This window comes from Suncus etruscus, chromosome 6, assembly GCF_024139225.1.
Source record: "Suncus etruscus isolate mSunEtr1 chromosome 6, mSunEtr1.pri.cur, whole genome shotgun sequence".
NCBI classification, from domain to species: Eukaryota; Metazoa; Chordata; class Mammalia; order Eulipotyphla; family Soricidae; genus Suncus; species Suncus etruscus.
In genome coordinates, this window is record NC_064853.1 from 20,047,997 (window position 1) to 20,192,175 (window position 144,179).

The 144,179-nt window shown below is 41.2% G+C and overlaps 1 protein-coding gene and 3 non-coding genes across 4 annotated transcripts; all 4 read left to right on the forward strand.

Annotated features, from left to right (window-relative positions):
* Positions 1-474: 474 nt before the first annotated feature.
* Positions 475-607, forward strand: LOC126012534 (small nucleolar RNA SNORA51). Its single transcript, XR_007496992.1, has one exon. It is a non-coding gene; the product is annotated as a small nucleolar RNA SNORA51 (small nucleolar RNA).
* Positions 608-15,040: 14,433 nt separating this feature from the next.
* Positions 15,041-15,159, forward strand: LOC126012335 (5S ribosomal RNA). The gene has a single exon (XR_007496848.1). It is a non-coding gene; the product is annotated as a 5S ribosomal RNA (ribosomal RNA).
* A 12,829-nt stretch (positions 15,160-27,988) lies between these two features.
* Positions 27,989-85,269, forward strand: OMA1 (OMA1 zinc metallopeptidase). Its single transcript, XM_049774608.1, has 8 exons — positions 27,989-28,494; positions 32,278-32,506; positions 34,573-34,746; positions 34,854-34,961; positions 39,369-39,497; positions 42,860-42,934; positions 70,201-70,350; positions 84,819-85,269. The coding sequence occupies exons 1-8, from the start codon at positions 28,001-28,003 to the stop codon at positions 85,023-85,025; spliced, it is 1,566 nt and encodes a 521-aa protein (XP_049630565.1). The 5' UTR covers positions 27,989-28,000; the 3' UTR covers positions 85,026-85,269.
* A 31,717-nt stretch (positions 85,270-116,986) lies between these two features.
* On the forward strand, positions 116,987-117,113 carry LOC126012505 (small nucleolar RNA SNORA22). The gene has a single exon (XR_007496965.1). It is a non-coding gene; the product is annotated as a small nucleolar RNA SNORA22 (small nucleolar RNA).
* Positions 117,114-144,179: the final 27,066 nt, after the last annotated feature.

The window sequence follows — 144,179 nt, forward strand, 5'->3', positions numbered from 1 at the left end:
ACATATACAAAATGAAATATTATGCAGCCATCAGAAGAGATGGTCATGAAATTTTTCTATACATGGATATATATGAAATCTATTATGCTGAGTGAAATAAGTCAGAGGGAGAGAGATAAACACAGAATGGTCTCAACTCATCTATGGGTTTTGAGAAAAATGAAAAACATTTTTGTATAATGATTCTCAGAGATAAAATAGAGGAGGACTGGAGGGTCCAGCTCCTGACATGAAGCTCACCACAGGGATTGTTTAGTGCAGTCACAGAAATAAGAGAACTATCAAATCCTATCATTGAGAACTATCATAACAAAATGTGACTGGATGAGGGAAGTAGAAAGCCTGTCTAGAGTACAGGCTGGTGTGGGGTGGGGAGGAAGGACACTTGGGGATATTGGTCATGGGAATGTTGCACTGGTGAAGGATTTTTATATATATATACATATCAAAAAAAAAAAAGAAAAGAAAAGATAAGGCCTCCCAATTCTTATCACAGGCTGTGTTCTTTACACTGACTGTATAGAAAGAGGAGGTACAGTAAATGCACCCCATATACACCTCAACCCAGGACCTTTGCCTGGTCTGTATTGTGAATTGGGGGACAAAACAAATAGGAATTGAATTGGAAGCATATGGATAGTTGCTATTTATTGAGCATGTGGCCAAACACATTCTATAAATTTTTTCTTGATGCTCTTGTTTGTAACAAACAAAAAATGTAAGATATGTTCTTTTGTTCCTGTTTTACTGGTGAAGAAACCAAGGAAAAACAGAACTGTTTGCCAAAACAACATGACACAAAGAGTACAACAAGAATTCAAATCCAGCCCCCTCCCCTTGTCTGTGGATCTGACACTGCAGGGCAAAGACCCTAGCTCAGGCCAGATATTTTAGATGCAAGAGGGAAGGCTTGTTCTTAGGAACCCCTAGAGGAGAATGCCTCCAAGGGCTGTTTGGGAAGGGAGTGAATTTCTTTTATAATCAACAGTGAATTTTAGTGATAGTCTCCAGTTGGAATTTCCCTCCTGGGCCATTCTTTATCATTGCTAAATAGCATCAGGGAGTTCCTGATTGCTTTTAAAGAGGAGCTCTAGGAAGATAGGGGTCTGCAGGGGGGCTGGGCTCATTCTCGATTAAGATTATTCTGGGGGGGCCGGAGAGATAGCATGGAGGTAAGGCATTTTCCTTGTGTGCAGAAGGTCAGTGGTTCGAATCCTGGCATCCCATATGGTCCCCAGAGCCTGCCAGGAGCGATTTGTGAGCATGGAGCCAGGAGTGACCCCTGAGCGCTGCCAGGTGTGACCCACCCACCTCCAAATAAAAAAGATTATTCTGAACACAAGAGAGCTGTATTTCCGGACACTACAGTAAGCCACCAGTCCTCAATTTCAATGGAAACTCTTGTATGCCTACTGGACTGTAAATGGAGCTGGTGAGGTCAGATCCCGAGATGTAGAAGACATGGGTGAGGTTGGATCCCAAGCGAGTAGAGTACTCACAAAGAAACATCCAATGCTACGTCAGGAGGAATAACTCACTTTATTTTAGGTGGGAAAGGTATATTACATTAGGAGGAAGTAGGATATGAACTCTAGGTCAGCCAATCAGGTAGGATGTGAGAGGGAACTAAAATAGGGTGTGTGCTTCTGTGTTTAAAGGAAACAGGGTATATGGATTAGGGAAAGAAGGGTGTACCTCTGTGTCTTTAAACAGGGTGCATTTAATGTGATTAGCTTCACTAGACCAAATGGAGATTGATAAGGGGGGAAAGAGAAAAAAAGACAAAATAATGTATTAAACACAGAGCCACATAACATATGTATTAAACGCATAACAGCAGTCTCTGCTCAGCCTCCAGTGCAGTATGTGTCTTTAGGACTCAGGACAAGAACTCCTGCATGGCCTAGTTGGAGCCTTAGAAACCTGAGTCTTGGGCCCGGAGAGATAGCACAGCAGCATTTGCCTTGCAAGCAGCCGATTCAGGACCAAAGGTGGTTGGTTCGAATCCTGGTGTCCCATATGGTCCCCCGTGCCTGCCAGGAGCTAATTTGAGCACACAGCCAGGAGTAACCCCTGAGCACCGCCGGGTGTGGCCCCCCAAAAAAAAACCAAAAAAGAAAAACCTGAGTCTTCATGTTTCCCACATTGGATAAGGCTCATCTTTCATGTAAGGTCACTTTTCTCAATGTCCTTATCATTTGGTATGGTTGGAGAAAATATTCTGATTCCCTAGGCCCCACCACCATGATGTTTTGATTAGAAGCTTATAAGCCACTGCTACTGACATATAATGTGGAACAGAAGGTGGAAGGAACAGAGCCAGGTGAGCAGATGAAGCTGATGTCTCTTTCCAAGCAGTCTGATCTTAACTTCTCAAGTACCCTTCCTGAACCCATATTTGCATTCAAAATGGGTCTATGGGCTGGGAGTATGTCTCATTGGCAAAGCTCATGCCTTGCCTGTGTGATGGCCTGGGTTTGAGTCCCAGTCCTGCAAACAAAATGGAAGAGGTTGATCATATCCACTCATTCTACTTCACAGTGTACTCAACTTCAAATCTTGCATTGCGGATGAAGTGAATTTTACTAATGGCCAATCTAACCAGTTCTGGCTAGTTGGAGTCCAGATCCTTGAGGGACTAAAATAGTCCCTCTGAAGCAATCACTCATAGGTCAGCTGAGGGAGATCATTCATTTTGGCTCCTTTGCTTATGTTTAGTCTGATTCTATGCCAGTGAAGCATGACTTTTAAGAATATGTGTTGAATAGAACATGGTTTCTCTGGCATTTGCTTCTTTCTTTTTTTCATTGTGTGGCATAACCACACCCTTCTCAATGAGAGAAACCACACTGTTGTGTGCGTCATGGTAGGGGGCCAGATGATTTTACTCCCTGATTTATAACATTTAGACTTTCTTAAGCTAGTTGGAAGTAGTGTCATTAACCAAGAGGACTTGAAAGCACACATCGGACCACTTGACAAACTTCACAGCAGCATTGGTATTGCCACCAGCAATCTGCTTTCTGAGTGCCAAATGCTCTGTGCCAGCAGATATGAGCCTCCTAATCAGATTCCACCACAGCTGAACCCTGACCAACCAACCTCCTTTCCTGGCCATCAGCTCAATCTCATTCTTCAGCCTTCCCATGGAGGGTGAGACTTATTCTCAAATTCTCCAATTAATCCTTGTATGCATAAGTTTCAGGATGAATCCATTTCTGTTGCTTACAACTATCAGTCTAAGCAGGAGAAAACTAGTTGTGGAACTGAGAGGCCAGATGCAGGCACAGCTTTTAAGTGCATGGTCACTGAATAAAAGGTAAAAGGAACAAAGGCGATCAATGCTCCAATGGAAAGGAGTATGCAGGGGAGACCTGCTAGGCTAGAGAGGCAGTACAGGAATGAAGTAAGGCACTTGCATTGACAATCTGGTTAAATTCCCAGCACCACATATGGTCCACTGAGCTGCTTGCCTATGTGGGACCTTAGGGGAGGTGGTTTAGCTTGCCCATGCCTCAGTTTCCTCACCTGCAGAGTACTCCCTCATGAGTTTGGTGAGAGAAATAATTACCTTTCTCCACATTCAACATTTAGACTAGTGCCTGACTTCCAATGGGCTTTCATCAGTGTTTTGTTTTGTTTGTTTTGGGGCTACACCCGGTGATACACAGGGGTTACTTCTGGCTATGCACTCAGAAATCGATTCTGGCTTGGGGGACCATATGGGACACCAGGAAATCAAACCAAGGTCCGTCCTAGGTTAGCACGTGCAAGGCAGACACCCTATTGTTTGCACCACCACTCCGGCTCTTTCATTAGTGTTAATCACAGCTCTCAGGGTGTCAAGGTTATAGCTCATTGGGCCAGAGAGACATGGATTGAGATGCTAGGCCCTTGGGGCCGGGCGGTGGCGCTAGAGGTAAGGTGCCTTGCCTTGCCTGCGCTAGCCTTGGACGGACCTCGGTTCGATTCCCCGGTGTCCCATATGGTCCCCCAAGCCAGGAGCGACTTCTGAGCGCATAGCCAGGAGTAACCCCTGAGCATCACTGGGTGTGGCCCAAAAACCAAAAAAAAAAAAAAAAAGAAATGCTAGGCCCTGAATTCAAATCCTGGCCCCTTAGTACCATAAGGCCAGCTTCCAGTACTGAGCTATCAGGCTCATAGAGACAGGCTGAGTGGCTAGTAGGCCTCTAAGCACAGGGCTTAGGAAATGGTCGCTTATTCCAGAAAATATCAGTTTTCAGTTGTATTAAACTTTACTCAGAGTGTCCCATGCAAGTTCTGGGAAGAGAAGATCTCTTTCTTTCTATTCACTTCTGCATGTTTTTATTTAACACAGCACTTAAATACAGCAGGTGGTCAATAGGTAATACTGATGGAAAAGTTGACTAGATGAAGTGGATGGAGATGGGTCCTAATATCTCTCTCTATTCTGGCATATTAAACAGAACCAAGATATTCCTCTCATGGGTTAACTGGCTAAGGAGGGAGCTTTCTGATTTTTCAAAAGCAAAAGGACAGAAAAGCAAAACTACTTAGCTCTCCAGGAAAAACAGTCTGGAACACATTGAAATCATTATGAGTGGAACCAATCCCAAACAATAAGCAAGGAAAATACAGCATAAAATAATATGCAAAAAGTTAATGACTTTCTATATAGAGCACTGAGACAAATTGATTCGAGAAACAATGACCCATTCAAGGCCTCAGCTAGGTGCCTCTGTGCAAATTAGAGTGACCCCCCACTGTGGGCACAGAAATTAGAAAAGATTCCATCTCTGCAAACTTGGTCTTGGAAAGCAGACTTGGCACATGCACAGCCAGCAGGTATCTTTAAAAGGGGGGAGTGTGCCCTCCTTTCTAAGTTGAGGGTGGGTGGCATAAGTGGCAAATTTATGGAGTCATGATTTTCTTGGAATCAGTGAATAGTTTGGGTCCTATAGTTTCGGTGCAGCATATCTATAGATCACACCTCATCTTTTAGCATCCCATGTTTCTCAACATTTTTCCAACCTTGTTTTCTTCCAGTGTTCTTCCACTGTCCTACTGGATACCCCTAGTCTTGTTCTGTGGCCTCCTCTTATGGTGATTTTTATCTATTCCCTTGTAATATCCTAGGGAAATCTATATGGCACCTTGTTAAAAAAAAAACTGGTTTAGGGCATGGTCCTGACTTCCATAGTAATGTAAAATGTCTTGAATAAACAATCCCAGAGAGGAGTGAAAGTGAAAATAAAGACTTTTAAAAATGTATGGACCCCCAAGAATGGACTAAGTTCAAACCAAAGTAGAACAAACTGTTTCCCTCATGAAAGGACTATGATGTTGTTATTCCATGCCAGTGAGGGGGTATTAGTTGGTAAGTCCTTTACTGGAAAACAAGTTGGTTATATTCAACATGAATCTTAGAAGTGCTATTTTGTTTGACTTTCTAATTCCACACTGAGGAATTTATCTAAAAGAAATGAATAAGAAAACAGGTTGGAGAGATAGTACAAGAAATAAGGCACTTGACCTTTTTGGGACAATGGCTCCTGTGACCCCTGATTCAAATTTCCAGCATCACCAGGGCTCATTCTGGACCACAGAGCCAGGAATGACCCAGGAGCACTACCAATGGTGGCTCCTATCCCAAAATGGAAATGAATAGGTGGATCAGAGAGTAGTAATACATAGAGTACAGAGTAGTACAGTAGTACAGAGAGTAATACAGAGAGGGAGTACAGAGGCTGAGACACTTGCTTTTCATATTACCAATCCTTATTAGATCATAAGAACCATAAATGGTGTGTGGGCCACCACCAGGAATAATCTCTGCATGCAGAGGCAGGTGTAAGCCTTAAGCACAGGTGTGGCCCCAAACAAAACAAACTAAACCCACAAGTGAATAGAAAATTCAAACCAAGGTCCATATTAAGACATGTTCTTTGCTGCAGGAGCTATAGCACAGCAGTAGGGTGTTTGCCTTGCATGCAGCTAACCTTGGGCAGACTTCAGTTCTATCCCCAGTATTCCGTGAATGCAAAGCCAGGGATAACCCCTAAGTGCCACCAGGTTTGGCCCAAAAAACAAAAACAAAAACAAAAAAACAACAGCAAAAGACACATTTCCTGAACCTAATAAGCAATTCCAGGAACAAGACAAATAGATTCAAAAGTAGCTGTCCTGAGCCATACATTGCTGACACCCCATTGGGCCCCACATTTTGGCACATCATCGAATAAAAGATTCCTTAGATAAAACCAAAAGACATGTTCCCATGCAGCAATTTAAAACTCACAATAAACTGAAAATCATCTAAATATCCAAGGACAGAGAAAAAATTCCACAAGTCTTTGAGAATGATGGGTTTCAGAACTCATGCTCAGGTTTCAGAGCGATAATTGGGTACCTTTGTGATTCAGTCTCCTCAGCAGGGTCTGTGGAAACATCAGCAACACAGTCAAATGAAACCTCTGCCACAGAAACGTATTAATAGTCACACTAATTGGTTCAGATGGACCATAAATAGCTGGGGTCCACTTCAGGTCAGCTTTGCCTTCAAATGAGTTGGCACCAAACATGCAAAACAGCTTTCAGAGCCTTTTGCATTTGTATAGAAAAGATTGCAGATTTGTTTAAATTGGAATATAATTCTGGAAGACCTTTAATAATGGGCAATTATTCATAGTATGCTATTAAATTGGAGATGGGAAAGAATCTAGAAAAATGGAAATAAATTTTTAATAAAAAATGTGTTGTTTTTATATCCCAACTGACCATTTCCCCTCTACTCTTGGTGGACCAGCACACACAGTGTTCAGATTTGGTGCTTGGGCTCATATCTAGCAGTGATTAGAAGACCAGACAGGCCTAGGGATTCATCCTGGGCCTTGTGCAAGCAAAGCTTGTGCTTAGCCTGTTGAGCTCTCTTTAATCCAGACTTCACTATCTTAGAGCAAGACTCCACTTACCTGATCTAATCCAAGTGACCTTGTTTGTTATATTGTTGTTTTTTTTTTTTTTTGGTTTTATTTCGGTTTGTTTTTGGTCACACCTGGAGTGTTCCAGTGTTACTCCTAGTTCTGCAGTCAGGAATTACTCCTCTTGGTGATTCATTTATGGTGCTTATAGATTCAACTGGGGTTGGTAATTATAGAAGGTAAATGCCTTAACCGCTGTCTTACCTCTCAGACTCCATTACTCTCTCTTTCTTTCTTTCTTTCTTTCTTTCTTTCTTTCTTTCTTTCTTTCTTTCTTTCTTTCTTTCTTTCTTTCTTTCTTTCTTTCTTTCTTTCTTTCTTTCTTTCTTTCTTTCTTTCTTTCTTTCTTTCTTTCTTTCTTTCTTTCTTTCTTTCTTTCTTTCTTTCTTTCTTTCTTTCTTTCTTTCTCTCTTTCTTTCTTTCTCTCTTTCTTTCTTTCTCTCTTTCTTTCTTTCTCTCTTTCTCTCTTTCTCTCTCTCTCTTTCTTTCTTTCTTTCTCTCTCTTTCTTTCTTTCTTTCTTTCTTTCTTTCTTTCTTTCTTTCTTTCTTTCTTTCTTTCTTTCTTTCTTTCTTTCTTTCTTTCTTTCTTTCTTTCTTTCTTTCTTTCTTTCTTTCTTTCTTTCTTTCTTTCTTTCTTCCTTCCTTCCTTCCTTCCTTCCTTCCTTCCTTCCTTCCTTCCTTCCTTCCTTCCTCTTTTATTTTTTTTTTTGTTTTTTGGGCCACACCCAGTGGTGTTCAGGGGTTATTCCAGGCTATGCACTCAGAAATCATTCCTGGCTTGGGGGACCATATGGGATGCTGAGGGATCAAACTGCGGGTCGTCCTAGATCCGTGTGTGCAAGACAAACGCCCTACCGCTGCACCAGCACTCTGGCCCCAAATTTTTCTTTTCTTTTTTTTTTAGCTTCCAACCCATCCTTTCTATTCCTGAGTCTTCTGTTGTTATTGTCATTTTAATCACTCCTGGTCATTGTAATCATTCCTAGTTCATTTTAATTACAAGTTCTTGGACATGGGATGCTGAGAATTAAACCTGAATTGATTCCAAATGGGCAGCTTGCTAGGCAAACGCCCTACCACTGTGCTATTGCTCCAGCTCCTCAGTTCCATTTTGGGGATAGGAACCACAATTGGTAGTGCTTTTGGGTCATTCCTGGTGGTGCTCAAAAAGACAATATGAAATATTGGTTGACTGTGTGCAAGGCAAGCAGCCCCTACCTGCCTATCTCTCCAGAGATACCTGTGCTATCTCTCCAGACACCCTCCTCTTGTTTATATCAGCAAATTCTCTATCTCTAAATATAGTCACAATGACAGAGTTTGGTGGGGTTGGGGAACACTATTCAGTCCTGAAAAAAACTGAGTGTGTGAATTAAATGAGAAAGAAGATGAAACTTTCTTTTTCCATTTATTTATTTATTTATTTATTTATTTATTTATTTATTTATTTATTTATTTATTTATTTATTTTTGGTTTTTGGGTCACACCCGGCAATGCTCAGGGATTACTCCTGGCTCTATGCTCAGAAATCGCTCTTGGCAGGTTTGGGGGACCATATGGGATGCCAGGATTCAAACCACTGTCCTTTTGCATGCAAGGCAAACACTCTACCTCCATGCTATCTCTCAGGTCCTATTTATTTTATTTATTATTCCTATTATTATAGATGCCCTGACTGTTGAATGAACAAATGAATAATATATGTCTAAGGCGAATAAGGGCCAGTGTTTGAGAACAAACCCAGAAAAAGGCAGTTTGGTATATCTATAACATACAAGAAGAATCTTGTGAGAAGGAAAATTAGGACTCCTATAGGAGGGCCTGTGAGAAGGAAAGGCCTGGAAAACATAGGGGTTTCTAGGATAAGAAGCAGGATCTACATTGACATCTGATTACAGATACAGAAACAAGAGACAAAGAGGCATCTATGGGAATACTAGAGTTTCCTCTCAACTGTAGTTGTGTGTGTTGTTTTATTTTTTAAATGAATTTTACCATTTTCCCACAATGATTATTCTTGCTTTAATAATAAAAAGGTTTATAAAAGGAAAGAACAATTGAGTCAAGAACATAGCTAAAAGGGCTGGAGGGTAAGTCTTGCATTTTTGAGGTCCTAGGCTGGCTCTCTGGATCTTTTATTTATTTATTTATTTATTTATTTATTTATTTATTTATTTATTTATTTATTTATTTATTTTATGAAGACAAAGATGCAAAGAGAGAGGACAAGGCTCTCTGGATCTAAACAGCGATCCTGAACACCACTGGATATAGCTCTGGTGTTCCTGGCATGGCTGGATCTGAGTATTAATGCTTGGCTAGACCTGGCATTGAAACTTTTGCTGAGTTGGTTAAGTATTACTCAGAATGTGCTGGCTTCTTGAACACTGGAACTCTCCCCCCCCCCCCCCCCCGCAAAAAAAAAAAAACTAGGAAGGGCAGTTCAAGGTTATGCATTATTTAGATTTAAGCTTCAGGTCTTCATAGAATGCTTGGAGAACTGAAAAACTGAGCTCTCCCTTTTCTTTAGTCTAATCAGACTGCTAAATGCTATTAAGGCAATAGTCTTCACCCTCCTTGAGTATAATTATCCTCTTCAAATTATTTCCTTTGATCAGCCTGAGGAGTTAACAAAATTATTATTATAATTTCATTAAGAACTCCCTCAGTAAAAGCAATTACTAGCTTCTATGCTAAAAACTAATCAGAGCATATTAGAATTGTCTGATAGCCACAGAGAACACTTTCACTTGGCTAGACTTTATTTTATTGTACTTTTAAAAAACAGATGAATATCTGAAACTGGAATGAATGGACATTTTTCACCTATTACATTTAACCACTATGCTAGAAATGGGATTATGCAATAAAAATAATGTCCCCAACTCTAAAAGATCTTACAATTCATATCTGGATGGAATAAAGCAGGCAATTATTATAATGTGTATTAGCACTATGGTAGGTGAATACTAGTTATAAGAGTGTCCAGCAGGGAAAACTGATGTAATGTGGGGATTGGTTTAGGGAAGATATGTCTGAGAAAGTTCCATTGAACTGATACCTCAGGATAAATAAGAGTTTATTAGAAGGAAAGGAAGGGAAAAATGGAGTAGTCAGAAAGTACAAGGTACTTTGCCATGTGAATGATTTGAACTGAGGTCACCCGAAGCTCTTCAGTCTTATACAAATATTTTTACCATCCTCCCAAAAAAAAAAAAACCTAGAAGAATGAAATTCTGGAGTATTACCCAGAATTATAATTCTTTTTTTGGATTTTGGGCTACACCCGGCATTGCTCAGGGGTTACTCCTGGCTGTCTGCTCAGAAATAGCTCCTGGCAGGCACGGGGGACCATATGGGCCATCGGGATTCGAACCAACCACCTTTCGTCCTGGATCGGCTGTTTGCAAGGCAAACACCGCTGTGCTATCTCTCCGGGCCCAGAATTATAATTTTTATAAGAAAAAATCTTTTTGAAGGGTAGTGTACACTGTAAGACTGTAAATCAGGAATAAATTTGTAATTATGGTATTTAAATAAAAGGAAAACAATGAAAAAAATACCCACCTTTCTATTGGTAGAGTGAGGATCTAATTATAGAGAAAATTGTCTTTATCAGAGGAATGAATCTCCTTTCATATTTTTCTCAGCCTGTGATTATGATCACTAGGTCAGTCTGAGGAGAATCCACAGGATTCCCCTCAAGAATACCATGTCCCCTTTTCCTTACAAGTGTTAAGAATTCAATTAAAGCTAGTTTCAGCAATAGAGATTGGTTGTCCCAGTCACCTAGAAAGTGAAAGGAAGGCATTAGGTTCGAGCATGGTCAGAAAGTAAATGGGAGGTGTTAGTTGTAGGAATGACTAGACCCAAGGTTCTAACCATGGCAGGCATCTGCTTCTCTGCCATATAATTGGTTTGCTATGGCTTGGTTTCTTTTTCTAGTCCATCTTCATTATGGGAAAGATGGTAAGCAATAATTATAGTCATTTTTTCTCAATCTGAAGAATTACATGGAAGGAGGAAGAGATGAAGGAGGAAGGGAAGAGAGGAGGGAGGAAGGGAAGAAGGGAGAAAAGGAGGGAGTGTGTGTGTGTGAAAGAGAGATAAAGAGAGATTGATAGAATATAGGGCTAAAGCTCTTGTCTTGCATGTGGCAGACCCTCATTCAATCTGTGCAGTCCAATTTGGTCCCAGAGTACCACTAAAGATTATTCTTCAGCATAGAAACAGGTCTAGCTTCTGAGCATCACTGGGTAGAGTTCACCCACCCCTCACTCAAAATCCAAAAACACATTCCACAAACTAATGAAAAGAAACACAAATCATTTTTGCCTTATTTGAATTTCCAAGTATGGTATAGGCCTACAAAATGTCCCTTTCCTGTTCATTATATCTACCTGGACCTTAAAAGCTGAGCTTATATAGAAATAGAATGATGGGAAATACTAGTTAAATTAAGACTCTAGAGAAGAGATGTCCAATGACTGGTGTCTTCAAAGAAAGAGACAATGCATAGACACGCAGACAAGATGGTGGCATGGGCAGAGGCAGAGATTGGAGTATGGACATGCTGTAATGGTTCTCTCCTGGGAGTGGAGTCAGGCCCACCTGGGTTTTAGAGTCACTCATGAGGAATGGTATAAGCACAACAAACCCCAAGTACACTGCTAGAAGACAATGCAGGGAGCCTAGTGCAGATTCATGCCAGACTCGCCAGAGTGGGTGGATTGTACTCTCTTCTGAAACATGAGTCATCCAGGGAATAATAGGAAGGGCATTTGTTCCAGAGGCCTCAGGTGCTTTTTCATATCTCCACACATGTTGGGGCCTGGTCTCTGCTTCTCCACATGTTGATCCAACTTTCAAACACCCAGTATCTGAAGTCTCTCTTTTTTTTTTCTAGTTCCTAATTGGCTCATGCAGGAAACTGAAGGAGCCAGAGACTGTCACCCCCAGGAAGACAGTGACTTGCTGAAGTTGGTGGAAAGCTAAATAGCCTGACAACCTCACTTCTCAGTTGAAAAGCCTGAGGTGTGTGTGACAGCCGCCCACCAGTTAGCTGAGGAGCTCTTTCCACTGGCCGCCTCTTACAACTGCTTGTGGAGAAGTCACTCATTGCTCTCCTTCCCTATCAGGTCTTGCTTCTCTGCTCTCCAACTGGGTTCTTCCTGCAATCATTTTCCGGATAAATATTTTATAATAGAATCTTTGTCTCCTTCTGAGGTTAGGCAGCATTTCTTACAGAAAAAAACAAAAACAAAAACAAACAAACAAACAAAAAAACCCAAGATGTGTCTGGGAAGGTAAATATGGAGATCTTACATAAATTTAAGGAATTATCCAGATGATTTGAGCATCTGACGCCTTAACCATAGGTCTACTGGTAGAATACTATCGAGGGATTTGAAATAAGCAAGTATTGTGATTTAATGTCCCACGTTTTCTCTATAGAATTATTGGAGTTCAATATTGCACCAGGGGATTGTTAACTTTTTTTTTTTTCTGGTGCTTCCTATCAGACCTACACAATGTATAGTACAAAAAGTGCGGTTAATAAGTATTTTTTAAATATTTTTTTAACTTTATTTATTGATTGGTTTTTGGGCCACACCCAGCGGTGCTCAGGGGTTACTCCTGGCTCTGCACTCAGAAATCGCCCCTGGCAGGCTGGGGGCCCATATTGGGATGCCAGGAATCGAACCGGGTCCCTCCCAGGTCGGCCACATGCAAGGGCATTTGCCCTACTGCTGTGCTATCACTCCAGTTCCTATTTTTAAATGAATGAATTTGTTTATTGCATTGGAATTTGTGGTTGAAAAATGGTATGTTTGAAAAAAAATATGTATGTTTGCCCTGAAAGACGCAGAGGATATCCCATCTCTCCTTGGTGCCACCTAGTGGTGGTTTTGAGGAGGGGGCATTTGTAGGCTCTTGAGTTTTAGGGACTTTGAATCTAGTTAAGGTTCAAGGCCTTCAGCTGAGTTAATCACAATAGCAAAATAATAGAAATAGTTTAAAAAGTCCATAAATATGGGATGGAATGATAGTACAGCAGCAGGCAGAGCACTTGCTTGCATGTGACCAACCTGGGTTTAATCCCTAGTAGCAATACATGATCTTTGGCTCCTGTTGGGATTGATTCAGGAGCATAGAGTCAGGAATAAGCCTCTAGCACTGCTGGGTATGGGCCCAAACAAAAATAATAGGTCTATAAGAAAGGAATACTAAATTGAATGAGTCATTATAATTTCACAGACAACCATGTAGCAATGAAAATGGTTAAGTTGATCTGTATGCATTGATATAGAAATCTTTCCCAGACCGGTTCAAGTGATAAACTGCAATCTCAGAAAGTATATAATATATGATGTGATATCATCATATAAAATAAAACCCAAGTGCATCCTATATCTTTGATGGATTGGTTGAGAGACTCAAGTACAGATTGGAGGTATGACAAGGTGATTTTTAAGTCCCTTCTTGGTTTTAGATTCTGCAATTCTATGAAGCCATGGTTTATAGTTCTTTTAAAAATATTGCTTCAAACCATGTAAGAAAACTGCCAAACATTATGGAAAACATAAAAGAAGACCCAGATAAATGGAGACACATGGCAGGATTGACAGAGACAACATAGCAAAGACATAAATTCCCCCTCAGTTTAATTTAAGTTTAAAAAGAACAACAATAGCAGAATCAAAATGCCATTGCATTTTTAATGGAGCGGGCTTAAAAGTTATTTCCAAAGGTTATCTTGAAGATCACATGTGAAAGTAGAAACCACTTGAAAATAAAATCTATATTATAAAAATTGAGAGAATTAAAATTCCGTAGAAGAACCAGAACAGACCAAAGAATCAAGATACACATTCAGAAACAGACTTAAGTATTTGTAAGGATTTAGCATATAACAAAAATCAGTCTGAAAAGAATGGATGATTCTATAAATTGTTGGGCCAGTGGTTACTTAAAAATTTTATCATGATGGGGCCGGCGAGATGGCGCTAGAGGTAAGGTGTCTGCCTTGCAAGTGCTAGCCAAGGAAGGACTGCGGTTCGATCCCCCAGTGTCCCATATGGTCCCCTCAAGCCAGGGGCAATTTCTGAGCCCTTAGCCAGGAGTAACCCTGAGCATCAAACGGGTGTGGCCCGAAAAACCAAAATAAAAATAAATTTTATCATGGGAGGGGCTGGAGAGATAGCATGGAGATAGGGTGTTTGCCTTGCATGCAGAAGAACAGGACAGTGGTTCGAATCCCAGCATCCCATATGATCCTCCAAGCCTGCCAGGAGCGATTTCTGAGCGTAAAGCCAGGAGTGACCCCTGAGTATTGCTGGGTGTGACCAAAAAAAAATTTATCATGGGAAAGAGCACACATGTGTCTATGAGAAAAGTTTCACTAGCCTAATCATTTAGAAAATATTTTAAATTTTATCTTTTTGTCTTCCCTTAAAAATTAATTCCAGATTGATTAAAGAGTTAAGACAGAGCACAGTTATTAATTACCATAAGAAAATATTGGTAAACACAGAGAAAGACTTTGGGATTAGACAATTTAGTATGCCCGAAGCCTATAGTTGGTCTTATACCAGGATGCTTCATGTGTAATGTCTCTTTGTTTTTAGGCCAAAGGTTTTTCTTTTCTATTTTCTCCATATTTTTCTCTGCCTATGCAAAAATACTAAAAACCAAAAACCAACTAACCAACTAAACAACAACAACAACAACAAAATACCTGCTACGTACACACCTTTTTAGAATTATTTATTGCATTTTTTAATCTCTTATCTTTTATATCTGGGCTCCTGTCTTTTTGATAGAACCTTCGGACACAGATTACTTTATTTTACCATATATTCCAGTATTTTTCTATAAAACTAAGAGGAAAGAGGCCGATCATGGGTGATCTTGGGTCATAGGGAGATGGAGGTGGGAAGATATCTAACTCCACAGGGGTTTCTCAGAGAGACATAGATGATTAGCCAATATGGCTGCAGCTTGAATCTAAAACCAGAAGGCAAGGATGGAGGAAAAAGAGGCTGAAACTGGTTTCTTAAATAAAAAGTCACACTATGTCTATGGCCATACCACCCTGAACGCGCCCGATCTCATCTGATCTCGGAAGCTAAGCAGGGTCGGGCCTGGTTAGTACTTGGATGGTAGACCGCCTGGGAATGCTGGGTGCTGTATGCTTTAAAAAAAAAGAAAAAGTCACACTCTTTGTTCAGTTCCCAGGTTTGACCCAATTTTTAGACCCAGACAGTAAAAAACATAATTATTGCAGGGGTTACTCACAGCCTAGAGCCATTTTCTCCACTGATTATAACAGGGACATTTCTTTTTTTTTTTTTCTGGTTTTATTTATTTATTTATTTATTTTTTTTATTTAAACACCTTGATTACATACATGATTGTGTTTGGGTTTTAGTCATGTAAAGAACACCACCCATCACCAGTGCAACATTCCCATCACCAATGTCCCAAGTCTCCCTCCTCCCCACCTGACCCCCGCCTGTACTCTAAACAGGCTCCCCATTTCCCTCATACATTCTCATTATTAGGACAGTTCAAAACGTAGTTATTTCTCTAACTAAACTCATCACTCTTTGTGGTGAGCTTCCTGAGGTGAGCTGGAACTTCCAGCTCTTTTCTCTTTTGTGTCTGAAAATTATTATTGCAAGAATGTCTTTTATTTTTCTTAAAACCCATAGATGAGTGAGACCATTCTGCGTTTTTCTCTCTCTCTCTCTGACTTATTTCACTCAGCATAATAGATTCCGTGTACATCCATGTATAGGAACAAGATATTTCACAGGACCTGCATTTCACTGGCACTGCAGTGTTACAAAGGCATCTTGCAGGAATGGAGGCTTCTTGCAGTCAGGTAATAAGCAGAGTTCTGGAAAATCACCAGCAGACAATGAGTGGATCCATGGATGTAGGGACCATTCACTGTCACTTCTCAGTCAGTCCCTGAGTTCACTATCAGGATCATAGTTACGAAGGTTCCAGCAACTTCTATATCAGATCTGTAGCCTTGAGCTACTATAGTGGGGAAGACCAACAAGAAACTTCGGAATCAGTCCCTTCTTAGAATATAGAGATACAATCTCAAAACCATGATTTCATCAGCAGAGAATGGATGGGGAATGGTGGAGATTCATGGCACCCCTGGAATCCAACAGATGTAGGAGAGTCATTCCTGTCATCTCTATAATTTGATACTCTTTTGTCCCAGATCCTAGAGAGTGAATGGTTTACAGATCACCACAGACCCAGTTGTAATCAGTTTTCCATCACTATTCCTTTTCTAAAATCGGTCCTAACACAGATCCACAGAATCTCAACCACCAGAAACTCTTGAGAACCTTCACATATAGTTGTTGCATCTTCCATTGATGTCATGCAATTGTTGGAGCAGGAAAAGAAAAAATTAGCTGGAAATCTTGGCAAGACATGTGTTCTTCAGATGGTGGGGGAGTAACCTCTGAGCACTGGAAGCCCACCACTTAGTTCTTAGGGCACTGATGGTATAGGGTCTTCTAGCAGTCAAAGACACATTATAAAATATGGACAAGTGAGTTGAAAAAAATGTGTTGTACACCCTCTAAAAGAGACATCTAAAGCTTTTTAATTTTGTATGTTTCGCAAATATAACAAACATGTGAAATACTAACCTTTATTCCTATCTAGTATTCTTTCTTGTCTGTTTATTTCCTGTTTATTTCTTCACTTTGACATAAACCTCATGGAGTTTGGAGTCCCAGTTGCCACTTTTGTGGCTGTATCCTTAGCACGTAGAACACAGTAGGTGCTAAATAATCTTTGTTGGAATTAGTACAGTGTACAAAGACCTTATTTTGTTGCCTGCTATCATCAACCAATATATTGATGCTTTAGCTCAGGCTTCATCTTTCTGTAAAATGTCAGTTCAGGGGCCTGAATGATAGCACAGCAGGTAGGGAGGGTTTTACCTCCTAGTCGGCTGACCTGGGTTCCATTCAGGCTTTTTATGTGGTCTCCTGAACCTGCCAGGAGTGATTCTTGAATGCAGAGCCAGGAGTTACCCTTGTGCACAGCCAGGTGTGGCCCCAAAACAAAAGCAAGCAAGCAAAAAAAAAAAAAAAAAAAAAAAATCGGGGCCGGGCGGTGGCGCTAAAGGTAAGGTGCCTGCCTTACCTGCGCTACCCTAGGACGGACCACGGTTCGATCCCCCGGCGTCCCATATGGTCCCCCAAGCCAGGAGCGACTTCTGAGCACATAGCCAGGAGTAACCCCTGAGCGTCACCGGGTGTGGCCCAAAAACCAAAAAAAAAAAAAAAAAAATCATTCCAGAAGTCACAGGAAAGCAGAGCCCTTCTCATATTGACTTTCTTCCTCTAATTCCTCTCCTGAGCCCCCTTTATGCTGTTGTGATAACTGGGGTCATACTTACACACTAGGGCTACTCTTGTAGCTGGTACTACAAAGCCTGGTTGCTTTGTTCACTGGAGGAGGGGTCATTGAGGGGGGGATTACTCTCAGGTATGGGGTTATGTCACTCCATGAGGGTGGAGTATTTTGGGACACACCTGGCTTCAGTGTGCTGCTAGAGACTGCACAGTTAAGATCTGGGAATATCTGATACCAGAACTTGATAAGTGCAAGTAGACAAGCAGGCAGGCAACCCTGGATGTGGGACTCAGGCAAGACAGGGGCATCCCTGCACCTTTAGATGACAGGGATGCTGACAATAGAATTAGTGGCCTACGACCACTGGGGCTTGGGTAGCCAGCAAGAACAGGGATGGAACCCAAGTCTCCTGCCTGCCTTCCAAACAAGCATGCACCCCAGAGCATTGAGCTTAGTTAGGTAAGTGCTTTATTTATTTATTTTTTAAAATTATTTTTTAAAAGTACAGTAAGACAAAATCTGAAAAAGTATCTTGCAATGAGGTTGGTGAAACCATTGTCAGAAGGTTTGCTAAACAATTTATAAAATAAAGTTGATTTTTTATTATTTGAATATATAAATCTTTATTTAAGCACCATGCTTGCAAGCATGTTTGCAGTTGGGTTTTAGTCATAAACAGGTAAGTGCTTTAAGATTAGAAGACCCAGTCAGCTCAGCCAAGCCTGCTTCTATCCTAGTTTAAGCCTGAGAAGCCCCAGCCTGGAGTATATCCCTACTCCGGCCACACGGGGACGCTAGAGCGCCGCAGTCCTCGCAGAGCTTGCTTGGGTCGGAGGGAGGGAGACTCAGGGCGGCAAAACACACTGCCCGATGTGGGCGGAACGGAAGGCGCCCGGGCCAAGGCAGAGGGCAGGAAGTGAAGGGGCGGGGCTTCTGCGTGGGGGCGTGCTCGTGCGCGTGCGCGGCGCTCAGTTCGGAGGCTGCTGCTTTGCTGTCACCACGGCCTGGGTCTGTCCTGGTGGGGGTCGCCTAGGCCGGACCCAGGTGTGGGGGTGAACTTGGAGGAGCTGGTGGGGGGACTCAGGGGGGCCCGGGTGGTGGATGGTGAGACTTGAGGGGAGATGTCGTGCCTGGGTGGGAATTGGGGGGAATTGCTTGCAGCAGGGCAGGGGGAATTGTGTGTGCAGGCCAAACCTCACTCATTCATTCATTCACTCTTCTTCACAGTAGGCACTGCAAGATGCCCTTGGCATCTTGGAGGTGGCAATCCTGGGCCTCATGGTTGGTTTGGGGGATAAGTTACCTGACCCAGCCTTGTCTTCTGGTTAGCAGACATCACCCCCCTCCCCCCATTTTTTTTTTTTTTTTTTGCAAGGGGTGGCTAAAAAAATTACTGGGAGACCTCTGCACCAGCAAAATCTCCACCCCAGGCTTTTTGGGGGATGGAACTTAATCCATCCCTTTATGGTTTTAATCTTAGTTCCTGTTGAAAGTAGGAAAAAATGTTGACTTAGCCATGAACAATAGAACAAATTCCTGTCCCCTCACCCCTCCACTACTCTTCTTAGGAGTTTTAAATAATTTCTTTGTAAACTTGCCTGTAAAAAAAAAAAAAGTCATCACATTTGGTACTATTGAAACAATGTCACTTGTTTGCTGTAAAAGGGAGCAGTGGTTTTATTATGCCATGAGGCCCTCAATGAGAAATTTCAGCGTAGGAAGAAGAAAATAGCATCTTTTGGAATTCAGGCATTGATCAACTCCAGTGATTTTCATCAGTGCCATGTTAACCTTCACTTCAAAGGATTTAGGTTCAAACACGTCATTCCCAGCCGGGGTGAAGTGGGTGCAGGCTGACATTTGGAAGCTTCTGAACTGAATCTGTTGCCTTCCAACTTATTTATTTATTTATTTAGTTTCAGACCTTCCATCATGTGTATACTTTGCTGGAATGATTATTTTAAAGTACATGTCCTATTTTTTTTTTTTTTTGCCCATCTGACAGCTGTTTCCATAGAAACCCTGAAAAGAAATCGTCATTTTCGGCAGCTCTCTGGCTCTTAGTGCCACTGAGTAGCTGTACTTGCTCTTTCTGAGAGGGTACTTAGAGAATTAAGGCTCTGAGATGTTCTTCGAGGCTAACCGTCCAAACTGTTTAATTTTTCTCACATCATTAATTTAGTAATCCTGGGAGCCTGCCAGCTCTGTTGGTTGACCTGATCCCTTCTTTGAAGAAGGACTTGTCAGCTCTGTTTCTCCCCGACACCCCGTGTAGTCTAGTGATTGGCGCTTTGAAAATGGAAAAATTGATTTCTCCCATTCTCTAGCCTTTCTGAAGGCGAAACCAGGAATCATAAACTACCACGGACTCTTTCTGTTCTAAATGACACTTGATTGTCAGCGATATAAATGATCGTGTTTTTACCTAAGGTATATGCAGTGTTTGGGGTTTTAGCTTCTGTTTCTGTGCCGGTGACACTTAAGCCCAGGGTAGAGCACGTATGTACTTACTGCCTCGAAACAAAGCTGAGTAAATGGATGTGCAGAAGCTGTTTTTTTTTTCCTGTGGAGTATAGGGGTGCAGGTAAATCAGGGGGGGGGTGTAGAAAAATGGGTGAAGTTGGCGTAGGAGCAAAGGCGACTCTAAGAAATGGTGGGAGGTGGCACTATGGAGTCTGGCCTATCAGATGAAAGTTTATGAGAGTTTATGGAATTCATTGGAAATTAGTTGCCTTTCTTAGTTTGGGGGGCTTTTAAAAGTAAGACATCTTTTAAGACATAACCAGCACAAACATAAGAAGCTAGAAATGCTAAATCCTTTTCATTTCATCCTGCTACACAAAATAATTAATGTGAACACTTTGGGGTATGTCTTTCTGTAGATTTGTTTGTACTTGAATCTACTGGCCTGTTTGATCAGTGGCCAGAGGCTTTTGACTGCTTGATTTTTCTGCAGTATCACTAGCATCCTGTATGGTGGCTGGCATGGGGCAACTTCTCATTTAATATTGAATGCATGAGTGAATGATTAAACGGCATACGCTAGAGATAAAAACAGCAGGGGGAAATCTCTGCATCTATCCAAGTGGTTAAGAAAATGCTTGAGCTAGTCAGTTACCCACGTTTTTAAATGGATAACTTTCATATAACATCTGGACTTTGGACTTTCCTGGAAAAAATTTAAGTATTTGGTGATACTTAGCCTAGGTCTATTTTCCTTATACCTCCTATAAATGGGCATGACTCTGCCTTTGCGTCTGTATAGTTTTGCTAATATTTATGGGCCTGAAACCTCAAACCTGTACTGTATTGTAGTAACCAGCAGATATATGTGAGTATTTCATTTTAAACTGAAGAAAATTAAGTTAATCAAGAATGTTATTGCTCAGTTGCACTTTGTAGGAGCTATCTTATTGGCCAGTATTGATACAGGTCATGGGCATCATTGAAGAAAGTTCTGCTCAGTACTGTGTTATGATACATCTGGGGTCACAGTCTTCAATCTACAGAATATTTTCAAGTAGCATGTATTGTTATTTAAATTACTGCACATATCTGTCAGCTCATAAATTGCACTTTCCAGATTTCTGCATGATATTTAGTAATGTAAGATTTTCTGCGAGTTGTGGCATTTTATTTGCTGGCATTTCTGTAGCTCCAATTTGGGGAGGATGAGAAGGAGAGGTCAGAGTTAATGGTGAAAAAACACAGATTAGAAGTTGCTGAGTGATTACTGCTCTAAGGCCCCAGAGCCCAGAAATGGTTAGATTGAGAAATTCAGTCAAAAGGGGCGTGACAAATTTAATGTGGGTTGTGATTTTTGGATGCTAAAGTCACTGTAGACATAACGGTTTCAGTATTAATTGGAATTGATTCAAAATTGAAGATTAGAAATTTGAACTTGTGAAAGTGAGATGGAATTCTCAGCTAGTTCAGTAAACATGTATATTGGAAATGTTAGGAGTTAGAGAGTTAGGACAGGGATTAAGATGCTTGGCTGGCATGTAGTTGGCCTTGGTTCATTTCCTGGTACTACATATATGATCCCCCAAGCCCATCAGGAGTGATCCCAGAATACAGAGCGAAGAATAAACACTGAGCACTGCCAGGTATTGCCTAAGAAATACCTTCCCCCCATGTTAGCAACTTGTGTTCAAAACAAATGGGTAACTTATTTAACTATTTAATTTTTTTTTTTTTTGGCCACATCTGATGAAGTTCATGGGTTATTCCTGGTTCTGGGCACCATATGGGATGCTGGGTTTTGAACCCAGGTTGGACCTGTACAAGGTGAATGCCCTACTTGCTATGTTATCATTCATTCCAGTGCAACAAATGAATAACATCTACACCAAGTATGTTACTTAAGATACATATCAAGATATGTATCTTATTTACAAGATGCAAAAACTCCTTGAAGTGGAATTTATTTTAGGTATAAATGAAAAGCTAATGAAACTCCATTACCTGGAATTTGGGAGCTAGGATGGTATGCATCCTCCTAGAACTTTCTAGTATCTTTCCTTCTATGACCAATACCACTGTCCTTTCCTTAATTCCACTCCTGCAAATCCTTTAGTTTGCATTTCTCTGCATTGTGTTGCCACAGCACCAGCTATAACAGCAATTTGTATGTGCACTTCTATTCCTGTACCTGACACTGACTCACCAAGAATCTTTTCAGTATCAGGTATCCATCCACTTGTAGCTCTGTAGCTAGTGGTAGAGGTCACTAGGGACTTACATGACTGTCTAGGACTGCCGTTCATGGAGGGTGTAGAAAGCACTTTGGAAAAGAGTATGACTGAAAAGTCTGTCTACTGCAGTCAACGGAAGAAAGTGAGTTTGTGCTATTTTTCATTTTGACTTCTAGAAGACCAGGGTGAGTACACTTTTCTGTTTGAAGCAATTCTTTTTAATTAAAACAAATTTTTTTTTTTTTTTGCCACACCTGGCATCACTCAGGGGTTACTCCTGACTCTTTGCTCAAAAATTTCTCCTGGCAGACTTGAGGGACTATATGGGATGCTGGGAATTGAACCTGAGTTTGTCCTGGATTGGCCTCCTGCAAGGCAAACACCCTATCACTGTGCTATCCCTGCGGCCCCAATTCTTTTTAAATTTTTTTCGTGTCTAAATGGTATTGAAAAGTCACTTCCTTGAATTATTCTACTTTTGATATTCTTTCTTTAAAAAAAAAATTCTATACATGAGCTGGAGAGATAGTACTGTGGGTAAGACATTTGCCTTGCATAGGACTCACCTGGGCTCAATCCCCAATACTGCATCTAATTTCCCAAGCCTTGACAGGAGTAATCCCTGAACACAGAATTTGGAGTAAGCTCTGAGCCTAATGTGGTCTCAGAAATAAAAAATTAATTAATGTTGTTATTATATTTATTAATATTATTGTTGTTTTTGGGGCCACACCTGGCGGTGCTCAGGGGTTACTCCTGGCTGTCTGCTCAGAAATAGCTCCTGGCAGGCACGGGGGACCATATGGGACACCGGGATTCAAACAACCACCTTTGGTCCTGGATCGGCTGCTTGCAAGGCAAACGCTGCTGTGCTATCTCTCTGGGCCCTAATTTAGTTATTATTAACACGTAATAAGTTCTTAGCATGTCATTATTTCCCTACATATATATATATATATTTATATTTAGGTGCATTTTCTCTCCATTTCAATTGGACTCTTAACTTCCAGGACAGCAAGGGGCTATAGTTATGTCATGTCTGTAACTCAGTTGGCGAGCTTAACAAAATACTCAAACACTATTAGCACTTTTTAGCCTGATTATAAAAAATTTATAAACAAACCCTAGAGAATGAAGAGCCAGAGGGATAGTAGAACAAGAAGGAGTACTTGCCTTGCAGGAGGCTGACCTGGGTTTAGTCCCTGGCACTCCATATGGCCTTCTGTGCCATCATGAGTGATCCCTGAGTGCAGAGCTGGGAATCAGCCCTGAACACTGTGTGTCCTGGCCCCCCGCTCCCCAAAACAAACAAAATGAAAATATCCAGGAAATATCTAGTAATGCCAATCTGTTAGATGCTAGTAGTCTGGACTCTGTTGATTTGAAATTGATAGTAATTACAAAAGTATGAGTACGACTTTAAAAAAGTATTAGTTTGGCCTCTACTTAGTTTTTAAATAATGTCAGTAATGTATGAAGTTTATGCAAATCTGAATAATTTTAAGGTATTTTAGAGGGGATACCATAGTTTTTTTTGAATGCTCTGTATTGCTTTGGTATTGGGGGTAACACTGGTCTTACTGCATTTTAAAACCACTTTTTAAATTTCCTCAAAGAATTTGTGTAGAATTATTTATCCTTCTTTAAATGTTAATGGTCTTCCCTAGTGAGGTCACTAGGCCCTGGAGCTCACTTTTTGGTCAAATTCCCCAAACCTGGCAGCATTCAGGGGTTACTCCTGGCTCTGCACTCAGGGGACCTGAGCCTGGCAGGCTCAGGGGACCATATGGGATACCCAGGATAGAAGCCCGGTTGGTCGTGTGCAAGGCAAGCATGTATGTCTTAACTGCTGTGCTATTGCTCTGTTCCTGTTATTGTTAGATTTCTAATTATCAATTTGAGATGTAGATACGGGTTTTTTTTTTCTTTTGAGTGAGCTTTGGAAATTATTGCTATTCAGGCAGTTTTCCATTTTCATCTGAGATGTTATATTCAGGATTTACTCTTTTGAATTTTAAGACATTTTACAATGATATACCATGAAATAGTTTCATTTGTATTACCTACGTGAGTTTTTGGTACCATTTAGACTTGTGGATTTATATATTTCATCAAATTTGGAGAGTTTTGGTCATTATTTATTTATTTTGGGTCACACCCAGAAGTGCTCAGGGGTTTCTCTTGGCTCTACCCTCAGAAATCACTTCTGGGGGCCGGGCGGTGGCGCAAGAGGTAAGGTGCCTGCCTTGCCTGTGCTGGCCTTGGACGGACCGCGGTTCGATCCCCCGGTGTTCCATATGGTCCCCCAAGCCAGGAGCAACTTCTGAGCGCATAGCCAGGAGTAACCCCTGAGCGTTACTGGGTGTGGCCCAAAAACCCAAAAAAAAAAAAAAAAAAAAAAAAGAAATCACTTCTGGCAGGCTTGGGGAACCATATGGGATGCCGGGATTCAAAGCACCATCCTTCATGCAAGGCAAATGCCCTACCTCCATGCTATCTCTCTGGCCCCGGTCATTATTTTTTTAAGTTTATTTTTGGTCTGCTTTCTCCCCCTTATGGAGGACACCAGTTAGACTTACATTAATTTACTTGCAGTGGCCATGCACCTTACTCATGCATACTGTGTTTATTGGAGTGGCTTCACATCTCAATCATGCTCTGCATTTGTTTCCAGTCTAATTTCTTTCAACATTGCATTTTGGATGGTTTTCATTGATAAATCATGGTTATGAATTTTTTCTACAATGTCTAATCTGTTAGTTTTATTCTCTGTGCTTTTTTGTGTGTATGTAATCCTGGCAGTTTTCAGGGTGGTAGTCGATCGAACCCAGGTTGGTCTCGGTATGCCCAAGATCAAACCCAGGTTGGCCCCTTACAAAGCAAGCACTTGCCTGATGTTCTGTCTTGCTGGCCCATTTCTCTTGTGTGTTTGATCGAATCTTACTACATTGAAGTTTTCTGGTGAGAACTTTATTAATTGTGGCTCTTATTCAAAGTAAATTCTGTGTGTTTGTTTGTACAAACTGAAATTTTGTAGATTTGTTATTTTGTAAATTTGTCAATTCTACAAATACTGAAATTTTCCTCTAATTTCTTAAGTATGAGGTATATAGTCATAAAAGCTAATATTCTTTTGATTTATTAATGGATATATAATTTTTGGGGGAGAGGAGGTTCACTCCTAGCCGTGCTCATGGCTTGCTCCTAGCTCTGAACTTAGGAATCACTCCTGGTGGGTTCTTTGCAGAAGAAGGTTTACTAGAGAGAAGGTTTCTATAAGAGAAGGGGTTTATGCAAGAGAGGTGTGGTCTCTGTGATAGAGGTTCTCTGAAAGAAGGTTCTTAGGAAGAGGCCTTCTGACAGGGGGTCTCTGTGAGGGGGTCTCTATGATAGGGATCTCTGTTACCAAGGGGGTCTCTGACCTCTGGCAGTTCTTCCTCCCAATCCTGACTTGGAATTTTGGCTATTCTGGTCTTCTAGAGCCCCAGTTTCATTTTTACGATTTAGGGGATACTGTTCCCCCAAGCCCACCCAGTGACCTGGAAATACCCCCAGCAGAAAGTTGGGAAGTCTTTGGCTCAACTTTTGTTTCATACCTCTCAGGGATCCCATTTTTTATTGTATGAAGCCCATTGGTTCTTTTTTGTTTGTTTTTGTTTTTTGGAGGTCACACCCAGCAGCACTTGGCTCTACACTCAGAAATCACTCCTGGCAGGCTCAGGGGACCAAGGATTGAACCTGGTTCTGTCCCGGGTTGTTCTTGTGCAAGGCAAACTCCCTACTGCTGTGCTGTTACTCTGGCTCCTGAAGCCCACTGTTTTGAAGCCAGTTTAACTTCCTCTTCTGTTGTAGTTACTTCTGGCTGGAGGCACAGTCTGGCTCCTTGGACATCTTTTTTTTTTTTTTTTTTTTTTTGTGGTTTTTGGGTCACACCCGGCAGTGCTCAGGGGTTACTCCTGGCTCCATGCTCAGAAATTGCTCCTGGCAGGCACGGGGACCATATGGGACGCTGGGATTCGAACCGATGACTTCTTGCATGAAAGGCAAACGCCTTACCTCCATGCTATCTCTCCAGCCCCTCCTTGGACATCTTGACCTCAGAAGTGCTTAGACTGTTTCTGAGAACAACACTTAGGTATTTCAAACTCACATTTTTTTTTTAGATGTTTAAATAATATCATGGGGCCGGAGAGATAGCATGGAGGTAAAGCGTTTGCCTTGCATGCAGAAGGTCAGTGGTTCGAATCCCGGCATCCCATATTGTCCCCCAAGCCTGCCAGGAGCGATTTCTTTTTTTTTTTTTTTTTTTTTTGTGGTTTTTGGGTCACACCCGGCAGTGCTCAGGGGTTATTTCTGGCTCCAGGCTCAGAAATTGCTCCTGGCAGGCACAGGGGACCATATGGGGCGCCGGGATTCGAACCGATGACCTCCTGCATGAAAGGCAAACGCCTTACCTCCATGCTACCTCTCCGGCCCCTGCCAGGAGCGATTTCTGAGCGTAGAGCCAGGAAGAACACCTGAGTACAGCCGGGTGTGACCCAAAAACAAAAAAGAAAAAAAAAAAAAACCTTTATTTAAGCACCATAATTACAAACATGATTGTAGTTGGGTTTCATAAAAAGTCATACAAAAATACTCCCTTTCACCAGTGCAACATTTCCACCACTGATGCCCCCATCTTCTTCTTCTCTAACTCCCTGTATTTGAGACAGGTATTCTACTTCTCTCATTCATTAACATTGTCTTGATAGTTGTTAGTGTAGTTATTTCTCTAACTGTAGCCACCACTCTTCGTGGTGAGCTTTATATCATGAGCCAGTTCATCCATCCCTCATCTCTACTATCTCTGGGCATTATTACATTAATATCTTTTATTTTTCTTAAAACCTATAGTTGAGTGAGACTATTCTGTGTTTATCTCTCTCTCTCTCTGACTTATTTCACTCAGCATAATAGATTCCATGTCCATCCATGTATAAGAAAATTTCATGACTTTATCTCTCCTGATGGCTGCATAATATTCCATTTGTATATGTACCACAGTCATTCATCTGTTGAAGGGCATTTTGGTTGTTTCTAGATTCTGGCTATTGTAAATAGCGCTACAATGAATATAGGTGTGAGGAAGAAATTTTTGTATTGTATTTTTGTGTTCCTAGGGTATATCCCTCAGAGAAACTCACACTTTCTAAGTTCACTTCATTATGTTGTTACATGCTCATTTCCCCCAGTTACTAATGTTTTGCTGCATAGTCATTATAAAGCTATAGTCAGTAAAAACTCCAGTTTTTATTCCTCAGATAATTTATGTATTTATATTAAATCACCTTGATTACAAAGTTAACACTTCATTGAGTTTCAGGCATAAAGTTTTTTGACATCATTGTTTTCATCAGTGTCCTCAGATAATTTAATTGTTAAGATAAAATAGACTGGACGATAGCACAGCAGGTAGGGTGTTCACCTTGCACTTGGCTAACTCAGGACTGACCCGGGTTTGATCCCCAGCATCCCATATGGTGCCCAATTCTGCGAGGAGTGGTTTCTGAGCACAGAGCAGGAGTAAGCCCTGAGTGTTGCCAGGTGTGGCCCCCAAAACAAAATAAAGGTCAAGAAAACAAAAACAAACAAAATAAAAATAGGTTCTCTTCAACTAAAAAAAAATGTCAAAAGAAGAAAAAAAGAGAGAAAAAAAACCGCTTTAGGTTTCTAAGTACATATAGTGAAGTTAGCAAAAACTGTCTCAACATGTCTCTCGTCTGCTTAGGTGCCAGGCACTGCTGTGGGGGGTGGTGAGGTGGGTTTACAGTGAGGTGGTATCAAAGGAAGAACAGCTGACAGGCCTGCTTCCCAAAAGAAATGCTCCCATCTGGGGTAACAAGTATTTTTTTCTCAGAACTATTTTTTATTTATATTTGTGTTCCAGACAAGCCAGCAAAGGAAAAATGTACTTCATCTGCTGGTCACTGATGGCGCCTAGAAACCAGTTTTTCCAACTCGGTGCACTGACCCACTGGAGACGATGTGTCAGACGCCCAGCCACATTTCCTGCTGTCACTTCCTCTGCCTGCTACCAAGGACAGATGGGTCCTGTGATGACACAGCAGTGTCTGGGCCACGGCTGGACTTGGAGGCAGAGGTGGCTCTTCCTTCCCAGAACTGCTCACAGCTATTGGACTTTGAGTAACCAAACAACAAGCTGCTACTCTAGAACCCAAAGAAAGAGAATTGGCCCCAGGAAAAGTGCCATGTGGCACCCCTCTTTGTCAACACAGCACTGGCACCTGGAAGATGCGGGCTGCCCTGCTCCTCTGTCTACCTCGTCCTTTAGCCACATCAGGGGTTTCCATGCCTCACCACATCGCCAGGCTGGCCCAGTACCCCTTCTGTTGATCATCCTCAAACCCGTGCAGAAACTACTCGCAATCATTGTAGGCAGGTAAAATACCTCAATTTTTTCTTATAAAACTTATCGTATGAAAGGGGGTTTAGATACCTCTGCCCTTAAAGAAAGCTTGTTCGAATTTCTTTCTCTGTCTAGTTCAGACTTAATTTTCAAAATTGTTCCTTTTACTGTTTTTTTTTTTAAAACATACCCAATTCAATATAAGAAAATCATTTCCTGCATATTAACATATGCAGGAATTATTTGTGTATCTTGCCTGAACATTTCTTTAAAGGATTGCTTTTTTGTTTCTAATAAGAATCAGTCTGTCCCTATTCCATGTATGTACATATAACATACATATCTGTTTCTTTTTGGTTGATCTAATGGGAAATAATTACCGTACTAATGAAGTTGAAGAACTGTGGTCTTATTTCTTTCTTGCCTAGTCAGCTCCCAAACCATGAAAACGTCTTTATTTTAAAGTTGTGCTTTCCACAAATCTTTATTATTTGTTCTTGGTAGCCTTTATAATGATATTTTATGCAGCCAAAATGTGTTTGGTGTTTAAACACATACCCTCTTATTTTCTCTTACTTGCTCCTTGAAGGTAGATAGAAGAATGTTACATTAATAGACCAGAGCAATGGAACAGCGGACAGGGTGCTTGCCTTGCATGTAGCTGACCCAGGTTTGATCTTGGTGGTCTGTGTGATCCCCTGCCCACTGCCCCCCCAACTTGCTGGGACTGATCCCTGAGAATAGAACCAGGAGTAAGCACTAAAGCATGCCTGGTATTCCGTCTTCTCAATCCCCATCCCTGCAAAAGAAAGCTACAGACAGGTGCTCTTCTCAAAGCTTTCTCATATTTGATGACTCGGAAGCCCTTCCTTCCATCCCTTCTAGCCCAATTTTCTTTTTATCAAAAAGCAAGAACTCGTACTCTGTAATTTATTGTGCTCTGTGTGTTGGCATCGACCCCTAATGGAATGGATAAGAGAACTCCATGATTGATAGATCAGATATGAGATTGAACGGGTAAATAATAAAGAACAAAGTGGAGAGACAGTGAGTTATAAAATAAATTTAACTTCCACAGAGGCAGAGAAGGGCATGAGTGATCCTAGGAGACTCTCTGGCCCCTAGGAAAGGAAGAGATGGGTTTATATCCACAGAGAACTCTACAGATCAGCTTATACAGAATAAAGGAAAACATTACAAGTTATTATTTAAAAGAAAGTTAGTTTTTAACAAGACTTTTTTTTTCTGGTGGCTGGCAGAATTTCAGGGCCAGAATGCTACTAAGTCTGTAAACAATCATTTGGAGCTGTGAGCACTAGGGCTGAGTCATCTGGAAAGAGAGACTCACAGGACACATTGCTCCCGAATGTCTCTGTAACAGATCTTTGGGGTTCCAGTTCTTAAATCATCAGTCTTTTTTTTTTTTTTTTTTTGTTATTGGGCCACACCAGACAGTGCTTAAGGGTCACTCCTAGCTCTGTACTCCAGAATCATTCCTGGTGGGCTCAGGGGATCATATGGAATACTACTGACTGAACCTGGATCAGCCATGAGCAAAACAAATGTCTGGTCTCCCAACTTTAAACCTTATGACTTTAAACCTAGAAAGTTGCCCTTGCACCATCCAGAATATATATAACTGCATTAGCACTATCAATGCACATGACTGTCAAAGGAAAACAAAGGAAGACTTTAGTGAAGAAGTGGTAAAAGCAGATTGTATTGCATTCAGGTCTATTACAATAGTGGATTCGGCCTTAGTATAGAATGAGTCAGTTTTTAATTTATTACAGGCAAATGGGAATGTGTATCCAACAAGCAGGATGATGGGGGTAGAAAGAGGGAAATTTCTTGAGGGCCAGCATCAGGAGGAAGGAGGCATAGGACCAAAATGGATGACCAAGATGCTTGCGGATGGCAGATGAGGGTGCTAAGATAATTTCTGCAGGGTGGTATACCAGTAATAGGCTTTTTAAAAAATTCTTTTTGATTAATTTTTATTTTATTTACTTTTAATTTTTTGGGCCATACCCAGTGGCACTCGGGTTAGTCCTGGCTCTGTCTGTGCTCAGAAACTGCTCGTGGCAGATTGGAGGGACCATATGGGAATGCCAGGGATCAAACCCAGGTCTGTCTCGGGTCAGCAGCGTACAAGGCAGACACTTTACTGCTGTGCTATCACTCTGGCCCTTCTTATTAATTTGAATTTTTATTTATTTATTTATTTATTTTGGTTTTTGGGTTACACCTAGTGGCGCTCAGGGGTTACTCCTGGCTCTGTGCTCAGAAGTCACACCTGGCAGGTACAGGAGACCATATGGGATGCTGGGATTTGAACTGCCATCCATCCTGGATCAGCTGCATGGAAGGCAAACACTCTACTGCTGTGCTATCTCCCTGGCCCAGTCTGATTAATTTTTACATTTTATTGTTTTCATTAAGCATTGTGAATGATTTAACATTTCCTTTTAGAATATGTTTTTATACATTAAACTGAATTAATTTCTCTTTGCAGTGCTGGCAACTGAACCCAGGGCCTCACATGTACAAGGTCCGTGTCTTTGACTGCCAAGCCATATCCTTAGGTCTTGTTTTTATACATTTCAAGACAGCACGGTCCTAACAAGTTTTTAATAGGAAATGGCTATACTTCATACTTGTTTTACTTCCCTCCAGTTGGAAATGTTTTACCCAAAGACATTTTTAGCACTGTGTTACTTTAATGAAGACAAATTTCACTTAAAGAAGTTACTTTATTAAAAATAAAAACAAATTTTTTTTTGTCTAGAGAATGATGTATATCTTTATTTTTCTTTTTAGTATTAAAACTTCACAAATTGCCACTGTCTGAGTCCTAATAAGCACTGGAGCATTTTAGGAACTAGACCTTTTTTTTTTTTTGTTTTGTTTTTGGTTTTTGGGCCACACCCGGCGGTGCTCAGGGGTTACTTTTGGCTGTCTGCACAGAAATAGCTCCTGGCAGGCAGGGGACCATATGGGACACCTGGATTCGAACCAACCACCTTTGGTCCTGGATCGGCTGCTTGCAAGGCAAACGCTGCTGTGCTGTCTCTCTGGGCCCCAGAACTAGACCTTCTTAAGAGTGTCTGTAATCCCCCTTATCTTCTTTTCTGTGCATAGGCTTTAATTCCTGTGGCTCTGCAATATTCTAGAGGGCGTAGTGGAATTTCTGCTCCTGAGCAAGAATTACTTCTACTGCTTCTGATGGGACTTTCCTTTTGCAAAGCTCTGGCCACTTGTGTTGCTGGGTTTATATAATACAGTGAAAAAGGGCTAGAGGTAGATATCTAATGGCGCCCAGCTGTCTCCTTGGCCAGCATCCCTATTCAGGGGAAGTTCTCAGACTCCCCCAAACATTGCCTTCTTTGCTCAGTTTTCTTCATTTTACTTCTATTACTTTGAACAATGGCTTAACTAGTTTGTGTCAGTTTCCTCTTTGGTAATTGGCTTATTCTGAATATTAAAAGAGGTGACATGTATATAATCATTAGAAGAGTTCTTGGTGATAAAATGCCAATCAATAGTAGCTAATCATATTGTGCTAAAATGGCTCCTGTAGTCATTTTGCTTGTAAAATAATTAAAGAGGATCCAAATGATTATTAGAATCTTAGTTCTGTAGTTGTTCAGTGTAGTCAATGATACTTATTAATTAGCTGAGAGTTTTATGACTTAAAAAAGAGATGTGGATGAATAAAAAATATCTAGGACTTAAAATTTGAGTGAGAGCATCAAGGTCTGGTGGTTTGTGCTGGTACCTTTTAGCAGAACTTTGAAATTTTCTTTTCTGCTCTAGGGGCATAAGGAATTGGTGGAAGGCACTTCCTCCTAACAAGAAGGAACTGTTTAAAGAAAGTGTGAGGAAGAATAAGTGGAAGGTGTTCTTTGGCTTAAGTAGTTTCGGATTGCTCTTCATAGTGTTTTATTTTACTCATCTGGAAGTGAGTCCAATCACTGGAAGGAGCAAGCTGCTAGTATTGGGGAAAGAACATTTCAGACTTTTATCCGAGCTGGAGTATGAAGCAGTAAGTAGTTAAGACTTGCTTTTAAGTAGATCGTTCGCTACAATGCTCAAAGCAGAAATGTTTTTAATATGAAAGGCATACTACTTCTTTTTATCTTAGAATTTTGTTCTAGGAAATTAGCATTTCCTCTGGGAAAGGCTGGGGTGTTTTTGCATACTTAGCTTTCTGATACCCACTGTGCTTTGCCTTATAGACAGCACCTGCACCTCACAAGTCAACTTCCATGTCTCTCTGGAAAGTCTCCCATGGCTCTCCAGAAAGAATGAGACAGTTGACTGTTTTAGCTGTGTCCTTCACACAGACTAAATTATGAGTTAGCTCATAAACAGTTGGGTCCTGTACTGATTATGATTAACAAGGTGAGGTTGCCTTTGTTATTGGACTCTTTTGTTCTAGCATCTATCTTAAAGGTAGCATAGGTATTTATATACTGATGGCTCTCCCTGTATCAAGTTCCTCATTCTCTTGTTTATTTTTGGAATGGATTTAAGCTCTGAATTTTTTTTTTTTACCTAGAAGTAGAGTGAAGATAGTTTTCCTCAGATATTCACTTCAGCAGTTTCATACACTTTTCGAATGCAGAATAAAGTTGAAATTCAGGAGCAAGAGCAATAGCACAACAGTAGGGCATTTACCTTGCATGTAGCTGACTTAGGACAGAGCTGGGTTCGATCCCTTGTATCCCATAAGGTCCCCTGGGACTGCCAGGAGTGATTTCTGAGCACAGAGCCAGGAGTAACCCCCAGGTGCCGCTGAGTGGGTACCCAAACCAAAAATAAATAAAGATGGAATTCAAAAACCTTTATAACATAAACAACAATCTAGGTTGTTAGACATTTTATACCACAAAGTGAATTCCGTGAGGACAGATCAGCTTTCTTTTCCGGTGCCTACCCTGCTGATACTTGCTGAGGTATCCGCCATGTGACAACTTTAGCTTTTTTATTTTTTTATTTTTATACCTTTGTATTCTAATTGAGATAATTTCTTAGTGGCAAGTTAAATAAAAAGAGATAATGTATTTTTCACTCTAAACGATTGTTCTTAAGACAATCCTTCTAGTATATTTTAAACAGATTTGGGGTGTTTCTTAGACTTTAGTCTAGTGAGGAGACCATAGGAGTAATGCTGCAGTTAGGGCATTTGCCTTGCATGTAGCTGACCTGAGTTTAATACCCAGTATTCCATATGGTCCCCTAAGCCTGACAGGAATAATTTTTGAACGCAGAGCCAGGAGTAACCCCTGAACCCCTCTGAGTAGGCTTCAAAAACAAACACAAAGAATTTAGTCTAGTGAGCGGCAATAAGTAGGCAAGTGTTCCAGAAAGATCTGGACAAGCTTATTTTATATCCTGCATGACATGAAGATGTAAACATTTGTTTTTATTTGGACATTACAGAGTACACTGTCTCTCAAAGAAGGAAGTGACAAATTTGTTGAGTTAGATGTGAAGGAAATTAATATCAGAAAATTAATTTCTCAGAGCACTGGAAAGGGCCTCATGAATGTTGCTCTAGGAAATGTGTCTTCCTGTGTTGCATTTTACTTAGCCAACAGAGAGAATAAGGAATCCACTTCAAATTACGAATAAAACACTTAAAAACAATCAAATGTCTACTTCGGTAGAAGTTTAATATTCTTATGAAGCCTAGAGTGTTTTTATCTGTTCAGTGTTTGCGAAGGGTAATTTTCTCTTGTAGTTCACTTTCTTACACAAATCTTCATGTTCTATAGACACAGTGTGGTTTTCTCAAATACTTAGGAAAGTAGAAATGATATTTAAGCATTGTATTTGTTTATAGGCTAATAGAAAAGATGAACGGAATTTTTACCTCAAGACAATTTCCATGAAAAATCCTTGTTATTAGGATGTATTCCGTTTGTAACAAACCATATTGCCTTAGCATGAATAATTCATTTTTGAGAAATTCTAGTGTGGCATCTATGCAGATTTTTACACGATTAAAAATTAAAATGTTGAAAGTAAGTTGCCATATAACTTCATGAAGCAATAGACACATTTTGTAGCAGTTTCCCATGAAAGACTTTTTTTTTTCTCTTTCAGTTGATGGAGGAATTTAAAGATAATATGCTGCCCGAAACAGATGTCAGATACCGGAGTGTTGCAGAAGTGGTCTACCATTTGATTGAAAGCAATAAGGATGTCCCTGGGGTCTCTGACATCAGTTGGGTCATTCATGTGGTTGAGTCCCCAGTTATTAATGCCTTTGTGTTGCCAGTAAGTGAATGTCCGTCACATTTAATTTTTAATTGTTTTGTTTGCTCACACTTGTGTTTGTTTTTGAATAGAGTTCTAATTGTAGACCCGGTTTTCTTTACGATTAGAATGGACAAATGTTCATCTTCACTGGACTTCTAAATAGTGTGGCCGATGTACATCAACTTTGCTTTCTCCTGGGCCATGAAATAGCACACGCGGTACTGGGGCATGCAGTAAGTACCTCTTGGAAACAGGCAGGTACTTCAACAAGCAGTGCTTGAAACACTGCTTTGAAGGTAGCAAGTTAAACCATTTCTTTGAATCTTTTCCGCTTTCTTTCTCTTTGTTTTGTTCTGTGATGAAATGTTCACTCTTCATAATTGCTATATTCTGTTACCTAAAATAATGTGATGGGCCCACCATTTTGATGGTCTTTAGGTTTTTTTTGATACCAATAATTAGTATTTTTCTTAAACACTGTTTTTATCATCTGTCTCTTTTATGCGAAGGTAATTACTCTCAACCCCTAATTATTTCAAATTAGATTTTTTTTTAACTTTCCATAATCATTAACAGACTTGTAATCCAGTCAGAAAATTAACTGTAGGAAAGGGAAGAATCCTATATAAATGAATAAATCCGTTTTCTTGCTTTTTAATTCATTCTCAGAGGAGAGCTTGGAACACCTTTGAAAATGTCTAGAATGATAGGCTGTCTGTGTCATTTAATGCACAGCTAACTTCTCATTCATAATATTCATACTAACCTCTTGAGGTATAATTTTTAATATTTCCATAGTAAGCCTGAGAAAATTGGTATGTCAGGACTATAAGTAACGTGACTCGAGCCACATTTGGGCATCACCTCGGGTCTCTTGTTTGCCAGCCAGCACTGCTTGCTCTGACCACACTCTCCAGGTCTCAGCAGTACTTTTGTTACAGATCAAAAAATTCAGATGGGCTCTGGCTCCTGGGAGTACACATCTGTTTGGCTTGGCATGAATCCACGAAAGTGAAACATTTGTTTCACTCACATTGTCATTTTTATTCATTAAAAAAAACCAGGCTTGGCTTTTGTCCACATAATTAGAGAGAGGTATCTTTCCTGGAATAGAAAATGTAAAGGTAATAGTTACAGGATTGTGAACTGCTCGGAAAGAATATCAGAGATGCAAACGATTGTAACAGTTAATGCAGATGACTGTGGTTTTTTTTTTTTTTTTTTGATGTTTTTTGTGGGGGGTCACACCTGGCAGTGCTCAGGGGTTCCTCCTGGCGCTGCGCTCAGAAATCGCTCCCGGTAGGCTCGGGAGACCATATGGGATGCTGGGATTCGAACCATCATGCATCCTGGATCGGCTGCTTGCAAGGCAAATGCCCTACTGCTGTGCTATCTCTCCAGCCAAATGACTGTTTTTAATTGTTCTAAAAGCCTAAGTATTTATCACTTGTGCTGGGTTAAAAGTGATGCTTCGGGGCTGGAGAGATAGCATGGAGGTAGGGCATTTGCCTTGCTTGCAGAAGGATGGTGGTTCAAATCCTGTCATCCCATATGGTCCCCCGAGCCTGCCAGGAGCGATTTCTGAGCATAGAGCCAGGAGTAACCCGTGAGCACTGCCGGGTGTGACCCCAAAACAAACAAACAAAAAAATATTGGTGCTTATGGGGCTGGGGTCGGACCCATAGCACATCGGTAGGCGTTTGCCTTGCATGAGGCTGAGGTAGGACAGACTGCGATTTGCTCCGAGGAGTTCCATATTTTCCCCAAAGCCAGGAGTGATTTCTAAGCGCATAGCCAGGAGTAATACCTGAGTGTCACCAGGTGTGGCCCAAAAACAAAACCAAAAACAAAAAGTTGTGCTTGTTTGAAGTAAAAATAGTCATTGATCCTTTGTTTTTTTTTTTTTTTTTTTTTAAGATTTGGGAAAACTCAAATTAAAATGCCTTTAAAACAGATACATAAAAACAAGCCTAAGCAGTTGACAATAAATATATTTTAAGAAATGGCTTCATAACTGCACGTACAATTCATATTTACCAATTTTCGCTTTGAAAGGTGTTAATGCTCAGTACATTTCTTTTCCTGGCATCTGGTTTAGTGCCTCATTCAGCAGGTTGTTGTCATCTTTCTCAGTGTAAGAACAATAATTAGATGAACTGTAAAAGCAAATAACAGCCTTAAAAATAGAAAATAGTTATGCATATTTCTTTGACAAAGGTTTTAGACAGAATCAACACTTATATTTTCTCTTTTAGGAATCTCAGTTTTATCTCGCCTTTTGTATTGCTTTATTCTAAAATACAGATTTTTTAAAGAGTGTTTATTTTCTAAGACTGTGATAGTAATTATAGTCTTTAATAATTAATGACACTTAGTGTCTCATAATGACTTTTTCCTGCTATACTCCTTAATTCTTTTTCATGATAACACAGTTCTTAAAATGAAGCAAAAACTGTTTAGTGAGGACAGATTATATTAAGAGAAGCATTCTAAATGATTAATTTTAGTTGTGAGCTATGTTTCACACATTCAAGTATGATCCTGATCTTCTCAGCACCTGTGAGATATATATATATATGTATATATATATATATATGTATATATGTATATGTATATATTCTCAACACCAGAGCGAGAGTGATAGGGTAGCAAGCAGAATGGTAGAATGCTTGCCTTGCTCAATCCTTGACAACCCCTAAGGTCCCCTGAGTCATCCAGTAGTGATTCCTGAGTGTAGAGTCAGGAGTAAGTCCTGAACATAGCTAGTTGTGGCTCAAAAAAAAAACAAAACATAAACAAATATTTATTAGTCAACTTTAATGGTGATCCACTGCATTGAACTTATGTTTAGATATTACTACTTAAAACATCTACATAAAATAAAAATTTTTAGGACACTACTACATGTAACAAACTTATAGATTCCAATTTTTGGTGATAAATACCATACTTGCAATTAAGATTAACAATTTAATAAAGCATCATGATTAGCATATTTATAAACTTTTCTAACTTGTATGAATGAATCATTGATAATATATAGATCACACCATAAACTTTTATGTTTCTAGGGAGCAGGGATTTGACTTAGAGGCAGAGCATGACCTTGGATGTTTGAGGCCCCGGACTCATCCCTGGTACTATTAACTATTAACTAGTACTAATTGCTAAACTAGTAAGAGTAAATAAAATGCAGTAACATAAACTTCCAGGGCCAGAATACTAGTACAGCAGGTAGGACACTTGTCTTGCATTCACTTGACCTGCCTGGGTTTGAACCCCGGCACCATCCTGAGCTGCTCGAAGAATGATTCTGGAACACAGAGCCAGGAGTAGGCCCTGAGCACAACTAGGGGAGACCACAAACCAAACCAAAATGAACAAATGAAAACGAAGGCAAAAATGTCCGATTTTTCTGCTCGATTTCTTCTTTTAACTACCTCTTGTCTTAAATAGTATTTAGTCTCTGGCTAAAAGTGTAAGTAAAGTTATCGATTGATTGATTGTTTGGTTTTTGAGGGTTGGTGTTGCCCAGGAAATCATGCAGCACAAAAACATGTGCATCACACCTTCTCTTTGAGTTATAATCTGAGCCTCAGTTATTTAAATTATTTTATTTTATTTTATTTTGGTTTTTGGGCCACACCTGATGGCACTTGGGAGTTACTCCTGGCTCTACATTCAGAAATGGTTCCTGGCAGGCTGTGGGAGGGACTATCTGGGATCCTGGGTATCGAACCCAGGTCTGTTCCGAGTTGGGGGCCTCCCTACCCCTCTCCCCCATCCCTGTTATTTAAATTGTTTTTGGTTTTTGGGTCACGCCCAGCAGTGCTTGGGTTACTCCTGGTGCTACACTCAGAAATTGCTCCTGGCTGACTTGGGGAACCATATGGGATGCCGGGATTCAAACCACTGTCCTTCTGCATGCAAGGCAAATGCCCTACCTCCATGCTATCTCTCCAGTCCTGTTACTTAAGAACTAATTCTAAGAAGCTTTCAGTTTGTCTGAATCTAAAATATCCTAGATTTGAGTCCTTGTGATTTTTTAAAATAGATTTGGGAATTGGGGCAACTTTTTTAACCTCTCTCTACAGTATTTTAATTTCGTTATCTATAAAATAGGGAAATTATACCAATTTCACAAATTGTACTGCTTGTTAGGACAAAAATTTATAGTTTAATGAGCCTGTCATTGTATCTGAATGATGATAAGTGCCTAGTAAGAATGAATAAGTGAGTGAATGGATATATAAGAGGAGGGGTAGGAAAACAGAAGGGAAAGGAGAAAAAACACAGAAGCGAAGGAACTTGTGATCTTGGGTGCAAAAGATCGAGTAAGCTTTATGTAGTTGTTTAATATGATAGACATAATGAACTAATCAAATGTAAGCATGTGGGCCGGGTAGGTGGCGCTGGAGGTAAGGTGTCTGCCTTGCAAGCGCTAGCCAAGGAAGGACCGCGGTTCGATCCCCCGGCGTCCCATATGGTCCCCCCAAGCCAGGGGCGATTTCTGAGCACATAGCCAGGAGTAACCCCTGAGCATCAAACGGGTGTGGCCCAAAAACCAAAAAAAAAAAAAAATGTAAGCATGTACTGTCTCATTTTATTAAATGTGATTTTCATTATTTTTATATTCTCAGGCAGAAAAGGCTAGCTTGGTGCATTTGTTGGATTTCCTAGGTCTGATTTTTCTGACAATGACTTGGGCCATTTGCCCGCGAGACAGTTTGGCACTTTTGGGCCAGTGGATACAATCTAAATTAAAGGAGGTAAGTCTGAGCCAATAACTTGAGTTTATGATGACCTCTGTGAGGGTGTTTTATTGTTACTGTGATACAACAAATAACCAGAGATGTTTCTTTGCAGGGTATTGCAAAAATTTAGATTCATATTTTAGGTGATAATTCTTGATAGTTAATATACAAATAACAGAACATTATGGACATGGAAAGGGGTATTGTCAGTTTTACAGGAAGGTATGTGTGTGTTTGGCCTCTCAATGCAATGTAAGAGTGTGTGTGTATGAGAGAGAGAGAGAGAGGAGAGAGAGTTTTATTGATTATCAAGCTGGCTTCTCGATGCAAGGTAAGTTTGTGTGTGTGTGTGTGTGTGTGTGTGTGTGTGTGTGTGTGTGTGTGTGCATTTGTGTTTTATTGGTTATCAAGCCTGGGCTCTCACTGATAAGTGCTCTACCACTAAAGTACATCTCCAGTTTGATGGGGAGATCTTAAAACCTGTAAACTTTTATGGTCCGGTGACTGAAGCTGCTTTGCCAACTTCATATCCTTATTCCCAGGAGCATTAGCATTGTTCATAAAATATTGTCAGGACCATCTTAGGTGTGTCATCACTTTTGTTTCTAGTGCTTATGTGTAACGGAATCTTCTACCATGTAATGAGTCATTCATTTTGTTCAAAACATGGCACTACTGAAAGTAGGTCTTGCAGTCTTGTTAATCACTTTGTTAACTATGATTAATTATTTTATTTTCCATCTTTCTTCAAATATTTCCTCTTGTCCTGGGAGGTTTGGTTATTTAGGAACAATCTGTTATTTGTTTATTTAATGATTTGTGCAGCACCCATCAGAGTGCCATCTGGGTGCTGTTTAAATCTTAATGTGTAAAGTTCTTGGAGACAAATGACTTTTGAAATTGAATAACAGAGCCTTTGCTATTCAGGGCTGCCATCTCATTTGGCTTCTTTTTTTTATTATTATTATTGAAACAAAAGTCCTTAAAGGAAAAAAGAAAGGTGGATTATTGTTTACAATCTCATATCTTGAATTTTATTTTTTTGTTACTGATGTGCTGGGAAGTTGAAGGAGTTCATGTAGTCCTAACACACATCTGCACATAGCTTTCTTTGTTCGTTTGTTTTTGTTTTTGGGACCACACTTGGCAGCGGTGGCAGTGCTCAGGGGTTACTCTTGGCTCTATGCTCAGAAGTCGCTCCTAGCAGGCTCATGGGACCATGTGGGATGCCAGGATTCAAACCACCATCCTTTTGCATGCAAGGCAATTGCCCTACCTCCATGCTATCTCTCCGGCCCTAAGGACTGTTTTTTTTTTTTTTTTTATAAACATCTGCGCAAAGGAAGCCAGTCACGATTACTTTTTCCCCAACTGCAACGTTAAAAAATAAATGAATCTAGATATTTCCTGATATATTGGTGGTAGTGGCTAGGCTGGGAGGAGGGGGCAGGTGTAGGAATTGCACCAGCGAGTGATTCAGAAGACATAGCCCTGCTCAATGCAAGTCTGAGCCATGAGCTCTGTACTGTTCCCAGTTCTATTTTATATAGACTCTACTGGGGGCTCCAAGGGGTTCACTGTTTAGCTTACAGTTATTGTGTCAGCATTCAAATTTAGACATGTTCATTTCGGGGTTTTGTTTTATTTTTTCTGTTCTTTTTTTTTTTTTTTTGACACTGAGAATCAAACCTTTTGTGGACTTGTAGCAAACAGTCTGCTTGCTCAGTCACTTCCTTGACCTGTTTTTCTCTTTTGAAAGCCAAAGCTTTCAGTCACTTAGGCACTCAGGACATCCACAGGCTTCTCAAGTAGAGGGAGACCGAGAAGAGAATTCAGTCACCTAAGGCAGACTTAGGAGAGAAGGAAGCTTCCTTTGCCCTGTCACGTTCCAAGAATCAGATTGATTTTGTTTCCAGCCACCATAGAACTGTAGCTACCTCTAAAAAATTGCTCCCCACAACTAATGGCTCTTTTTTTTTTTTTTTTCAAAAGTCCTGCCTATTGAACCACCTCCTACGAAGTTTTAGTACTTACTGAAAATTGGAATTTAACTGGGAAGCATTCACATAAATACAGATAATTAGGGGAATTAAAGTTACAATATCTATTTGTATTTTTTTTATTGAAGTTGGAAGAAAATTTCATTTTCTTAACTAATCAATACTTCTACAATGAAAGGGAATTAAGGAAATTAATCAAAGAAAAAACCTGCTGCTATATGGTTAATTTTGTACCTGAAATAACTCTTCTATAGTGTCTGTGGCTATTGGATAGCTATATTTTCTTCAATTTTTCTTTTTAAAACTTCAAGGTCACAATGTACCTTGGCTGTATGAAAAGTCTGTATCAATAACCTTTCCTAGGGAAGCCTCCTCAGAGTACTTGGAGATTCTAATTGGAAAAATAGAAATGCTTCATCTATATGATCCTGCAGTCTCCCCAAGAGTTTATAGGAATTTTTTTTCTTTTAGAATTCTTTTTATTTATTTTGATTTTGGGGCCACACCCAGTGATGCTCAGGGGTTACTCTGGCTCTGTGCTCAGAAATCACTCCTGGCTTGGGGGACCACATGGGATGCTTGGGGGATCGAATTGTGGTCCGTCCTAGGCAAACGCCCTACTGCTGCGCCACCATCCGGCCCCTCTTTTTAGGGTTCTTTACATGTTTTAGAAATGCTAGTTCCTTATAAAGAAAGTGTGTCTTACACTGTGGTTTGATAGCTTTATTATTATTTTTGGAGGGTTTTCAGAGCAGTGCTCAGGAGGCCCATGGGTCTGTGTTGGTGATCCTTGGTCAACGTGGCCCATGGTTCAGTGCTAGAACCTGAGGAAGTGCTGCTCAGGCCAGAGATCTGGGTTACCTGGTCTACGCTGGCAGTGCTTGTTGGCCTCCATGGCCACAGTCATTGGTGCTTGGAACCTTCCAGTGCCCTCCAGGGCTACCCCAGGCAGCCAGACAGTACTTGAGGAACCATATGGTATTAAGGGCTTGACCACAGCAAGGTTTGCCTTAAACTTTGTACCATTTTTCTGATCCTGTGTTTCTTTTTCACTTTTAATCAGAGTAGTACTTTATATTTTTTGGTTTTTATTTTTGGGCCACACCTGGCAGTGCTCAGGGGTTACTCCTGGCTCTGTGTTCAGAAATCACTCCTGGCAGGAGTGATTTAGGGGACCTTATGGGATACCAGGGATCGAACCTGGGTTGGCTGCATGCATGGCAAATGCCTTCCCTGCTATGCTATCACTCCAGCCTCAATAGTAAATATTTTATCCTGGATAATTTACTGAGGTTAATTGGAAACATCTCATTTTGTTACTCATTGTAGTATAAAATAAGTAGCCTTAATGAGTCTTTCTCTCCTATTTCTTCCTAGTATATGTTTGATAGACCCTACAGCAGAACATTGGAGGCTGAAGCAGACAGAATTGGACTCCTGCTTGCTGCAAAAGTAAAATTTTTCATTTGTTTGACTGTGCTCAGGGGACTTAATGTGGTACGGCATGCAAGGAAAGTGTTATACCTTCTGTTCTATTGCGTTGACCCCCAAAGGTAAAATGCTTTTAGCCAAGAATACAATGTTCCTTCCTTAGCAAAAGCTAAATGTGCATTACTTTTATGAGGTTTGGTGTGGGCAGGAATGAGAATTAAGCTGTGCTTTAAAGTTTTAATTTATATCTTCATGAATATCTGTCCTCTGGAAGCTAATGTCTTCATTTCACTCTTTTCATGTTTTGCTGAAAGGGGTTGAGGAGTAGTGCATTGGTTCTCTTGAGTAAATCAGATGATATGAAGCAGTTTCTCACCAACAGTAGAAAGGCATACCCTATTTGGCTGGGGAAACTGAGTTTTCTCAGAAAACTGTTTTATATTCTGTATCCTTCAGGTTCTTTCTGTTGTACATGTTGCTTTACTTTTGCTGTCACTGAAAGAAATCCGGCCTTTGCTCTGGTACAAGTTGCCCTTGTCTGTGTCTTCCTGTCAGGGCTCTTGTCTCACTTATCTGTCTCGTCATCAGTACCCCTTGAATATTATGAATATTATTAGTAGATTTAACATTACCAAGAAGAAAATGGCATTTAAAGAAAATGAGTGAAAATAATGCCTCTAACGTAGTTACCTGTTACATTCAAATTGTTGTGGCGTCTTTGCCGAGTTTCCACTAGTTACTAAAAATTATATTAAAAATCGCTATTTGAACTTCCCACAGGGAGTGTTATGGATTTAATTTTATAATAAAGATATAACTTACAAAAGCAAAAGCAATATTTTTAATATACTTTAATTTGAACTAAATGAAACCTATGAAAATTTCCCTTTGGCTAAGTGCATTTTGAATTCTGGTCAAGTTATCCTTGACTATCTCAAATTGTTACCCCCTTTTGTTTTGTTTATTTGTTTTGTGGGGCAAATGCCTTAGCCCCCCTGTACTATTTCTATTTCTCTGGTTCCTGTTTTGTTTTCAATAAGTCAGTTACTGCTTTTTATTATTTGCTTTTGGTTTTATATTCTGATCTCTTTTATAACTTTTTTTGGGGGTGTGTCTTGTCTGGGATCAAACTCAGGACCTCACAGCTGCCAGATAATCATGAGCTATATCTCTGTCCCTTTCCTGATTTCTTTCTTTCTTTCTTTCTTTCTTTCTTTCTTTCTTTCTTTCTTTCTTTCTTTCTTTCTTTCTTTCTTTCTTTCTTTCTTCTTTCTTTCTATTCTTTCTTTTCTTTCTTTCTTTCTTTCTTTCTTTCTTATTCTTTCTCTTTCTTTCTTCTTTCTTTCTTTCTCTCTCTCTTCTCTCTCTCTCTCTCTCTCTCTCTATTTCTTTTCTTTTTTCTTCTTCTTTCTTCTTTCTTTCTTTCTTTCTTTCTTTCTTTCTTTCTTTCTTTCTTTCTTTCGGGGTGGATCACCCCCAGCAGTGCTCAGGAGTTACTCCTGGCTCTGTGCTCAGAAATCACTCCTGGCAGGCTTATGGGATGTTGGGAATTGAACCAGGTGTGTCCTGGGTCAGCTGCATGCAAGGCAAATGCCCTACCGCTATGCTATCACTCAGTCCTAAACCCTTTTAATTTGCATTGTTTTTTGGGGGGGTCACACCCGGCAGCGCTCAGGGGTTACTCCTGGTTCTATGCTCAGAAATTGCTCCTGGCAGGCTCGGGGGACCATATGGGATGCTAGGATTCTAACCACCAGCCTTCTGCATGCAAGGCAAATGCCTTACCTCTATGCTATCTCTCCGGTCCCACCCTTTTAATTTTCTAACATGCGCATTGAAGGCATTCATTGCCTTCTCAAAACTGCTCTTCTTGTCATATTCTGGGTTGCACTGTGAGTATTTTCTTTAGCCCACACTCTTGCTTTCATTTTAATTTTTTCTTTGATCCCAGTTTACTTAGAAGTGCCTGCTTCTGGGGCCGTAGTGCTGAGTGCTGCCGGGTGTGACCCAAAAACCAAAAAAAAAAAAAAAAAATGGGGCCGGGAAGGTGGCGCTAGAGGTAAGGTGTCTGCCTTGCAAGCACTAGCTTAGGACTGAATGTGGTTCGATCCGGCGTCCCATATGGTCCCCCCAAGCCAGGAGTGATTTCTGAGTGCATAGCCAGGAGTAACCCCTGAGCGACAGACGGGTGAGGCCCCAAAACAAACAAAAAACAAAAATAAATAAATAAAAAAGAAGTGCCTGCTTCTGTATCTTTGATAATTTAATATTTTTTTAAAATTTCTGACTTAATTGTACCCTGATTAAACTAAGATCCTGAATGGCTTGAATTTTTGAAATTTTTTGGGTTTTGTTTAAAATCTCAGCATGGGCTCATGCTTGTAAAATGACATGCTCTTGAAAATATATTCTGTCACCAGGGCTTGTAGGTGCTATGTGTTATGTCCATTTCACCAAGGTTGTTAGCTCGGTCTCTCAGATCATCTGACTACTTTTCAAGACACATTTATTAGTTTCTCATCAGGTTTGTGGGTCTTTCTGTATCTCCTATTAATTTTTGTTTTATGCATTTCAGTGCTGTTTGTATGTACTCATTTAGGATTATTTACATTTACCAGTTGACTATTCATTTAAGTAGTTTGAAGTCCTCTTATGTCCCTTTTCACTGAGACTCCAGTCTTTCCTTTATTGGTTTTGTTCTGTCAGTTTCCTTTTGACCCACGCATACGTGTGTTTCTGTTTTTATTCTTTCATTTTTAGACTTTTTGTGTCAATCATATATGAGATTCATGCAAGTAGCACATGGTTTTCCTGTTTGTTGGGTTTTTCCACTTTTGCCTTTTATTTTGGTGGGGGGAGTAGGGTCACACCCGGCAGCGCTCAGGGGTTACTCCAGGCTCTATGCTCCTGGCAGGCTCGGGAGACCATCTGGGATGCCGGAATTTGAACTGTCCTTCCTAATGCAAGGCAAACTTTACCTCCATGCTATCTCTCCGGCACCTACTTTTGCCCTTTTTGAGGGAACTGGAGGGTACATTTATCTATTTACACTTTATATTTGCATTTCTTGACTAGTACCTGTTCAGCCATTTATTTATCTTTCGGGAGTTAGGTTTTCATATTATCTAATTTACACAATTTATTTACACAGTGTTTAATTTTGTTTTATTTATAAAACAAATAAATTGTTTTTATAAAACAATTTTTATAAAATTATTATTTAAAAAACAAATAGAATTGTTATATTTCTAAAACACAGTGTTTATTATACAGTTTTCTCATTCCTTTCTCATTCACTATCTGAATGCTCCCTCTTAGATTTCTCATTGCTTTTCAGTCTCTGAACTTTGATCTCTGGAACATCATTAGCTGATGACTCTCTTGTTTTCTGCTACCATTCCTGCAACTTAGTCTGGGAAGTTTGCTGACCTATGTCCTCAGGCCAGAGAGCCAGAAATTTTTTTTTTTTTTTTTTTTTTTTTAAATTTCTTCACTTGAATACCACGGATGGAACCTAGATCCTCACACATGCCAGGACTCATCCCCTCACCCAGAGCCAAAAGTTTTGATCCTTTATATTAAATTTTTTTTTTGCCTCCTGTCTTTCTAAAATTTGTACTATTTCAAAAATGGTTCTTATTTTTTAAATTAGGTTTCTCTGATATCCCTGTCAAGTCTTCATTGCCATATTAGTTTCCTGTCATTTCTCCCCTCTCAGTTTTGATACTTCAGCCCTGTCAGACTGTTCAAATCTCTCCTCCCCTCTAGCTGGGATTTCTATTGAGTTCTGCTCAAAAACTCCAGAGTTTTTATTTGTTTTCTACTTTGGTGCTTGCCACTTACTTTGGACACCACCATCTCTGTCTTGTATGTGCTTCTCTGCCTCTTGGCCGCTTGCTTTGCTATGAAAGTAACTGACTCTTGAGGGAAGAGTGAGGTGGAGATGATCTCACTCCTCAGTATGCTTCCTCTGCCTTCCTTTTCTTTCTCTGGAGTTTGGGTCTTTCTTCTGGTTGTGGCTGGATTTGGAATTCTCTAGAACCTTTGAAAACATAGTCTTCCTCTAGCTACCTAGATTTTTCTCTTCATCTACCTAGATTTTCTCATTGGTTTTGATTGTTGATATGCTACAAACTACTTCTATCACTGCTGGAGAGTTATTAGGTAGCGATTTGAGTATTTTTTGATATTAATTTATTATCTCATAAATTAAAGAATTAATTATATGCCTTCTTAATGAGTATTTGGCTTATTTCCACCATTTCACTATTGTTGTTTATTGTAATTAACTTTGACACAGGTGTCTTTATATATATATATATATATATATATATATATATATATATAAAGATATATATCCTTATTTTTTTTTATTTGGCTTTTACAGGGTAGGGTAGTAGATTTTTTAGCATTTTTATTTTTAAAAAGAGACTCCCAAATATGCTCAAGTGTTAGTGGCAGATCTTATCAGTGATGTACCAAATTGCCTCTTTCTTTTTTTAAATTTCCACTCTGGCACTATCTTCTTTTTTGATTTTGTCAATTTGAACTAAAATTGGTTATTACTGCTTTAAAACTTCTACATATTTTCCCTTATAATAAAATTGAGCCTCGTGTTTTTTTTTTAAGTTGGTTATCTTATTTATTTTATAGATTTTTTTAAAATTTCTTTTTGCTGAGTAGAAGTAAAACAGACAAACATCTTTTAATCTCCAGACTTGGAAATTCTGAGTCAATAGATAGAGATGAATTGCTTAAACCTGAATACTTAGGAACATAATTCTGATAACGAAGCAAGTTTGAAAATTTTGTACTTTAACGAAAAGCCTTTATCTGTTTTGCGAAATTAGACTAGTAAGGAAAGTCTTTGATCATTTATAATATACAGTTCTGAAAAGAATATTTGTTTCTAAAAACAACATATCTGGGCAGGCAAAACTGTTTTTATTTCCTGAAACACATTAACTATTGTGTGGCGGACTTGTAGACCACTGCCGGCTGTGATATTCTGGGTTATTTGATTCAAAGGAGAATGCTATACTGCTACTCAGTATGAAGTCATGAATACAGAGTGATGCTGCTGAAGTGTTTTATTCCTTATCTAGAAGGAAACACAGTATAAAAACAGCAAATACTATCTTTATACTCTCATTTATTTTGATATTAGTTCTTTAGATAATAACACCATTATCTGTCATTCAGTAGTTACTATTTCCAAGGACTAGGCTTGGTGTTTTTATCTGTGTTACCTAATGGAATTCTTTCGGTAAGATCCTTAAGTAGTTATTATTGTGATCATAAAATCATTGTCTCCGATTTACAGATTAGGGTTCCAAAGCCCAAGTAGGTTTAGCTGCTTTCTTGTTCGCCTACACAGAGTTGTGTGGGCATGATTTTCACCGGAGTGTGGGATTTTCAAGAGCCATGTTGCCTTCTGCTCTTCTCCTTCCACATGTTCCTTTGAGGCGCCGGGCCACAGTAACTTGTCTGAGACTTTTCCTTTCTCTCAGTAGCACTTGGGTGCTATTAGTCACACTCTAAGGAAGGATTTGTGTGGAGCCATTTCAGTCTAGTTTAGAAAATCATTTACTGTTATGAACCCAGAAACAGAAATTGCAGCGTCCACCTGCCCCCGTCCACCTTATATATCAGAGCTGAAATACCTGTTTAAATTCTCTTGTTATTTCACCCTTTGCCTTACTAGTTCTGTGTGATTTGTTTACTTTGTGATATCTTGGCAGAAATATTAAGGGTTAGCCTTCATTGATTTCTCATTAGGGAAATTTTAGTCTTTCATCACATGGCGTTATGATTTCATGGGCTTATTTTCCACCGGTGTTCTTCGGTTAAACATGGTTCAAGCATTTCACCATAATCTAATTGGGTTTTTTTCCCCCACTGCTCTTTCTTCTCTTTGTTCTTTGCCCATTTTGGAGGAAGGTGGGGCACAGGTAACTGTGGTAAGGGCTTACTTGGTTGTACACTCAGGGATCACTCTTGGCTCAGGGACCATATGTGATACCAGAGATTGAATCTGGGTTAACTGCATGCAAGGCAAGTGCCTTATCTGCTCTACTAGCTCTCCAGCCCAATTTTTTTTATTTATTTTTATTTACTTTTATTTATTTATTTATTTTTTGGCTATTTGGACCACACCCAGTGAAGCTCAGGGATTACTCCTGGCTATGTGCTCAGAAATCGCTCCTGACTTGGGGGACCATATGGGATGTGTGTGTGTGGAGGATCAAACCACGGTCTGTCTTATGTTAGTGCATGCAAGGCAAATGCCCTACCACTTGCGCTACTTCTCCAGCCCCAAGTATTAGTTTTCTTTCTTTTTTTTAATTTTTTTTGGGGGGGTCACACCCAGCAGTGCTCAGGGGTCACTCCTGGCTCTACGCTCAGAAATTGCCCCTGGCAGGCTCAGGGGACCATATGGGATGCCGGGTTTCGAACCACCGTCCTCTGGAAGCAAGGCAAACGCCTTACCTCCATGCTATCACTCTGGCCCCAAATGTTTGTTTTCTTTATGTTGACTTCAGAGCATTTATATATTTAGGAGACAGCCATTTGTTAGTTACATGAATTTAAAATAGTTTTTACTCCTATGTACTCATTTTTTTTTGTTAACAGGGCATTTTCTTTTCATAAAGCAAATATTTTTATGGTTTTGTAAAATTTAATTAGCAAACTTTTACATCATTTTGCGGGCAAATTTCTTCCTAGTAATTGATCTTAAATTTTAGCTGTTGCTGTACAGACCTCAACATCCCCCTCCCATCCTTAACCCCCAAAGCCCCACCCTGCCTAAATGTTTTGTTCAACCAGGCCTATCAGGCTCTGCCAGGCAGAGACCAGGAGCAAATATGGGGATTGCTGCAATTATTTCTGTTTTCATGGATCTCCATTTTCTGCTGTTTGTTCAGTACCTGAAGGTCTGTGCCTCATATGTTCTACCCATTAAGTCCAATACTAGTTACTGTTTTAGAGATGGACATGTAAAATTCACAAATTGGGGAATCATAATTGTTCCTATTTGGCAGGAAGGCACTAAGATAGTTTGTCAAAGCTCTGTATACATACAGGTTGGGATAGTAGGTTTAACTATAAGATCATAGGACACTTTCTTTGGGGAACCGCCACATGGAAAATATAGTGTTTTTTTTTTTTTTCTGATTTTCCCCTCATTCCTTTTTTTATTGTAATTTTTATAGCATCCCTAGGAACACCACTCCTGATGCTGCTTCACCTGTGACTTGAGCCTCATGTTTGGTGCTCAGAACTGGCAACACTGAGGTGGGAGAGCATGCAGTAGCATTGGGAACTGAACTCAAGGCCTCAGCTATGCTAGGCGTTCCCTCTACCCTATGGGCCATCTCCTAGGTCTTCGCTGACACATTTGCAAAGATGGGGCTTGAGAGGGGGAGTATGGAGCTTTCCTCATTTCTCATGGAGACTTGGATATAATTCTCTACTTGAATCTTGTGCCTCCACTCTTCTTTCCTGGCTACCAAATCCTGGCTACCTTTCTGAAGTGCCTCCAGCATGCAGATGTTAGCCAGCTATCAAAGACCCGAACAGCACAATATGCTGGCCCCCAGCTCTGGAAAGGGGCCTGCCTAAGTTTGAGAATCTGCTCTGTCACATAGAAGGTACTCAGGTGATCCTGGCCAATTGTTTCTCCTTCCTGGAACTCAGTCTTCTCATCTATCCAAAAAGAAAACAGTAGAACCTGTATTGCAAATTAAGTTCAAAGACACGTTTCAGGCACATCTCATATTTAGATGTCTGCCTGTCCTCACCACCAGGTCACCAGTGTCTCAGTTCTAAAAAATCTAGTGTTAAATCCTTGATTGCTTTTAGAACTAATTTCTTTCCTAGCCTTCTGCACACTGCCTTCAATTCATTTGCTTGGGGGGTGGGGTGGGATGGGGGAAGACCTGACATTTTCCTTAATGCTTCCTTCTTTATCGTATCTAATCTTTCATCAGCATCCAGTAGGTGTAGCTGGAAGATATCTCAGTCTGTTTCTGTTTCCACTATTAGTGTCTGTTACCTGAGTTTCTCCACCATTTAATTAACACAAGTCATATTGCTGTCTGTCCCTTCCTTCACTGTGTCCCAAACAAGACTCAAGCTCAGTTAAGTTAGTACAGTTACCCCAAGACAAGACATAGATATTACAAGGCATTTAGCATCATGCTTTGGGCTGACTAACATCTTACCCCCCCCCCCCTTTTTTTTTCCTTTTGGTTTTTGGGTCACACCTGGCATCGCTCAGGGGTTACTTCTGGCTCTGCACTCAGAAGTTGCTCCTGGCATGCACAAAGGACTATATGGGATGCTGGGATTCAAACCACCTCTGTTTGAATCAGCTGTGTGCAAGGAATGCCCTACCACTGTGCTATCTCTCTGGCCTACTAACCCCCTACTTCTAATTGGCACATTTTTTTTAATATTTGTCAATACAGTCAATCAGAATACAGATATTTAAGATAGATAACTAGTCGTTGACCTACCCTGTTGGTTTTCATTTGTTGATATAACATATATATTTAATGTGTGCCTACCATCTGCCACGATGTAAGGATACAATATTTTTGCAAGGCTGGGGGTGGTGTTGAAGCAGAGTACTTGCTTTGCATGTATGATATCCTGGCTTCACTGCAATACACACACACACACACACACACACACACTTACATACATACACAGAACAGTATTTGCTGTTCGAAGTATTATGATTGAGATGTACAAGATCTTCTGGAAAAGTAGCAAAAAAGACTCTTTGGAATCAGAAAAACATAGTCTTGGAAGTGGACTAAGAAAAAATATTTCAAGTGGAACTATGAAAACTAATTATTAATTATCCTGGTGAAAGAACTGATAGGAAGGGAACACTTAGTCAACAGTCACATTATTGTTGATAGGTAAGAGAAATGGTGTTAGCCAGGGGTTGAAATTTTCATATGGAGAAAATGAAGATAAAATTCAAGTGATGAAAGTGATGAAAAGGGATGACAAGTAAAGATTTCTTTATTGACAATGACACAGATTTAATACTTAACTAATTTTGGTTTAGGACCGTGCACTTGAGACAGGCCTGTGAAGGAACTCTTACCTCTCTCCATGTAACTGTGGGCAAATGACTTAACCAGGAAGGTTGGTTTTCTATTTTGAAAAAAAAAAAAAATGAAAAGGAGCATGATGATGTTCCTGTCTGAGACAGTTATTTCCCCTGTCCTGGTCTTGATTTTTCACTTAGGCCTGCCGGTATCCATTCAGGGGGCATGGATGCCTCATTATTCCCTGGCTTCTTATTTAAGATTCAGATCACACAGCAGTGTTTCTTTCCGATCTATCCTTATTAGGCAACATTGTGATTATAGCCTGCTTCCTTTGTAGCCTGCCTAAAAGGGAGAGGGTGTGCTGATTTGACACTGATGCCTACATCCTTGGTAGTTTCGGCAGTTAAAGTAATTGCCATAAATTGTTAAGTTGTCGTTATGATTTTTGGTGATCTTGTGAGCTAGGTTAATGGGAACAGTTCCTGACAGATGGATCTCTTAGTCCTATGTTGTCCCACTTGGTTAATGAGATTTTTATGGCTAAGGGCAAAACTATTTGTAAACTTCAGTAAAATCACGTCACGACACATCTTTCAAAATGGGGAACTGCCTTTCCCAGCTTCTTCACTACTTTTGCTGTGCAGTTTTCTGAGTTGATTTTGCATACTTCTGCATTTTCCTAGTTTTAATTTGTAGTTGTAGAAGGTATTTAGCTTCTAATTATTTCACCATGGTTAAGATGGTAAAAACGGGTAGCACAGAATTAATAACTAGCTGTCATCCTACTACCAACTGATAAAAAAAATTACTTGTTAAATATTCTACTCTGACATGTGTATTTATTTGTCACTGTAAAGAGAACTTGACACTTTGTAGTCCTTTACAGAAATGCTTTTGCTTATTTAATTTCACAAAATACCTAAACCACCCTTTCCAATTCTTCATAAGGCACTTATGTGATTATTTTTGTTAGTCACAGTGATGGAAGATGGTGGTTACTGTTATTTATTGGACATCTGTGAGCGGTCCAAGATGTTAAATATTCTATAAGGCTTTTTAGAGAACCATCCAGAGAATGTTACCCAGCCCCAGTGCCTGGTTTCTTCAAGTAGCTAAATAGCTGTGTACGTAGCGCCATCTTGTGAGCAAAGTAGATAATAATCAAAGTTTACTTTCATCATAGAAAGGAGGAAATGTATTCTAAACCTTCCCTAAAGTAACAAATTATAGGACCAGAGATTATAATAAAATCAGAACTATTTTTATAATTTTTTTCTTTATACATAGGGAAACAAGGGTGCTGAGTGGTGAAATGATTTGTCCAATAATAGACACCTAGTTAGGGAATTAGAGTCATAGGGTACAGGGCGCTTGACTTGCATTCAGTTGACTTGGGTTCAATTCCATGCACCCCATATAGTCCCCTGAGCACTGCCAGGTGTGATCTCTGAGTTCAGAATCAGGACTAAGCCCTGAGCACTGCAGGGCACGCACCCCCCCCCCCAACCAAAAGAAAAGACACCTAGTTAATAACAAGATTCCAGTAAAGTAAAGTAATCTGAATTTTTGACAGATTTGTGTCCTTTTTGGGTTTATCTAAGGGATTTTTCCTTACTGATTCATTTAAGAAAGAGAAGTAAATGAGAAAACCACTATTACTAGTTATATTACAAAGTAAAATTTCATAATACAGTTCATTATATGTCAAATATTATTTTAAAGCTAATTTTCTACCTGGAGAAATGGTGCAGACCTTTGTATGTGTTTATTTTTTGAATTGCTATGTTTTCGGCATAAGTGATAAGTCTTCAATATACACTTGGAACTATTTTAGCACTTAAATTTTTTTGTATTGATTGATGAAGCTGGCAATCAAAAGATGTTATATGAATGGAAATCTTTCCCATTGCCTCACTATGTTGGGAAAATGTTCTTCAAAATGTTTTTAATAAATAACTTTTATTTATATAAAAATTGGCAAATAACTTAGACCCATTCTCAAACCTCTGACACGGTTTAGTGGGAAAAGAAATCTTTTTAATTGCTGAGTGGAAAAATGCTGTGAGGGTCAGTTTAAAGGGAACTTTTAGAAGTGTTAGGAAAAAATCTGAAGTATTTTTTCTAATACTGTAAATCAGAGAATTAATAAATGAAGTCAGGAGTGACCCAGTTTTCTGGTAGATGAAGACAATGGTGATGACCAAAATGCCAAATAACAGTGAGAATATTGACATCTCATCCTTCACATGTTAACACTCTGACTCTCATAGCAACCCCATGAGATTATCCTCATTTTTACAGTATTATTCTCATTTTACAGCTCACACTGAAAAGTAGAGGGAAAAAAATGAACTGATCAGAGGTAACACATATAGGAAGGAAGAATTTCCTTTTTTCTTTTCTAGGATTAAGGGACATTCTTTTCAGAAATGGAAGTTTCTAGTTTTTGTTTGTTTGTTTATTTGCTTGTTTTTTTTTTTTTTTTTTTTTTTTTTTGGTTTTTGGGCCACACCCAGCGGTGCTCAGGGGTTACTCCTGGCTGTCTGCTCAGAAATAGCTCCTGGCAGGCACGGGGGACCATATGGGACACCGGGATTCGAACCAACCACCTTTGGTCCTGGATCAGCTGCTTGCAAGGCAAACGCCGCTGTGCTATCTCTCCGGGCCCTATTTGCTTGTTTTTATCACATCCAGCAGTGCTCAGAAGTTATTCCTGGGGCCGGTGAGGTGGCGCTAGAGGTAAGGTGTCTGCCTTGCAAGCGCTAGCCAAGGAAGGACCGCAGTTCGATCCCCCGGCGTCCCATATGGTCCCCCCAAGCCAGGGGCAATTTCTGAGCGCTTAGCCAGGAGTAACCAACCCCTGAGTATCAAACGTGTGTGGCCCGAAAATCCAAAAAAAAAAAAAAAAAAAAAAAAGAAGAAGAAGAAGTTATTCCTGACTACTCTCAGGGATCATTCCTGATGGTGCTTGGGGACCATATAGGATGCTGGGGAAGAAACCTGGGCCGATGCATGCAAGACAAATGCCCTACCCACTATGTTATGGCTCCAATCCCAGTATCTAGTATTTTAACTTGCTCAGAATCATTTCTACTTTCTCATATAGTCCTAAGAGAACTTTCCATTTAAAATTAGCATTTGATCTCTTTACCTGTCATTTTAAAGTAGCCTAAGCCTAATCTAAACATCTGGGCCCACCTACCTTCTGCCACAGTTCTTTATAATATTATTTCAGGAATACAGCTGTGTGGTATACAGGATGTGACTAGAGAAAGTGTAAGGAAGTCATTGCATTCTGGAAAAAAGATTCAGAACTGCTAATGTCAGAACTGACCTCCTAGATAAGGGTAATGGTCAGCAGAAATTTTATCAGAAAGTCTAAGGGAATAGAGAGCAAAATTTCAGACATGTAGGGGCCGGGCGGTGGCGCTGGAGGTAAGGTGCCTGCCTTGCCTGCGCTAGCCTAGGACGGACCGCGGTTCGATCCCCCGGCATCCCATATGGTCCCCCAAGAAGCCAGGAGCAACTTCTGAGCGCATAGCCAGGAGTAACCCCTGAGCGTCACAGAGTGTGGCCCAAAAACCAAAAAAAAAAAAAAAATTTCAGACATGCTTTTCATTTTTGTATATCTTTAAAAGACACTTTTTCTTGGCAATAGAATCAGTATTATTGTATTATTGTGCTATGCTTGCATGCAGCTAAGGTCCTTTCCCTCTTCTTTCTCTGTATCAGTTCTATTTTTTTTTTTTTTTTTGGGCCATATCCGTCGGTGCTCAGGGGTTACTCCTGGCTGTCTGCTCAGAAATAGCTCCTGGCAGGCACGGGGGACCGACCATATGGGACACCGGGATTCGAACCAATCACCTTAGGTCCTGGATCAGCTGCTTGCAAGGCAAACACCGCTGTGCTATCTCTCCGGGCCCAGGTCTATATTTCTAAAGAGAATTTTGGCTACAGGTAGCATGCATTTGGTCTAGATGTATTTGTTCACATTAATCTGAGCATTGTTTTGGCATCGGGAAATGTTTATAGTGTAAGAATGGCTTTTCTCCTACTGCACTCTTAAGAATATCATATCCCACTGAGTTTCTAATTGAATAATAGTAGCAAATTGTCAATTAATATGTCTCTTAATGCATATTCATGTATATTGATATTACAAGTGGAATTAAACTAGATTCTTCTTTACTTGTAAATTGATGTTATCACTTATGGCCAAACCTAGTTGCTCTCTAAGGGAAAAAGAAATGGAAATACCATCTTACTATGGTCTAGGATCGGGGCTGGCTCCATCACAAGGGTGATCACATTTAATTCTAATGATCCACTACTTTAATTTCAGTTTTTACGGATGCATTTGAAACTTCTGGAAGCTGCATTATTGGCACAAGGCCACAGACTCCAGAATTAGTCTACTTGGAGTTACATGATAACTCTTGTTACTTGACCTTTGCCAAACTGCTTGGCCTCTCTGGGCTTCTGTCCTCTAGTCTGTAAAGTGAGCATCAAAGTGATACCTCGTGAGGTGGTTGTGAGGAATAAATGAATATGTCTAAGGAACTGATATGTGTAATAATACCCTTAGAACAATGCCTGGTACCTGGGGGGGGGGTCACCTAAGTGATTCTTTTTTTGTTTTTTTTTTTTTTGTTTTTGGGCCACACCCGGCGGTGCTCAGGGCTACTCCTGGCTGTCTGCTCAGAAATAGCTCCTGGCAGGCACTGGGGACCATATGGGACACCGGGATTCGAACCAACCACCTTTGGTCCTGGATCGGCTGCTTGCAAGGCAAACACCGCTGTGCTATCTCTCCGGGCCCCTAAGTGATTCTTTTTTTTTTTTTTTTTTAGTGAAGTGGGTCCGATTTATTTTATTATCTTTTTTTTTAATTTTTATTTTGATCATAGTGGTTTACATAGTGTTGACAATAATATTTTAGGTACATATTTACATAAAATCAGGGGGGATTCCCATCACCAAATTGTCCTCCCTACACCTCCGTTTCTGTCCTACCTCCCATTTCCTCTTCCCTCACCCCACGGCGGCTAGAATATGTGGTCCCCTCTGTATCTAACCCACAACTTAGTAGTTTTGCACCTGTTTGGTCTTGATGCCTCCCTTAGTTCCCCCTCTAACTGGAGGCAGGACTAGCTAGTTCAAGTTGCGTGGTTTTGTTTGAAAAAGAGAAAAGTAATAAACTGGGGTAAAGGTCTAATACCCCGAAACTGGGCGGAATCCTTCTAGAGGCTCTCATCATCGATTTGAGAGATGGAGAAAAAGAAGGTGAAACACTCCACCAGTACCAAAAGAAGTGTCAAATATCCAGTGAGGGCTTGAGCTATATCGATAAGCACCACAAAAAAAACAGACAAACAAACAAACAAACAAAAAAAGCAAAACAAAAAACAACCAAAAACAAACAAAAAAACACGCCATGGTCTTGAAATGAGAAACATGGCATAGCTCATAACGAAAGAAAAGAAAGGAAGAGAAAATATAAGTATGATTGGGGACAATTTCAATACTCACACCCAAACAGAGAAATCGACCAAAATAGATAGGTAAATAAAAATAATAACAATAATAAATGGAGGTAAAAAATATATATATAATAACCAAGGTTTTGTGCTTTTTGTATTTTTGTTTTTTCCCTCCTGCCCTGGCACAGTAAATATTGGGGTCATTCGAAAAGGAATTCACTTGGCCTAAGAGATATGGGATTTCTCCGTCCTTGGAGCATACTGTCATGGGATCAACTCTAGACTTTGCTCAGGAACCTTTACTCTCCCGGTGGTGGTTTTTTTTTTTTTTTTTTTGGTGTGTGGAAGGCTTCTGTGTTTAGAGGTCTCAGTATCTGCACAGATCCTGAGGTGGGACTTATGATGAAGTCAGTCTTTGTGGTTCTAGAGGTTCTGTTACCTCAGTGTCATTTTAATCCATCTTCTGTGGTTGGTGATCTTGGTCTTTGCATTGAACCTAGGGTGGCACCTAGGATAGCATCTTTCTTTGTGCTTCCAAAAGCCCCGTTCCGTTACAATTTTCTCTGCCGGACCTTTGGGACTGGGGATCCTGATTATTGTGCAGGTCATAGTTCAAACCCTAAACTAGGGCTTTTTTATTGGTCCCAAGATGTATACCGTCTGGTCGTAGTTCTAGCAGCCAGTCATCTAAAAATCACTATCTTGGCTTTTGGACCTACCAAAGGGTGCCAAGACTTCTGGTTTTGTCTTGTCATTAGCTGGTAAGGTAGGTTAATCTGCTCTAAGGTCAGGTTGTTCGCATTTTCCTCATTGTCAGGATATCATGTTAGAGCTGGCCCTTGTTGTTGACCCCGCAGTATTAAGTCTGTCCCGGCTGGGATTTGTTTCTTGCAGCTGTTGTGAAGAACTGTGCCATTTCTATGTCTGGGATCCAGGGTTCAAGGCTGGATGAATGGTATCTAATCACCTGAGGTCTAAGTTGATTCCACATGACATATTTTCAAGGTAGGAGATATCCCTGTATTGTAAACAACTATGAGTTCCCATCTCTAGTAGATAAGAGCTCTTCCCTAAGTGATTCTTAACTGGAGAAAGAAATAACTCAGACTCTGGACTCAGATTGCTTTGGTACTACCATCCACCTTCTTTTTATGCCAATGCACTGCCTCAGAAACACTCTAGCACCAGCAAAGTGGATTTTTACACATTTTCCAGTTCCTCTGTGGTCTCTGCATGTACATTCACATGCTGAAGAAACATAAAAATCTTTTTTTTGTTTTTTTTTGTTTTGTTATTGGGCCATACCTGGCAGTGTTCAGGGGTTATTCATGGCTTTGCATTCAGAAATCACTCCTGGTAGGCTTGGGGGACCACATGGGATGCTGGGGATCAAACCCAGGTCTGTCCCGAGTTGGCAGTGTTTAAGTCAAGTGCCCTATAGCTATGCTATCATTCCAACACCAGAAACAGAAAAATCTTAACTTTGCCAGAGTTGGATTTTTATAGGGTTCACCACTGGTAGAGTTGGAACTGGTGTGGACCAGCGGTATAATGTGGTATGTAGGCCTGAATTCAGGGCCTGGTGCAGGCTCTGTGCTTTCCTGTTTGAGTCTCATTCCTAGCTCTGCCATGATTATATGTGGTGAGGAAAGTAGCTTAAGATGGACTGAATATTGATTTAAAAAGTATTTCCACTTTGGGGCCGGAGAGATAGCATGGAGGTAAGGCATTTGCTTTGCATGAAGTCAGTGGTTCGAATCCCAGCATCCCATATGGTCTCCCGAGCCTGCCAGGAGAAATTTCTGAGTGTAGAGCCAGGAGAAACCCCTGAGCACTGCTGGGTGTGACCTAAAAACCAAAAAAAAAAAAAAAAAGTATTTCCACTTTGATGTGTAATTATGCTTTTCTTTCTTTGGGGAGGTGTTAGGCCACACCCCACAGTACTTTACTGCTCTTCTGCTATTCCTGGCTCTGTGCCTTTGAGTGACCCGGCCATACTCAGGGAACCATATATATAGGGCGGCAAATTCAAACCCAGGCTGCCATGTATAGGGTAAATGCTTCATTATCTCCTTTACTGTCTTTCTGATCCCAGCTTTTCAATTTTTTTCTGTCTAGAATATTTTTATATATCTTTATTTAAACACTGTGATTACAAATATGATTGTAGTTGGGTTTCAGTCATGTAAAGAACACCCCCTTTCACCAGTGCAACATTCCCATCACCAATGTCCCAAATCTCCCTCCAACCCACCCCACCCCTGCCTGTACACGAGACAGGCTTTCTACTTCCCTCATTCATTCACATTGTTAGGATAGTTCTCCATGTAGTTATTTCTCTAATAGCACTCATCACTCTTAGTGGCGAGCTTCATGTCGTGTGCTGGACCTTCCAGCCCTCCTCTCTTTTGTCTCTGGGAATTATTTTAAAAATGTCTTTTATTTTTCTTAAAACCCATAGATGAGTTTGACTATTTTAAAAGCCTTCTATGAGTAAATCACTCAGTATTTGCTTTTCTGTGACTTACACATTTCATTTAGCTTAAGGTTCACCCGAGTTTCTGCAGAGCAGAATGAGGCATGTATTGTGTATATAGACCATATTATTTATTCACTTGTGCACTGATGCACAGGTAGGTGTCTCCATGTCTTTGCTTAAGAATAACATTGTGGTGAAAATAGGAATGTCATTATTTCTTGGAGAGTCTAAGTTCAGTTCTATTAGATAAATACCTCCAATATTGTATTTTTTTTTTTTTTGGTTTTTGGGCCACACCCAGTAACGATCAGGGGTTACTCCTGGCTATGCGCTCAGAAGTTGCTCCTGGCTTGGGGGACCATATGGGACACCGGGGTATCGAACCGAGGTCCGTCCAAGGCTAGCTCAGGCAAGGCAGGCACCTTACCTGTAGCGCCACCGCCCGGCCCCTCCAATATTGTATTTTTATTGCTAGTTTTTTTTTTTTTTTTTTTTTTGTGGGTCCCCAGGGCCTCATACATGTGAGACTAGTCTGTACTGCTGAACATCATCCTTTACCTTGCAAATATGCCCAGGAACCTCCATACTGTGTGATTTTGGTCACAGGATTTAAAAAAAAAAAAAACAAAAAACAAAAATTACAAATTTGCTTCATTCTGTATCATTGAGAAACTACATTGTTTTTTCCTTTTCCGTCAATTGCACCATAATCTCAAATTTTCTTTTATTATTTATTTTGGAGGGGGCCATATCCAGTGGTACTACAAAACAGAAAATAAAATAGCAACAGTAAGCATGGCTCTCTGCAGTGACATTTTGTTTGTCTGGTTCTGGTTTTGGCCTGTGGCCTGAGCTCATCCTATTGGTGCTCAGGGCTCACTCCCAGCTCTGCATTCCGGGATCATGCTTGGCAGTATTCAGAGGACCATAGGGGTTCCTGGGGAACTAAACCAGGTTTGCCGCATGCAAGAGCAAGAGTTTTACCCACTATACCTCTCTCCAGCCCCTGTTAGTGATGATTTGAAATGTAATTGGAAATGGATCAAGCTTCTCAAATGATGAAAAACTACAGACTAATATCCCTGAAGAACAGAGAAGTGGAATAAATATAGAGAGATGTGCTAAAACAAATACTAGCAAACCAAATTCAATAGCACATTAAATGAATCATATACCCGTGACCAAGTGGAATTTTTCCCCGAGATATAAGGCTAATTTAAAGATTAAAAAAGAACAATTAATGTAATAGTCTATATCACAGCTTTTCCAAAGGAGGCCGCACCACCCTACCCCTCTACCCCAACCGCTGGGAGTAGGAGTTCTGGCTGAGCTATCCCAGAGGGTAGTAATACTATTAGGAGCAATTGGGGGTGGGATGGGGTGCACTTTCTGTTATTCTTTGGAAGAAAGTAGACCTAGGGGAACTGGGGTTGGGGGCCCTGAGTGATTTTTTTTTTCCTGAAAGGGGACAGCAGGCTAAAGTGTGTATTTTGTATTAATAGATAAAGGATATTCTATATTAAAATATTCTAGATAGCAGAATAAAGGCTGTATTTCACAGGTCATTCTAACAAATTCAGAGAAGGAACTTCACTCATTTAGCATCCTTTTATGATAACTCCTTGTGAAAAACAATAAACAAACACTTTTAGGGCTGGAGAGATAGTCCAATTGTGAGTAGCACAATTGCTTTGCATGCGCCAGGGTTTGATCCTTGGCATCCCAGATGGTCTCCTCAGTCCTCCAGGAGTGACCCTCAGCACAGAGCTAGGAGTAAGCCTTGAGCACAGCTGGGTGTGTTTCATACTGCCTCCTCCAAAAGGGAATGAATTGAAAATGAGAATTAATAATTAGCAAACTAGGAATAGAAAGAGATTATCACACTCTAATGGCCTTCTATGAAAACCCCCAGAAATATCCTATTCAGTTATGAAAAAGTGAGTGCTTTCTTCCAAAATTAAGAATAAGATCAGGATACCCACTCTTGCCCCCTCCTATTTCTATGCTCTTGAAGTCCAGTCCAGAGGAATTAGCAGGGGAAACAGTATAATAAAGTTTGAAAGATTGTTTTTATTTTCTCTCCAATTTCCTCTTTGACTCACTGTTCGTTCAGTAATGTTAATTTCCAGATGTCTGAGTTCCTCTTCATTCCATTGCTATTTCTGGTTAATTTCCATTTCCAAAGCCTTGTGATCTGAAAGAATCATTGATATGATTTTGTCTCTTGGTTTTATGGAGATACATTTTGTGATAATTTGGTACATGTGGTCTATCTTGAAGAGTATACCATGGCAATAAATGCATATTCAGAAGGTGAATTGGGTGAAGTGTCCTATATATGTCTGTTAAGCCCGTCTTCTGGTTCTTCCTTCAAGTCCCTTGTTCTCGTTGAGTTTTTGCCTAGATAATCTTTCCAACTGTGAAAGAGGAGTGTTAAAGTCTTCAGTTATTGTGCTACTGTCTAGGTCTTCTTCATGTCTGTTAGAAGTTATTTTAGATATCTGATATACCATCATTGGGAGATATCTATTTCGGAATCTAAGTTTTTGATGTATTGATCCTTTAAAAATTAAGAAATATCTATTCATGCTCCTTAAAGCTCCCTTTAAAAATTGAAACTCTCTGTTGTCTGGTAGAAGTATGGCTACCCTGGACTTTTAAAAGACATTGTCTGCCTGTAAGATAGATTTCCAGCCTTGATTTTAAGCCTGCATTTATTCTTTTTATTCTGGTATATTCTCTTGTAGGCAGCAGAATATTGGGTTCAGTTTTCTGATCCATCCTGCTACTCTGCCTTTTTTTTTTTTTTTTTTGGGTTTTTCGGGCCACACCCGTTTGATGCTCAGGGGTTACTCCTGGCTAAGCACTCAGAAATTGCGCCTGGCTTGGGGGGGGCATATGGGACGCCGGGGGATCAAACCACAGTCCTATCTTGGCTAGTGCTTGCAAGGCAGACATCTTACCTCTAGCGCCACCTCTCTGGCCTCCTACTCTGTCTCTTGACTAGTGAATTCAACCCACTAACATTGAGTGAAATTATTGATAGGAAGGAATTTATTGCTATCATTTTTAGGAGCTATGCATGATTGTGGGAGTCATCTTGCCTTATAAATAAGCTCCTTGAAATATAATATTTAAGTCTGTGAAGTTCCTAAGCTGTTGACCATAATATTTGTATCATTTCTTTAAATTAGAATGATAAGCTAGCTGAATAAAGTATTCTTGGTGAGGTTTTCATTTAACTCAATTTTTTTTGTTTGCTTGTTTTTTTTTTTTTTTACTAAGCCATCTATCTATGGCTTAATAAATCTATATTTACTATCTCCATTCTTTTCTGGTCCATTTGATAAATTTGCTCTAAATCTTATGGAATTTCTTTTGTATGTGAATTTTTTTCTTTGCTCTTACTACTTGCTGTCTTTGGTTTCGGTCATTTTAATCATAGTATCTTGGATTTTTTCTTTTTGGATCTCTTTGCTGGAACCCTTCACATCTGTTAAATCTGGGTGCATGTATCCTCAACTCTGGGAAAATATACTTTATGATTTCATTAACTATTGATTTTTTGTTTTGTTTGTATGTTTTATTTTTGGGTCACACCCGGTTCGTTCAGGGGTTACTCCTGCTCTGTGCTCAGAAATCAATCCTGGCAGGCTCAGGGGACCATATGGGTTGTTGGGATTCGAACCATCGTCTGTCTTGTGAGCAAGACAAACACCCTACCGCTGTGCTATCTCTCTGGTCCTAACTACTGATTCTTTATCAAATTCTTTTTCATGATCCTCAGAGACTCTGATGATTCCATATGGTCCCCCAAGCCTGCCAGGAGCAATTTCTGAGCGTAGAGCTAGGAGTGACCCCTGAGTGCTGCCTGGTATGACACAAAAACCAAATAAAATAAAATAAAATAATAAAATAAAATATAAAATAAAATAAAATAAAATGTTTATTCCTTTTGAAACTCATACCCTAGTTATCTGGTATGCAGTTTATTTCTTTAAATAGTCCATCCTGTTGGTTTCTAGAAGTTTCTTGCATGCTATCTAGAAGCTTACTAATTCTTCCTCAGTGTCAATTTGCTATTAAGGTTTCCATTGAGTTTTCTATCTCTCTATTGTGCCCTTTAGTTCAGCCACTTTGGTTGTGGTTTTCCCATTTCTGCTTTTTACTTTCTTGTATCTGTACCATTGTTTCTTTGATTTCACTTAATATCTAAAATACCTAAAATCTGTCTGAGAGGTTATAGAGCTTGTTGATGCTGGAAGGATCTTCTGGGGTATTATCTTTACTCTTTGGACTTGAAGGGCTTTAACACAGATTCCCCATTAGGTTTGCTGTTTTGTGGGGTAAGTTTTTGTAGTTCATTTTTTGTAAGAGTGCTCTTAGTGATTTAGCCCTAGAGGCAGTGGAGGAACCCTAGGACTGTGGTCCTCCATGAGAATATTGGGGTCTTTGGTGTGAAGGTGAAGTTGAGGAATACAGTTCTGTATTCAGGCATCAACCAGAGGGCAAGTTAGGGCTCCAGACTGTCTTTGCCAGGTACTAGCTCCATTGTGGCTCTCACCTGTTCGTGGAAAGGGCTGGAAAAGTCACTGGAAACTGCGGACAGGCTGATTGACTATTTGAACTTCCAAATGCCATTTCTGATGACAGAGGAGGGAACTATTTTCTTTTGATAACACTTAATAGGCTGAAAAAATATCAAATGAATATGCTTTTGATATATATAGAAGATAAATCTAATGGTAAACATAATTTACTAATTTGTAAAGTCAGTTGAAATGTTTGTTTACCTTTAATTTTTCCAAGTTATTTCTATTTTTAACTGCTAGGTGATTTATGCTTTTAAAAATGGTAGTTTGTATTGTCAGTAAAAATTCAACTCATTTCATTCTTCTATTTTTATTTTATATTTTCCCTGCCCCCTCATTTTTCTTTCTGTTTTTAAAGGAAGACCTTGATTGTTTGTGTCAGCTTATATTTACTTATATTTAGCTTATATTGTGAACTTGTTGATTTGATACAGGACTTATTCCTGTGTGTGTTTAGAATTGCACAACAAGTGTAAGGATATATAATACACATTTCATAATATGCACAAATGTGTTATACACGTACCTTGCATCTAAAAGATATTCATATGTATTTGCACATTATTAGGTATTATTATTTGTATTATTATAATAAAATGTATAATAAATACATTTACAATGTATTTATATAACGTATATATAAATATATATGTATATACAAATATATGTATTTATATAAATTATATAATATATAAATAATATATAATATATAATTCTATATTATATATTATAGGTTTATATATAAATAGCATATAAGATAGATGATATATGAATGTAAATGTATTTATTTATTATATATAATTAACATACTTATATCATATATTTTAATATATAATAAATGCAGTAAAACATATACATACATGTATTTTAATGTACTATATAGAAGATATCACATTGATCATATTTTTTTCATTTTGTACACATGTAATCTATAGATGTGCAACAGGCTAAGTAAGCTTGGATTCTTTTAAACTTAGAGTACCTAAGTGTATTAAAGGATTATATTGTAATCCTAGGAAAAGGGAAGAGTATGGATAAGGACTGTCTCTGCAGGGCTACAGCAGAATCCTCTTTGGAACTCTGGATGTCTGTTGAAGGGGGAGATGTGCTATGATTGGTTCTGGCCAATTTTGGCCATTTGCGCAATAGCCTCTACCCACCTTCAACCCAAACCATGGAACAGGCAAATACACATTATGTTCTTGGAGACATTTGCACCCAACTGAAGGGGCTGGGTGGATGAAAGGTCTTTATATTGATTACAGAGGCACGACCAGCCGTGGGGCAGCCATGGTTGCACTCCTCTCCCCTGTTGCCTCTCTGACGGAAGTGACATCCAGAAAGTTTACACATCTAGTCTAGCCTTACCCATTCTTCATTTTCCTGTTTTCTTCTCAGTCAGAAAGGTGCTTATGGAGAAAATTACTATTACCACACACCCCCACCAAGAGAGAGTCAAAAACTCTCAAAAACTTAGAAACTAAGTTTCTCTCCATGGTGACTGTTAGAGGAGAGGAAGTCTACTGCAGTCTGTAAGAAAACAAAATAAAACAAAACAAAATAAGAAAACACAACAAAACCCCAAACCAGCGCTAGAGGGATAGCTCAATGGACCAAGCATAGGCTTGAGTCCCTGGCATCCCAAGGTTTTCTCAGGCCTGACCTGGGAGCTGCCCTTGGTGACAGAGTTAGAAATAGCCCTAAGCACCAGCAGGTGAGGCCCCCAAACAAACTGGAAAACAGAACAGAGACAAAAATAAGACAGTGAAAAGCAGAAAGCTGTAGAGGAAAGTTATGACATTATTAGAGTGAAATTTTAGTGTTCCAGAAATCATGAATCATACAAAAAAAAAAAAAGGGAAAATGTAGCCACTCCCCCCTCAAGTCAACAGAAATTGTTTTTGAAAAGAAATCATGTCCAACATATCGTTGCTGGATCCAGTTTAATTCTTTTTTTTTTTTTTTTTGAGCCTCTTGGATCCAGTTTAATTTATGATGCAGCTCCACACTCATTTCCATCGATTTTGAACCAGTTCATTCCCACCAATACTGAGTTGTGGGCTCCTTTGTTTTTTGTTTTTGTTTTTGTTTTTTGGGTCACACCCAGCGGTGCTCTGGGGTTACTCCTGGCTGTCTGCTCAGAAATAGCTCCTGGCAGGCACGGGGGACCATATGGGACACCGGGATTCGAATCAACCACCTTTGGTCCTGGATCGGCTGCTTGCAAGGCAAACGCTGCTGTGCTATCTCTCCGCGCCTGTGGGCTCCTTTTTTCCCACATCCTGCCAGTGCTTATTATTCTTGTCCTTTTTGATACAGACCATTCGACTGGTGGGAATTTTACACATCTCTTCGTTGCTTTGATAATCATTTCTTTGATAATCAGTGATGATGAAATCTTATTCATTGCTTTTTGGTCATCTGTATGTCTTCTACAGAGCAGTCTCTCTTCCCCACATTGTTTTTAATAGAGGCCTTAACCAATGATGCTGGGATTGCAGCACCTCTCTTGTCAGCTTGGCAAAGTCAGCCATCTGATTGGATTCTCCATCTGGTGGTATTCGGGTACTGTTATGACTACATAGTGGTGGTTGTTTTGGGAGGTGGGGATTCAACAGTTCCAGGATCAAATTCAGCTCTTCACACGTGTAAAGATTCTGCTCTACCACTTAAACTTTTTGCCCCTTCTCTCCATATTTTGACTTTTTTAAATTGTACTGGGGTTAGTGCTTTATATATGTTGGATATTAATCCTTTGTCTGATTAATGCCTTGTTCATTTACAGTTTTCTTTAACCAGTGAAGTCAACTCACTGATGATCCCACTAGTGCCAATATAATGGGGTGTTTACCTGTGTTTTCTTTCCTTTTATTTTTTTTATTTTTTTGGTTACTTCTGGCTCTGCGCTCAGAAATCGCTCCTGGCAGGCATGGGGGACCATATGGAATGCTGGGATTCAAACCACCGTCCATCCTGGATCAACTGCGTGCAAGGCACATGCTCTGCTATCTCTCCAACCCTACCTGTGTTATCTTTTCTTTTTTTTTTTGTTTGGTTTTTGGGCCATACCCATTTGATGCTAAGGGGTTACTCCTGGCTATGCGCTAAGAAATCGCTCCTGGCTTGGGGGGACCATATGGGATGCCGGGGGATCAAACTGCGGTCCATCCTATGCTAGCACTTGCAAGGCAGACACCTTACCTCTAGCGCCACCTCTCCGGCCCACCTGTGTTTTCTTAATGTATTTTGTAGATTCAAGTCTACCATCTAAATCGTTAGTTCCATTTTGAGTTAACATAGTGTAAGATATTGATTCAGTTTAGCTTTTTGCTTGTGGCTATTCTGTTTTCTCATCAACATTGAAGGAAAAAACATTTTTCATTTTGTGCATGTAGATACATTTTAATTTTTTTTTGGTGTTTGGGCCACACCTGGCAGTGCTCGGGGGTTACTCTGGCTGTCTGCTCAGAAATCGCTCCTGGCAGGCACGGGGGACCATATGGGACACCGGGATTTGAACCAACCACCTTAGGTCCTGGATCGGCTGCTTGCAAGGCAAACACCGCTGTGCTATCTCTCTGGGCCCACATTTTAATATTTTGTATAGTAAAAGACATCTGCAGAGTAAAAAGATAATGGGAGAGAATAAGTCCTAATCGTAGATTTTATAAGGGGTTAATATCCAGAATACATATTAGATTTTTAAATCTCAACAATAAAAAACAATCCATATAAAAAAATGGACAAAGGATTTGAGTAGACTTTTCTTCAAAGAAGATACCAGTGTGCCAAGAGCATGAACCTGTGCTCAACATCAGTAAGTTTTAGGGACCTGCCAGCTACAGTCATTGTGATGATTACTAATGGAACATTAGAGACGAGGGGGCTGGACAGACAGCACAGAGGTTGAGGTGTTCACCTTGAACATTACTGACCCTGGTTCAGTCCCATGGTCACAGCATTACCAGGGGCATTTTTGGAGGCCTTCAGCACCACCACAGGGTCCCAGTTAACACCAGAAAGCACAGGGCCTGAGCAGCACCACATCTTCAAGCCTTTGCAGCCTGCCAGGTTGGCTAAGATTGCTGGAGGGACCCCTGGGCCACTGGGCACCACTTAGGAGTGTCAGCCAGGATCTGGAGAAATTGGAACCCTGTTGATTGTCGCTGGGAAAGCAGTAGGGTTCCTGTCATTGTGAAAACTATGCTGGTTCCTCAAAATAAATAAATAAATAAATAAAATTTATGTTTCTAAATGACTATAGTGACATTTTATTTATTTTCTTTTTGTTTTTGATCCACATTCAGTGGTGCTCATGGGATACTCCTGGCTTTGCACTCAGAAATCACTCCTGGCAGGTAGACTGTATAGGATGCTGGGGATGGAATCCGGGTCGGCCGTGTATAAGGCAAGCACCCTACCTGCTGTACTATTGTTCCAGACCCTGTAGTGACATTTTTTAATAAATTAGATTTTATAGCCTTTTATGTTTCTTTTTTTGGGGGTGGGGCATGTTACCCAGTGATTTTAGGGCTTAATCCTAGCTCTGCAATCAGGAATCTCACCAGGCTCTGCTCAGGGGACCTTATAAGTTTCCAGGGATCAAACACGGTTTGGTCACATGTAAGAGGAGTGCCTAAATTCTTTTTTTTTGGGGGGGGGGCACACCCGGGGGTGCTCAGGGGTTACTCCTGGCTGTCTGCTCAGAAATAGCTCCTGGCAGGCACGAGGGACCATATGGGACACCGGGATTCGAACCAACCACCTTTGGTCCTGGATCGGCTGCTTGCAAGGCAAACGCCGCTGTGCTATCTCTCCGGGCCCGTGCCTAAATTCTTGTACTGTCTCTCTGGCCCAGATAATATAAAGATATCCATCTGGCCTTATTTTTAGGAAAATGGGGAATTTTTTTTTTTGAAAATGGGGAATTTTAATTTGATTAACTGTTGCCCATAAGATATATAACAACAACTCTCAAACTGAAAATTCTGCGTTACATTTGGGGCCTGGGATCATCACAAATGCTGTTTGAGGTGGAAGAAGCCTAACTGGAAATGGGAGCACTCTGTCTTTTGAGTTCTTTTTCTAATTAATAACTTTATTTTATAAATACCATGATTACAGGGTTGTTCATAATATAGTTGTTTTTCTTTCACAATTGCAATTTTGTTCGTCATTGAATTTCAGTCATATAATGTAAACCCTTTACCAGTACACATTTCCTGCCACCAATGTCCTCAATTTCCCTACTATCCCCCCTATTTCTCCTCCCCCCTTTTTTTCTTCCTTTCAGACACACTGGTTTGCAACATCATGTGTATCACTTTATCTCCTTTCAGCACCCAGTTCTTAACCAGAGTGATCATTAGTGCCATATTATTTAAGTTCGACCATTCCCTTTGGTAAACCAGTAAGCATATTCTACTTAATAAGTTTAGTGGCCACATTGGTTGGTGTTCAGGGCTCACTCCCAGCTCTGTTTTCAGAGATCACTCCTGGTGATGCTTTAGGCACTACATGGATTACCAGGGATCGAACCAGGGTTGATCACATGCAAAGCAAGCCCTACCTGCTGTACTGTTATTTCAACACCAGTTTTTTTTTTTTTTTAAATGTGTGTTGTTGACAGAATGGCATCATTGAGCTTATTCTGATATTTTGGTTGCAGGCTTGTGTGGATGTGAGGGCCAGTTCGGTTTTCTGGCAGCAAATGGAATTTGCAGACAGCCTCCAAGGCCATCCCAAGATGCCAGAGTGGTTATCCACACACCCTTCTCATGGGAACCGAGCAGAGCACCTGGACAGACTCATACCTCAGGTGAGTTAGCACTGTGCCATGGCGTCAGAGGTGACTGTGCTCTTCATTTTTAACACTGTTGCTTGTTCTGAGAGGGAAAAAAAAAATCAGTTCTAACTATGTCACTCTTTTGATGATCAGAAATGCACACGATCCATTTTCAGAGGACTTGGGTGAAACTTAAAATACTTTGTCCACTCATATTATTCTGGAAGATAAGATCTAATACATAGTGGACTCTTCTTAATACTTAGATTTTAGCCAGTTTGGTAGAAGATTAAAACTCATGGCATATTTTGCAAACATATTGGCTGTAGTATTTTCTTGGTGATTTCATGTTGGTCTTGAAAATCATGGCAATGATTTATGTTCAAGTTTTGACTCATGGTTTTAGGTCCAGTCGTGTACTTTATTCATTTATTTTTTATTTAAACGCCATGGTTACAAGGTTGTTCATTGTACAGTTTTTTCCCCACAGATAAAGTTGTTCATGATTGAGTTAAGTCATATAATGCACAACAACCTTCACCAGTGCACATTTCCTGCACCAGTGTAATCCTATGTTGTTTTGTGATTGTGAACTACGTGCCACTCTTTTTTTTTTTTGGTTAAAATTCATTGTTAAATGGAAACACCTTTTTTTTTCCAAATAGTTTTTACTGTTTTCTAAAACTTTTTGATTTGTTAACATTCACATCCTAATAATTGGAAGTAGCAGAAATGTCTTCTGTAGTCTCTGCATCAGTGCGCAGCGGATCTGACACCTCCACGCCAGGCTACCTACCCTCTTTGTCTCACATTAAATGTGAGAACTGATTAGTTTTAAGTCTTGCTACTGCACAATTTGTTAAAGGATAATGCAGCACCTTTTAAAGGGACTCAGGTGTACTATAAAAGTACCTTCCAACATGCTCTCATATTCAGCTTAACAAACAATGAAAAAAAATAGATTTCTGAGAAAGCAGGGTTATACCTATAGAGTTGAGAGAGAAACAGGGTAGGGCATGGTTCATGACACTTTGAGGATGCTTAGTATAAAATTAATCTAAAGGAGAAATCTGATTTGTCATTGAAAAAAATTAAGATTTAGGTCTTCTATTTGAAGGAAGAATAGTCTTTATCAAGTTTATAATAAGGAGCTACCACAACGAATTCATGCATCCATTTATTCATTTGTGTGATCGATATTTATCGATATTTATTGATGATCTGTCATTCTGTGTTTTATGGCTGGAGAATGATCAAAGAAGAAAACCGTCTCTGCCTTCTCAGAACTGGCATTTTTAGTTTGGTAATGGAACTAATAAACACATACAGGTAGCGTGTCAAGCAGTAATAAATAAGCATGTTTGTGTGTCTGTGGGGGAGTACAGCTGGCCTAGAGGCAAAGATAATATTCACCTCTGCTTACTTATCAAGGAAGACTGCACTGAACAGAAGCTGGAAAGGAAGAGGGGAGCACATTCTGTGGCTATCCGGGGAGCCTTTCATTCAGAAGAAACAATCAGTGCAGGCCCCTGAAAGGAAAGTGGGTTTGGTGTGTTCAGAAAGACACTGGGACTGAATAGAGAAAGGGACAGGGTGAGGATGGCTGAGGTCTAGGGTCACCAGACCTTAAAGGGTATGTGACCCAGTGTAAGAGCTGAACTTTTATTTCTAGGCCATAGGAGTTATTGGTGGAATTGTTTTGAGCACAGTAACTTGCTCTGAGGCTGGCTTGCTATGTGGCGAGGAGGGGCCAGAGGTGAGGCGAGGCTGAAATCAGGCTGCAGGGCAGGATCTTGCATTGATCCTGGGAAGATTGCCAGGGACTGAAGCAGGAAAGAAAAAGGGTCAGAACTGGGGGATGTGTATTGGAAGGAGATCTTGCAAAAAAAGCAGCAGTGAAGCAGTTACTTGCTAAAATGACTAGGTATCATTCATCTTAAAAGCCTCTCAGGACAGGGCCTGGGGAGAAAGCTGAAAGGAGTGGAGCACCTGTCTTGTATGCACTAGGCCCTGATTTTAGTCCCTGGTACTCTATGTCCCTCTGCCCATTCCCACTGAGCTCTGGGGATTTAGCTCTAATGGCTCCTTGTGCAGCCCTGGCGGCCCATAGCAGAGCTGGGCCCATCAGTTGTGCCTTGGTAGCTCGGGTGTTAACTAGAGCTGGGAGTGGGCCCTAATCCTGGGAACTGCTGAGGTGTCCAGAGCCCATCCCCACTCTAAGGGTTGCTCAGGATTCAGACAATATTCATCTCACTGTGACGGTCTCAACAGTCCTGCTTCTAGGAGCCCTTGAGGTGCTGAGCCCCTCCCTCTGGGATCACACTCTTCAGGAGGTGTAACCATAGGGCCCCTTAGCTCACTCTGGGATTCCCTTTGTATTTTTGCTTCAAATAAATGGCTTGCTGAAAGTAGAAAAATAATTCTGACCCCAGCTTTTAGATACGATCTTTCCTAAATTCTGATTGTCATTTTATCAACATATAACTGTGGATCTTAGGAGAGGTTTAAAAAAATGGGGCCCGGTGTGGTGGCGCTAGAGGTAAGATGTCTACCTTGTGAGCGCTAGCCTAGGATGGACTGCGGTTTGATCCCCCCACGTCCCATATGGTCCCCCAAGCCAGGAGTAACTTCTGAGCACATAGCCAGGAGTAACCCCTGAGCGTTACCTAAAAACAAAACAAAAAAAATGTTAAAGATACTAAAATAATTATAAAAAAATTATAATGGGGGGCAGGAGCAATAGCACAGCAGGTAGGCTGTGTTTGCCTTGCATGCAGTCAACCCGGCATTCTACATGGTCCCCCAAACCTACCGGGAGTAACCCCTGAGTGCTGCCCCTGAGTGTGTCCTGAAACCCCTAAGTAATAATAATAATAATAATAATAATAATAATAGGTTTGTTAGTGACCAGGTAACTGTGGATCTTTGGAGAAATTAAAAATACAGATGTTTTAGATGTTCTAACAATTTTTAAATGCTTTAGAGAAGTCTCGAATAATGGGCTTGTTATTATTATTAGTGAACATAAAGAGAAATGGCTGGGAAACAGATTATTAGGAAGCCAAGAGGAAGAGAAAAATTGAGAGATGTTTTTCTTCTAAAAATAAACTATCCTAGTTCAGAAACTTAATTTGAAAACCTCATATAATTTCTTATATTTTCCCCCCAAGTGATTAAATTCAATTTGAAAGTAATAAAACTCTACTACAATATTGGGAATAATTCAGTGGTTGAAGTGAAAGTGATAGTTAGTGCAGCGTATATTGTTAATTAGAATACATAGTCATAACTCAGAGATTGGAATTCCCTGCCATCATAGGTCTCATTTTTATAATGAAAGAAAGCGATACCTCAGGCAGATTATAGAGTTGTATGAGGCTACCTACCACTGAAGACGGGTTTTCAGTTAGCTTTTATTTAACATATTTTTCTACTTCAGTGACTATAATCAATGCATTATTCTACCTGAGGCGCCTGTCCTGTGCCGTGACTGAGAATGTGCTTGCAGTGATGTTTATCTTACCGGTAGCTGGGAAGACAGCCCAGAGCACAGGGAAGGCGAGGGCTGCAGAGTCACCCAAAAAAAGGTGATGATTGAAACAGTGTGAGTGGATAAGTTCACTAAGCAAGTGACCCATCAGTTAAAATTATGAGGTGCTTCCACATTTGTAAGAAGACAGAGCCCCTAGTGGATCAGATTTATTGAGGAGGGAAAAATCATGAAAATTCAGAGTATAATATTCTGTGGTTTGTTTGTGGCATCTATTTGTTTCTTGTAAATAAGCATCTTTGTCATAAAAAAAAAAGTGGGGTGGGAGCAATAGTACAGTGGATAGGATACTTGTCTTACACATGGTACTATTAAGAACTACACCCTACCAGGAGTAATTACTGAGTGCAGAGCAAGGAGTAACCCCTGAGCATCATTGAGTGTGGCTAAAATATTAAAAAAAAAAAAAAAAGATGTGGGACTAGATAGAATAGTGAGTAAGGTGATTGCCATGCATTTTTCCTGACTTGGTTCCAACACTGGTACCCATATAGTTCCTCCAGCCCTTTCAGGAGACATCCCTAAATTCAGGATCACTGAATGCAGAACCAGGAATAAATCCTGAGCATTGCTGGGCATGCCCCCTTAAAAAAAATAAGTAAAAAGGGGGCTGGAGAGATAGCATGGAAGTAGGGAATTTGCCTTGCATGCAGAAGGATGGTGGTTCGAATCTCGGCATCCCATATGGTCCCCCGAGCCTGCCAGGAGCAATTTCTGATAGTAGAGCCAGGAGTAACCCCTGAGCACTGCTGGGTGTGACCCAAAAACAAAACAAACGAACAAAAACAAGTAAAAAGATCTTAACTTTTCTTTACTGATTTTCATAAATATCTTCACAGGAATATTATTGTTTACCTTAGCTTATCAGCATTTAATATGGCTTTGATTTGTACATGATGCATTCAACAAATACTATTTTGTGCAAGTTTATAGGTTTTGTATGTATCATGAACAAAGTAAACAAAAACCCCTACCCTCATGAAATTTAATCTCCAGTAAAAGGAACCAGACAATAAATAGACTAAAATAGCCAGCAAGGTAGGGAATAGATCACAGGTAAATTGCCTACTTGTCAATAATATGTTTTAGGGAGGTAAATATCAGAAGAGAAACCATATACTCATTAGCTGGAGTTGCTAGAACCAAAAAATAATATAGCTGGAGTGACCTCACTGAGGGACATTCATTTCTCTACAACTCTGTTGGGTTACAGTTGACAATTCCACCATTCTTCTGGGTTCTTCTGTTACTGGATGAAAAAATAAATGAACATAAAACAGCTCTGTGGGAGAAAAGGTCACATTTTCGCAACCTCTCTCTAGAGACTAACATCTCTATGGAGAATTGACAGGACCCCTGTCCTGTGCTAAGAGTTCTCTGCTTGAGAAGGGAGGAGGTCTTGGACATGATGACAGAGACACTTCATCTTCACAGGTGAAAAGACTTGAGCCTGATCCCCTACTTCCTGAATTGCTCTAAGATCTTGGTCATTAGCAGGAGTAGGAAACCCATCTTTGGTCAGGGGCTAGGAGAGAAGAAAGAGTTTTTGTTGACTCCTGTTCCACATATCAAGGTGACATAATTAGAAAAATGGTTACTCTGGGCATATTGGAAAAGTGGGAAAATCAGTCTCACATTTCTGAAGGTTAGACTTCCAAGGTCAAGTTCCAGCTGTGTCTAAAGCTGCATACAAGGATAACTTTTAAGTACTGCATATTGTTCAGAAAACAGACTCATTTTTTGTTTTATTTTTGCATCAAAATAATATCTCCAAATTAGGAAAAAATACTTACTTGCTATTTGTTGGGGTAGGTATGGGCCACAACCAGTGGGTACTCAAGGGTTACTCTTGGCTCTGCACTCAGGGATCATTCCTGGTGGGTTTAGAAGACCATATGGGATGCTGGAGATTGAACCTGGGCCAACCGTGTGAAAGGCAAACACCCTACCTATCTCTCTGGCCCCTAGTTCTATAGTTTTCTTGTGAATTCCGAGTTGAGGCCTATGGAAATGTCTAATTAAATAGACTTCTTTGATCCACTAGCATTTTAAAAAGATAAATATAGGCTTGTAGTAATAATATTATTTGCCGTTAATAAGATGGTATGTGATAGTTTTATTTACTTAAAATGATCAGTTAAATTTAGGAAACACATATCCCACATATTTTGGTTACCATAACAACTGGGGTGAAAATTGGAGAACAGATGTTATATCAACCTGTTGCTGTTTAATACATGACAGTTTTTAAAGACTAGTTAAACTCTTCAGCCTTTTAAATTTACGTATATCCTATTTTGTTCTTTGTAAAAATTTCTATAATGATTCTTACAAAATTTGAGAGATGTGAATAGGGGAAATTGTAGCCCGGAGTTAAAAAAATTACTGGAAAAATTTGTTTTAAGGCTGAAAGCACAGACTGAAATTTTCATTTATTACGTTTTTATTCAACTATGTCTTGTCATCCTCTCTATGAGGCCTGGGGGACTGACGGGCCTGGGGAATAGTAGAAAATGTAGGAACTGCATTTCAGTACTTTGGATGCCAACTTTATTTGTAGGCTATTTTTCATTATCTGGAGGTTCACATCTACTAGATTCAGTTTTTAGCCAGCATAATCACCCAGTGTCAAGCTACAAAGGCATATTCCTTTTCTTCCTGTTTTATTTCGAATCTCTAAATTTTCAGGAAGCTGAGGGTTAGAACTCCTGTGTGAATCATTCTTAGGCATTTCTAATTGGATAGAGTAAATGCACAAATCATCACAGCTATATACATCTCCTGAGTAGAAATTACAAGTGTGTAATATTGAAATGAATGTACACACACACACACTGTTCGCCTTACAGAATCCCATTTTGTCTGACGTGGAGAGTGGAGGAAAAGGGAAACATCATAGCTGCTGCTGTAATTGAATTGGCCTCTGAATCATAGAAAGCCAGGAAGCCTGACAGTAGCATTGTCTAAAGCCTTAAAAAAAATCATGCTGTCTGTGATGTGTATCTACTTGCAGCTGGAATGAATGGCTATTAGAAAAAAAATCGTTTTTAGGGGTAAAGGGGAGAAAAGTGATAATATTTTAAACAAAAACACTTCCTTAAAAAAATGGAGGTGTTTTTCTTTTCTTTACCTTGAAACGTTTTGGTTTCTACTGTCGAAGAGAAACTTCAAAGGAAGCTTTTAATGTAATCATGAAGCTTTTGGTCTTTTTAAAACAAAGAAAATGAAATGTAGTTTATTTTTTTGAATAAGTAATTTCGTTTTTGTTCATGATGTAGTACCAAAAAGAATCCTAATATGTGGCACAAGTTGTTTCATAGGTACTTTAATTGTTAGTAGGGGCAAATTTTGCTACTTCGTAGTATATTTTTCTTAAGAGTGGTTGATCGTAATATTTTATGTGAAATTTTATTTATTCATTCCAGAGGACAGTTGGCTGGTGTCAAAAGTGACCTTAATTTTTATATTGCGTACTTAAATGATTCAATTTTTATACTTAATTTAGACCACTTGACCATATAAAAGAGATACTCCTTTTCATTATATTTTATAAAGGAAGTATGGAATGAATGAGAGAAAATAATCTAATGGTTAAATTATGGCTTTTAAATATAAAATGAACACATACCTCAGATCTTATTTACTTGCTGTAAATGAGGGAGCCAGGACTATATTACAGCTAACACAAAGGAAACACAAGGACCACAAGTGTGTGAGAGCAAAGAATGTTGAAGAGATTTCAAAGAGATGCAAAAACAGATCCATTCATAAGGTAGTAATCAATTGCATTCTGCCAGACATAGTTCATTTCCATTTTCAGGGACAAGTATCATTTGAATTGTTATCAGTTTTTTCCAACTTATGAGTTGTAAAATAGCTCAAACCATGAAAAGAAGAGATAATACAGAAAGATGAAATTGACAGGATATCCAATGATCTTTTTTGCCCATTTCAATGTCTTTCATAGCTGCCTCTGTATATCCTTGCTATTGACATGGATTTGCCTTTCAAATAACGATACCAAACCAAGTTATTCTGCCCTATTCATATTTATATATCTCAAAATATATAAATTTAAGTGTTTTGTTAAACACTTAAAGCTATCATCTCTGTCTTGTATTTCTTTTCTGCCTTTTAAAGTAGTTTGTCTGTGGCTGGAGAGATGATATAGTGAATAAGATACTTGCATTGCAGAGGCTGACCTGGGTGTGAGATCCCTGGCATCCCATCCGGTCCCCTGAGCACCTCAAGAGTGATCTCTGAATACAGAGCCAGAAATAAGTCCTGAGCACATCTGGGTTTGTTTCCTCCCATTAAAAAAAAAAAAAAGAGTAGCTAGATCTGGTGCCTGGGAAATAAAAAACTTAAATGCTAAGAAAAATAAGTTTGTTTTTGTTTCAAATGTATTTACATCTTTTTTGTTTTGTTTTGTTTTTGGTTTTTTTTTTTTGGGTCATACAAGGCAGTGCTCAGGGGTTACTCCTGGCTCTATGCTCAGAAATTGCTCCTGGAGGCTCAGGGGACCCTATGGACTGCCGGGATTTGAACCACTGACCTTCTGCATGAGAGGCAAATGCCTTATCTCTCCAGCCCCTGTATTTACATCTTTTCTAAAAATATCATCCATATGATTTGGACAAAAGCATTCATACTTAATATAAAGAGTTTATTTTATTTAAATAAACAAATTATTACACTATGATTAATACAATGCAAATGAAAAGATTTGTGGCTATATAAAATTAAAATATAATTATGTTTTTTAAGACAAGAGAAGTTCAGAAATAACAGTATGTTACAATTGTTAAATGTTAAAATGATAGTTATATTTTCATGAGTTGTTGCCAAATATCCACATAAAGAAAACTGTTCATTTAAGTGTTATATTGAAGGGCCAGAGCAATAGTTGGGTAGGGCATTTGTCTTGCATGTGGCCAACCAAGGTTCAGTTCTCAGCACCCCAGATGGTCCCCCAAACCTGCAAGGAGTAATTTCTGAGTGCGGAGCCAGGAGTTTCCCCTGAGAACTGCCAGATGTGGCTCCAAAAACCAAAACAAAAAACCTTTTCAAGAGCTTCCTTTCCTTTCCTTTTCCTTTTTTCTTATACTTTCCTTAAACTCACTTTATTGAAATATAATAACATAGTAAATATTATGTAGTGAAGGATCACAAGCTTGCCCCTCAAATTAAGCAGACAGAAGAACAGGAGAAACAGTAGTTAGAATCTGGCCTAGTAGACAGGGAGAAAGGGCACTTTGGAGAAAATCAAATTTGTTTTGAAAGGGTGAGTTTTAAATAGAACAGATAGGGTGTAAGGAAGTTTGTGGTAGTTTGTAGGTATAGTGGTCTTACCTTCTTTCAAGGGCACCTTACCCCCAACCCACATTATCCCAGAAGTCATTTGGGGTCAAGTACATCCCTCTGTTCTGAGATTACATCCACCCAGAGTAAGCTTTTGTGAGAGCCTGATTTCCTGGAAGGCGTTACTTTCAGTTGGATAAGAAAATTTCAGAGGATATTTTGTGTTGTTGTTGTTTTTTTATCAGGGGACTGGGAGGAGGCATATGTTGAGTCCCAAAACTTCCCATGAGTAGTCCTCATACCAAAGTGGCATATGGGGATGACATATTCTGGTCTCCTTCAAACCCATACTTAAAGCACAGTGTCCCAGGTTTCATTATTTATGTCTCCATCAAGCCATCAGAGGTGGCACAAGCAGTAGGGCGTTTGCCTTGCAAGTGCTGACCTAGGACGGACCTAGTTCGATCCCCTGGTGTCCCATATGGTCCCCCAAGCCAGGAGCAATTTCTGAGTGCATAGCCAGGAGTAACTCCTGGGTGTCATCAGGTGTGCCACCCCCCCCCCCAATAAAAAGGATTATCTTCATCATCTCCAAAGAGTGCTCCTGTTTGGAGCACCTCCCTCTGAGTTGCTCATCAACTCAGTTGTTCACTCTGAGTTGCAACTTTGAGTTGCTCACCTTGTCATTGCTGCCTAATATTATGAATTGGGTTGCATTTTCTAGAATTTTATAGCAGTGGGGGTCTTAAGCAGACTGTTGTTTTTTTTTTTGTTTTGGTTTTTGGGCCACACCTGGCGTTGCTCAGGGGGTTACTCCTGGCTGTCTGCTCAGAAATAGCTCCTGGCAGGCACGGGGGACCATATGGGACACCAGGATTCGAACCAATCACCTTTGGTCCTGGATAGGCTGCTTGCAAGGCAAACACCGCTGTGCTATCTCTCAGGGCCCTGTTTTGTTTTGTTTTGTTTTGCCTTATTACTTTTGATCACTCAGTATAGTATTCTTGAGCTCTATCCACACAATGACTCCTCTTCCTGCTGAGTTATTCCAGTGTTCAGCTTCTATTTCATTCACCTGTAAGATGGAGGTGGCACCAGCTGCTGTGAGTGTGATTTTTGTTCATACATATATATGTATTTGTATGTGTGCATATATGTACATATATATTACATGAGCCAGTTTCTGCCTTTCTCTTGCTCTCCTTTTCTGTACCCCCCCCCCCCCCGCCCTTATCACACACTTGAATAATTTCTTCTCTATCTGGTCTGAGATGTCTTCTCTATCCGGTCAAAAGTGGATTGTGTCACACCCCCAATTTAGATAACATTTATCAGTCCCTGGCACAGCATCAGACCCATTGAAAGCAAATGGTAAATGCACCTTTTACTTGTTTGCTTGTTTTAATGGTGTTGAGGACCAAAACCACCCCTCAGTCATGCAAGGCCAGTGCTCTACCACTGACTTAGCTGTATCCTGGACCTGCCCCTTTCACTTTCTCTTAGATTCTTAAGGTTGCTCATTCACTTACTAAACTCCAAATCCATTATGGCAAATTTAGGGTGTTATATTTCAATTATTAGAGTACATTCATGCTTTCTCTTACACTGCGAGCTCTTTAAAATGTTTGTCCTATGTTATTAGAATGATTTATTCATAACTTGTATTCTGTACACATTTCTTTAAAATCCAACTTGTATTCATTAAGTCCCTATTCTGTGGAGTGCATCAAGTTAAGCACAGACAGAAAATAAAGTGGAAAGAAAGGAAGCTCTATTCTGGCCGGGCAGAAGGAGAATACAGCTCCTTTTAGAAGAGTGGAAGTATATTTAATGAAATAGACCCGAATGAATGTATAAAAATGAAAGACTCCGACACCCTGAAATATAATAGAATAAATATGGAAAAGAGAAGTTAAAAAATAGTAGAAATAATATATATGATGCCATTTGCTATGGAAAGTGAGTGGATGTTTGATACAAATATTCATGGTTTGTAACAAGATTTTGCTTGATAGTTCGAGGAAAGGACAGTTCATGCATGAAGAAATGTTAATAGAAAAAGTTTATGGAAAATAAACAGGCTTTTTTTGATAAGCAATTAAAGAGACATAGCTCAGACATCAAATACTCATACAAGATTTACTCAAGAAGCATACAATCTGATGGTATGAAACATCAGCAAAAGTAGATTCTCATCTTCATTTTCTTAACCTTTTTTTTTTTTTTACTTTTGTGACAGTGCTTTTAAAAAATTCTTAGAGCAATTTTAGGTTTGTTCTTCCTGTTACCATCAGATTATTCTGGGACTGTTCCACTTCAAGTAAATTAAAAAGGAGGTTAAAAATATGTTTTGAACAGATTTTTCACAGTAGATAATTTATAAGAGTCAAATGAAACAAAGCCTATGTATGACAGGCGATTCAGATGCCCAGTTATGGGGAAATGCAGTGCCAGTTTTCTGCGGGCAGGACTGTGACTATCTGGCTTGACCAGTGTAGACCACACCTGACTCGAGACATTGCACAGAGTCTGGGAAAAGACCGAATAAGGGAACTTCTGAAGAAGAGAAAGGCTATAGATTTACAGCTTCTCTTTCTGGTCCCTTTGAAGGCTTGGCATGAGCTAGTGACTTCTCATGTGGAAAAGAACATGGATCCGGCTGCAAGCTATTAGAGGTGATATGAGCAAGAGGTGCTATCCCAATTTGGTCAGAGAGTCTCAGCTTATGCTGGTGCTGCCATGCAAATGTGTGTGCATGAGAGAGCAGTCTCAGTTCATACTGGTGCCTCCATGAAAGTGTGTGTGTGTGTGTGTGTGTGTGTGTGTGTGTGTGTGTATGTGTATGAAAGTGAGAGAGAGTGCGCAGTATAAGTTCATGTTGGTGCCTCTGTGCAACTCTTTGTATGTGTGTGTGTGTATTTGAGTGTGAAAGAGAGAGAACAGCCTCAGTTCATGCTGGTGCCTCTGTGCAAGTATTTATGTGTGTATGAAAGTGAGAGAGAAAGAGAGAAAAATCTCAGTTCATGTTGGTGCCTTGTGCAACTCTTTGTATGTTTGTGTGTGTGTGTTTGTGTGTGTGTGTGTGTGTGTGTGTGTGAAAGAGAGAGAGAGAATGAGAACAGTCTCAGTTCATGCTGATGCCTCTGTGCAGGTATATGTGTGCTACTGCTGGGGGGTAAACCAAGAGCCTCACACATGCAAGGCAAGTATCCCCGGCCCTCAGTGCAGATACTACTGTTATTTTTTTTTTTTAAGTTTGGGCCCACACTTGGCTCAGGGCTTACACCTGTCTCTGCATCTCTTACATCTGTTCCTGGTGGGCCTTGCCCTGAACAGCTCCTTCCATGCTCAGAGGGATCCAGGTTTGCACAGGGTGCCACTATTTTCCTTTAACTTAAGTGCTGTCACTGGGAAACAGTTTCTTGTGTTTATTTTTTTCAATTCACTTTGCTCTTCCAAATATTTATTTACTACTCATGAGAGGTGTGATACTTGTTACATCTCCTGAATTTATTGTGCGATGCAATGAACACCAGACAATTGCTACCAAACAGTTTCACTTCCTTGCCTTTGCCTCGTGAGTGTATTCTGTTAACTCTTCGCCAGCTCTGCCTTATTCCAGGTTAGATGTGCTCCCAGACATCCACTCTGCCGTGCCATTTCAGAAATTGCTCCCATTAGAAGATCTTGCGTGTCTGTGGTGAGGGACACCTCATCCACACATACTGGAGTTGCTTCTGGAAGTTACTCTTCCTTGGAAGCTTACTCCAAGCCTCTAGGGTTCCAGGAAACAGACAGTGACTATACTTTCCCACCTTATTCATCTTAAAAATGCAAGAATCTCATTCGTTTCGAATGTGTATCCCTCATAGGAAATAGAATGTTAGTGTAGTATTGACAGTTGCTATGTATTTGAACAGTGGTATCTGGGTTTTTCTTTGCATGATTACCAGAACCCCACAAGTCTCCAGGGCAGTCCCACTCAGAATGCAACCTTTTTTTTCTTTTTTTTTTTGGTTTTTGGTTTTTGGGTCACACACAGCAGCGCTCAGGTGTTACTCCTGGCTTTACGCTCAGAAATCGCTCCTGGTAGGCTTGGGGGACCATATGGGATTCGAACCACTGTCCTGCATGCAGGGCAAATGCCTTACCTCCCTGCTATCTCTCTCTGACCCTGAAACCTAATTTTTTTAAATTTACTTTATTTAAAGAGCATATGACTTCAAGTCTCCTCATCCTTAGTGCCACTATTTTCTTCAGCGAAACTTTGTCTCTTCAAGTCAATCCACAGTTTCACCATTGCCTTTCCCGCTCTTCCTTATTTACGGCAACACACAGCTTTAGGAACAAGTTAAAGGCCACTAAACATTGAAATTAGCTCTCCTGCTGACCAGCATTTGCTTAAAAATTCTTTATATATCAAGCATCAAGACTAACATTTAACTCTTTTACTTTTTATGTCTTAAAGTCCCCCATGTGCCCACTTGAAAGAGTCCCTGTTCTCAAATATCAGCTGCTTATGTCAGCATTGCTGTCGGTGACAGGGCCAACCATACCTATCTATGTGGTCCTGTCTTTTGGTATTTTCCACCAACTCTACATAAGACACTTCCCTTGCCACTTCTTGTCTCCTTTCTACAACATTTCTCTTTTCTCCAACAAAAGATGAGCATTGGGTTCTCAGATCTGTGTGCACACTCACCGATCCAGCTTTCATTCTTCTCAGTGTGGCTGTTTGTGATTTTGGTTTGATTAGAATTTAATATTAAAAAAAAAAACAACAGCATCCTACTCACAGCTGAGTCATGTAATATGTTGTGATTACTTTTTCTTCCTCACAATCTTCCCACCTTCACTCCCTACCCACCCCCGGAATTAAAAACTGGCTGGTTTTAATTTGCTTACTTTTCTAGGTTATTAGCATCAATTCCACCCTGAGCTGTTCTAGTTTTTATGTATCTTCTTTTAGAATGTTCAGCTATCTGGATAATGTTGTTTTCCTTTTCTTAAAAAAAAAAAAATCTATGCGTCTTAAGGTCTCCTCTGCTCTGAAAGGCTGTGATCATGATCTACTTCTGTTTGGATTATAAAGATGGATTACAAGTCAGAGGTCTGTTTGTCCCTGGTCATATGGCACTGACCTTTGTGGCAGATCATGCATGTAGGTGTATGTATGTTTATACATTATTATGAGCAGTAAACATTATAATGTAACTTTGCTGTGATTTATCTTTCTTTTCACTTATTACTTATTTTTTCACTTGTTAATTACTTAGAGAAGCTTCTCTTTTCATGTGTTATATATATATTTATTTTTTTTGTTTTTGTTTTTGGGCCACACCCGGCGGTGCTCAGGGGTTACTCCTGGCTGTCTGCTCAGAAATAGCTCCTGGCAGGCACGGGGGACCATATGGGACACCGGGATTCGAACCAACCACCTTTGGTCCTGGATCGGCTGCTTGCAAGGCAAACGCCGCTTTGCTATCTCTCCGGGCCCTCATGTGTTATATATTTAATGTGTCTTTTATTTCCAAGGTATCTTTATGTTTGACTGTATAGTGTAGCACTGTGTTAAGAATCATAGCGGTAGTGTTTCTTCACACATTAACATGTATGTATATAAGTTGTCAATTGTATTCTTTATTTATAGGCTCTCGAAATGAGAGAGACTTGTAACTGCCCACCACTCTCTGGACCAGACCCTCGATTACTGTTCCAACTCAGCATGAAGCATTTTCTTGAAGAATCCGAGAAAGGAGGCCTAAGTGTTACCGTTAAGAAACCGAAAATGGATTCTCTCCTCAAGCAAACCCAGAAGCAAATACCATTAACAAGTATAGTTGACAAAAAAACCTGACAGTTGAGGGAAAATTTGTGAGATACGGGATGTATGAAGAAGTGAAGCTTTCTTTCTAATTTTGTGTGGTTTATTTTTAAAATGATGTTTGAGATGGGGAAAAAAAATGGAGATTCAAGGTCAAATCATGTATATTATGGTTTTTATCTAAATTCTATCAAGTCTTTTCCATGAAATATCTATGTATTTTAAGATATTTTACAATAAGGAAATGTCACAGAATAAATTTTTATTATGTATTTTACCCTGCCTCTGACTTACTTGCCTTGCATTTGGGAAGTGGCCCTCTACTGGCTGAGATTTAGGAAGTGCAGGAACTTCTTGAGCAGTAGTTCTACCAGGACCTAAAGTAGGCATCAAGTCTGCACAGTGAACATCAACAGGGATGCAGAGAATCAGAAACTTCTGTTTGCAGAAATTGGCTTACATGGGGGCAAAGGGATGTGGAATTGGGGACCTTTGGATAGAGAATTTCCTGGCTGTCATTCATTGTTCACCAATTATTGGCAGAAGTGAAGAAGTCCTATTGTCTCTGTTCCAGGTAAGAAGCAAAATGGGGGTGAGGACGCATTTCTTTGTAGACGCACAAGTGTGCTGTATATGGAAAGTCTTGACCCTTTGGCTTCTTCATAAGAATAGGAGCTTCAGGAGCTCCCAGCAAGAGTCCAACACTCTGCTCATCAGGTTTTGGGGCCACACTTTAGAGTGCTTAGGGGTTACTCCTGGTGGCACTTGAGACCATATGCATTGCTAGGGATTTACTGGTATCAGCCCCGTACCAGATTGTGACACTGTTAGAAACTGTTTGATTCAAGGCAGACAGTGACTGAAAGTAGTGGAAAAGAAAAAAAAAATACAATAAACAACCACTATTATTTTTAGCTGTTCTCTTAAGAAATTAGGAAGCTTCAACTACCAAAGAAAATCTGAAAGTTCAATATTGAGATTCAGTATTGAGATCCAGTGGGAAATGGCTCAACTATATTTTCTCTTTCTGGAATTGCACTTCTGTTGAGGGTTATTAAAGAATACTTCAGCTGAAGAAATAGATCTAGCAAAACTTGAGGAGTTTGTCAACACTCACCAAAATACTGTGTTGGTTGTGTCTGCTTCACTCCCTGAACCTGTGGAATGGAAACAGATGCTCAGGATTCAGCAGATTCCTGAGTAGTAACTCACAGATACTTCCAGTCCATAACACAGTAAATGCCACTAATGTTATGTAAATGCATAAGAGCTGAGAGAAATTGCTGTTTCAGCCTGCAACTCATTGCAAAGACTGACCTCTGAAGTTGTCTCACTTCATTCTCAATCACTCCTATTAGGGTGACCTACTTTGAACCAATAGAGAATTCAGTTCTATATACATTGTGTTGGAAGCTCTAAGAGGTTACTTAACTCTTCTTTCAAAGTCTAAAGCAATTACTTCTCTTTTTTCTTCTGACATTACCTAGCTGTGACTCTCTGCTCTACCAGTTGGTTTATAGTCTGATGCTATAGTTCTTCACTTACATAGATTTTCCCCTGTCCTTTCCTGGGGATATCCTAGAGAAACACAAGCAGCCATATGGCTTCCAACTGAGAAATAATGGTCAAAAGTGTAAATATTGGTCAGGTTGGAGTTGTGAACTGATAACTGTTTTTTTTAAAGGTTCTCTATCAATTGTTCACACTGTTTTTGTTTATATTTTTTGGTGTTTGTCCTGTGAAGTATGTCATCAACTTCCCTCGGCAGAGAGAAGTATTCTTTACTTTTATTCTTGGAACAGATTTCCATTATTTTAATTGCTGTGGTATTTTACTTTCTAGTTTGCAGTTACTTTTTAGTTGGAAATGAGACTATGTAAAGTCAGACATTAGATTTTTTTTCCTCTTTTTTTTAAATACAGTTACAACTTTAAATTTTATACTTTAATCAGATTAGAGGATTTAGAACCTAGACAGTTATCTGTACTTGATGAATAAAGAAAAGTTAAGTATTTGTTCATGGAACCCTCTCAAAATCCTTCATTTTGGTTGCATGTTTTTACTTTCTACTAGATCACTTGCAAGCAGTATATTAATCCTATTTGCTGCAGAAAGTTAATTAAAACATATACCATTGGGCAAAGTTCTATTTGGAAAACACTTCAAAAGCTAAAACTGAGTAGTGAGTATAATTCAAATTAGGGTATTGATTATGACTATTCTTTTAGAAGAATACTGAAATGATTAAGTTAATTATAGTGTTCAAATGTAAATAATACTGTATAAACCTGCAGTAAGATGTATACACTTAAAATTTATTATCAGGAAAAGATCATGGGAACCTGTGGATCCTTAGAGAAGGCAGCCATCTGTCCTCACTGAAGGAATTGATAATCATCCTGTCCTCACTGAAGGAACCACCAACTATCTTGTCCTCACTGAAGGAACCACCAAACCAGGGGTGGCGAACAAGTTCGACACAAAGAGCCAAAATTTTTAACTCTGAGAGTCAGAGAGCCACATCACGCAGTGACCTGCCAAAACAAACATACAAAAGCATATAATTTTAACAATAATCTATGAAACACATATCGCATTTTGCCATTTTGAGTGAGGGTCAAAATCTTGCAATGATAGTGAGGGTGTGCTGCGTCCTCCACACTCAGAACTAACGGCAAGATGTGACCCAACATGTGGCACACGGGTCCCCCCACTCGCTGGCCCGTGCAGTTGTTTCCGAGGGATGGGAGAGGGATGACACAGCCTGGGGGCGGGACTACGCGCTCGGAGATCTCTCCTCAGAGGTCCCTCCTCAGAAGCAGCAGAACAAAATCCAAACTTGGCAAAGAGCCACAGTATACAAAAGAATGATAAGAGGCAAAGAGCCACATTCATTTTGGCCAGGAGCTGTATGAGGTTCGAGAGCTGCGTGTTCGCCATCCCTGCACCAAACTATCCTTTCCTTGCTGAAGGACTCTCCAAGGGAATCACCAATAATCAGCCCTGTTCTCAATGAGGGAACCACCAACTGTCCTCGCTGAAGGTATCATCAACCATCCTATCCTCTTTGAAGGAAACACCAGCCATCTTGTCCTCACTAAATGAGTCACCAACCATTCTCTCCTCATTGAGGGTATCACCGACCATCTGACTTCTGAAGGGAATCACCCACCATCCACTCTCACGTGGTAATCATTAGAAGAGAAGAACTGCTAATATCTAGTTGGTCTCTTTGGGCAGTGGCCATCAATGAAGATCTGGAAGAATGGAGAATAGAAGCAGCACAAGTGGAAATTTTCCTGTTCTAGAAATGTAGAAATGAGTTTGTAAATTTGTTAAATATTATTTGTACTCTCAAATTGACGAAAGCATGGTAAGTTTATATTCCCAAAGAGACATGTTTCTTAAAACATATTAAATTAAAGAAATAATTTTGGGCCAGAGATGTGGCTTAGTGGTAGAACATGTGCCTTGTTTATCTGAGTGCCTGGTTTTAATGCTCAGACCACCAAAGAAAATCAATGTTTATAGAAAAGTTAAGGAGAATTTCTTTTATTGTATTTTCTGAATTATATTATTCCACAACACTGTGAATTGGATTTTATTCTCATTATACAGGCCTGCATTTGTACATTAACACACACACACACACACACACACACACACACACACACACAAAATACCCAGTTTATCTTACCAAGAAAGAGCAAAGCTGTGACTGACTACATCTTTATTTCCACAATGCTCTGGTATCTAAATCTAAACTTGCAAAAGGCAAGGAGTAAATTATTTCCAGTGGTTTGTTAGCTTGCCCCTGGCTCAGTACTGAATATTTGTCATAAAATCGAGATCATGACATCTGCTGAATAATTTTTTAGCATTTTTTCAGTAAGCCAGAATCAGGGCAAATACTGAATGATATATCACTTATATGTGATATTTAGGAAAACTGCATGAAGAAATGCTATGGTCTAACTGGGAGTTGTCTCGAACATCCTTGGCCCCAGAGTATAGCAAGAAGAAAAGAACTCAGTCTCTCTCTGAGACTCTTTACCCATGTAAATATTTATGAGAAGATTGGTTAAGACCAGGTCAGAGGGCTCCAGATCCTAGGCTAGAGTGATAGTATAACGCAGGGGTCTCAAACTCAATTTATCTGGGGGCCACAGGAGGCGAAGTTGGGGTGAGGCAGGGCTTTTAGGGATTTTACTTACCGAATATTCGCAGTAAAAAAATCGCATTAGTAAGAAAAAAATCGCAAAAAATCGCATTAAACATTTGCATACCCCAAATGGAACTGCTCGGGGTATGTGAATATTTAATGGGATTTTTTTCTTACTAATATGATTTTTATTGTGATTATTTGGTAAGCGAATAATCGCGAATACTGCGATATTTGAAGGCCGGCCGCGGGCCACAAAATGTTGTACAGAGGGCCGCAAATGGTCTTTGGGCTGCGAGTTTGAGACCCCTGGTATAATGGATAGAGTGTTGCCTTGCATGTGGCTGACCTTCGTTCAATCCTGGCACCCTATATGTGCTCCTTAACCCTGCTAGGAATAGCCCCTGAGTTAGGAATAAGCTAGGAGTAAATTCTTGAGTAATGCCAGATGTGGCCCTTAGAAATAGACAAACAGAGGAGAAAATTGAAATCTTTGCCTTTTAGAAGTCTTGGGACCATATGATGATTAAAGGAGATACTGTACTTAACAAGTCAATATCTGGTGCTCCAACCATAATAAAAACAGTCACCACTTACAGAAAGTGCACTGCTTGACCCCTGACCCCTATCCTTTTATATTTATGTTTCTCCTCCTCCACTCAATTTCTTTTCTTCTTGCTATACTCTGGGGCCAAGGATGTTCAAGACAACTCCCAGTTAGACCATTGCATTTCTTCATGCAGTTTTCCTAAATACTACATATAAAGATATAAGTGATATCACTCAGTACTGACCCTTCTTCTGGCTTTCTTCACTTAACACACTATCTTCCAGTTCTATTCATGTTGCAGCAAATTGCAGGATTGCATCATTCCTTACAGCTATATAGTATTCCAGAAATGGCTCTTTCTTAGCTCTGACTTGCTTCAGTCTTCTCTGATGAGTTCAAGATGGCTGCTATGCACCTGAATGCCATGGTTCATTTGCCTCCAGATGAAAAAAAGGAACATCCCATCTTGATTGTGAAGACAAAGCTTTTGCTATCAATCAACAGCATCTGCTGAAGAGTATCACAGAAACAATTATGGTAAGCTATGAGATGTCTGGTACAGACTTTACAACCAAAGCAAGTTCAATAAGAAGAGACAGGCATGTACAATGACAAGCTGTATTAAGTCAGTGGAATAAAAACCTGTTTATCCCATGGCCAGAGCAATAGCACAGTGATAGGGTGTTTGCCTTGCACACAGCTGACCCAGAATGGACCTCGGTTCAATTCCTTCTTCCCATATGGTCCCCCAAGCCAGGAGCGATTTCTGAGCGCTTAGCCAGGAGTAACCCCTGAGTGTCACCAGGTGTGGTCCAAAACCCAAACCAAACTAAACCAAACAAAAAAACCTGTTTATCCCATCAGCAAAGAAACAAGATAATTTCCTAAAGATTTAGTCTGAAATTGTCTTTAATCTGAACAAAAACAATGTAGAATAATTTTAACTAATGAAAGTTAATCAGATTTGCATTTACAGGATTGTTTTTTTTTTTTCTTGATCAGAATTATCGCATATCCTCAAAACCAGCCTGTGAGATTGCAAAGACAAGAGGTGGTATTTACTTGAAGGGAAGAAAATTAAAGCTTAGGGAAACTAGACCAACTATCTAAGCATGCATTTCAAGCAAATGGTTGAAGTGGGATGGGAAGAAATGGAATACTTGATTTGTATGTAATCCAGTGCATACAGCAAATACCACATTCTTAGAAGAGAGAGATATCACTTCTACTTGTACTTTATAAAATCTGAGAACCAAAGTCCGGACATTAAGCAACCCTGCTCATAGAACTGCTCAGCATATAATAAATGGTAGAACTGAGGCTCAAACCTTTATCTTTTTACTCTAAAATCTGTTCCATTCATCCTGCACTTCCCTTGGAAAAACCTCATAGCAAATTGGAATGGAAAACTTGTCCAGTTCCCTTAACTCTCTCTTGGGAAAGAGCAAAGCTGATAATTTTTTTCCTATGTTTTAAATGTTTTACTCATTTCAATATTCCATGACAGCTGGTAAGAATATCCACTTAAGGATTTTTCAGAGAGGTGAAAGATAAGATTTCTTTTTATCATCTCCAAATTTTTTTGATTAGGCCTGAGGAGTTTCTGGATCTGTGATGAGAAATACCTCTCCCTTCATTGCAAGAAGGAATGCCCTCTTTCACCTGGTTCTATGCATAGTGGCCCTCTCAGTTGTCTCTATTTGGAAGGGTCCATTCATGAGCAGAGACTCATGTGCCTGGTTTAGAGTTAAACTCTTTGGGTATCACAGGGTAGACATGTTTCTAGTCTCAGAATTTCTCTGATGGCATCAAAGACTGTTCAGGAACACTGATGATCAGGTGATCTTTGTAATACCACATTATAGCTGAAAGAAAAAAATATGATTATCAATTAGTCTGTATCTAGGGGTTTTGTTTAGTTTACTTATGGGATGTAAACTATAAAAATTTTATTTGGACTCTTTGGACTACTAAGCATAGCTGGCAAAGATCCAGTACTCCATACACATGACTATTTGGGCCCTGGGATGTCACACCTGAACAATATGGAGCTAAAGCCATACTTTTTTGTTGATGGTTTTTTACTGGCAAATAAAATTGAAATTATTAAAAAAACAAAAAGAAAATTTGTGACAATCATTGTATCTTGCAATGAGGTCATTATGTCATTATAAGAAGGCTTACTAAGCTATTTGTTGCCAGTTCTTTCTGTTTTTGTTTTGTTTTGCTTCTGAACATTAGGTGGCTTCGAATCCATGTTGATGTCTGAATTGGTGCCTACTCAGATAACACTATTAAAAATATTTAGAATTATCATGTGGTTGCATATGCAGCTGCATGGTTCAGAAATGTCAAGCTCTGTAGCTTATATTGCGGTGTGTATGTGGGGCATGGTTTTGGCTATACACACTTCTGGAAGTGCATATGAGCAGGCAGGAGGAGGGTGCTTGCACTCACTCTGACAAAATTCTAGTGATGTCAGCCCCAATACTGGCAGACCTGGAGGTTAGGCCAATTTGGCTTCTCTGCAGAGATTATTAAAGTGGTGAAGCTGGGCCATTGACAAATCAGTGATTGAGGGAGGTGGGTACAGCTGATGAGGCTTTAGCTGAGTGGACACTTGAGATTGTCATTTTCAGCTGTGAGGCCAGTGTGTCCATGATTTTGCAAAAGAATTTTTTTAACTATTGTTTCATAAAGCCATTCTTTAAAAATTCTTTTTCTTTTAGGGGACAGAGCGGTAGAACAATGGGTAGGCATTGGCCTTACAGTATTGTAAGACTAAAACAGTAAGGGCATTGACCTTCCATGCAGACAACCTGAGTTTAATCCCGAGCACCATATATTGTTCCCTGAGCCCACCAGGAGTGATCCCTAAGCACAGATCCAGGAGTAAACCCTGAACATAGCCAGGTGTGACCCCCCAATATTTTTTTTTTACCAGAATATAAAGGAAAGTAAAACTAACATGTTTACTCTTGACATATATTTTTCAAGGTTGGGGCTAAGGATGGTCTACTTTGGAAGGTTCTGTTCTATAAACATAGAGTATGTTTTTAAAAGTTATAATTTTCACTTTCTGTACACAGAAGCAAGCACAGTAAATGAGATTTTTTCCACAACCATTCTCTGATGTGACCATAGCTTTGAGAGAGTCAAGAATAAAATGGATGTCTTATTTTTCCTTTGGGAATTTAGGATACTAATATTTTCCCTGCCTGCTTCCCAGAGTTATTCTGAGTTTTGAACATAGAAATCAGTCTGTACATTTTACAGCATTCGAATATGATCTCCATGTGTGTGAAGCCAGGACCCGATGCAGGCCAGGCCTGCACTCTCCCTTAGAGCCACATCCCCACCCCAGTGTGATTCCTATATTCGAACACTGTCTGAGACTGAACCCTAGGATCATTAGTTAGGAGATGACATTTCCAGAAGCTTGGTCATATTTGCCTGGCCAGCAACCCAGAATCGATGATCATCAGTTTTCGCTGGTGAGAGGAAAAGGGAAACTTTCATCTGTTGTCTGTTCTGTTTTGATCTGATTTATGAGTCTATGTGTAGGTGTTTCATTAACCTGGATGTTCTATTTACCTTATTACATCCTGGTCCAGAGTGTTTTGGATTGCTTGTCAGTGTTTGTTCTGATGCTCATATTGAGAGAGACAAAGTCAACCTTTTTCTACAGAGGTAGGTGACAGCGAGACAAGGGGAACCGATGTTTGCTCAGAACAACTGGCCAGAACTTTTCTTTCCTTTTACCTTCCACAGCTGCTTCTCAAGACTTCTCTGAAATGTATAGATCAGGAAAGGGGAGTCCCAGAGCATTTCTATTTGAATACAAAGTCCCAGTTGCAGACATTACCCCAATTAGTGATGATGCTTTAGTTCACTCCCCCCATTCCTTCTGTGTCCACTTTCTCACATGTGCATCCTGAGATTATTAACAAACAGGTGACTCTTCAATGCTGTGTTCAGCCAGATTTTGGGGGAAGTCCAAGTTGTGATGTTAGCTGTCAAACTTAACTATGTGTTTAGTCAGCATACCCATTTAGCAGATGAATAAAGCTGAAGTTTAGAGAGGTGAGGTTACTAGCTTGTGGATAGTAAATAAGGAATGCTGACCCCTCAGAGATTCTTTGAGAAAGTAATAAATCAATAAATCAGTTAGATCTAAATGAGCTTTGTATATTGTGATGTTTATTGGGGGCCGGGAAGGTGGCGCTATAGGTAAGGTGTCTGCCTTGCAAGCGCTAGCGTAGGACGGACCACAGTTCGATCCCCCAGTGTCCCATATGGTCCCCCCAAGCCAAGGGCAATTTCTGAGCGTATAGCCAGGAGTAACCTCTGAGCATCAAATGGGTGTGGCCCAAAAACCAAAACCAAAACCAAAAAAGAAGTTGGTTTATTGTCCTATTCCAGTGTCCTCTCTCCTATTAGTGCCACAGAAACAATACCCTGATTCCCACACTGGCCATCAATATGGTTAAGTATAGAAGCTCATCATTTCTTTCCCAGACCACAGGATCAGTCCCCCAAAGGACCTCACAATTTGAACCTTTTATCTTAGCTTTGGACTAGGACTAACCCAAAAAGTCATTCATGCAGGTGGAATTTGGGCTTGGAAATCATGGATCAGGCATGACATACTGTTCAAGACAGCTAATCTGGGATCAGAAATTTTTTTTAAAGATGCAAATGAGTATTATTTCAAAGATAATATAACATTAACAGAAACTTTTTTTTTTGTTGTTTTTTTGGGCCACACCCAGCGGTGCTCAGGGGTTACTCCTGGCTGTCTGCTCAGAAATAGCTCCTGGCAGGCACGGGGGACCATATGGGACACCGGGATTCGGACCAACCACCTTTGGTCCTGGATCGGCTGCTTGCAAGGCAAACGCTGTTGTGCTATCTCTCCGGGCCCAACAGAAACTTTTTTTTTTTATAAGTCTTTCACAGTTATATTTAAGGTACATAGTGACAGTGTTTTAGGGCAATTCCTACCACCAGTGTTGACCTCTCTCTGCCACTGTTCAGTAACAGTCAGAACAGATTGCAGAGTTAGCAACAGTGGTCTCTGCCCGAACATTGGAAGCTGTTGGCAGTTGAAGTGTGAAGGCAGCACCAGCTGGACAGACAGACAGACCAGACCAGTCTTGGGAGCTTGCTGAGAGGTGACTCAGACTTCCTTCTCATAGGACAATCAGAGTGGATTGTTCTGGGGGGTCGAGTCCACCAAGGACTCAAGCAGAATCAGCTCCAGGCTCTCAGTAGACAGCAACCAGAGGCACTGCCCAAGCTGCTGTTTGTCATGGAGTGGCTAATGAGTTACCTCCCTCAAGCAAGGTCCCTGGAAACACCTGATTCACTGGAGCTGGTTTTTGGCTTGTTTTTCCACATCTTGTGGTGCCCCACTTTCTAGATAGATGACAAAAGCAGGGCTTAGAGAGTCAGAGTGCTCTGACCCACACAATTTGGATGACTTTGTCCCTTCCAGTTCATGTCCCCTGACTTAATGTTAATGTTAAAGTTGTTGGTGTTGGTAGCTTGGCTCTTTAGTAAGCGGAATTACCTTTCCTTGAAAATTCAAATCTTTTGAGTTAAGTAAGTACTAACATACAACTTTTGGTGCCAGGCTCATTTTCATCCACACCTGGTAAATAAACATCTGTCCTAGAGAACACCAGGACAATGTGGAGACTGCATATACCCAGGTCCTTGGTGACCAGTCACCACTCACTATTCTTTGCTTCTTCTTTGTTATTTAATTTTTTTTGGTTTTGGGGCCACACCCGGTGACACTCAGGGGTTACTCCTGGCTATGCACTCAGATATCGCTCCTGGCTTGGGGGCTCATATGGGATGCTGGGGGATCAAACCATAGTCTGTCCTAGGTTAGCGCGTGTAAGGCAAACACCCTACCTTCTGTGCCACTGCTCTGGTTCCTGTTCTTTGCTTCTTTACCCTTCCCTGTGACATGGTGTCTACTCCCAAATGTGACTTGTAGTACACATGTATGTGTGTGTGTGTGTGGGGGCAAGAATATGACAAATTTCCTGTTTCACACTAGGTCAGAGATTCTTCTGTAAAACAGTACATGGGGAGAGAGAGGGGGGGGGAGGGAGGGAGGGAGAGAGAGAGAGAGAGAGAGAGAGAGCGAGAGAGAGAGAGAGAGAGAGAGAGAGAGAGAGAGAGAGAGAGAGGAGAGAAATGGAAGAATTTCAACAAAGATTTGGGTTTTCTTTTCAAGAAACTAAGATAACTAAGACTGACCTATACTGTGAAAGTCTCTTGCTTGGATCTCTTTTAAATGGCCCAGCAGGGCTACAAAGCCTTCCTGTCTCAGTCCCTTTGGCTGATAGAGAGGCCATTAAGGCTCCCTATGACCAAACTTGGTGGCTTGTCAGAAATCCTTTGCTCAAAGGAGCCTTCTTTCTGTCTCCTTGCTGAAGAGCTTGATTCAGGCTGTCTTGGGACCTCATAAAAGGTAATATAAGAAAAATAAGTCAGAAATGAAAACTTTTAGAGCCAAGTACACCATAACAGGAAGGTCTGCTTCTTAGAGAAAGTAGTATAGGGAAGACCAATGACACTGAGAAAAATGTCCTGCCCTTTTTATTTTAAATATTTATTTATTTATTTATTTATTTATTTATTTATTTATTGTTTTTGGGCCACATGGTGTTGCTCAGGGGTTACTCCTTGTCTGTGAGCTCAAAAATCCCTTTTGGCAGGCTCGTGGGGACCATATGGGATGCCAGGAATTGAACCCAGGCCTGTTCAGGTCAGCTGTGTGCAAGACAAATGCCTACCTCTGTGCTATCCCTCCAGTCCCTGAACTGCTCTCCTGTGCCGCTGGGCTGATGATCTCACTCCTCTGTACCTCCTATCCCCACAATGCCAGAGGTGACACTCCAGACTGCAATGTCAATCATACCTGTAGGGTGCTTGCAAGGCACCTTACCTGTGATGCCTTTACCTTTCTCTTCTGACCTTGAAACATGACCTTCAAAGTAGAATATCATGAACGTTAGAATCAAGTTCTAGGCAGAAGAGATGGTAGGTGAAAATCAGTATTTTTATTAGTTTGTAATGGCCAGAGCAATAGTTATGGTTTTCAAGTATGGAATTAAACTTGACAGAGACTAAGTTGTGTGTGTGTGTGTGTGTGTGTGTGTGTGTGTGTGTGTGTGTGTGTGTGTGTGTGTGATTAGGCTGCACCTGGCAGAACTCAGGGCTTATTCCCAGATCTCTGCTCAGGAATCATTCCTGGTGGGGCATAGGAGATCGTAAAGGGTCCTGGGAATGAACCTAGATCAGCCCTGCACAAGGCAAGCTCCCTACCCTGTTCTGTAGTGCCAGCCTCAGTCCTTTGTGTATTTTATCCTCATCTCTGGAACTATTGCTGCCCAGCAAATATCCTTTCCCTTCCTTGCCAGCAAACCTCCTAGTAAATGACAGATTACAAAGAGGTTTATTTATTTTTTTGGAAAGGGTGTTTTGCTTTTGGTTTTCCAAACCTATGTCTTCTATTCCTGCTCTGCAGGTATTACAATAAGCTACTGTTTGCTATAGTGGTAAACTTGAGGGGAGGCCTAAGAAACAGTGGAATTAATGCCATAGAACCCCAGTTTGCTTCATTGCTGAGCCAACCCCAGTGCTGCCTCCCTTGGAACTTTTTGTGCAGTGAGATAATTAAATGTCCTTATTGTTTATGCCACAATTAATTGAGTATTCTCTTACTAGCACCCAGAAGAATCCCTACTGATAAACTATCTGTTCATTTCACAAATGAGTTGAATAACTTGCCTAGGGTCATACAGCCTGTATGCAGGAAGACCAGGCTGCTAGCCAGGTCAGCCTGTGTCTAAGCTCTTTTATTGCTGCTATTCTGCCTGGCCAAGTAAAATACACAAGCAGAAATTCCATTCTAGGGGCTCTATGTAGCCTAGTTGAGGAAGTGCTCTCAACTGGCAGGGGGGAATTCTCTCTCCCAAGAAATAGTCCAGCCAAGCCAGCACATCTATCCAAGATGATTGTTGAAAGAGGAGGGGAGGGTAAGAAGAGGAGGAGAGAGGAAGGGAGGGGAGGGAAGGGAGAGGAGAGGAAAGGAGGGTAAGGAGAGGAGAGGAGGGGTAAGGAGAGGAGGGGAGAGGAGAGAAGGGGAGGGGAGGGAAGAGAAGAGAGGATGGGAGTATAAGGAGGAAGAGGAGGTGAGCAGAGAGGGGAGGGTTTGCAGAGGAAAGAAGGGGAGGGAGGGGAAAGAAGGGGGGAAGAGAAAAGGGGAGGGGAAGAATGGAGGGGAAGAGAAGAGAGAGGAGGGGAGGGAAAGAGAAGAGGGGAGGGGAAGAGAGAGGAGGGAAGCAGAGGGTAGGGGTGGGGAGGGGAGTGCAGAGGAGAAAAAAGGAAGGGAAAGGAGAGGAGGGGAGGGGATAAAAGGAAGGGGAGGGGAAAAGAGGAGAGAGGAGGGGTGGGAAGAAGAAAGGAGGAGAGAGGGTATCAGGAATGCCAGGATCCAAGAAGCAGAAGCAAGGACTCTGGAGACCTCATGAAAGGCATAAACTCTAACCAATATCTGAAAGGGAAAAAGATGGACTCAAGATAAAGTGGACAAGATATGGCTACTAGGACTAAGCAGATTCTCACTAAAACCATGTCTCAGACTTTTGTGCTCTGAGGACAGTACCTGAGATCTGAGCACCATGGCATGGCACCATTAGACACGTGCTGGGTCACTACCATGGTCCTACCTCTTCACCCTGAACCCAGCCTTTGCTTTTAGTCAAGCGAGAAGGTACTTAGCAGAGCTGTGAGGAATAGATAAGATGGTCACACACTTCCACAACATTTATTGAGCGCCTACTGTGTGCCTCTCTTTCTGTTGAATCCTGATAGACATCAGTGTAAGTGGCAACGTGCTTTCCCTATTAAAATGTGAAGTGTCCCTCTTTATCTCGAAAGATTGTCCCATCCTCTTTCCTGCCCGCCCCACCACAGCCAATGAAGCACCTCATTCATCTATTTTGAAACAAATTGACCTTCTATCCAGGAAAATAGAAGAAATGGTTCCAGTGGACAGAGTTTCCGGCAAGACAGATCTCCCAGTGGCCTCTCTCTGCCACCGCTCAATAATGGTGTTTGCTATAAATCAGAGAGCTTCTTTATCAAGTGCCCTGGAAGCACACGGGACCGATTTAGCCCTCAACTGAGATTAATCACAAAGGCTGCTTTGGAATGAGTGATGGGTGTGGAGAAGAAGGTTCAGTGGAGATCATTTTGATTCACCCCAATTGCTATAGATAGCTTGCTGAGTTTGCAGAAGTAGGACTCAAAGTTTTTAAACATTTCTCGGTTTGAGAAAAATGATTGCATCCCAGAATAGGTGTGTCTAGCCCAAACAATGACCTAAAGGGAAAGAGGAAAGAACCAGGGCTTTGTAAACTGCTAGCTTTGAGAGGTTTTGCATGGTCTCTGCTGGTCCCCATCGCAGCCTTCTGAGGTAAGCTCCATTATCCCCTCCCATTCACTGATGAAAAAAGTCAGCCTTGCAGCAGTGACATGACCTAAGACAAGTCACCCAGGTGTAGAGGTGGCATGAAATGCAATTCTGGTTGATACTAAACCCTTTCCACAGAATGTTGGGAACCTTGACTGCAGAACCCCCCAGCAGCAGAGCTCAGTGGAATCACCCAGAAATCAGGGCACTTGTCTCCCTGAATTTGCGGGACCCAGAACTTTCTGAATCAATCCTCTAGGAACCTCCCCACAAAGTCTACCCACATTCTATCGACTGGGAAGGCTTCTCCCACATCTCACTCCTTTTAACCCCTAAACTAAAGGATGAAGGAATGAATGAAAGTATCTAGGATGAGTTAGACGGGGCCTCCCCTCTGCATGCTCTGAGAGGCAGCCACATAATTTTTTTATTTTACATTCAGAAAACTTGTTATATATTTAAAGTTTTCATTTTTCTTTTTTATATAAATGATTCTTTAATGGAATCACCATGAGATACATAGCTATAAAGTTCATGATTGAGTTTCAGCCTTCACTAGTACACATTTCCTGCCACTGATGTCTCCAGTTTCCTTCCCACCTTTCCCCTGCCTGCATCTATAGCAGACATTTTTATTCTCTGTCTCTCTCTCTCTACCTGGTATCTGTTTTCAGATGTGGTAGAGACGCAGGATGTGGGCTCCCTTATGTCTTTTCCCAGAGCCCTGATGGAGCACACCCTTGCCCCCATGAGAATCTCCCTGCTGAGCCCCCAAAGTTCACTTTCTCTCTCTCTCTCTCTCTCTCTCTCTCTCTCTCTTTCTCTTCCTTTTTTTTCTTTTAGATACAGTGGTTTGCAATATTTTTCTGAAGAGGTATCATGCATATCACTTTGTTTCCTTTCAGCCAAGTCCTCTTTAAGGGGACATGCATGGAGAACAGATTTGACTTCCAATGCTACAGCTTTGGATTCTGTGTGCCCTTCACCTAGACTGTTTGCAGCCCTGATTTATTGCAGTTCCAGTGCTGGACTTGACCATTACAGCCTTCAATGCACCTTGAATGAAAGAGCCTTTGCTTGGGGACTTCCAGGGACCTTGAGGAGACTTTCTTAGAATTGTGCGATAGTGGCCAGTTCCCCCAATTCAGTTCTTCCTTCCCCTCCCCTTGCTCATAGATTTGACCTGCATCTTTTTTTTTTTTTTTTTGGTTTTTTTTGGGCCACACCCGGTGACGCTCAGGGGTTACTCCTGGCTATGCGCTCAGAAGTTGCTCCTGGCTTGGGGGACCATATGGGACGCCGGGGGATCGAACCGCGGTCTGTCTCCTAGGCTAGCGCAGGTAAGGCAGGCACCTTACCTCCAGCGCCACCGCCCGGCCCCTGACCTGCATCTTGATCTGTAGGCTCTCCCCACCTCTCCTCTGCTCTGTATCATTCACATGAGTTTCTACAAGTTTCCTTCATACCTAATCTCATCTGGGAGTTTGCTTCTCAAAGGAATCTCAAGTGGCCAGGCACGGTTGATTCAGTATCCACAGCTGCAGTGCCTCTCATCAGGAAAACAAGATGAAGACTATCAAGCAGTGGAATACAGATGCTTCCTACTCATGATCGATTCAGCATATGATTCTTTGACTGTATCACGGTGTAAAAGCAACTCACATATAACAAAAACCATACTCCAAAGTTTGATCTTTTCCTGGCCCATCAATGGAAGGCAGCAGGCCCCAGCTCCAGGCAGCTGCTTCATAACAGGGGAATCACCCTTTTGCCACTTCTTCTCTCACCTCACGGGAAGAGAGATAAGTAGATGGTTGCATGGTGGCAGCTGCTTCACCGTTAGGTAGTTCAATTCTAATGCTTCTAATGTTCTTCAGGCTCCACTTACTTTCAGCTCTGTGTGTAAGTGGGGAAAGTCCACATAACCATTCCACTTGCAGTAGGAGATCTAATAAGCTCTATGTATGATTCAACGTGGTGATAAAATGGACTTTGTGTTCAATATCTTGCCTGACTCGTGGCTAATGTTGCTGTTCTGAACACATTGTAGGCGGGTGAGGCGAGGCATTGCCATCCTATAGGTGAGGCTTATTACGTGAGTTCACCTTATTATGATATTTGCTTCTTATAATGAATTTATCAGGAGGTTACAGCATTGGAAGCCAAGGCAGAACTATACTGCAGAGCAGGGAAAATGAATTAGCTAACCAGGTTGAAAAAGCCACAAGTCAGTGTCGTGGAGAACAAAATATTGTGAAAGTTGCAGAGTGATACTACAGAGGATAGAATCTAAAGTTGGAAAACAGGTAAAGCAATGTAATTCATCCTCTATAGATACAAACACATGTAATAAAAGTATGAAAACACCCCAGAGAGTGATAAGCCCTAAATTCAGGAGAGGGGTTACTGTGTGAGAGAGAGTGTGTGTGAGAGAGAGTGAGAAAGAGAATGCCTTTGGGTTTTCTATTTTAGGCTGGAGATTGGTACCCGGTCATTCATTGTACCCATGCTTTTTATATGCCTGAAGTATTTCATAATAAAAATTTAATATGCATTAAATCATCCCCAAATTGCCTCTTTGGAAAAAAATACATTAGTAGAATTCAAAATTGTTCTCTTTTTAGAAAACCTTGAATGTATGCTGGCACAAGTCAGCCATTGGGTCTGTGTCATGGCTACTACTGTATGAAGAAAGCAGCAATTCTTTATTTTGATGCATATTTCACTGTCCTTTCCTGAATCATCACTGAACCACGAGTTCAGATCAAGGGGGCTCCCAACTCCATACTTCTGAAGCCCCAGCAGCTCCAGAAGTGGCAGGGGAGTGCTCTGAGTTTATATGCTTGTAATAATGGATGAGGTAGCTGGGGCTGGGAGACAAAAACTATGGAACCCGTGGAAGCTTTCATTATAGTTTGGGGTGTGAAGCTTCCAGCACAGTTTGGGGTGCTGATAGTGGTGTTGGAGGATGATGCCAGAGCTTCTCACATCCTAACACTCCAACAATTGCTCTGGTCAGTTGGCTAAATGTCTCATGTATTTTCTTTTCCTTCTTCACCCCCCTTGGAGAATGGGACATTAATGCCCCTATTAACAGATAAGGACATTGAGGCTCAATGATGCTGAGAACCATGTGTCCTGATGGCTCATGGGCAAAGCCAAGTTCGAACCCACATCTTTTGTTTGTTTTTGAACCACACTTGGTAATACTTAGGGCTTATTTCTAGATCTGCACTCAGAGATCACCACAGGAAGTGGTCAGGGTACCATATGGGGCATTGAGGATGGAACCCAGGTCAATTGCATTCAAGGGAAGCATCCTGCCCACTGTAATATCCCTCTGGCCCTGGTTATCCCCATGGAGGTGTTTAGACACTGCTAGTGTTAGACATGGGGCTCATGATTTTAGCATCAGCCATGAAGCTGCCTGTGAATTGATGACTGGTTGTGGCCATGGTGTTCCCACTCTCCACCCCAGCCCAAAGAACAGGCACAAGTACATAGGATCTTCCCTCATCATCTAATGGGGTCTGGGAGATAGATTCCCTTGCAGGTGAAATTTGGGGGTCAGTGTAGTATAAATATGCCCACACCTCTATTTTGATAGAGAGTGAAGGGAGGAGAAGCAGGGGAAAGGGAGGATAGTGACAACTTTGCTTCTTTCTGGAAGGTTTAGATCCTCTGCTCAGAATCTCAGCTCCTTATCAGAGCATGTGGCCATTAACACTTCTGTCCCATAGGGTGTTTGTAGCATTAAATGATTTCGAACACATGGCTGATGCTCCATAAATGTCACCTGCCATCATTTGAGCAGGGCAGTTTTGACTCAGAGGCAGTTTCAATGCTCCTGCTCCAAAGGCTGCTTGGAAATGTCAAAGCACTGCTCGCTCCTCCTCCCCATTCGCAAACACACACACACACACACACACGCACACACATACACACACATACACACATACAGCACTGTGTGTCGGATGCATCCACACCTCACTCTTTATTCCACCACTTGCTCATCTCTGCAAAGCTTCTCCCAACTCCAAGGCTTGCTTCCCCCACCCTACCTCCTTCTGCTGGGAAACGTTTCTCAAGGATTGGCAGCAATTTCCTTCCCGTTGTTTTCTGTACTAACTGGAAATTTCTTGCAAGGAGGGGTAGTGTCATTTGAAATAGGTGCTGCATTGGTTAAAGGTAATTCTGATAGTCAGAAAACAAGGTTTGGGATATGGGCAGAAGGATAGCACAGCACATCATACTGCTAGCCTTCCCATTCTAGAAGCTTCTGGAAACTTCTGGAAGGTTCGTTCTGTGTCTATTTTTGTTGGAATATAGAGGGATTGGATTCATGCTCTCTTATATTTCCTACCTCCCAGGGCTTTGAGCATTGTGGGGGATCTCAGTGTTTGGATACTGCTAAAGTGTGAGAACAAGACTGTCAGGTGCCTGCTTTTTCTCCTAGGCTCTGAAGCTTTACTTACTAACCTGGTCAGTTCTCACCGACTCCTCCCAGGAGCTTCCTGCCCCAGTCTACACCCACCATATTGGAAGGACACTCTGTAGGTATCTTCACACTTTTGGGGGAGGGCACACCCGGTGATGCTCAGGGGTTACTCCTGGCTATGTGCTTAGAAATCGCTCCTGGCTTGGATACCATATGGGATGCTGGGGATCAAACGCAGGTCTGTCCTGGGTCAGCCACATTCAAGGAGAATGCCCTACTGCTGTGCTATCACTCCAACCCTATCTTCACACTTTTTGTTCTGTTTTGGAAATGCTTAGTACTCACTCCTGGTTTAGTATACAGGGATCACTTCAGGTACCATATATAGTGCCCAGGATTGAATTTGGTTCAGCTGTATGCAAGGCAAGTACTTTATCTGCTGTACCACCATTCTTGTCCTGCACACATTTTGTTTTATTTATTGTTGTTTTATTGCCATACCCGGTGGTATCTAGAGCTTACTCCTGGCTCTGTGCTCAAAGATAATTCTTGCAGTGCTTCAAGGGATTATATTGATATAGAAAATTGTGCAGGCATTGGTCTCATGCAAGGCAAGTGCCTTAACTACTGTACCATTCCTCCAGCATGCTTTCACAGGTATTATTTATGGTTCTGGGGACTGAACCCAGTGTCTTGCATATATAAGGGACGTGATTTACCAAGGAGCCACATCCCTACTTCCATCTTCACAGGCATGACTCTCTTTACTTACATTCATAGCTTGGTGACCTTAGTGTTACCGTCTCCAATGAAACTCAGGTTTAATTACCTGCCCAAGAAAAACCAGCAGATGAGAAGCAGAGACTCAGACACAAACATAGAAATACCATTATTGCTTTCTTGAACTTGTCTGTACCTTTTCTTTCCCTTACATATCACATCACATTCCTCTGATGATTCCATTTCCATCTAGACCCATCCAACACCTTATGTGCAGAGCAAGTGCTCAGTCAGTGCTGACTGAGGAAAGGTTAACTTTCTTGAGATGCATTACAGGCAAAACCCAATCATGTCTTATACACATGGAGACCCTTGGGGAGACACAAATATGTTCCTGTGACACAAAAGGTGAGACTCCCTTTAGAGAGACACCATGGTGTATTCAAAGCACAGCCTTGCTCCAGCCTGCCTGTCAATTGTGGATCTTTAACCAACCACCTTAAAGTTCCATTTTTTCATGGTGCTTCTCCCCATTCTCCTTGCTCTCCACAGCTCAGCACTTGCCTCTTCTGTCATATACTCTCTGATTTTCCTTGTCCCTTCTGTCTTGAGCTCAGTTTCCACCTACCAACCCATTTAGCTTTTCTCTAGCTTTGGGGCATTCACTCAGAATGTCCAGCAAGTATATGAAACAGATTTCTTCCTGCCTAAGAAGCTAAGATGGGTCCACTGGGCCATGCAAATCCTTGTCCACTGGGCCACAGGAGGCACAGACAGCCCTTGGTGCCCACAAGGGGCAGACCCAGGGCTCTTGTACACATTCAAGCTGTTTCAGCTGCAGTCTGGGTACAGGCACACAGTCTATGCACATGCAGGCTCTGTTGTGCGCCCTGATGTCTTTGAATCTGAGCTAAGTGCACATTCTTTTCATTGGTGCATATTGCATGTTGTAGTCTTTGATGAAGAGTCACACAAACACATATACATACATACATACATACATACATACATACATACATACACACATGCTGGGCAGAGAAGCAATCCTAGCCTCCTCCCCACCAGGGAGTTTTCTATCACATCTAGAAAAGTCACAGGTTCACACGTTCTCCTTGGGACGACTTCTGCCTTTTCAAGTTGCTGATCCTAGGAAACCAGTCAAGGCTGGGATTCTCAGAGTATCCGCACAATGCCTTGTCACCTACAGACTCTGTCACTCCTCTCTCCAGGCACACTCCCCTTCTCAGTGGGGGAAGGCTCTGGTGCTTGAGGTAATTAAATTTCTCTCTTTTTGCTTCAGCACCATCGATCTATACAGGAACATGCTCTGACTCCCAAGGAGCAGAGCTTTTAATTTCTCTGCTGGAAGTTTGGTTCTGAGTCTTGCTTCAGGTGTGAGTCATAAAAGTCAAAATCATAGTGCACACGGTTGTCTTCAGAACATGCTCTACCATTTTCTGTGAGTTTCACAATAAGCCTTCTAGGGAGGGAAGTACATGAATGATCCCATTTTACAGGTGAGGAAACTGAGGACGAAGGCATAGTAACAGCTGTCACTGACTTCCTAATCAGGTATCAGGCTCTGTTCTATGTAATTTGCATATTTTCAAGTTTTAATGTTTACAATGGCACCTAGGCAGGTCTAGTTTCACCCCCATTTTACAGATGAAAAAACAAGTACATCAAGTTTATATTAATAGTAAATCACGGGCCCGGAGAGATAGCACAGCGGTGTTTGCCTTGCAAGCAGCCGATCCAGGACCTAAGATGGTTGGTTCAAATCCCAGTGTCCCAAATGGTCCCCCGTGCCTGCTAGGAGCTATTTCTGAGCAGATAGCCAGGAGTAACCCCTGAGCAATGCTGGATGTGGCCCCAAAACAAAAAAAAATAGTAAATCACATACTAGTAAGCCAACACCTTCCTAAGCTGCTTCATGAGGCTAGAGAGATCCCATAGAAAGGTAAAAACCTGGGGCTGGAGAGATAGTACAGTGGTAGGGTATTTGCTTTGCATACAGCCAATCCAGAATGGACAGTGGTTCAAATCCTGGCATAACATATGGTCTCCTATGCTTGCCAGGAGCTATTTCTGAGCACAGAGCCAGGAGTAACCCCTGAGCACCACTGGTTGTGACCCCCCCCCAAAAAAAAGAGAAAAGAAAGGTCAAAACCTCAAGTGATACAATCTACACATTATGACTACAGAGATTTTCTGACACCATTGACTATGCTCAAAAGATTTTAATGGGGGCCAGACACAGCAGTAGGACATTTGCCTTGCAAGCAGCTGATTCAGGATTGATGGTGGTTTAAATCTCAGCATCCAATATGGTCCCTCGTGCCTGTCAGGAATGATTTCTGAGCGCAGAGCCAGGAGTAATCCCTGAGCTCCACCAGGTGTGACCCAAAAGCCAAAACAAATAAATAAATAAGAAGGATTTGATGGCCACAATATTGCGATTATGGTGATTAAAGTATAGTCTGTGCAATTCTATTTTAATTTTTAATCAATATTTTGTTTCTGGGGTCATACCAATTGTTGCTTATTGCTCAGAGATCACTCATGGCCAGGTTCAGGGGACTATATGAGGTGCTAGGGATTGAACTCAGGTTGACCATGTGTAATGAGGTACCCTACCAAGTGTATTATTGCTCTGGATTCTCATTTTTTATGAGTTTTTTTTTGGGAAGTTTGAAGAAGAGTTTAAGGGTAGCTTGAGCCTTTAAAACATTGTCACTGCATGAGATACCTTGAGATGTAGACATGAGTATGGAGACACTTGAGAAGTGGCAAAGGATTTAGTAATGGTCCTTTCTCAGTTGAGCAGAGTTCAAATCTTGCTTCCCTCTGCCATTTCCCCTTTGTGTGTCCTTGGGCAAGTTTCTACTCAAAAATGAACCAGTAGCATCGAGTGAAAATAGTAGCACCCATAACAGTCATGTCAAGGGCACAGCAGATGATCATAGATGCCCCATAACTCTTGGGAGTGAGAGAAGAAGTATTCATAATTGTCAGAAATGTGATAGAACAGACAGGAGGATATGAAATCTATTACAGAAATAGCAAACTCTATGTCAAAGTTCTATTTGTCCTGAGACAGGGTGGGAATCAGAACATTTCTCACCAAGATAGAAAATAAAAGCAGAAAGAGAACCCAGTGCCTTTGTAATAACAGCTTTGAGAACTCATTCCCTTCATTGGGGAATTCTGACCCCCATAGCTCATCTCAACTTTACCTGCCTACTTGTCCCTGGATGTGTAACTTGGACTTTTTTAACCAGTCATTGGGGGTCAGCCATAGCTTCATCATTGGTTATTGTGCCTTTACAGCTTCAGAATGCCTCTTGTTTTCTCCTTGGAAAGCTCTGTGCACATCTGGCTCTCCAGAACCTCTATGACCTATGTGGTTCCATCCTGGCTCTCCCCAACTCACCACACCACCCTGAGTTTACAGGAATTAACTCAATTCTCAGCCATATTTAGGAAAAACAACCAGGCTCGAGATCAATTATTTTGAATTATCAGCCTCTATCCACATTAAAAACCACGAGTTTCCAGCAACATTATATGCACATTTCTTGAGTCAATAATCAGGGCAAGGGGCCGGAATGGTGGTGCTAGAGGTAAGGCATCTTACTTTGCAAGCACTAGCCTAGGATGGACTGTGATTCAATCCCCTTGTGTCCCATATGGTCCCCCCAAGCCAGGAGCGATTTCTGAGCCCATAGCCAGGAGTAACCCCTGAGCATCAACGGGTGTGGCCCCAAAACCAAAACCAAAAATAAACAAAAAACAAACAAAAATAATCAGAGAAATAGGACATCAGGGAAGATATTTTTCTTACACAAAATCAACCAGGTTTCACCCTTAGCACTTCACATGGCTCTTAGCTCAGCCAGGAGTGTTTCTTGAGCACAGAGACAGGTGTGAGTTCTGAACACAGCTGTGTATGCCCTCCCCATGATAGTTCTTTCCTCTGAGTTAATGTATAAGGCATACACAAATGAGGATTTTAGATGGGTATTTTTAATAAGCATGCGAGAAAAGAAGTAATCACTAAAATAATTTATTAATGAACTCAAAATGCTTGCTCACTTGGAAATTATTACATTTTTAAAAACCCTGGTCTAACATTTTCTGAAATAATTATTTAAAGGTCTAGTCCAAAGTTCACTTTATATCAGAGATTGAATTTAATCATGGCTCTTTGCTGTAAGGAACTATCAACCACTAATTTCATCACTGAAAATGTCAGCAATTGGGAACCTTTGTCTTTTTGAAAAACAATTGCACATCTCATCTTTATTTTAGGCAAGTCTTTTGAAACAGGCAGTTCTGGAAAAACTGGTGAGTCTCTTTTTCTAGTATATAGAGCATGTGTCATTTTCACCCAACTCTACTATTTTAGAAAATAAAATCTGTAAATCCACTTACGCATGCTCAGATAACCACACTAACCACATGACGTCCTAGAAACAAGAAGTGAGGTAAAGAGACTGCTCTGTACTGGGGACACTGCACTTTCCACAGGACCATAGAGTCGGTGATAAGTAGAACTAGCCAGTAGGTGAATTGTAGATCTAATCAGAGTCCCAGAATCCTGCTGCATATTGCATCTTAGCAAGCATTGGTGCTTTTTAATTTTAAATTGAGACATATTAATAGAGGGCTTGTGTGTTCTATCCAATACATGTATTTTTTTCCTTTTTCTTTCCTTTTTTTTTTCTGGACCACACCTGATGGCAGTTAGGGGTTACTTCTGGCTCTGTACTCAGAAATCAGTCCTGGCAGGCTCGGGGGACCATATGGGATGCTGGGTATCAAATTCAGGTTGACTGCATGCAAGGCAAACATCTTATCCACTGTGCTATTGTTCCAACCCACACATGTGTTTCTTATGCACTCATCTTGGAAACCACTCAGCAAGTGGAAGCATGATATTCAGAACTATGGACAGCTCCCTGTGCCTGCGAGAAGGTATTCTGCTTTATTACTCTGACCCAACACTAGTCTGGATAGGGAATTGTGAGAAATGACTAAAAAAAAAAAATGCATAGGAAGTGTTCACTAAATATTACTTCTTTTCTTCCTAGACTCTGCTATTCATCTTAAGACTAATTGGAAAGAAGCCAAATTCTGGGAAGGTGTTTTGGTTGAAGTATAACACTGCCTCTTTGATGTTTCTAAGCTAGTGTTCCCAGTGCCTCCTTCTGCAAACACAGCACCAAAATCAATAGCCTTTACACCCTGTCATTCCACATCTTACTAAAATGGAAATATCCCATACATTTATGCCTCAGTTACATGTGTATGTTTTACTGATATATCCCTTTGATCCTTATTTCTTCCTTTGGTAAGGCCAGATCTTTTGCTATCCTCCTCAAAGCTACTGGATGGTGAATTGGTATTTATAATTTTAGACTCTATCTTTTCTTTTCTAGTTGACCCAGGGATTCCGGGAAGTTCTGGGATGCCACTCTGTTTGTTGTGCTTTGAACATATATCCACATGTTCTTTGAGGTTCCACCTTTTGTGATGCAGAACTTACTCTCTTAGTGTGACTGGACTGAGTGACCTAAGTGGACAGTGCATCAAAGTAATAGTATTTCATCTGTGAGATTAGATTGTAAAAGACTAGGTTTTCTTCCTCCTCTTCTTCCCCTCACATCATCCTCCTTCTCCTCCTTTTCCTCCCCTCATACTCCTCCTCATTTTCCCCCAAACAACTGATTTTCTGATTTCTTGATCTGAACCACAATGGAATCCTCGATCTTTGTTCTCTCCTATCAGGATTCCCCATTCCAAGAGGTTCCATGGCAAATGGAAGGACTGATGTAAGAATATGATCAAAGTACTTGCCGTTCCCACTGGAACAGTCCAATAGAACTATGGAACATAGCCCCAAAATTCTAGTGGCTAAATTTCTGCAATAATGGAAGTGAATTCTATTAAAGAAGTGAAATTCAGCATCTGAAGTGTAGAAAATATAAATGAGGACCTGACAGTTCTGTTAAATCTAATATAAATCCATTTATGCTGAAGTGGCCCCCTCTGGGTAATGACCCCCATATAGGACAGTTCTAAACGGTAAACAATAGGCAGGCAGAGACCATGCTTGTTTGGTGTTTGGTGGTGTATTAGGCACCTAATATAGTGCCTGCCGCCCAAGAGGCCGCTGTAATTAACTGTTAAGTGAGTGAATGAATAAAGTTACAGGATGAGTGTTTGATTACAAACATTCAATAAGTAGTTTTCACCAGCTGGGCAGAGCACCACAGCCTAGCAGAGTCCTCCTGCCCTGGTCCCTCTTGCCTTTTCTCCCACATCAACAGCAGCCAATTATGCTCTCCTGCAGAAATGTCATTTGAGCCAGGAATTGGACAGAGACTAGATTTCAGGTGACTGGGGGGACAGTGGGAGTAAAGCCCCCTACATCTCTAATGGGCCACAGAGGACATGAAGTCTCCTCCTCTTCCCTCTGAGACTGACTAGAAGGTTCGTCCATAGCAGAGATGGTTAAATTAATGATGAGCCGCAGTGACAGGAGGCCAGAGCAGCCCCCTAAATGTCACCTTCATTATTTTTCAAGCCCACGCCAAGCACAGGCTTCCCAGTCAGCTTCCCTGTTGTTACTGTTCTGCCTCGGGGTGGAGGGCTCTTTCCCCTAATCCCTACATTGGGGAACTGTGTAAGGTCAGTGAGCTGGGGAGATAGTGAGCGGTGCCTGGGCCACTTAATCAGAGGTCTGCATGGTGCTGGGCAGCATTAGACAGAATGAGAAAGCGGAAATGGCCTGCAGGGACTTCCTCTCTCTCAAGGTCTCTGAAACACTTCACCTCTCTTCCCAGCTCCGGGATCTTAGGGAGGCCATGCCATCTGACACCCCACTTCTCTGCTGCCTATTTCTGTTCAGGCCAATGTTCTAAATGGAACAGAACATAGCCAGTCTGAGAGCAATGCATTATGGGTCGGTGCTCAGAGTGCCAGGTGGACATGTGGACTCTGACATTCCCGGGTGGGTTGAGCTCCAGAAATTTACATTCCATTTCTGAATCTCAGTTTTCTACTCTGAAAATAAAATCAAGATGGTGGTGGTGGTGGAGGAGGAGCTGACATGACATCCCTAAGACTTTTTGAAACTCTCAGCATGCATAGGGACTGTGAATGCAGGCAAAACTAAGCTCCCCAGGTGCTCTTGAATCCTCTTTAAGGTTTAAGGTCTAATGGGGAGAGTTGTTTTCTATATAGCAGGATTTTAGTAAGTATTCAATGATTCAGTAGATATCAAAACAAGTTCATTGACATAATATTGGTTTAGAAGACAATATAGGGGCGAAGAGATAGCACAGTGGTAAGGTGTTTGCCTTGCATGCAACAAAAACAGGACAGATGGCAGTTTGAATCCTGGCATCCCATATGGTCCCCCGAGCTTGCCAGGGGCGATTTCTGAGCACAGAGTTAGGAGTAACCCCTGTTCGCCACTGAGTGTGACCCAAAAACCAAAAGTAGAAGACAATATACAATTTCATGTTCTCTCTCTCTCTCTCTCTCTCTGGCAGGATATATCTGTCAGGAATATCTATATATCTATATATCTATATATATTTGTATATATACATATATATGGTTGTTTTTAGGGGTTACTCCTGACTGCACTCAGGACTAATTCCCAGATCATTCATGAGCTATTCATCACATGTGGGGATGGAACCTGGGTAAACCATGTGCAAGGCAAGTGCCCTACCTGCTCTGCTATTTCTCTGGCCCATCAAAATATTTTCTTATACTAGGCTTCCCACCAGAGTACCAATTCCTTTCTACCACAGTCCACTGATTCTCTCCTTACCAACCTGTCTGACAACTAGGTTTTCTCTTCCACTTCCTAGGGTTTATTTTGCTTGGTTTGTTTCCTTACTTTGCTCCTCTAAATCTCATGTATGAGTGAGATCACCTGGTATTTATAGTCTTCTCCTTTCTCACTTAGCTTAAGTCCTGCAGTTTCACCTACATTATAGCAAAAGGTAATATTTAATCATGTCTGAATAAGTCCAGGCTTTTGAAATATAAATCCCATTAATTCCTTTCTCCTCCTCCTCTTTTCTCCTTTCTTCCCTTCTTCTCATTTCCTCTAACTCCTCCTTTAACCCTCTTAATCCTCCTACCTCCTCCTCCTCCTTCTCTACTTTCTCTGTCCTCTCCCTTCCTCTAACTCCTCCTCTTCCAGTTTCCTCCTTCCTTCTTTTCCTCTCCCTTCACCTTACCTCTTCCTTCCCTACTCCCCTCTTCACTCTATCTCTAGCCTTCATTCTCCATTCTAGTATTGTCTTTCCTAGTTAGGCCTCTTGTCTGTTCCTCCAGTCCTGTTCCACTTGAGAGTAGCATTTGACACTTCTAGATTTTTCAAGTAGTTTATTAGATCACCTTCCTTCTTTTAGGCTTCCTTCTAGAGAGATCAGGTAAACTCGCTGCTTATGAGCCTGGGTATTGCATCCATGCTGCTAAACCTCTTAACCATTTGTGAAACCCTAAATGGTTTGATGAGCCCCTTTCTGCTTAGCTCTTAATCCACTTACTGAGGATTCCAAAGTGCCCAGATTTTGTTTGAATTTATTTTTCTCCTGTCTAACCTTTCACCTTGTGTTATAGGAAAGAAAACTGAGCTTTGAACATTGATAGCTTTTTTGAACAGTGCTGATAGCTTTCCCTATTTTGTGTTATTGAACCCCACAGAAAGAGGTAGACACTATCATCTTACAGATGACAGAAACGAAGCACCAAAAACTGACTTCATCTGCCCAAAGCCATGCTGTGAATAGGGGCAGAGCCAGTGGCCCCTTTCCCTGTCTCCCAAGCTTGTTTGATGCCAATGACCATGCCATCCCTCTGAGAAGGAAGCCCCTTATCTTGCTTTGACCATTTCTCTGTTTTAATGTGGCTCCCAATGTGGGAGGCATGCTGGTGGACAGAGAGAAGAGCAGGAAGGGGTCATACCCAGCATGCTCAACCACAGCATCTGAGCCAACTGTCCATTGGTCTGAATATGAGTTTTTTGGAGAAAGGTCCAAAGGCAATCAAGCATATGAATCTGCAGCTTATGCTGTCCCAGCACATGCAGGAAGAACTAAACAGAACCTGAACCTCCTTGCCTTCTTCATAAAAGAGTGATAAACTATGGCTGGTAGACTCAGGAGAACTGGAACTTGACAGAGCAAAGTTCAGCGATGCCTATAAGACTGCACTTCCTCACTCAGGTCTCCACCTTCTGACTCCATTTTCCATGATACTGGCCTGTGTTTTCCCCCTGAGTGCATTTCTTGCTTACCTGTTCTGGGGGAGGGTTATTACCCCTGGGAGTAAAGTTCCCCACCCCCACGGAAAGCTCCACAAGATAGTGATCTGATGGAGAGACCTAGGCAGGGAGATAATAGAGTTTATGCTCTTTCATGCTCCTGGGGCTCCTGGGGGGGGGGGGTTGGGGCCTTATTTAGTGCCCACTGTCCACAGAAGTTAGCTGGTTTGAATTTACCCATGGTGCCTTGCCCAGCTGCTCTCTCTTTCCTGCTTTCCATGGGTATCTTCTGGGCACCACTCCCAGTAAAAAACTTGTCCCCAAATCAGGACTGCCTCATTGAAAGCTGGATGGACACAAGAAGGGGATTTGATTCTGCAAGGAGCTCACACCCTTGGTAAGAATGATATAAGAACAGTGTTTGGAGGGTTGTCTTGGCTACTGGGGAGATGTGATCCAAGGACACCAGGGACAGACTGGTGAGTCCTGCATTCATCTAAGGTGTGGGAGGAGATGAAGGAGGTGATTTCTATAGAACAAATACATGAGAGCAGGGTCTGGGGAGGCACAATGTTTTCTTTCCACCAATGTCTGTTGGTGGCACAGCAGGCAGAGCCCAGGAGTCTGGAAAGGGCCATGGCTCTAGTGAATGAATGGGAGCCCTCCATGGGGTCAGAGTAAGGGAGGAGAACCCCAAATAGGGATGAAGGGAGAGGCGGAGGCAAAGAAAGGCGTGTCTCTTCTGTGTGTCCTTGAGGGCCTCACCCTCCCATGCAAGCCCCTTCAGCTGTCAGCAAAGCTGTTCAGTCTTCAGAACCGCCTTTTGCCTCTCACCCAAGGTGAACCTGGCATCTGGAGAGCAGGCTCTGCAGACCTCCAACACCACCAGGCAATCATACCCATCTGACTGGGATCTCGCCTCACCAGGTTAGCCAGTGAGTTCTCTATGAGCCAGGTGTCTTTCTTGGAGTGTGGAGGTAGATGAAAGAATAACATGCTTTTTTTCCTAGTGCGCTCTCTTCCTAGCAAACCGCCCCCCCCCCCAACATACACACACTGTGAGGTACTGCTCACAGGCCATGGGACTGATCCTGGTTGCCACAGCAAAGGAGACACACCACCCTCCATATTTGTATGGCAGCATTTATTTATTTTTATTAGCCTACCAAAAGGCAGATGCTCAGGAGGTTCTGGGCTACCTTCTGCTGATGTAGTGTGGAATTCGAAGCAGGGTTGGCCTTGTGTGAGGAGCCGGGAGAGTAGAACTCCCCCAGTGTTGCTATGCATTGCCTGCTTGCCTTCATGCCTGCCTGATTGTGAAGAATGGGAACCGAAACCAGAAAGTCTGCAAAGGACAGGCCAACAGGATATACGCAGCTCAAAAAAAATATGTCAGGGACAAACAGTTCTTGCCAGTTCTCACTGTGATCAAGAAATCATGGCCATGAAAAAGGAAATAGTGTCATACAGGTTTATGAGTACCAGTAACAAAACCTTTTACATCAGTAGCATAAAGAACAACATGTTACTTAAGAATTTAACTGTTGGTCTCTGGTAATCTGTAACTGTCATCTGAAAATGTGTACGTGACATCCGTGATTTGTGGTTTTTTCACTCAGCCCCACTAACTTCACCCGGCTCTACTGAGGGCTGTGAGCAAAAGACTGATCTGGCGAAATATGATTGGTGATAGCCATGCCTTGCCCTACCCCCGCTTCCCCATCACTAAAAAGTATATAATCACATCCTGCCTGAAATAAAGTTGCTCTTGATTCCTCTTTTGGTTTCATGAGTCATTACTAACTTTTGCCTCCACAGGTACTCAGAAGAGCACGAACCCTATCACGTTGTGCGACTCTCCTTAGGTTTCCTCACTGCTGGTCAGTGTAGAATAAGGCCCCCAAAATAGGGGTCCCCTTTGGGGAGCCGCATTCTGGCGCCCAAACGTGGTTTTCCTGCTCTTCTCCCTCGTCGCCGGTCGTTCCCGGGAATTCTCCGCGTCTCCCTTTTCTTTCCGTGAAGGGTGAGTTTCCCTTGCGCAGACGCGTTCAGAATTTCATGCATGCATCTCTCAGGGTGACTTCTTAGTCTCTCTCCCAGGCGACCCCCGCCTTTTGGCCTCTCGTCCTTCGGACCACCTTTCGTCCTTTTGGACCTCACGCCCCCTCCCTACAACCTGCCTGCTCCTCTCTCAGCTTCCTCTATCCCCGCCCCCTCCAGCCCTCTTCAACACCAAATTCATAATCTTAAAGAAATCCTTAACCTTGAACACCAGATCGCCCAACTTCGGGCTGGTCATTCCTCTCCCAAATATTTGTTCCCCTTTTTCGATGAGCCTGCGTCCGCCCCGTCTGCCCCCATTCACACACCCACCAGACCCCAGACTTGCGCTCAGGCCCGTGCTGTTAAGGAAGCTGGCGCCGGCTGCAGCCACCGACCTGGCCTCCATAAATTATAGTTAGGATGGCCAGAATCCGGCTCCCTCCCCTAATTGTCCTAACAGGGGTCAAGACCCTGTCTGATCTCTACGCTCCTATAGCTGGCCTCGCCCCTTTTCATACCTTAAAGGCACAGCACACACTTTCCAGGTCCCAGCTTGCCAACATGGCTCTTGCTGCCCTCCATGCCTGGAAGTCGCTCCCCAGAGCCAGCGTTCCAGCAGCTCCCCCACACGCGGCAACAAACTGTTGCTGCTTTCCCCCACCCTCCTGGCCAGGCTGCCACTTCAGCAATCAGCGAGCAGGGTGGAACCCCCCCCCTTCCCTTAGGGTAGTATTGCAGCCTTAAAATGTTTTTCTAAGATAAAGACCACAGTTGGTAGAATTAAAAGAATTCAGAAACTGTTCATGTGAAATATATAGTAAAAATTGTCAGAATTTTGTTGTGTCTCATAAGAGGCCTCAAATAATTGTAAAGTTTGTGAATTAAATTATGCAGCATAAGTGTGCCTTTTCTAAAAGCATTTGTATAATTAAGTTTTGTGCATTTGGTGTTGTAATTATTAAAACATTGGAAATTAGAAAACCTTCTAAATTCAGGTCTGTAAGGGTTAAAAAATTTTCTAGGGAGAAAAAGCAACATGGAGATAACAGCAATACACTCCCTGTTTTCATGCCTCTCAGAAATTTTAGAGCAAGGTCATAATTCTGTCACTTGTAATAACAAATTATCAGTAAAAGAAAAACCTTTTGGTGTTTTAAAATTTAAACAGACAAACAAGTATTAGAATTTCAGTTTTTTATATTTCTATTAAAATTTTTATTTTAATTTTTAAGGTATTTTAAAAAATTATGTGGAAAATAATGTCATTAGCCTTTTTAAATAATATAGTTAATATTATTGCACAGCTATCACCCAGGTGTGCTTCATAATACCCTTAGTTTTAATTTTGTGCTACAGCAATGGTTCTTTACCTTTGCATTGAAATAACTATCCTTTTAAGTGTATTCAGAAAGTCAGCACATTATACAAAACTGTATATTTGTGTCAAAGTGAACAAATAATATTAATAAAAAAATATATATTTCATTTTATCAGTAATATTATAAAACTAAATTTTATAAGAAAATTAACAAAAATATCAAATATAACTTTGGTCTTAAGTTCTAGGTGTGTAAATGCATCAAAAGTCTTTAACTATATCTTATAATGTCTAAACATTTTGTTAATTTGGTATATAATATTATTTTACAAATTATTCACTTAAAGTCTTCAAGGTAAAAACAGTTGTTTATTTCTTTTTTAATCATAAAAATTTTAACACTTTATTGCAGCTGTCTTACTGTTCTACTGTGAAACTAATTTAAAGAAAACCCATTCATTTACAGCAAATGATATCATACTTCAGAATGAAGACTCCTTCTACAGTGCTCATTTTACTTAAAAATTTTTTAACTGCTTACTAACCATTTTGTTTAATATTTTAAACTTCAAATTATAATTGTTTTAAAAAATGTTTTGTGCTAAATCTAAACCTTAAAATTTATTTTCAGCAAAGTTCCACTCCAGCTACATTAAGTTTTTCTAAAAAAAAAAAAAAAAAAAAAAAAAAAAAAAAGTTTTGGATCGATCCTTTTGTCTGTTTATGTGTGTGTTGTAATGAATGAAAGTGGCCACAATGTTGTGTTTAGTGTTGTTTTGTTTTGTCTATTTATTTGTTATTTCTACATTTCATGATAAATACAATTTTTAAAGCCTTATCCATTTTTGAAATTTCAATTAATTTTTTTTCAACTTGGTTCAGTCTGGTCATCTAATAGACTGTGACATCCTGCTAAAAATCATGTGTTAAGCTAGCTTTGTCCTTCTAACCACATGGCAGAAAGTGTAGGGGATAGTAAACCCCAAATTTCTCAATGGCCATCGGGAATAACTTTTCCCTGGAAAATTTCTGAACTTTGCAATCATCCAGCTTTTCTGCTATGTGTAAGTTAAGGCCATAAAAATATGGATATGTGGCTAGAAAAAGAAGCATCTAGCTTTAAGATAATAACTAAGAAGTTTAAGAAAAATTATTTAGGTTCAGTTTAAAAGTTTTAAAAAAAAAATTGGCAATTGTTACTTATAAAATTTTTGAATGCTAAAGTCTCACAGAAGTCAGAAGGCATTCCGTGGTATTCAAAAATAACTTGTGTAAAATAAATTGTTGTGTCTTCTGCCTGTAAACCAATGTCACCCTATCTTACCCACATGCCTTCCCCCAACTCTATTCTTACACCTATCACCTTTTTTCAGCCTACTCTCCCCTCTGGTCCAGTTTCCTCCTCACAGCTTATTCTTAATATAATTAATGCCTCCGCCTCCACCATTACTGACCCTGCATATGAACAATATTGTATTTGCTATTCCTCCCAGTCTCCATTTTATGAAGTAGTGACTGTTTTTGATGCTCCTATCCCTCTACAGAATCAGCCCTCCATCGCATAGTACCTTGACCCTGGCCAAGGCATAACTCTGGGTCAAGTTATAGGTGTTGGCCTTTGCATTCTGGTACCCCAAATGCTCCCTCCCCTTCAATTAATTAATGTTTGTAATCAAACCTATGTTGTTAATCATAACAACTCCTATGTTTTGTCCCCCAATGGTACTTATTTTCCTGCTCTACTGGTTTGACCCCTGTCTTAGTTCCTGAAATTTTTCTTGCCCACAAAAACTACTGTGTGCTGGTTTTGCTGTTGCCTCGCCTCTCTGTTCACCCAATGGAATATCTTCCCCTCTTCACCATTAACTCCTCCTTGCTACGCCATAAACGGGAACCTGTTTCTGCTGTGACCATTGCTGTGCTGCTCAAACTTGGTGCTGCCGGCGCTGGTACTGGTATCTACTCCATGGTCCGCTCATCTGAGTCCTTCTACCAGCTTCAGCACGCTGTAGATGCGGACATTAGAAAACTTAAGCAAGGACTTAAACATCTTAAGAAAACTGTTGCCTCTTTGGCTTAAATGGTCCTCCAGAACCGCCGTGGGCTTAACCTTGCCTTTCTAAAAGAAGGGGGGATGTGCGCCGCCTTAAAAGAAGAATGCTGTATATTTAAAGATGAAACTGGTCTGGTTAGAGATAGCATTAAAAGAGTTGAAAAGAGTCTTGAGGAGAGACGTAGGGAGCTTGATCAGAGTGAGAGCTGGTATAAAAACTGGTTTTCTACAACCCCATGGTTGACTACTTTACTCCCAGCTTTTCTGGGACCCTTTCTCGGCCTTATGCTGCTATTATCCTTTGGTCCATGGGCCTTCCGCCGCATCACCAGCTTCGTGAAATCGCAGATTGATGAGGCTACAAAGAAGCATCCCACCGATTTGTATCAACAACTTGCAACTGAAGAGGCTCCCTCCCCACCTCCTGCCTTGCTACAGTTTGAAGTCTTTGAGAAACTAAGCAAGAAGCGTCCGTCGCTAGGCTCTCGCTGTGCTAAAGCTTGGAGAAACCTCAAGGAATGCTGTCCCTACAGGCGCTGAGCATCACAAGGGCAGCTCATCTTTCTTGCTTAGCGAAGAAAAAAGGGGGAGATGTGAGGAGCCGGGAGAGTAGAACTCCCCCAGTGTTGCTATGCATTGCCTGCTTGCCTTCATGCCTGCCTGATTGTGAAGAATGGGAACCGAAACCAGAAAGTCTGCAAAGGACAGGCCAACAGGATATACGCAGCTCAAAAAAAATATGTCAGGGACAAACAGTTCTTGCCAGTTCTCACTGTGATCAAGAAATCATGGCCATGAAAAAGGAAATAGTGTCATACAGGTTTATGAGTACCAGTAACAAAACCTTTTACATCAGTAGCATAAAGAACAACATGTTACTTAAGAATTTAACTGTTGGTCTCTGGTAATCTGTAACTGTCATCTGAAAATGTGTACGTGACATCCGTGATTTGTGGTTTTTTCACTCAGCCCCACTAACTTCACCCGGCTCTACTGAGGGCTGTGAGCAAAAGACTGATCTGGCGAAATATGATTGGTGATAGCCATGCCTTGCCCTACCCCCGCTTCCCCATCACTAAAAAGTATATAATCACATCCTGCCTGAAATAAAGTTGCTCTTGATTCCTCTTTTGGTTTCATGAGTCATTACTAACTTTTGCCTCCACAGGTACTCAGAAGAGCACGAACCCTATCACGTTGTGCGACTCTCCTTAGGTTTCCTCACTGCTGGTCAGTGTAGAATAAGGCCCCCAAAATAGGGGTCCCCTTTGGGGAGCCGCAGCCTTGTGCAAGGCAAACTTTAACCCCTGTGCTATCTATCACTCTACTCTCCAATGTGGCCTAGTTTAAAAGCTAAGCAATTGGATTTTCTCCCAAAAGTGTGGCAGGAGAGGGCCTCCAGGCAGAGGTAGGTCCTGTGGCGTAGAGGCTGAGCACCAGGATTTACAGAATGGTGGTGGTGGTGGGGGAATCCCATGCAAACTAGAACAGTAGTGAGTGGTAGGCCCTGGGAAACAGTATTGGGGCTGAGGACCTCAAAGTTTAGTTTCACTGGCTCCATGATGCTGCAAATTCAGCGCCAGTGGATCCCTTTCTGTGAAACGCCGCCTTCCAGGAAAAATAGGGTAGAAATCAGTCTGAGTGGGTAGAAATGGACCCTGGGCATGGACGGGACATTTTCCTCAAGTCTCGGTGGTATGCTTGGGGACAATGACATACAGAGGGGAGCATGGAGAGTGGGAGTTCTGGTTCATTCATGGGGATGGAGTGCCAGAGGCTCAAAGAGGAGGGAAGATAGAGAGGGAGAGTGTGAGCAAAGACATAAAGAAATAGGGGGACATTCATTCACTGATGACAGCATTTTTGGAGAAAGGTGAGGCTCAGGGTTTACTCTTAGCTCTGTGCTTAGGTGTCACTGCTGGAAGATGCTGGAAGTGCCAGGTATGGAGCAGCTATGTGCAAGGCAAGCACCTTGGCCCTATACACATCGATAACTTTTATTCTATCTGTAAAGGAGGGGAAGTAAGGAGGGGAAGGCAGTCAGGGGTCACTCCTGATGGTGCTTGAATATCATCTACCTGTTTTACCATCTCTCTCTTTCCATTGCTAGTATTTTAATTTATACAGTCCAGTGGGCTTTTTCTGAGTATACCAACCTAGGGGGTTGAATGATTTATGGAAACATTGGGGTACTTGTTGACACACTCAGGACATCTTCCCCACCCTCTGGAACTCTCTTACATCTTTCTGTGCTCAAGCCCTTACACCTGGCCTGCTCAGGGGCTATTTCTAGTTCTGTGCTCAGAAGTGATCTTTGGTTATACTTGGAGGATCCTATGTAGTGTCAAAGATTTCAACAGGTAGTTGAGTAATAGTAGGTAGTTGGTAGGATACAGGACAAGTGTCTTTACTTTTACAAGTGCTTTACTCCTGTACTTTCTCTCTGACTATTGTCACATTTTAAAATTTAAGCCATTTGCTGTGGTCCACAAGTTTGTGTTCCCTCCCCATTTCATAGGTTAATATTCCAGAGCTCTGAAAATGCTGCTTGTCATAAGTGAAGCCTTTGGGTGCTGATTGGTCCAGAAGAGTAGAGCTAGGGATGAGGTAGAGCTAGGGATGAGGTTGGTATCCTGATGAAAGAGACCCCAGAAACTCTCCTGCCACGCAACTGTTGCCTAGTCCTAAAGGCTGATGATGTGGAGCTTTTTCATGTGCCATATAAATGTACACATCATGGCTTTCTCTTTTAGACTAGTATTAGGACTGAGAGGAAGAAATAGAGATTTCCCATGTATCCCTAATGTCCCCCCAGGTGTATTTCACTCCCAACTCTCCATTGTCAACATCATTTACCAGAAAGTTGCTTTACTTATAGCACCCAAACTTTCTGGCTTACACTTGGGTTCACTCAGGGTTGGAAAACTAACTCTGATCCCAGGGGTTTTGCTGTTCATTTTAAGAATGAGGTATTTGGGCCCGGAGAGATAGCACAGCGGCGTTTGCCTTGCAAGCAGCCGATCCAGGACCAAAGGTGGTTGGTTCGAATCCCGGTGTCCCATATGGTCCCCCGTGCCTGCCAGGAGCTATTTCTGAGCAGACAGCCAGGAGTAACCCCTGAGCACCGCTGGGTGTGGCCCAAAAACCAAAAAAAAAAAAAAAAAAAAAAGAATGAGGTATTTACTTTGTTTAAAATATATTTTTAGCTTCCTTACATATTCTAAGCATACATACTTTGTGAGGTATGTGATTTGCAAATATTTTCTTCCAGTCTTTAAGTTGTCTTTTTTATTAAAAAAATCTTCCCCCTTTCTTGCTAAAGATCTCTACCTCAAGGAGCCAGAGAGGGCCAGAGTGATAGCACAGCAGGAGGGCATTTGCTTTGCACAAGGCCAACGTGGGACAGACCCAGGTTTGATCCTTGGCATCCCATATGGTCCCTGAGCCTGCCAGGAGTAACCCCTGAGCACCACCGGGTGTGGCCCAAAAATCAAAATAAAATAAAAAATAAAGCTTTAAAAAGGGGGGCAGAGAGATGGTAGAGTGGTTAAGGTACTTGCTTTACATGTGACACCCACTGTTCTCCCCATAAAACATAAATGATATAAACAAAAATGATATAGTAGAATAAAGATCTTTATTTTTGTCTTTCTCTTTTACTCTCAATTTTATTTTCTTAGACACTCTTGAGGTTGTTTTCCCTTTTGAACGTTCTATGCTTTCAGCAAGAGTGGGACAGAGAAAAGGGACATACTTCCCCCCTTCCAACTAGAAGCAGTTACTCATCTTTTCCTTCAACCACTCCTTTTCTCTGTTTTATTTACTCAACTTACCCTTCATCTAGTCATTATTTTGCTCATATTTACTTACTTGCATTTACACCCCTTATTTTCCTCCATAATTTTGATTGGTGCACTTACAATCAATCAGGTGCCATGTTTATCAATGTGTACAAAGAAAGAGAAATAATTCTGTATAAAAGGGATATCAATCCCATTTCAAAATAGTCCTGGCCTCAAGAAAAGGAAGATCAATAAAAAAATATGAACACCAGGGTCAGAGAAATAATAGAGCAGGAATGATGCTTTATAAGGTATATAAGTGTATGCTTATATACACTAACCCAGGTTCAATCCCAGCACCTCATATGGCCATTTGAGCACCACTCAAAGGTGAATGAGTGATGGGACACTGAGAGCAAGCAATGCCTTATCTCAGAAATTTATGAAGAAGTAGTCTTGCTGAAGGAAGATCTGTCCTGGGAACACAAGAATTTTTGGTTAAAAATAAAAGGCATTCCTGTTTGCAAGGTTAGCATGAATGAAGGCATGGAATTGATATGCTTGAAGAAGTGTTTTGTTTCTGAACTAGGAATTCCTAGCACTTGGGGACAGGGCATGACCAGAAACAGGGGCCTAAGGCCTCCTCCAAGATTGTTCTGATAGTTTATCAGGACTTACAGCTTATACAGTTTTGATAATTGACATTTGTTGGTCTTGCCAGGCCTTCTTTTACCTTTCCTGGTGGGTGCTGTTTCTTGGGATTCTGTCATTTTCAACAGCAAAGGCTTTGCTTCAAGCAGTCAGGCTGTCTGTCAGAGGGTTCATATGTCCCATGTAAAGGGCAGAGAGACTGGAGATGTCTGTAGCTGTGTCTGGAGAAAAGGGCGGGATGTGGGGGAGGGACAGGGCTGTTGGTTGTGGTCATGAGCAGATGCCTGCTGGTGCTCAAAATGAAGCACACAGTTCTGAGGTTCACAGCCACCTCCAGCCACCTACCCCTTCTCTCTGTCTCTAACCCCAAATGCTTTCAGTCCCCTGACCCCCAATTATCTCCTAAGCTACACAGACTCTGCATCTAATCTGGCCTTTACATGCAATTTACTCACACATGCAAGTACTTTCAGGACAAAGATGGAAACATGGTGATAATTTTCTTAAGCCACTATATAGAGCAACCCAAACACTAAACTTCTCTGGTCTTTTTACTGTACAAGATAAATTTCTTTTTTCTTATTAAGTCAGTGTTTTGTTGCTGCTTACAACGGCAAGCATCCTAAGAAGTGAGATGATTAAACCTCTCTTGCAAGGCTTGAATAAGAAACCTTTTGCTTGTCTTCTGAGCTCAACCCAAGTCACATCTGATCACACCTTGGTCAATAGAACCAGGCTTTTCCCTCTCTTTGCTTTCATAGCACTTGACTTAGTTTGTTGGCTTATTATTTATAACTCTCCCTTACTAACCTGTAGGCTCTGTGGAAGCAGGAGCAGCATTATTTTTTGGACTGGCCAGTATTTCTCCCACGGCTAACACAGTCCCTTACATAAAATCAACCCCCCAGTACATATTTGTGGAATGAAGGAATGAAAACATGAACATCTAGAGAAGGGAATGAGCATGAAGCAGGAAAGTCTACCTCTGTGCTCTCCCTGAGAATGAAAAGCTGATCAACTCACTCATTTTTCATTTTGACAAATGACTTTGTACACGATCATTGCCTGATGTATTTCAAAACAGTTTTAAATTTACTTTGAAATGCGCCATTATTTCATCCCCTCAGGAGCAGGTGCTATTCATCCCCACCCCCCTCCTGCTACTGTTCTTTTAGCATTCATGACAGTCGAGCAAACCCCTTCCTGGATATTTCTTCTGCAGGCTCCAGGTGACTGATCAGCCATTGCTTGTGAATAATGACCAGGGAGGTTGCTGAACCGGGTAGGAGTCTGGCCACCTTGCTGCTGAGTACTCAGCTCCTGGCGAAGGAAATGAAGGTGGTTCTGCCATCCACACCCTCCTAATGGAGACTTCACTAGCCAGTAAGGAGCAGGAAGGTTCATGGTAGTGGACTAATTTGGGAGTTTGGACTCGACCAAAATAGTCATGGCATCCCTCAGGAGTATTTTAGGGAAAGAAGCTAGAATAGTGGGTTACTTGGGTTTCTTTTATTTTATTTTTTTATTCTTGGGTTACATTCAGTGGTGCTCAGAACTTCTTCCTGGTTCTGCAGTCAAGGATCACTTGTGGTGCTGTAGGGACCCTCTGGGATTCCGGGAATCAAATCCAGGTTAGCTGCATGCAAGACAAATGCCCTACCCAGCAGGTAATTTGTTTTATGAAGTCTGTTTGCCTTCAAGAATGCAGTTTTGGAGAGATTCGGGAGTGGAGTGGCCAGAACCTGTCCCAAGTTTTCAGCAATGGTGAGGTGTCCTTATTCATAATTGCAGACTCAGTGAAATCAGGAATGCAGCTGACGGTGAGTCACATGCTAAAGGTCCTGTCCCCCAGTAAACAAAAGATGTCTTGCAAAGCATGCAAAACTTGCAAAGTTGCTCAGACGCTCTTTGCCAAAAGGTTTCTCCTTGAACTGGCTTGAAGTCGCACACAATAGTGCTTTGTTTAGGAAATGTAATGTTCCTTATAACATAAAGAAACTCTTTATGACTTGGGGCTGGAGAGCTAGGTTGGTGGTGAGGGGCATTTTCTTGCATGTGTAGGAATCTGGGTCTCATCCCCAGATTCACATGCTCCCCTTCTCTAGCCTGATTGTGGGTTCTCTGGCCCTGAGCAGCACCACATCAATTATTATTAATAAGTAATGATCATACTTATTATCTCAAGTACTTCAGGGCCACTGAGAATGGATGAAAAAGAAGGTAAATGGTAAACTTCTCAAGTATATTTTAAGGACTAACAAATAAATCAGGGGCAAGTAGGCAATGGTAAAAAGGGGCATGAAAACCATCTGAAATGTAAGGTGACTACTTCTCAGGATAGGTAAACAATTGTGATGATTTTTTATTGAGGTCATAATCAAATAGATTGTGCCTTTGTTTACCTGCAGTTTCTTCTCTGGGGTAAGTTGTGGCTGTGAAGTTTTAACATATTTTTCTATTTCACCACCTAGTCATTCAGAATTCAGCTAAGTCTTATACTGGGGCATACTAAGGATTCAGCATCTGTAGCTGATAGAAATATCAGCTATATATCAGACAGATATTCTCCTTCTCCTGCTTTTGGAAGAGATAATTCATACATCTCTCAATGATATTCAGTCAGCAATGGACTATATAAGTCACAGTGGTCCTCAGAAGCTAAACTATAGAGCTGAAGTGTGTATTAATCTAGTCCATTGAGTGTAATCATACTCTACTTTTTGCACAGTGGTGAAATGACTTCATGACACGTTTCTCGGAATGCATCATTTTGTGATACATGACTATAGTGGGTGGTACTGAACAGTCAGATCTAGTTAACAGAGAATCTCTGGAGAGGCCTCAGGCCTCTTGTGGGATTGGTGGGCACATAAAAACATTTGACTTTGTTTCATGCTGAGTCCGTTTCCCAAGTATCCTTCTTCGTAACTACTTAGTGTTGCATTAAGCCCTTTGGATAGGCTTGGAATGGTGGTGGATGGTGATGGATGGTGATGGAGGGGCTTTTCTTCTCCGGCCCTGGCCACGTGTATCTGCAACCCCCTCCAGCCGGTGGGTCAGTAGGTTCAGGTAGAGGCGAGGAAATCATCCACAGACAGGTTTCAGAAGATATCAGCTTTATTCATGCCCTAGCCACCATGTGTGTGGCCTACCATAACCATTCTTATTCAGCCCTGCATTCTAACTTGTATTTCAGCCATCTCTCCTCCTGCTACTTCTCCATCCTTCATCCATGCAAATCCCCTTTTGCCCCTGAGGCCAAACCATTTGTAAACTTCCCCAAGATCCCCTCCCCAGAAATGGGAGGGTCCTTCTTGTAGGTAAGGTTACACCAAGAATGGGGGGAGTGGGGTAACACTAAGAACAAGAATGAGGACATTCAGGGAACTGCCATTCTGGACAAGGGTGGTTACTAGCCATTCTTATATTACAGACATCTACAGAGCAGACCATTCATTCACTGGTGCAGTCATCCATTATATGCCAAAGCTCTGTGAAGGGCTGGCTCTGCAGGGTGTAATGGGCGAGAAGCGGGCTTGCAGATGTGATCAATGCCCGCCTACAGCAAGAGTCTAGTGGACAAGACAAAATTAACAAATTTCCCAATTGATTGCTTAATTACAGCTGTGATGAGTGCTACAGAAGAGAAGCCAGGGTGCATATAAATGTAAATAATAGGATCTAGGAGGTAGCTTGAGGGCCATCAGAGAAATTTGGACCAACCATTCTGGTGTGCAGCCTGCCAGGTGACCTCTACTGCTGAAATGGGAACAGACTCAAGTGGCCCAGGTTGGTCACCTTAGCAGAATGTGACTTTTGAGGGAGCCCACGTGGTTTTGTTGCAGTGCTTGCACACTGCTGACTGTCCTGTGTGAAAGATCACACGCTTTAATTGCAGACCAGGGATCACAAATGATTCTATTACTGGGATCACACTGAGGATATGAGGAAGTGCCATGGATCAAACTTGAGGTCTCATGATTGCAAGGTGTGTGCTTTTGTCTCAGAGCTGGGATGTAGGGGATGGAACAAGAACCTTACAGGGGAATGGCACTAAGTACACCATGTATTTTTCAGGCACAACATTCAGTCTTTGCATATCTGAGTTGGAAGTGACTATCCATTCTCCATTTTACAGAAATAGTTACTATCCATTCTTTATTTTATAGAAATAGAGGCAGGGGCCTGAGCGATAGCACAGCAATAGGGCATCTGCCTTGCACATGGCTAACCCAGGATGGACCTGGGTTTGATCCCCAGTGTCCCATATGGTCCCCTGAGCCAGGAGCAATTTCTGAGCTCATAGCCAGGAATAATCCCTGAGTGTCACCAGGTGTGGCTCAAAAACAAACAAACAAACAAAAAATAGAGGCACAAATGATATAAAAGTTATAATCAGTAATAACGGCAACATTAAAATAGGAATTAGACTGTTTAAGATAAATTAATATTTAGACACAAAAATGATTGATATGTCTAGACAGAGAAAAGTATTGGATATTTACTTTGGTTATTTATTTGTGCAGATGTTATAAAGGACTAGCATATATATAGTATTCTATGTCAGCCTTAAATATTATTTCATTTTGAAATACATTTAAAGTTCAAAGAAAGGTTGCAAAGATTAATGAATATATTTCTCCTATGTCTTTTATGTAACTGTTCCCAATCTCAGAATTTTATATCAGCTTGGTACATGTATTAAAACTACTGTGTAAATTACTGTATCCTCAACTCTAGACTTTTTTGTTTGTCTTTTCATATTTCATTAATTTTTCCCACTTTGTCTTATCAGGGTCTAATTTTAATGATGTAATAAGAGTTTTAAGTGAGGTAATGCAAAATTTTTTTGTTACTGGAATGAGGATTGCCACAAGGGTAGACAAATTAGAGGTGACATTCTTTCTTCTCTCCTCTGTTTAAAACCATGTCACCCTTTTGGGCCACTGTAGGAAAGGATCTTGTTACTGTGGAGTCTAACTTTGTGCCGCTTAAACCAGGTATGTATTGGAAAGTTCCTTAGTTATCTTTGGACCTGAAGAGCAAGAAAGAAATATGCATGTTTATGTGTGGGGATGGGAAGAAGGGTTATGGAGTTTTGGAAATTGTGCCATCTCCACTGTCATCACGCAGGGACGGGGGGAGATAGGTTGGGTGCCTTTCATATCTGCCTTGGAGGTACATGATCTACATCAGAATTTATCAAATTGTGAGGCCGGAGAGATAGCATGGAGGTATGGCATTTGCCTTGCATGCAGAAGGACGGTGGTTCGAATCCCAGTGTCCCATATGGTCCCTCAAGCCAGGAGCAATGATTTCTGAACACATAGCCAGGAGTAACCCCTAAGCGTCACAGGATGTGACCCAACCACCCCCCCAAAACCCAGAATTTATCAAACTGGGGGAATAGGTAGCACAGGAAGGTGAAATAGCAGCCTTAGGTACAACTGTATATGGTGAGAAAGAGTGCTTTTGTTTAGTTTGCTTAGAAATTACGTAGTTAGTCACAACGTAATATTTTTGTTTTTTTCTGAAAAGGGATAATAGGCCAAATGTATTTGGGAACCTCCAACCAGGAAAATATGGAAGTGACTTAAAGGTGTTTTTGGCTTTTTTGTTTATTTCCACTTTGAGCTTCAGGGATTCTTACAACACAGAATTTCAGTATGTCTCATGTGCCAGGGTCTCTATTCACTGTTGTACTTCTACTTGTTTCAGTACTCTTCAAAAACAAAACATCTTTATTATTTCCACTTTCAAGAACACAAGAGTTTAGTGAAGGTAAGCTAAGGTAAGCCAGAGTCTTTCTTGCTCTTCAGGTCAAAGTGAGGACTTGAATTCAGAGCTGTACAATTCTGTTGTTATTTTGTACCTAAAGCATACTCCTTTCACATATTCTATTTAAAAAGAAAAAAAAGTACCTTATAGAGGTGGGAGCCTCAAAGGAAATTCCTCTGTCCTGTTGTACATTTGGCTGTGAGGTCTAAGGAGCACCAAAAGGATCCAGTCCTTCCTGGGGTTTGGCCCATGAATGCTTATTGTGGAAGGTAAAAAAGCATAAGCTGGGTATAAAGCATAATATTGAGATAGAGATCTTAACTTCAGCTGAACAAAAATAAGGAATCTTGTACTGGAGTGATAGTTCAGAGGGTCGGGCACTTGACTTGCACATGGCCAACTTGGACTCAATCTCCTAGCACCACATATGGCCCCCTGAGTCTTCCAGGAGAGATCCTTGAATACAGAATCAGGAGTAAGCCCTGAGCACCACCAGTATGGCTCAGGAAAAAAAACAAAAACAAAAACAAGAAACAAACAAACAAAAATAAACAAAGTAATGTTGTGTGGATTTGATTAAAAGTAGCAATTGGGGTGGTGGTTGGGAGGTTACTAGCACTGGAATCACTGAGCAGGGACCTAGTCAGCATCCTGTCCTGAACAGAGCTCATTGTGCTTGGCCAACTTGAGTTCACCAGCCAGATGTTTGGGGGGAAATTTCCATTTGACTTTGGAGGGACACAGATGCCCCTGAATAACCCCAAAATAAATAAGTAAAATTTATAAATTCCAAGGCACCCAAGCGTGCCCTATTTACAAAGTGCTTGAGTTTCTTTGGGGTTGTACTTGATCTCCTTCAATGAAAAGGAGACATCAGAATGACTGATGTGCCAAGGAGAGGACCCCCGACCATCCTTCAGCACCCTTCAGCCCTCAATCTCTTTTGTATGACAGGATGTCCTCAATTACTCTCGGAGAGGGGGTGCACTCAGAAGAAGATGGAGCCAACCATCTGTTACCAACCCCAGTAAGCAATTTAATTTTCTCGTGTTCCCAACAAGGAGGATTTTGTAAGTACATAAATAACCGTCAGTCTTGCTTAATCAAGAGCTTGCTATCTGAAGGGGCGGACACAGTCAGGCCAGAGCCACCCACTGACCTGAGGCCTGCAGGGAGGGCACGTCATACTTCAGTGGAGAATCCCTGGGAGAGAAGCAAAGTGTGCTAGGTGGGGAAACTTCCCAAGAGATTATCCAGCTTGACACTGCTTTTTAGATGTGGGGTGATCAGGCAGGAGAGAGGACAGGATCTTACAGCCAGGCAGTGTCCTGTCCAATGAGAACTTGAAGATGGAGCTTCAGTTCCCAAACTTCAGCTTCATAAGTATAAGCCAGAGTAAAAAGAGTAGTTGAACTTCCTAACCCTGTGGAAGCATAAATAAACATGCCTGGAGAAACCAAATGGCAACTATACAAGAGTAGTTATAGTAGTAGTTGTCATTCTGACAACTACACAAGAGCGGTTATAGTAATAGTTGTCATAATAATGACAACTACACAAGAACTTCCTCGCATGTGACTAGCAGTGGTGAAGAGGCAGGTAAAAATGCAGTTAACAACTCCCAATTCTGTTACTTAATAGCTTATGGCTTTGGAAAGTTACCTAATCACTGGGACCTATAGCAGGCATTGCAAATTCTCGGTGCATGTACTTGCACACCCCTTTCCTATTTACAGTCATTATAGTCCAGTTTTCTGTCTGCATCTTTGATGGAGGCTTAACTTAGGAGCCTCTAGAATTTACTCTGTCAATGGGCATAGCAACCTTAGTATAATGGGGAAAGCCTTTGATTGCTGACAGATGTGGAGGTATAAAAGTCTCAGTCCTCTTGCCTCTTGACTGGATCATTTCCAGGCAAATATTTTGCAGCCAGTTTCCACTGAAGGCACTCTCCATCTCCACTCTAGTGGGTCAATGAACTTGCTGCTGACTAGCTTTCTTTTCCCAGCTGTTACTTATGCTCTTTGCATTTTCTCCATGAACTCCATGTATTCGAGACTATGTCTCAGGATCTTCACCTGGCTTCTCATCCCATATTAAGACAGTGATGAAGTTTTCTTACCTCTAAAGTGGCATTTATGATAGTTTTAGCAAAGAGTGTTTCTCTGAAGTAAATGGACTAAAATCATCAAAGAAGGGTGCTTGATTTTAGTGAAAACTCATGAACCAAACCAAAAAACTCAAGGTGGACCACATGCAAGGTAAGCATTTTTTTTTTTTTTTTGGTTTTTGGGTCAAGGGTTACTCCTGGTTCTACTCTCAGAAATTGTTCCTGGCAGACTTGGGGACCATGTGGGATGCCGGGATTCGAACCACCATCCTTCTGCATGCAAGGCAAACACCCTGCCTCCATGCTATCTTTCCAGTCCCTCAAGGTAAGCATCTTAACCATGATGCTATCTCTCCAGTCCAGAAGCTTTTGAGGACCTAAAAAGCTGTTAATGAGTATAAGAAAAATCAGGTAGAGACAAGAAGTTGGATTTACATGACTAGAATATTGTTCATTGGGGAAAGAGGAAACCAGTTTATCACTGAGCAGAGATCCAGGAGTAGGTTTTCAACACTACTGGGTGTTTTCAACACTACTGGGTGTAACTTAGAAACAGAAAAACAAAATACAAAATAGCACAGCTAAGACAAACTATGTATTCCATACATTGAACATCAGTATATCACTGAACAATAAGCAGATCAGTCCAAGCCTGTGCATATTAGAAGGCAGGGGCCCCAAATCCAAATATTAGCGAAATAGGGAATGGAGTTTAGAACTCTAGCTATTGTGGAGGCAAAGTGAAGAATTTCAGAATTATAGTTGTACACATTGCAGACCAAGCCACAACTTCAGTATACTCTGTTCTTTAGGGCCCCAGTGAAGTCCTCTAATAAGGAGGGAAAAGACTCACATTATATTGAAAATCGAGGGAGCAACTAGACTATGAAATCTAGCAATTTAGGCAGACAGTGTGGTAGGCAGATTTCCTTTTGTTCCCCTGAGCCTACAGAGCTGAGCCATTATATCTACTAGAGTTGCAGCCTATGAAACCTGCCATGTAGCCCTTGTAGCTTGGCCTGGCAGTGAGGGATTTCAGTTGCACCCAGTCAGTGAAAGGGCCTGAACTGGGAGATTATGCAAGTGTTGTCAGTGGAGGCCCCTGGAAGACATGTTAAATGGGGAGGAAAGAGGCATCGGCCTCAAGAAGGAAACCTATTGTGTTCCCTCTCCCTGCTGCTGTCACTCCTGGAATGCCTTGGAGATTTAGGACTGATAAAGTATATAGTGAGTCCCTAATGCAGTACAAACTTCATGTCCTGCCAGCCCCAAGAGGCAGTTGTCAAGCTATACCTGACATTCACTTGTTCTGGTAGCTTTAAGAGTTAATGCCTGTCAGCCAATTTTTCAGGGAACCATAGATCAGACTAGAGTGAGAACTTACCCTTTATAGGAAAGGAAAATCTGTTCTGGACCTTACCCAGGCCTTTTTGCATCTGCCAACTTTCTCTCTTAGAAAAAGAATATCATGGAGACAAACAGTGATCAAGCTTATTGAGAAACTCCAAGTTTATTGAGAAATATAAAGATAAGGAAAGAGGAAAGGTAAGATTTATCCTCAAGAGAGAACCCAGGCATCTCTAGAATGGGGAGCCCATACACATTCCAGCTTTGAAGTAGGAAATTCCACATCTCAAGAAGGGAGCTGTGGACAGCATGTGCTCAGGCACCAAATTCTACCATGTACCATGTACCTCATGTACCAAATAACAACACATGCACCCAGCTGTCACACATGGGTACAGACAGCACCTTTTGTCCTTCTGCCATAGATGTGAGACCCTTCCTTTGTTTAACTTGACTTCACACACTCTCCTTCCAAACTGCCCACTACCACTCACTACATTGCTAGGGTGGTTGCCAAGGGGGGATTTAGAAGTAGTTGATGTTCTTTTGACATTCTTTACCTGGCCTTTGTTGCAGTGTTGGTACCTCTCCTTCTAGGGAGTGCAGCCATCTCACTTCTCAGGAAGTCTCCTACAATTGACTTGGAATTCTGCATCACTGGGACCGTCCTGGCTCTTGAGAAGTGTACTTTGTGTCCAAAAAATTCCAAGCCTTCATGACAGTTCAGGTTTTAGACTTAGTTTTCCCCAAAACACACATTACCTGGACCCGCTAATCTTCCTGCCTACAACACATGTCTTCATTGTGCACAAAGCTCTTGTACAGATGAGAGAAAAATTCACCTTTCTGGACTAGAGAGAAATTCCAGTGATTTTAATAAATAGAGTGGTTGCTGAAAGCCCTTTCCAACCATCCATCAACTAAAATCAAGACAAGATTCTCCAGAATAAACCACCAATGGCAGCAGATACCAGTGGATGATCCAAGGGGAAAAGTCTTAAGATAAGTTATTGGATTAATTCAGAGAATGGGTCTGCTTACAGAAGAAAAGGTGACAGCAAGGGATTTTATAATCAGGCTGGCATACCACATGCAGGGAAGCAATATAAAAAATACGCCTGACAGGTGACCTCTCCCCCCCCCCCCCCCCCCCCAGCAAACATTCATTCAACTTTCTAAAAAACAAAAGAGATCTCCACAGTGCCTCCTATTGGGAAAATAAAAGCAAATGCCATCAGGGATAAAAACCTGGCATCAGAATGAGTGAAAGCATAACATTTTTCAGAAATCAGTGATAATGGCTTGGAATTACAGACTCTAGGAGACAACAGATTAAAAATATTATAAAGAAATACAGCGAGATACATCAAATGCAGGCCAACACAGAATGAAGCATTAATGAAATAAGAAAGAAAATATATGAGCTGTGGGAGTTCTTCATCACTGAGATTGAAGCTATAAAAAATATTCCAAATAGACTCTGTGTGAAAAACACAATACAGGGACCAGAGATATAGCTCAGTATTCAAGTGCTTGCCTTGTGTGTGTGAAACCCTGGATTTGATTCCTGCTACCAAAAAGAAAAGAAAAAAGAAAAAAAAAACCTACAATACATGAAAAAAGCATAAAATAGATTCAGTCTTGCAGAGGAAATATAGCAAATTGAAAATAAAATTTTCCTTGTAACTTCAATGGAAGAGGATGAATAAGATTTAGAAAAGAGGAAGAAATCCTTTGCTAGTATTTTGTTATTAGAAAAGCAGGTATAAGGATATGCCAGAGGAGAAGAAGGTGAGAAGGGAACAAAGGGCTTTTTCAAAGAAATAATTGATAATTTTTAAACTTAAAGAAAAAATAGCATAGAAATATAGGAAGCCGACAGAATACCCAAATCTCTAAGTTTCAAAAACAAAATCTAAGCCTTTTTATGTTTTTGTTTTGTTTGTTTGTTTGTTTTTGGGTCACAACCGGCAGTGCTCAGGGGTTACTTCTGGTTCTCTATGCTCAGAAATCACTGCTGGCAGGCTCGGGGGACCATATGGGATGCCGGGATTTGAACCATCATCCTTCTGCATGCAAGGCAAATGCCCTACCTCCATGCTATCTCTCCGGCCCCTATAATCTAAGCCTTTTAATTGTTAGGTTAGCAATAGTCAAGAAAGAAAAACTATTAAAGGATGGTAAGGGGGAAAATGTGTACAATTACTTGTCACTGAGTATCATCATATTATCTGGAGAAACTCTACAGATTAGGAGAGAATAGAGTCACATGTCCCAGGTTCTAAAAGAAAAACATCCATTTAAGATGGAAAATTTTGGGGTCCAGAGCAATAGTACAAGGGGCAGGGCTCTTACTTTGCACCAGATTCCTTGGGTCCTAACCCAGGATCTGAACATGGCCAGGAGTGATTCCTGAGTGCAAAGCTAGGAGTAACCCCTAAGAACTGATGGGTGTATCCCTAAAAGATGGCAAAGTTATCATTCAGCTATGGTGGATTTTAAAAAGGGCTTTCTCCAATAAACAAACAAAAAAAAGCAGAGTTCATCATAACCAGACCTGAACTGCAACAAATACCTAATGCAATTATTTTATAGAAAAATAAAAACACATGAAAACAAAAAACCTTGAGTATGACAAAACAATAGTAATGCATAGTCAAAATGTAAACAAGAATAAAAGGAGAAAATAACTAAAAATCGCCAAAGGGGTAGAAGAATGGGACATAATATGTTTAGTTTAAAGGTGTTTTTTTTTCTATACCAGCACAAACAAAAAAAATTTCTTAGAAATGGATAAAATGGATCAAATCTCATGGTGACCCAGAGCAAAAATCTGGCAGAGAAGGAATAGAAAGAAACACCAGAAAGAATAAGCAAGAGCAAAAGGCAGTTATAAACTCCTGATTAAAGAAAACACCAAACACAAAACAACTAGAAAATAAAGAATAGCATGGCAGCAATTAAGCTCCACATAACAATAATCACCCTAAATATAAATGGCCTGAATTTACCAGTTGAAAGAGGACCTGAATTGCATACTGCATAAGTAGGAACTCAGGGTTCAAGCCCTGCAACCTTGGGTCCCTGAGCACTTCAGGGAGTGCTCCTTCCGTAGACACACAGGATGGCTGGTTGAATGAGAAAACAATCTCTGTAAATATTATGCATTCAAAACCTCATTATCAGATATAAAGGTAAATGAATTTGCACTGAGAAGCTGGATTAAAGTATTTCAAGCCAATAACAACACAGAAAAGGGCAAGAAGAGTGATGCTAAACAGAGAAGTTGTGGAATTTGTACTCAGCTCTTACGAAAGGTGAACTCTTGGCCTTTTGGAACAACATGGATTGCACTTTCAGTGATTGTGCCCATTCAAAAATCAGTAAGTGAAATTACTGTGGTTTTACTCATACATGATATATAAATAACCAAAGCAAAGGAAACTAGCAAAGCACAATAAAACTAATCCTAGGTTCTATAAAATTATGGTGGTTGCGAGAGGGAGGAATAAGTGGAGGAATTAGTTTGATAGTTGTTGGCGGGTTGGGTTGACAATTAAACACACCTAGAAACTCCTGACATCTTACGGGATTGGAAACTTTGGTACATCAAACAAATTTGAGTTTTTTATTTTTATAATATCTTTATTTAAACATCTTGATTACAAATATGACTGTGATCAGGTTTCAGTCATGTAAAGAACACCCACCTTCACCAGTGCAACATTCCCACCACCAATGTCCCAAATTTCCCTCCATCCCCCCCACCCCCACCTGTACTCTAGACAGGCTTTCCAGTTCTTTCATTCATTCACATGATTATGGTAGTTCTCAGTGTAGTTATTTCTATAACTGCACTCACCACTCTTTGTGATGAGCTTCTGAAGTGAGCTGGAAGTTCCAGCCCTCCTCTCATTGTCTCAGGATTGTTGCAAAAATGCCTTTCATTTTGCTTAAAACCCATAGATGAGTGAGACTATTCTGCGGCTATCTCTTTCCCTCTGACTTATTTCACTCAGCCTGATAGATTCCATGTACATCCATGTATAGGAAAATTTCATGACTTCATCTTTCCTGATGGCTGCATAATATTCCATTGTGTATATGTACCACAGTTTGAGTTTTTAAAAAAGAATCTAGGATTTGCGATCAATATTGTTTGAGTTTAAATCCTGTTCTAGGGGTGCAGGGATGTGGCTCATAGTAGAGTGTCCGCCTTGTTTGGGTGAGGTTTTATCTTGAATCCCTGGATCTGCTTTACATCATACAGGGTGATCCCTTTCATTCCGTGGGTGTGACCTCAGGGCCACAACAAAGCACACCACAAGGAGGTGTTTGAAACCCAGCGCTATGCACAAGTGAGTGATCCCAGACACCACTGCCTAAACAAGCAAGCAATCAATCCTGTTCATAGGCTATGCTCAGGGATCACTCCTGGCAAGCTGGGAGTACCATGTGGGGTGAATTCTGATCAGTGGTGGGCTAGGCAAACACCCCTGCCTACTGTGCTCAGTCAGTCCTGTCACATTTTGTGTGATCTTGCATCAATTATTTGGCTCCTGTCTGGAACCCTCTTTCCAATCCTTCACCCCCATTCTGACTAACTTCTCTAGACCACAACTGAATACCAATTTCAGGGAAGCAGTCTGACCCTCCAGCCCTTAGGCCACTGACTGTTTCTCCTCCAGGCTCCCTGCAGCTTCCTTCCTAGAATCTCAGGCAATTTTCCTGAGCCATATTTGTAAAGAGTCACACATAGATAGAACTGTCATTTGTCAGTGATAGAAAAACAAATCAGCTCAAGTGGGCAAGATGTCTACAGCAGGCAGACGGGGGCAGGTGTGACTCAATAACAGGAGGACACTTGATTGCAGCCACCAGTCTACTGGTGGGCCTCCCGGAGACAAGGTTCTGCTCTCTTCTCACCCCTGTACTCTGCTTATTTCTGTGTGGTCCTTGTCTCTGCTCTTACAGTCACTGCCTGCTTCAGCTCATAACCTCCTAGTTCTGGGAAATAAACCAATTGACCAGAGGTAGTCAGGTGCCTGTGCCAACACCAAGAAGAGAGGCCACTGATTGGCTGGGCGTCAGTCATGTGCTCACCTAATGGCAGAATTGGTGCCTCTGATAGGTCGACTCGAGTCACATGACTCAGAAGGGCCAGTGCTACTCAAAGAAAGTCCTGGAGAGATGCTGGACACACATGTTTGCTGTGCTGTCTCATGAATGTTCTTTGAGGTAGTAAAGCATGTGCAAGTAAACACATACACCCAAACCTGCTTGTACCAAGCCCTCAGTCATGGCGGAAGACATACAGGAGCATGTTAATAAGATGTCAGATAATTCATTGTGTACTAGAGAAAAACAAACCCGGAGTTAGAAGATGGGATAAGTCGAGGGGATACTTTCTCCGAGGAGGAGGCAGTGTTGGTAGGTACCAGATGGTGCCTTTCAGATTCATGTGAACCAAGTCCTCATGCCAGCCTGCCTCTCTCTGTACCTTCTTTCCTCACTACGTTCCTGCCCAGTTTTTCTTAGAACCCCCATCCCCTTAGACAGTATGAGGATGCCTCATGGGTCATCTGGTTAAAAAGTAGGCTTTCAGTTCCCTCTCCACCACTCCTAGATCCATAGGCTGAGTATTTCTTTTATTTTTGTTTGCTTGTTTTTTTTTCTGGGGGGGGGGGGAACACACCCTGAGATGCTCAGTCATTACTCACAAATCTATGCTCAGGGATCATGCCTGGCAGTGCTCAGGGGACAATATGGAACGTGGAGGGTCGAATTGGAGTTAACCACGTGCCAGGCAAGAGCTTGATCCGCTATACTATCTCTCCAGTCCTGGATTCAGTTTCTCTGTAGTGAGGAAAAGAGATTCACTTTCCAAAGTTTGGTGCTTACAACCATTGCTCAGGAGGCCACCACGGCCACACAACACTGAGCTCGGGGGACCATGAAGTACTGGATGCTGGGGATATAACTTGGACTTCTGCATGGCAAGCATTGGCTCCAATCTTGGCACTGTCTCTCTGGTCCCAGGGAACTCTCAATATTCAAGTTTGGTGTTGTTGTTGTTGTTTTGGGGAGGGGTCATACCCGGCGGCGCTCAGGAGTTATTCCTGGCTCTGTCCTCAGAAGTCGTTCTGGTACCATATGGGATGCGTGGCCAAGTGCAAGGCAAATGCCTTACCGCTGTGCTCAGGCCCCTGTTTATTTTTTGGGACTACACCCAGTGGCGCTCAAGGATTACTCCTGGCTCTAAACTCAGAAATAGTTCCTGGCAGGCTCTGGGGACCATATGGGATGCCAGGAATTGAACCCGGATCCATCCAGAGTCCTCTGCATGCAAGGTAAATGCCCTACTGCTGTGCTATCACTCTGGCCCCTCAATATGTAAGTTTGAAGACTTCTATCTGTGACAGTGGGAGCAGAGGAGAGGCCCCAAGAGGGAAGAAAGTTGATCTCAAGTGATTTAGGGCAGATTGAGTGGGAAGCTCCTTGGAGACTGGGCCAATGGCCAGGTGTGGCGGTCTGAGGACCAGAAAGAGTCCTTGGAGCTGGAAGTGTTGGTGAAGGGAAAGTTGCAGTAAGTGGACTGGAATGGGTGCTGGTGGAATTGTTGGAGAGGAGTGGTGTAAAGGAACTAGGGCAGTTGGACCATTTACTCAGAAAGAGTGAACTGCTGATGTCACTGACACCACATTTGTTTCTTCAAATATTCTGACTAGGAATGACATAGTATAGTGGTGTCATTGATTAACCAGCTGATGAATGAAAAAAATCTTACTTGTCTTTTTCTTCTCCTTTTCCTAGTGATGCTTCTGTTTGGAGCTTTTTAGAGCTTTAATTGAAAGCAGTTGGTATGAATTGCCTGTCTGATTTATGTCTCTGGTGTGATTCATTTGTCAAGGGAAGACCATTAGAAAAGCAGTTTCCTCAATGTGACATAGGAGAGAGAGGTGGTAAAAGATCTGGAAAAACCAAGGGACACAGCAGGTGCAGGATATGGAAGGCCCAGTATTGGCAGTCGGAATTGGTGGCTTTTCGATCTAACAATCTTGAGTCAATTGGCTGCTCCTGTGAAAAATGTTTTTCCCTTACACTTGTTCCAAGTCCTCTAAGATAAAGTATATTTACAGATCCCCCTTAGTCTCCTGACCCCAACTCTAGTAGGGTGCCCTCAAAACTGAGGGCAAGTTAAACAACTTGCTGATATAAGAATTACATGGCATAAAGTTGGCAAAAAAAAGTTGGGGTGCATTCACCTAGTAGTGCTCAGTATTATTCTTGGTTCAGTGCTCAGGGATCACTCACTACCTGAAGGACTTTGGATTGTGCCAGTGGTTCAGTATTTGATAGGCACATATACCATATCCTCTTTATCCATTCATCTGTTCTTGAGAATTAAGAATTAAGGTGATTAAATCAATTAAAACACTTAATTAAAAAATATGTTGGACTGCATGCAAGGCAAGTATCTTAACTTCTGTTCTGTCTCTCTGGCCCAAAGCTGATAAAATTCTTTTACTGAATTCAAGCACAATTTTTCTTTTTTTTCTTTTTTTGGTTTTTGGGCCACACCCAGCGGTGCTCAGCGGTTACTCCTGGCTGTCTGCTCAGAAATAGCTCCTGGCAGGCACGGGAAACCATATGGGACACCGGGATTCAAACCAACCACCTTTGGTCCTGGATCGGCTGCTTGCAAGGCAAACGCCGCTGTGCTATCTCTCCGGGCCCTCAAGCACACTTTTTTATGAAAGAGACTTGTAGCTATTACATGCTCAGGGAAGTCCAGTGATTTGCCTGAGGATCACAGAGCAAAAAACAAAAGATGTGGCTTCAAACTGTGGCCATGAAGTCTAAAGTCCATGCAATTTTCTCGCAGGACATGATGTCAGGAACCCTGTTAAACAGATGGCTGAGGGTACCTGTCCTTTCAGATCTCACTCATCTGAAAAGCAAGGTACCAGACTGCCCCGGCCCCTGACATTCCCTTCACCTCCTCCTCTGGCTATAGGCTGCAGTTGCAGTTACATCAGGGAGCAAATCTGAATTCCCACTCCCATTTGTTCAGTGTCAGTTGGAGGTCAGCTGTCTTATACATTATGGAAGGGAATAGCTGGTGAAGGCCTGAGGCATCCCTCACTCACACTCTTTACCCCATGAAAGGCCATGAGGCTGGTGGCTCCACATGAGATCCCTTCAGGAGACTGATAGGGAGGAGGACACAGAGAGTGCAAGGGGCAAGGCAGGAGAGAAATTCAGACAGAGCCAAGAACAGAGGTGAGACCCTCGTCACCATTTTCACTGGGCTGATTCCCATTTTGGTGTGTGTGTGGGGGTCACACACCCTGCAGTGCTCAGGGGTTACTCTTGGATCTGAGCTCAGAAATTGCTCCTGGCAAGCTCAGGGGACCACCTGGGATACTGGGAACGGACTGGGGTCTTTTCTCGTTGGCCACATGCAAGACAAATGCCCTACCACTATTGCTCTGGCCCAGATTTCCACATTTATACTATCTCTCCTCAGACTGCACTCACTGCACCCCAGATCCAAGTTGAGGCTCATACTTCTTCTTCCTCAATCTGCTCTCTGGGTCCACTTCCAACTTCCTGATCCTTTCTGTGCTATGACAGTTAGTCACTCATGGTTTTCTCTTGCTCTCTGATCGCTCTGTCTTTATCCCAGAAAATTCTTGATCCTTATCCAGGCATCAGCTTGTTCCCACCTCCATTACTGTGAAATCACCCCACTTATCATATGAGTGAGCTGGTCTGAAACAGGGTTGCACGTAAATTAATAAACCAAGCCCGTCAGGAAACAATCATGGAGTAGGGTTTGCTTCTCGCCTCATGATCTCTCTCCACATGCAAAGCCAAAACCTCTCTTTATTCTACCAGTACAAATTCAACCGGGATGGGGAAGGTCGAGTGAGGGACCAAAGTACCTATCCAGGTGGACTTTTACAACTCAAAGGGCTTGGTGAAAAGAAAGAGAAGAGTTGGAAGGAACGCCTTTGCTTTAGATAAAAGGTTGTAAACTAACATACTTCCTTCCTCCTTCTCTTCCCCTTCTCTTCCTCTTTCTACTCTCTTCCTCTCTATTTCCCCTCCCTTTCTTCTCTCTTTTTATTTTTTATTTTTTTGGACCATACCTGGTGGTGCTCAGGGCTTACTCCTGGCTCTTTACCCAGGGATCCCTCCTGGTGGGCCTCAGGGGACTTGATATGTTCTGGGGATAGAACCTGGGTCAGGTTAGGGGCATAAAAGAGCCCTAACCCCTGTACTATATCTCTGACTCCCTTTTATTTTTCTTTCTCCTTCCTTCTCATTCTTCCACTCTCTTCCCCTCCCCCTGTATACCATCCCTTTTCTTGCCACCTTTCTCTTTCCTCTCCTTCCTCCTCCCTTCACGCTTCCCTCCTTACTCACTCTTCTTACTGGTTTGGCTTAGTGGCCTTGCTCTATTTCTACCTCAAGCTGGTCCAAGCTGTCTTCTACTCAAAAACTGGCCACAAAGCCCATCTTAACCCACCAGCTCCAAAGTCTTTAGTGGTCAACCAGATCCCTGTGACCCACCTCCACACTCACACACACCAAGTCTAGTTGCTGACATCATTTCTCTACCCTCCTGCTCACTCCAACTCACTCAACCTAGCTGGCATTGGAAATGCCAGAAAATGCTCACTTTGGAACTTGCATCATTTTAGCCCTTCTGTCTAGAATGTTCTCCCACTTGAGACTCATGTGGTGACTACCTCCTTCACTTCCTAGAAAATTTTCCTTAAATACCACTTCTCAGTGAGTGTCCCCCCTTCCATTTAGATGACAGCCCCATGTGCAGCTGACTTCCTGGCACTCCTGACAGTTCTGTTTATGGAGAGTGGTGGAGAAAACCCCTGGAAAAGCCCCTCTCCCCCTCCTCATCTCACAAATGTGCAGTTCTGTACTTTGGGGGAGAGCAGCCTTGCAGTCTGCCTGGCACTTAGGGTGTGAAAGAAAAAAGTGAAGTGTGGGAGCCCAATTTTGGCTTCTCAGGCTCAGCTTTCTCAGATCCAACCCCCCATTCTGTTGTGAGCAGGAATTCAGGCATTGCATTGGGGTCCAAGTTAGCAAGTAGAGAGGAACCTGGGAGGCCAGTAGGGTGCTAGGTTCACTGACAGCCTATGCTTTCCCAGTGCCCTCCAGAGAATGTGGATCAAGGCTACCCAGAAGGAATCACAGCCCTGAGAGGTCCTTCATGTATGACCTGAAGAGATGCAGGCCAGTGATTTAGAGCTCACAGAAAGTGCTCAGCCTCCTGCTGCCACTCAGGATCCCCATATTATTGGGAAAAGCTTCAAATTCATTAAATCTGTGCCAGGCATGGGAGACTGAGAAAGTCCCTGTTTTTTGTTATGTACTTTTTGGTTTTGGAACCACATCTAGAAGTGCTTAGGGATTACTTCTGGCTCTGAGCTCAGGGATCACTCCTGGAGAGTATTGGAGGCTTATATTTGGTGCCAAGGATAGAATTTGGGTCAGTTATGTCAGCCATGTGCAAGACAAGCACACTACCCACTATACTATCTCCCTGACCCTGCCTTTTCCATGGAATTGATATTGATTTGAAACCTTATGGACTTTAAATAAATATCTGGAGGTGGGGTCAGAATACAGTAGGTAGGACATTTGCTTTGCATACAGTTGACCCAGGTTTAATTCTGGTATTCCATATGGTCCCCTGAGCCTGCGAGGAATAAATCATAAGTGCAGAGCCAGGAGTAACCCCTGAGCCCCTCCACTAGTGGTATAAAAATCCAAAACAAAAACCAGAGAACTAATTCAATGGGCTGAGTACTTACTTTCTTTCCACGGAGGAGCTCAGGGTTCTATTTCTTGTATTGGACAGTCCCTGAATGCCACCAGGGTAATATCTGAACAAGCAGCCAGGAGTAACCCTCCTTGCATTGGTGGGTGTGGCCCAAACACCAAAACCAAACCAAGAGGTAAATACCTCATGTAGGTTTTAGTGAGCACCATTGTGATTCTACATTTGTACATACTTTACCAGGATAATCACCAGGTCCAGCTTGTATCCTTCACCATACTGTTGACCCCCCCAATCCAGTTTGCCTACCAGTTTGCCTAATCCAGTTTACCACTTCTCTCTGGTCAAAAGTTGCCGTCCAGGTTTACTCTTATAACCTATTTATTTGGTTTATTTGTTTTCTTTTGAGGTGCTGGGGTTTGAACCAGGGCTTCTTGTATAAGGAAAGTGCTCTGTGGCTGAGCTACATCCTGGCTCTATTTGGTTTCTTTATCCTCACAAATGAGGGAAATCAGATGGTGTTTATTTTTGTCTGTCTGACATGCTCACTCAGTGCTAAAGTTCCCCTACTCCCCTCCCACGTCCTTAGAGAGTTCTTGGTTGGGATGGCAGGAGGCATGAAAGCAGTTATGGAGTAGTT

What these genes read in the sequence shown, in the direction of transcription:
- OMA1 (XM_049774608.1), top strand. Translation starts at nt 28,001, where the DNA reads ATGTACTTCATCTGCTGGTCACTGATGGCGCCTAGAAACCAGTTTTTC. An exon ending in CCGAGCTGGAGTATGAAGCA is followed by an intron (nt 32,507 to 34,572) that starts GTAAGTAGTTAA and finishes TTTCTCTTTCAG; the next exon opens with TTGATGGAGGAATTTAAAGA. An exon ending in ACGCGGTACTGGGGCATGCA is followed by an intron (nt 34,962 to 39,368) that starts GTAAGTACCTCT and finishes TTATATTCTCAG; the next exon opens with GCAGAAAAGGCTAGCTTGGT.